The sequence below is a fragment of the Melozone crissalis genome, unplaced genomic scaffold (assembly GCF_028551555.1).
Source record: "Melozone crissalis strain CALT ecotype California unplaced genomic scaffold, PUWL_Pcris_2 ptg000066l_1, whole genome shotgun sequence".
Classification (NCBI taxonomy): domain Eukaryota; kingdom Metazoa; phylum Chordata; class Aves; order Passeriformes; family Passerellidae; genus Melozone; species Melozone crissalis.
In genome coordinates this window covers 8,189,449-8,331,850 of record NW_026535844.1, presented here as the reverse complement: position 1 = coordinate 8,331,850, position 142,402 = coordinate 8,189,449, and the positions used below count along the sequence as shown (strand labels likewise).

The following is a 142,402-nucleotide window of genomic DNA, read 5'->3' as shown; positions in this document are numbered from 1 at the left end:
GCAGAGACAGAATCCAGCTGATGAGCAAGATGGAAACCGTGACCAACCTGAAAGGCATCAAGCGGGGGAATCATTGAGTGATGATTTGGATGTAGACGCTGAGAGTGATCACTCTGATGATTCCTCTGCAAGTGGACACTGAACGTTGTTCATATTTTTCCTTTTCACATTGTTCATTTTTTCCTTTTTCTTTTTTAAACAGAAAAGGGTGAGATGTTGCCCTGGTTTTCTAGGATTTTCTAAGCCTTCTGATGTTGACATTCTTGTAGTGAACTTTCCCACACACTTTCTGTAAACAACTCATTGTTTTTCATTCCTTTATGGAGGAGGAGAGAGTTGATGGACTGTTGGTTTGACCTGTGGCATTGCAGAGGTGTCACTGTCACCTTCCAATCCACTGTCACTCTTGTAAAACTATAAATAGTGGAGTCAGAGAATAAAACTTCCCTTTTTTCCCTTCACCTGAAAGCGGTGGTGTGCTTGTGTTCTTTCGTGTCGGTCGGCAACATGAGCCTAACGGGAAATGAGTGGAAGAAGCATCCTATTGTGACTGGCCCAGAGGCCCCATGTATTTTGGGCATAGACTACCTTCGGAGTGGGTACTTCAAAGACCCAAAAGGACTCAGGTGGGCATTTGGAATAGCTGCTGTAGAGACAGAGGGCATCCAGCAATGGAACACCTTGCCTGAGTTGTCTGAGAATCCATCTGCAGTAGGATGCCTGAGAGGAGAAGAGCAACGAGTGCCAATTGCCACTTCCATAGTGCATCGACAGCAGTATAGGACCACTCGAGATGCTGTGATCCCCATCCATAAGATGATCCGAGAGCTGGAGAGCCAAGGGGTGGTCAGCAAGACCCACTCACCCTTCAAGAGCCCCATTTGGCCTGTGCAAAAATCTGAAGGAGAATGGAGATTGACTGTGGACTACCGTGCATTGAATGAAGTGACTCCACCACTGAGTGCTGCCGTGCCAGACATATTAGAGCTCCAGTATGAGCTTGAGTCCAAGGCAGCAAAGTGGTATGCCACTATAGACATTGCCAATGCATTTTTCTCCATTCCCCTGGCAGCAGAATGCAGGCCTCAGTTTGCTTTCACATGGAGGGGAGTGCAGTACACCTGGAACCGACTGCCCCAGGGGTGGAAGCACAGTCCCACCATCTGCCATGGACTGATCCAGACTGCACTAGAAAGGGGAGAGGCTCCAGAACATCTGCAGTATATTGATGACATCATTGTGTGGGGGAACACAGCTGCGGAAGTGTTTGAGAAAGGGAAGGAAATCATCCAGATCCTCCTGGGAGCTGGTTTTGCCATTAAAAAGTCAAGGTAACGGGACCAGCTCGTGAGATTCAATTCCTGGGAGTGAAGTGGCAAGATGGACGGCGTCAGATTCCTACAGATGTCATCAACGAGATCACAGCAATGTCTCCACCCACCAATAAGAAAGAGACACAAGCTTTCTTGGGTGCAATAGGTTTTTGGAGGATGCATATTCCTGAGTACAGTCAGATCGTGAGCCCTCTTTACCTGGTCACCCGCAAGAAGAACAATTTCCAGTGGGGCCCTGAGCAGCAACAAGCCTTTGCCCAGATCAAGCAGGAGATTGCCCATGCAGTAGCCCTTGGCCCGGTCAGGACAGGACCAGAGGTGAAGAACGTGCTCTACTCTGCAGCCGGGAACCATGGCTTGTCCTGGAGCCTTTGGCAGAAGGTGCCTGAGGAGACTCGGGGTCGACCACTGGGATTTTGGAGTCGAAGCTACAGGGAGTCTGAAGCCAACTATACTCCAACAGAGAAAGAAATCCTGGCTGCCTATAAAGGAATCCAGGCTGCTTCAGAGGTAATAGGCACTGAAGCACAACTCCTCCTGGCACCCCGACTACCAGTGCTGGGGTGGATGTTCAAAGGCAAGGTTCCTTCCACTCACCATGCCACCAGTGCCACATGGAGCAAGTGGATTGCTCTCATCACTCAGCGTGCCTGTATAGGTAAACTGAATCGCCCTGGGATTTTGGAGGTCATTACAAATTGGACCGAAGGTGAGAATTTTGGTGTCACAGATGAAGAGGAACAAGAACCAGTGACATGTGCTGAAGAGGCTCCTCCCTATAACCAACTGCCCCCAGAGGAAACACGCTACGCTCTTTTCACTTCCTCAAGCCCGGGGCTGCACTACCCAGCAAGCAAAGAGCTGAGGTCCTAAGAGCTGCTAATCACTACAGAGCTGAATATCACCAGGCTTGCTAGAAAGGTAGCCCCCCGGCATTGGCCTGAGCTGGCTTCGGGCACCCAGTCCCTCCTCAGGGACTGAGATCCTGAGCACCAAGGCTCTGCTTCATGATAAGACTGATCAGAGGCCTCATTAATGGACAGCATCAGATTCCTACAAACGTAATCAACAAGATCACAGCAATGTCTCCACCCACCAATAAGAAAGAAACACAAGCTTTCCTAGGTGCCATAGGCTTTTGGAGAATGCACATTCCTGAGTACAGTCAGATCGTGAGCCCTCTTTACCTGGTCACCTGCAAGAAGAAGGAGTTCCAGTGGGGTCCTGAGCAGCAACAAGCCTTTGCCCAGATCAAGCAGGAGATTGCTCATGCAGTTGCCCTTGGCCCAGTCAGGACAGGAGCAGAGGTGAAGAACGTGCTCTGCTCTGCAGCCGGGAACCATGGCTTGTCCTGGAGCCTTTGGCAGAAGGTGCCTGGGGAGACTCGAGGCCGACCACTGGGATTTTGGAGTCGAAGCTACAGAGGGTGAGAAGCCAACTACACTCCAACAGAGAAGGAAATCTTGGCTGCCTATGAAGGAGTCCAGGCTGCCTCAGAGGTGATTGGCACGGAAGCACAACTCCTCCTGGCACCCCGACTACCGATGCTGGGGTGGATGTTCAAAGGAAAGGTTCCCACCCCCCACCACACCACTGACGCTACATGGAGTGAACGGATTGCTCTTATCCCACAGTGCGCCCGTATTGGAAACCTGAATCGCCCTGGGATTTTGGAGATAATTACAAACTGGCTGGAAGGTGAGAACTGTGGTCTTACTGATGAAGAGCAACAAGAACCAGTGACATGGGCTGAAAAGGCTCCTCCCTATAACGAACTGCCCCCAGAGGAAACGCGCTACGCTCTTTTCACTGACAGTTCCTGTCGCATCGTAGGGATGAACCGGAAGTGGAAAGCAGCCGTATGGAGCCCCACACAACAGGTTGCACAAGCTACCGAAGGAGAAGGTGGATCAAGTCAACTTACAGAACTCAAAGCTGTTTAACTGGCCCTGGACATTGCTGAGAGAGAGAAGTGGCCAAAGCTCTACCTCTACACTGATTCATGGATGGTAGCCAATGCTCTGTGGAGATGGCTGTAGATGTGGAATAAGGCTAACTGGCAATGTAGAGGGAAACCAATTTGGGCTGCTGATGAGTGGAAAGACATTGCTACCAGGGTAGGGAGGCTACCTGTGAAAGTCCGCCATGTAGATGCCCATGTACCCAAGAGTAGGGCCAATGAGGAGCACCAGAACAATGAGCAGGTAGACCAAGCTGCAAAGATAGGGGTGTCCAAAATAGACCTAGATTGGGAACATAAGGGAGAGTTATTCCTAGCTAGATGGGCCCATGATGCCTCAGGCCACCAGGGCAGAGATGCCACCTATAAATGGGCACGAGACTGAGGGGTGGATTTAACCATGGACAGTATTTCTCAGGTTATCCATGACTGTGAGACGTGTGCTGCCATCAAGCAGGCCAAGCGAGTGAAGCCCCTGTGGTATGGTGGGCGGTGGTCCAAGTACAAGTATGGGGAGGCCTGGCAGATTGACTCCATCACACTGCCCCAGCCACACCAGGGCAAGCGCTACGTGTTAACCATGGTGGAAGCCACCACTGGATGGCTGGAAACCTACCCTGTGTCTCATGCTATAGCACAGAACACCATCCTGGGCCTTGAAAAGCAAGTTCTGTGGAGACATGGCACCCCTGAGAGGATCGAGTCAGACAACGGGACTCATTTTAAGAACAGCCTTATCAATACCTGGGCTAGGGAACATGGCATTGAGTGGGTCTACCATGCACCAGCTGCAGGAAAAGTGGAGAGGTACAATGGACTACTAAAAACCCAGTTGAAAGCTTTGGGTGGGGGATGTTTCAAGAATTGGGAGCAGCATTTAGCAAAGGCTACCTGGTTAGTTAACACCCGAGGTTCCACCAACCGAGCAGGTCCTGCCCAGTCTGAGTCCCTGAATGTAATAGAAGGAGACAAAGTCCCAGTGGTACATCTCAGAGGTTTGTTAGGGAAGACTGTGTGGATCAATTCTGCCTCGAGTACAGACAAACCCATTCGTGGGGTTGTCTTTGCTCAGGGACCAGGTTGCATGTGGTGGATAATGCAAAGAGATGGAACAACACGATGTGTACCTCAGGGAGATCTGATTGTGGGGAAAGAATGATATGCAATATCACAGTTCATTGGATGTTACTGCCATTGTCTGTACATTAAACCATACAGACATGAGATAGAAGGAAATGTGTAAGCGTTGAAGGTCTGGGCGAGTGGAAGATGGAGAAGTAAATGTGTAAGTGTCGAAGGTCTGAGCAAGTGATAGATGGAGCTTTAAGTGACTAAAGTGAAAAGGGGGAATCCTGCAGCTCTGTAATATAGGGCCTGGATTCAGTGGTCCAGTGTGGGGATGTGATGAAGGCATGATGGGTATTGCTTGTAATTTTGGAGAAACAGATGGAAATTTTGTATGAATAATGCATGATGTGTTGTAGTATGTTGATGATATGGGGATAAGGGGTGGAATGTCCTGGGGTGATGCTTGTATCCCCATTCATCTGTTCTGTGCCTTTAAGACTGGCTCCGAAGAGTGGAAGTTTTGCTTGGGTTTCTCTTATCAGGGACACAGAGACAGGCAGTACATAGGGCTGTTTTTCACTTCTTGCTTTCAGCTTGCTGCTTTGCTTGCTTGTTCTTCTGCTCTTGCTTCTCATCCCGCTTTTGCATCTGCTTATTAGCTAGTTCTAGCTAAACAGTCCAAATTCCTTCCCGGACTGTTTCTCCTCTCCTATTCCTGTGACCATCTCAAACCTGCTCCGGACTGGGACCTGGGAACACCGAAGGTTTGGCTGCAGCAGCTGCCCAGCGCCGGAGGGACTGAGAACAGAGCAACCACCCCCGAAAGAGACTTTCTGATTTTGTCATCTTTCTCAGAGCGGTGTCAGCTGGTATTGTTCATTTTGTGTGCTGGGGGGTGCTGTGTCTGGTAAATAAACAGGTTCTTTCCACCTCTCTCCAAGGAATTTTTTCCCGAACCGGTTGTGGGGAGGGGCCGTGTGGGTTTTTGTTCTGGAGGGGCCCTCCTTTGCAGATTCTTTAACAAATTTGCCCTAAACGAGGACACTCCCAGACCTCCATCCTCTCTTCCAGTACTCTCCATCCCCTCCCACCTCTCCCAGTGCCATTCAACTCCCTCCCAGTCCATCCCACTTCGTCCCAGTACATTCCCAATCCATCCCAGCCCATCCCCAGTCCCTCCCACCACATTCCCCTGGCCATTCCTTATCACTCCCAGTCCATGCCAGTCTCTCACCAGCCCACCCCAGCCCTCCCCTCCCTCTCCCAGTGTCCCCCAGCTGATCCCAGTGTGTCCCCGCTCTCTCTCTCTGTCTCTCCCAATGCCCCCCAGGGTGTCCATCTCCCTGGTGCGCCCCTCGAGCTCCCAGCCCGGCCCCGGCCGCCTGCTCTGCTCCGTGATGGATTTCTACCCTACTGCCATCCAGGTGAGGTGGTTCCAGAGCCAGCAGGAGCTCTCGGAGCACGTGGTGGCCACCGACGTGGTCCCCAACAGGGACTGGACCTACCAGCTGCTGGTGCTGCTGGAAACGCCGCCCCGGCGCGGGCTCAGCTACAGCTGCCAGGTGGAGCACGTCAGCCTGGAGCAGCCCCTGAGGCGGCACTGGGGTACGGGGGAGCCCCTGGGGGCGCTGGCAGAGCCGCTGGGCTGTGCTGGGAGCCACTGGGAGGGAGCTGGAGAGAGCCGGGCTGGAGCTTGGAGAGGGGCTGGGGGCTGGGCAAGGGCTGGGAAGGGGTTTGGGGGATGCTGGGGAGGCTGGGATGGGCTTGGGGGGCTCCTGGTGGGCACTGGGAGGGAGTTTGGGGGCGCTGGGTGTGACTGGGAGGGAGTTTGGGGGTGCTGGGTGTGACTGGGAGGGATCGCAGTGAGCCCCGAGGGGCTGGAAGGAGATCGGCGATGGCAAAGCGGGGCTCGCCATGAGCTCGGTTGTGCTGGGCACAGCCTGGGAGGGCTCTGGCTGTGTCCTGCTGGGGCTGCCAAGGGACTGCGAGAGGCTTTGGGGGTCCTGGGGCGCTGGGGGGCACCTGGAAGGGGGCTGTGTGATGCTGAGAGGGACAGGAGGGGCTTTGGTGGCTCCTGGGCAGGACAAAAAGGGATCGGGGGGAGGTTTCAGGGGGCCCTGGCTGGGCCGGGGGCCACAGGGAGGGCGCTGGGAGGGGCTCGGGGTGTCGGTGAGAGGTTTTGGGGGTGCTGAGCCCTGCGGACTCCCCCGAGATGCCGCCGGACGCCGCCCACAGCAAGATGCTGACGGGCATCGGGGGCTTCGTCTTGCGCTTGGTCTTCCTGGCGCTGGGGCTCGGCTTCTCCCTGCGCAAGAAGGTCAGGGCGGGTGCCGGGGGTGGCGTCCCCGCCGTGTCAGAGCCCCGTGCGCGCTCCCGCCGGGGCCCCCAGCCCGGTATCACCCCCTTTTCTCTGCCCACAGAGCTCCTGAGCCGGCAGCGGCCGCAGCCCCTCCCCATGGGCTCCGGCCCGGCCGGGACCCCCTGCTCCGTCCCCACTCCGCTGATTTTGGGGGGGTCCCGTGTCCCCCCCCAGCCCCGCTGGCGCTCTGCCCCCGTCCAGTGCCTGCTCCCAGTGCTCCCAATAAAGCTTCCCAGTTGGCCCCGGGCCCGTTTATTGGGGGGCGATGGGGAGGGGTGTGGAAAAAGGGAGGGGGACAAAGGGTGGTGGCTTGGGAGAGTCTGTCTGAATTTTCCCTCATCTGCCTCACGATTGTCATTTGAGGACCACTGAAGAGAAGACCCCCCCCCCCCCCCCGTCCCCTTCGTAGGAGAAATTCACATGCCACAAGACACAGAGACCCCAGAGCACAGTGTTCAGTTGCTGTTCTCACAGGTGTTGTTTGCTGTGTGCTACACTGAGCCCAAGGAGAAGAAGAAGGGGGCACCGTGCCCTTTTTGCAACAACAGCCTTGAAAGCTGTCCCACCTCTCAGCCTGGCTGGACTTCTCCAGAGTTTCAGGTGGTCTCCCCACAGAAGACCCTCACCTGTTTTACAACCACCGTGACAGACAGACTGAGATGGAAGGAGCCTCTCCATCAAGGACTGAGACATGGAACCCCCATGTGAAAAGGCCCCTCTGCTCCTTCCAAGGACTGGGACTGAAACCCCCAGCCCGGGGCAGGTGTGTGGGGGAGGCAAGCTGACCAAAGCGCGATGTTTGCCTGCAGGTTGTGACTGCTGGACCAAGAAGACAATGTATCTCGCTTATTGCTGAGAGCATGGACTACCTGTTACATCTATTCCTTATTGTATCTGTATCCCCCTCTCGCAATTTCCAACACAGTTATCATAATAAAATCTTTTGAGTTACCGAGACTTCGAGATCTCCCCGACGTAACAGGCGGATCCTTGACTGGACTGGACCAAAGGACTTCGTCTCTACGTTTGGTAGCTCTATTCCCTCTCTCCTTCTCTCTCTCTCTCTTTTGTCTCTCTCTCTTCCTTTATCTTTTTCTCTCCCTTGATCCCTCTATCGCATTTTGCTGTGCTCATTCAATAAAGATGCATTTGTTTCGATTATCATTGCAAATCCCCTTGTACCGTATTGGTTCTTTTTGCACCCTGAGATCCAATCCACGAACCACCATGAAACCCATCCATGAGGACGGATCGTGACACCCCCCGAGGACCCCTCCCCAAATTCCCCCCCAAACATCCTCAAGACCCTTCCCCAAATTCCCTTCACGACCCCTCCAGGACCCCTCACCTGTACCCCTGCGCCTCCTCAGCAGCTCCCGGAGCCCCCCGTCCTCTCCCAGCGCCTCCCCCGCTCTCTCCAGCGCCTCCCGCAGGACCCACCCGAGCCCGGGGCGGCTCCCGGGGGTCTCTGAGGGGGTCCCGGGGCGGGGGGGGGGGAGGGGGCGCCCGCTCCATGCCCGGCCCCGGGATCAGGGGGCGCTGCCTTTGGTTCGGGTGTGATTGACTGGATCGGCGCGAGGAGGGCGGGAGTTGCTGAGGGGACACGACCGGTGATTGGTTGATTTCGTAGAGGGCACGGCGATTGACAGGAGAGGGGCGGGGTAGGCGGGCTTTGCCGAGGAGAGGCAAGCGGTGATTGGTTAGATTGAGAAAAGAGAGGCGGGTCTTGCTGAGGGGAGATGCCCGGTGATTGGTTGGTTTAGCTCAAGAGAGGCGGGAGTAGGGGAGGGAAGACCTGTGGTGATTGGTTGGTTCAGCGCGTGAGAGGCGGGCGGTGGGGAGGCTCGCGGTGATTGGTTGGATCGGTGCACGGGGAGGCCGGTGTTCCTGAGGGGAGACGTGCGGTGATTGGATGGTTTGTGGTGGAGTGCCCCGCTACTGGCTGGGAAAAGCCGGGGATTTTTAAGGGAACATTCCTGGTGTTTTGGGGAAAAAATTTTTAAGGAAAAATTTTTAAGGAAAAATTCACATTTTTTGCAGGAGAAACATTCCTAGTATTTTGAACCCACATGACCCCAAATATCCCAAATAACCCCAAAAGACTCGAAATAAACCTCAAGTAACTCCAAACAATACCTAAAAGTCCCCCCAAATACCTCAAACAAATCCAAATAACCCCAAAAAAACAAAAAACCACCCCAAATTAAGTCAAAAAACCCCAAATGATTTCAAGTACACCTAAAAAAAAACCCATATACAACAACACAAACCCCAAGAACCTTAGATAATTCCAAATAAGCCCAAACAAACCCAAATACATCCAAACAAACCCAAATAATTTCAAATAAACCAAGTAAAACCCAAGAGAAACCCTAAATAGTCCATAAATAACCCCAAACACACCCCAAATAAACTTCAGTTCCTCACATCCCCACCCCAAACAGATCCCGACCAATCAGAACGCGCAGCACTGATGGCAATCACTTGCTGGGCACAAACTCAGAGCACTGGCCCCGCCCAGCAATTTTCAGCCAATCAGCACCCGGCCCGACTCTGACTCATCACTTGCGAGGCACAGACCAAGGCCTCTCACTGCGGTAAATACTCAGAGACTGCGCGGGGTAATTTCCAGGCAATCAAAGGGACCCCAAAATTGAGCTTGGAGGGGGATGGGACGCCCCAAATTGAGCTGTGAGGGAGGTGGGACCCCCAAACAGGACGAAGCCAATTTTGTTCCTGGAGTATGTAAAGTATTTAATGGATATGCAAAATGTGGATGAATATGCAACAGGCTGATGCAATGGGAGACAAGGACCATCGAGCACAGGTTGGTATCGCCACCAAGACCCCCCAGTTATTTTCAGGGACACCCCTAATTAATCTGGTTTTAATTACATCAGCCTGTTGCATATCCATAAACTAATTTACATATTTCAGGAACTATTTTACATGGCCCATCCTTGGGGGTGTCTCCCCATTTCAGGAGCCTCCACTGAAATAGAAAATGTAAACTCCCTCCCTTTTACTACTACTACTACTACTTCTATTACTATTATTATAATTATTACTATACACTATAAAAATATTAAATACTTTTGAAATCAAGGAGCTCTCAGGCAAAGATATGGGAGTAGAAATAACAGCTTTTTATTAGGAAAAATTAAAACTAGAACTGCAGTAGTACAAACAAAAAAAAACCAGTGACAGAGTCAGAATCCTCTGGGAATCCAGGGAAACAGGTTCATCCTCTTGGAATACAGCGGGAATAGGGCTGATCCTTTGGGAATCCATTTCTTAACCCCCAAAGGCAGGGCACAGGAAGGGCCGTGAAATTTTTACAGGGTATCCCAAGGGTGGAGTTGGGGTTTGGGTCAGGGAAGGAGTTCTTAGCAGCACAAGAAGGGTGAGGTTAAATTCCTTCCTCTTAGCAAAAGCAGTACTCGACAGAGAACACGTCCCCAAATCCTAAATTCCCTCTAAAACAACTGAAAAATTATGGAACTTCAGATGTATTCAATCAACTTCCTTCATTTAACCCAGTTTTGGGTGTTTATAAGGATGAAGGTGAAGCAGAGGAAAATTAAGGCCAAACCAAAAGGCGAAGCAGCCAGGTGTGTTCCCAACATGGATCACAGGGAATGTGGCTCACCTGGGCTGTGCCCAAAGTGCCTCCTCCAGTGGGGGATGGAGCTGGAGCAGCGCACGAAGCTCTGCCCGCCCTCGGGGCACTCGCAGGGCTTCCCTTACCGGTGCCTCTCTTGGTGTCGGGTCAAGACAGAGCTGTGTGAGAAGCTTTTCCCACACTGGGGACACTCGTAGGGCCTCTCCCCAGTGTGGATGCGCCGGTGAGTGATGAGGTTGCAGTTGTACTTGAATCCCTTCCCGCAGTCGGGGCAGTGGTAGGGCCTCTCCTCTGTGTGAATCCGATAGTGCAGGAGGAGAATGAAGCTGGTCGGAAACCTCTTCCTGCATTTATCACACTCGTAGGGCCTCTCCCCAGTGTGGATGCGCCAGTGCTTGACAAGGGTGGAGTTGTCCTTGAATCCCTTCCCACAGTCGGGGCATTGGAAGGGCCTCTCCTCTCTGTGAATTCGATAGTGCTGGAGGAGATCGGAGCTGGTCTGAAAGCCCTTCCCACACTTGGAACACTCGTAGGGCCTCTCCCCAGTGTGGGTCCTCTGGTGCCTGATCAGGTTGGAGCTCAGGCTGAAGCACATCCCACACTCGGAAGACGTAGGCCTTGTACGGCCTTTCTCCAGTGTGGATGCTCTGGTGCTTCATCAGGTGGGAGCTCTCTCTGAAGCTCTTCCCACACTCCCCACACTCATAGGGCTTCTCCCCAGTGTGGCTCCTCTGGTGCACAATCAGGAGGCTGTTCCACCTGAAGCTCTTCCCACACTCCACACATGTGTGGGGTTTCTCCCCATCATGGAGCTGCTCATGGAGCACCAGCTCCAAGCTCTGGCTCCGTCTCCGGCCGCCTTCCCGGCCCAGGCTGGCTCTTTCCCCCTCAGATCCCCGCCAGCTGCGTTTGCAGCCCCTCCTCGTGCGGCATCTCCGGGGCTTTTCCTCCCCGTTGGCTTCCTGCACCGTGGAGCCGCTCAAAACGGCCTCTTCCACCAGGTTCTGCCGCGGGCATTTGTCCTCCCTGCTCTCCATGCTCAGCTCCTGCTCTGGGGGAGGAAGGACAAGGACAGGATGGGATTTGCCTCCGTGCAACAGGCAAGGGCAAGGAGATCCCCCCAGGGCTGAGCTGCAGCCGGGGCCGTGCTGGGCTGGGAGATGGAGCAGCACAGAGGGGAAAGGGGCACTGACTTCCTCCTCACCTGCCTCAGTGTCCCAGGGCATCTTCCTCTTCCTCGCAGCCCCCCAGGGGTTGGCAATGAGAAATCCTGGTTTGGGGAAAACAAGGGATGAGCACATTTGTAGGAGCATCAGGGGGTAGGACGGTCAGGACGGACGGAGACGAGAGATCTCTGCAGCCAGGTCGTGGAACTTGCGGTTTATTGCAAAGGGCCTGGGTGAAGGGCCCTGCTTGGAGCTGCCAGGCACAGCTGGGAGCAGGCCCGAGAGAAGAGAGCAATAGAGAGGATGAGAGGGTGAGAGAGTAAGAGGAGAAGAACATAAGAGAGTAAGGGTCCCGTTACAATACAATAAATTTTCTTCTGTGTTGAATATTCTATTTCTCACCAACCAATCTGGTAACAGATGCAAATCCTACAGCATTTACATACAGCCTGTAAAAATCATTATATCACCATACTGTGTTACATTTTAAACCCTAAAAACTCCTCTTTGGACCCTTTCTATTGAGGTAGTGGGGTCTGCTCTGACCCTTGGATCTGTCTGCAAGCAGAGGGAAGTGTTTCATCAAAAGGGGATTACCTTCAGTTGGGCCACACCATTGTTTTCCAGTTGTTCATTAACTAAGGTATCTCAAAGCTTGCTTTCATTTCAATCTTCCGTATACTTTTTATGTTCACAAAATCTTTTGCCAGGCAATCATATTTATAAGGCTTTCCTGTTTCATCTTCCCAAAAATACACTGAATTTGAAGGTCCCTCTGCCCAAGTCCATCTCTACAAGTCATCGGCCATCAGGGCTCCAGGAAAACCTCCCAAACACCCAGATTCAGCCCTGAAAAAGCCTCCCAGGAGTTCCCCGTCCCTGGTTCCTCCCCTCTGGTGTTCGGAGGTTCCCCCTGTCCCAGCTGCTGGGAGTCACACTTGGATTGGGGGTCCCCCTTCTCCTCGGTGCCCGCCCTGCCCAGGCTGCTGGCAGTCCCAGCAATGCCTAAAGCTCTCCCTGCTTCCCTCTCCCCATTTCAGGATGCCGGGGCTTTTTGGGCTCCCGGGCTCCCTTCTCCCCTCATTCTCTGCTTTGGGCTGTGAATGAGACGAGGGCTGGTTGTCCCAGACCTGCCAAGTGATGGCTGGAGTCTCCCACACTGCGTTTCCAACTTTCCTCGAGGGAAGCAGCCAGTAAAGAGACACAGCGAGTGATAAGAGGAGTGAGAGAATCCCCCAGGGTAACTGGGACTGGGTCTCAGAGAGGGGCTGGACCCCTCGGAGGAAGGGAGCAGAGGAGTTTCCGAGCCCAATCCACTAGGAAACGGGACAAAAGGGGCTCCTAAAAATTCTGCTGGATTGAGGGATAAGAGAGCTCAAAAGCATCCAGAATTAAAACCGGCTGGGTTGAGGAATTAACATTCCAAGAGCATCCACGGTTGAGCAAAATTCTGCCGGATTGAGGATATGCTCAAGAGCATCTGGGGTTGGAACACACAGCTGGGTTGAGGGATATCCAAGAGCACGGGGACTGGCAAGAAACACCTAAACTTGGAATAGGTGATGTGAAAGTGTAGTATATGGCAGAGATAATTCATGCTACTAATGTTTAAAATATTGTAAAAACCACACTATGTCTCTTGACCATCCTGGCAGGGAGCAGTGTCTTATTCATATACATCTAGTTCCTGGACTTGGTTGAGATAAACATCGGGGTTTTTCATGAAAGAATAGAAGCTTCCAGGGCAATAATTGCTGGCTTCCCCGGGTCACCAGGTCCACCCAAGAATGATTATTGCCTACCACGACGATCCAGAGCGCCACCCTGATGCATGTGAATGCTGACTTCCCTGGAGTCTACTGACAACAGCAGACACCTGGACTGAGTCTTTGTCCACCTCTGCACAGGTAAAGACACGGTTATGCATGGGAAGAGACACAACGAACACTCTGTGATCTCTGCCTTGAGCAGAATAAACTGTAAAAGAACTCACTGCGTCAGGCAGCATTTGTGAACAGGGGGAGACTCTGACATTCGGAGGTCAGACTCGTGTTCACCCAGCACCGAACCCGGGCTCAACACTGACCCTTGGCTGTGGTGCTGTAGATGACCGAACGTCAGTCTTGCAGACAAATTAATAAATCTTTGCTGATTTTTCTTATAAGTTTGGCTCTTGATTTGATCATTCATAACAAAAGGTACCTTATTGTTGTCTTGTTGTGTGTGAGAGTGAGTCACGCACAAAATCAGCCCTTCCTTGGTGGGTGGGAAGGGGGGCTGTGGAAAGAGGAGTGTGTGACCCACAAATAAGCCATTGTTCTCCTGGGCATGTGGGGGCTGTGGCATAAGGTACAGGTGACCTGCAAACGGGCCATTGTCCCCCCAGGGCGTGTGAGGGGGCCGTGGCTAAAGAGTGTGAGTGACACACAAATCAGCCTCACAGGTGAACGGCACCCAAGGCAGCAGAGTCAGGGCCCTCCCAGGAGGCCCGGAGATACTGAGACCCAGAGGCCAACCCCAAGGTGAGGGGAGGCCACAGGGACCGGCGATTCTCTGTCAACAGGGATCCATTCTGTGTCCTGAGGGTGGGAAAGAATGTGTGGGAGAAAATGGGAAATAAAAGTGAGTGAATGTAGATGAAGGAAAGTATAGGCAATGTAGATTCTGTATTTTAAGCTTCACTATATCTCCTTGGAGGGAGGTGTATTGTACTGAAAGTAGTAGGAGAAAAAAGTTTTTTATTTTTCTGTGTGTAGTTGAAAGAAAAGTGGTATTTAGGTTGTTAGTGAACGTGAAAAACAGAGGCAGAAGATGAATAGATAAGATCTTGAAAAATGAGACAGAAAACCAGTAAGTTGGGTACAGGGAAACAAAAAGAAAAAAATAGAGATACAACTGCTTGCAAAAGGAGAAAATACAGGGTATGCAGTATTCAATGGGAAAAACATGCAAACTATGGAAAAAGGGAAATTAACCTTAAACTAGTAAGCTCAAACTTGTGAATTATATACTTTAAAAAGAGCACTAGAATATTTAACACAAATAAAGGAACTATATATACTGATTCAAGGTATGCCTTTAGAGTAGTACATACCTGTAAAAAATTTGGAAAGGAAAAAGATTACTTGACTCAAGAAGAAAAAGACTAGTACATGAGGAACTTATTTTAGAGGGTTTAGAGGCATTACAGTTACCTAAAAGTGATAGCTATAGTACATATTAGGGAACTCCAAAAGGGAAAGACCCCAGAAAGAGGAGGAAATAATTTGGCAGATCACGAAGCTAAGGATGCAGCAGAAAATGGAGCTGACTGAATTGTGTTAGTATTAACTCCACATGAGGAAAAACTGGAAATTCTAAAGCTTAGGGAAGCCGAGAAAAAAGAATTAAACAAGAAAGGGAATGAACAAGATAAATCAGGGAAATGGAAACTTCTTGATGGAAGAGAATTTCATAATAAAATATGCTTACTAGGAAAATATTAGAAGACAGGCATCAGAAAATCCACTGGCGTACTCCAAAAGGGAAAGACCCCAGAAAGAGGAGGAAATAATTTGGCAGATCACGAAGCTAAGGATGCAGCAGAAAATGGAGCTGACTGAGTTGTGTTAATATTAACTCCACATGAGGAAAAACTGGAAATTCTAAAGTTTAGGGAAGCCGAGAAAAAAGAATTAAACAAGAAAGGGAATGAACAAGATAAATCAGGGAAATGGAAACTTCTTGATGGAAGAGAATTTCATAATAAAATATGCTTACTAGGAAAATATTAGAAGACAGGCATCAGAAAATCCACTGGCGTACTCAAGCTATGTGTGATCATTTTTTAAGGAACTATGGGTGCATTGGGATTTTTGGATTTAGGATGTATCCCTAATTGGCCAAAGGATAAATAAAAAGTGATGAGAAAAACAACATTAGTATGTCGTGAGTTAGTTCGTTGGCCATTTCCAAGTATCCAAGCAGAAGTTTGGAGTTGTTAGGTTCTGGGTTTATTTGTAAAAAAACCCATTTAATCTAGAAGAAAGAGAAAATGCCATAGGTTAGACAGGAGATTTTAGGAGAATAAAAATCTTTAACGTATCAGAAAGCCCCGAGAAAAAAAAAAGAAAATAAAAAGGGGAAATGAAAGGGAAGGGAACAAGAGAAAAATCAGAGAGTGGGATGCCCTGCAGGTCTTGCCCTCTGCGTTCGTGGCCAAGGCGCCTGTCCCGGGTCCCGGCTTGCTGCCCGCCTCAGCTCCGCCTGCCCCGGTTTCCATCCCAGGTGCGGCCTCACTGCCCAGGGCAGCTCCACCTGCACCGGCGCTGTCGCTCAATTTTTGTGCCCTGCTCCCACTGCCTGGCCCGCGGCCGTTCTGCCGGTCATGCTGGGGAAGATGGGGGTTACTCTGTCCTGCCGCCTGCTCCGAGGTCACCGTGCCCACCGCACCCAGGGGGGGTCCCAGCCATCCCATCCCCGGCTGCCCTGCCCGTGCCACCTGCGCTGGGCACCGCCGCTGCTGCCGGGCTCTCCCACCTGCCTTTGTTCTGCCGGGAGCTGCCGGATCAGCCGCCATCAGCCATGTGGGGGCTACCCACGCTCTGGCTCGGGCTCCACGGGAAGATCCCCCTCTGCCGATTCCAGCAGCAGACCCTGCCCACACTCCCACCGAGCCTCGGCGGGATATCCTCCCCTGACCCCGTCCTGCTCTGAGTTACGTCCCCTTGGTAACCACAGCTCTGGCTGTTCAGGGAAACTCTCTCTCTCTACAGGAAGCACCTTTTCAAAACACTAGGAGCTCAGTTAAAAGACAGCCCTCTCCAAATTCTTTCTCAAAACATGGGACAAAGGCTATTGAAGGTTAAAAAGTGAAAGAGTTAGATGAAGGGATTGCTCTATTTCCGTTCAGAGAGGTTCCCATGGGAGGGATGCGCTGCCCCGCCCTGCGGGAGCCACCAGCGCCCCTGCCGGCCGTGCCCGGAACTGCACCCAAGGGCAAAGCGCCGCAGCCCAAAGGCCGGGACTGGGTCCGGGCTCTGTTTGCTGTCAGTGCCGCAGCTGTTGGTGTTTGTTTGCTTTATTATACACACTAGTAAAGAACTGGTACACCTATTCCCATATCTTTGCCTGAGAGCCCTTTGATTTCACTAGGCTCGAAATTAAGACAGTGGGGGTTCCCATTCTCCATTCCAAGAGAAGCTTTTTCTGCCTTCCTGGGCAGACACCTCTCTTGTAAAGCAAGACAAGCACCCACAGGCACTGAGGGGGGCTGCAGGAGGGGCACAAGAAGGCCCTGCAGCACTTGGGCAAAAAGGCACAGCAGGTGAATGCAAGAAGGGAGCAGCAAAAGGCCAAGCTGAAGGCAAAGGCCAGGGCCCAGTTCCTACAGCCCCTGAGGCATAAACCCCAGGGCCCAAGGGGGCCCCAGCACCCAGGGCACGGGCTCGGCCACAAGCACCTGGCAGAGGCATTGCCCTCCTCGGCAGGGGAGAGCCCACCCAAACAGCCCCTGGCAAGGAACCAGGGCTCCAGCTGCACGGCACAAGGACACTGCAAGCACAGACAGCAGCACCCTCAGGACCAGCAAGTCCACCCCTTGATGGACATGGATTGGCAGGGCTGTCACAGCTCCCATCACACCAGGGACCCTCCACACTGGAGCCCTTGAGAACATTCAGGGTGGGTCTGCATTGAGAGGAGGCATTTCCTGATGGACACATGGGTCTCTAAATCCACTCTATATCTTAGACCTAAGCGGGGGAAAATGCTAAAAATATGTTTCATTAGTGAGGGGATACGTGGGAAAGATGTATGGTTTTATTCAATCACTGTCAGGAGATCCGGGAGATGGGTTTGAAATGTGTGAATTTCTATTTGCTCCTAATTGTTATCATGATTTACTGGGAAGGGATTTGATCACTAAACTCGTAACACTAATATTATAAAAAGGGATGCAGAGGCCGGTTGTGTTGCACCTCTGTGTCAAATGTCTGACGAGGCCTATGCTGAAGTGAATCCAGAAGTGTGGCCATTCCCACGGAAAGATAGAAAATTAGATATGGAGCCTCTCCAAAGCACTCTGAAGCAACCAGGACAAGTGGTGTCTAAAAGCAACACCCTGTTCCAGGGAAGGGAAGGAAGGGGAATCAGACACAGCGCAGGTCACCGCCCCATGCTCAGCTCAACCTGCGCAGCTGTGGCTGCTTGTGAGAGCCTGGTACTGAAATGCCCTGAGCAGGAAGGCTTCAACATCTTCTGCTGACACCATGGCACCTAACAGGGGGGCAAAAGCAATTCTCACTGCTTCAGCAACCACTGGAGCAGATATCAAGGCACATTCTCCCACAGCAAGCTGGACTGGCACAGAGCCTGCCCTGGCACTTTGCTGCTGCCAACACCCAGCCAGGACATCGGCTCCTGCCTAAGGAGTGCAAAGCAGCACCACTGGTGGCCAAGGGGCCCATGCCAAGTGTCCCTGAGGCCACCAACAGCTGCCAGCACAGCTCAACACGGGGGGACCCCTCAGCCTGGCCTCAAGGGCTCTGAAGCCCCGGAGATTTGCACTTCCCGCCCGCAGCAGGAGGATGGGAGGCCACCCCTGAGCCTGCCCTGAAGGCAACGCAGCAGCAGCCAGGGCTCCACAGCGGGCCAAGCCCCTGCGCCTGCCCACAGATCCTCGGCTGGAATCCTCTGCAATCCTGGCCACCCTCCTCTGCCTTCTCCAGCCACTGGGGCCAAGCCTTGCTGCCACTGCTGCAGCTTCAGCGCTGGCTGGGCCTGCACTGCCACAGCTGCTGGGGAACATCACGGCACAATTCCACTCTGGGGCTCACTGACACCCACACTCTGGGCTGCCTGCCATTGCACTGATGCAAAATGTACCGTGTTTGCTTCTTTTCAATCTTATTTCTCTGCTCAGGCTTGATTTGTCTTTGCCTTGGGGAAAGGAATTTTAAAGCTTTTATTTAAGGGATGTTATGCCACTGGATCGAGATGAGTTTAACATCCCAACAGACTGGGTATAGCCAGCAGCAAACAGCAACCAACAGCTACCCCAGACACTGCCCCCGGCAGAGCTGGAGACACCTGGGCTGGAAAAAGCTGAGAAGGAAATCCAGGAGTGTAGAGACTGAATTCACACATCAGAGGGGAAGAAATCCGGGTCCAACAGGAAACCAAATACTAAAAACTTACACAAATTGGAAACAATGAACAATAAAGCAGTGGATTTAGATTGGTTCAGACTACATAAAGTTTAGGAAAAATCTAGTAAAACTCACATGGCATGGAATGATTTTCTCTGCACAGCTGGGCTATTTGTGAAAGAAATTATTTCTGTTGTACATCCTGGCCAGAACTAAGGAATGCTTTGACTCTCTAACACTAAAGAGATTCTTGGTGAGTTTTTGTTTTCCCGGCGGTTTCAGTGACAAAATTACAACATGAGAAAAATTTTTCATAATATTCCCACTTTATATTGCCAGGTAGGTTTGGGACAGAAGTGTGAGAATCAAGTTTTGGTCTGAATTTTTCCACGTTCTCCTTTATGTTGCATTTTGCAAAACCAAAGAGATTTAACTGTAATACTTTGAACATAAATAGTTAATACTTTTTTTTAAAAAAGCATATTCTTGGGGAGCCACATGTGACTCACCAGATGGCTGCCCTGGAAGAGAAGCTCCATTCCAGGCAGCCTGCAGAGGAGCTTTAGAAATGCAAATGAACACTGCTGGGCAAAGTGTGGACAATGCACCTGGGTCTCTTGCCTGGGGCAGGAATTGGGCTGATTCCCTCTGGCCCTCACCCCAAGCTGTGCTTGCTGGCACTGATGGAATTTGCACAGCTCGAGGCAGAGCCCAGGGTGAGTGAAGTAAAGTGAAAATTTTGCAGGATAGAAATCCATTTTAATTTAAGTGCAATGTACATTTTTGAGTTGAGTCTGTAGTTAGAAACCATAGTTATTTAGCTAGACTGCAAGGTCTAAGCTCAGTGGAGTTACTTCAGTGAAGGACAGAGATAAAGGGGGGGAGAGAGAAGATGATAGAAGGAGACAGAGACTGCTGTGAGGGCAAGTCAACCTGACCTCGGAATTTTTTCTGATACAAAGGAACTAGTGGTAAATGTCACACAAAACCCATAAAAATGAATATGTATGAACCTATTGTGAAACTGTATGCATATGTATTTAAGAGAGAGATAAAAAGAGACCTGAAGTTCTCAGAGGTACGCATGCCTTTTTTGAAGAGAGCAATCTCCGCATGCATCCAGTGCTGTAATAAACATACCAACTTTACAACTTTGACAAAGTTGAAGAGTTTTCTTCTTTTCTCCGCAAAACATTATGGTGAGCCAAGGCAGGAGTTCTCTGTCCCTGCAGGGGTGGGGGGATAGACAGACCTCCAAGGCGCTCCCTAAGATTTTTTTCCTGGTGGGCCTCCGCTCGTCTCGACTTGCATCCTGCAAGGACAGACAAGGACCTGCTGGCTGCGGAAGAAGATATGGTATGTACTGAGGGGCCCCCGGGGGAAGGGAGAGCTAGGGAGTAAATCACTCAGAGAGGTCTAGGTGTAGCTGGTGGAGCAGCTGGATAAGAGATGGGGGTTCATTTTTCTGACAGAGCAGCCACTGGGGGTGGGTCGAGTGGACCTCTATGTGTGTGTATGTGTGTAGTGTCCAGACACTGTATTGGGGGTTCATTGTCTGATAGAGCAGCCGCTAGCGATCCTGGGGGTGGGTCGAATGAATCTCTATATGCATGTGTGTGTCAAACACTGTGTCACTGTATGGTTAATGCATTGTGTGGTCAGTGCACTGTGTTTCTAATCCTGCAAGTGTATAAGTGTATGGTGTATAAAAGAGAGTAGATCTAGAGTGCCCTACAGTGCAGGGGAGTGAGTACTACCTGTGTTTGAAGCAGCCGAGTGAGGCCTGAGACGCCGGCTGCAGCAGGCTGCGGGGGCAGGGAGAGTAGTGCCCCATGGAGAAGCAAGTGGAGAAACGTCAGTGACGGTATTCATTGTGTTTCAATGCAGTGATTTGTGTAGATTTGGTACATTTTAACTGTGAGTACGAGCTCAGAGAGTTCCTTTGCCCTGAATGTTTGGACTTGATCTCTGGACTGTGTGCTGTTATTTTGATTTGTGTCCAGGGAAAACTGATGTGAGTAAATGCTGAATTATGGTATGCTGTGTTGTGTTGAGAAAAGTGGGCACTTTGAGAGATATGCCCTTTCCCAGTGATTTTGTGTGGTGATTTTCTTCCACTGCATTGTGGTAATTTGATTCTCGGATTGTATAGTGGTGTTTGTGGAGATTTTCAGATTTTGTTTGCAACAAGAGTAGCATTTTACACTGAAGAACTATGGTATGGTGATTTATGTTTAACTATAGTAAAGCAAATTAAAGGAATTCCAAGAATTCTCCCCTCACAGCAATTCAAGCCCTGGCTCTAGTGAATTTGAGATAAAGGGGGGGGTGCATGTGTCTGTGTCTGTGGGCGTATCAGAGTTTCGGCTGTGACAAGCACAGCCTTTCTGCAAGGCAGTAAAACGAGTGTAAGTAGACACAGTGCTTAATTAGATTGTGCAAGAAGAGAACTAGAAAGGACTGATATTTTGTAAAATGGAGTTTAGATACAAGAGATGAATGAGTTTACGAGACTTGAGCTGGTACTATAGTAAGTCTGGACTGGGAACAGCCTGCTGTAGGGATTTAGAGTTCTCTGTAATAAACAGAATAGCCTGCCTCTGCGGGCAATTCCTTCGGTGCATCAAGAGGCTGGCACGCTGCGTTAGTATTATTGCAGTGCGGTGTTTGTGAGAAACGCTGGTATTGCTGTTCTAATAAGTGTCAGGGCACATGCCCCGAGTGTAAATTAAAGGTTTCTGATCAAGGTGCTTCAGAACCTAAGATCTTAAAGCTCGTGTGTGGGAAATCACATCTGATACCCGCCACCTGGAGCTGTGCGTGTGTGTGTGTAGGAGGAAGACTGAGAAACTATTGTGAAGCTTTGTAAAGAGAAGATTGTGTGGAAGCGAGATAGGGCAAGGAGAAAGAGATAATGAGAACTGAGAGCAGAGCAAAGAGGTTGCTCAACTAGCCCCTTTTAGGAGGGGCTCACTGGGAGAAGGCTGTCAGTAGGAGCAGCTCAGAAAATAAAAAGATTTATAATACTTCATTGCAGTTAACACTGTTTTAAAATAGGAAGGTAAATGGGAAGGGGTTTTGTATGCTGATATATCTTTTTGTTTTAAGAAATCACCCAGAATGGCAAAGAGACTGTGAGATCAGACCGCCCTCTGGTCTTGGCCCCTGAAAAGGAAAGACAAGGCAAAGAGAAAGCAAATCAAATGTGTTGTTCAGCATGCAGCATAAGATAGCAACGTATGAAGTCAAACAAAGATTATCATGCTGAAATGCAAGGCGATTACAGTTCGCAAAATGAGTACATATGATTTGTTAAAGGCTCCTCCTAAGGTAAGGAAGGAAGGATAAAGATGACCTCTCCAAAAGGGAAGAAGGCTTAGGCTCCAAAAGTACACCCACTTGAACCCATCCCCCTCCTGACAGTTCAATTTCATTCAGAACTAGGATGTAACAGACCCCTCTGCAAGAGGCAGTGAGATCAGAAGAAAGAAAAGGGTAGAATTTTAGTCAACACAAGGGCCATATATTCAGTTTTAAATAAAGCTTTAGTACTTGTGGAGAATGTTTCAGTTGTAGTGCAGGGAACAACTGGCCATAAGGCATACTTTTGCAAACCCTTAAAGTAACATGTGTACTATGTGTACTTAGAAGCTTTTGTACAATTCGCTCCATTTGCTAAACATTCTCAAATGAGAAAGGTTACTCTGGAGGCAAATGACATAAAGATGTCAGGCTTAACATTAACAGCCATTGAAATTAAGGAAGACATTAGTAAAGAGATACTAGAATAAGTAAATAAGTATGGGCCTCTGCTGTACCAGGGAGAGTGAAAAATGCCCCCACATAGCAATCAAGCTTAAGGAAAGAACACAACCAGTGAGAATTGAGCAGTACCCTCAAAAGGAAGATAGGGAAGGAATCAGTCCAATAATTGATAGTACTGGATTGAGGGCTGTCAATAACACAGAATTGATACCCTGTGGTAGCAAATCCATATAATTTACTAACTTGTTTAACACCTGAGCTAACCTGGTTCACTGTTTTATGCCTAAGAGATGCCTTCTTTTGCCTCCCTATCCACGAAGCCAGCCAGAAAATTCTTGCATTCAAACACAGCTCACATGGTCCATGTGCCTGAAGGCTTCAAAATTCCCCACTCCGACTGGAGAACAGCTTGCATAGACCCAGAGTCCCGAGAAGCTCCACAAGAGGAAAGGAGGCTGTTGCAGTATGTGGATGATCTTCCAGTAGCCACTCGGACGAGGGAAGCCTGGACGGTAAGCCTTTTGAATTTCCTAGGACTCCAAGGACACAGAGTCTCAAAGAAAAAGGCACAGGTAGTGAAACAGAAGGTAATCTCCCTGGGGTAAGAAGTGAGTGCTGAGCAGCAGACTTTAAGGCAGGGAAGCCATATGCCAAACCCCAAAACCACAGACAACGAAGGAACTCCCAACCTTCTTAGGCATGGCAGGGTGGTGCCGGCTGTGGGTTTATAGTTATGCACTGCTCGTCAGACCCCCCTATGCTCTTATTGCCGATGGAAACAGAGATCTTCAGTGGACAAAAGGAGCCACACGGGCCTTTCACCAGCTAGAGAGTGTCCTTATGTCAGCTCCAGCCTTGAGACTTCCAGATGTAAGTAAACCATTCTTTCTATTTTTCCATGCAAGGAATTGCCCTGGGAATACTGGCTCAGGACTTGGGTCCATACCGAAGGGCAGTTGCTTACTTCTCTAAGCAACTTGATGCAACAGCTGAAGGATGGCCAGGTTGCCTCAGAGGTGTAGCAGCAGTTGTGCTGAATATTCAAGAAGCACCCAAGTCTACCCTAGGACAAAAATGATTGTGCCAGTGTCCCACACAGTGTCCGCAGTGCTGGAAATAAAGGGTGGCCAGTGGCTTTCACCACAGAGGTTTCTGAAATACCTGGCCATCATGATAGAGCAAGATGATGTAGAGATAGTGGTGACTAATATTGTCAACCCAGCTTCTATTCTCAGTGGAATCAAGGAGAAGCAGTACACCATGATTGCCTAGAGACCATTGAAGCTACCTACTCCAGCCGCCCAGAGTTAAAGGACACTCCTTTGGACGATGCAGAGCCCTGGCTCACTGACTGGAGCAGCTACATTGCCAGCGGAAAGCGACATGCAAAGTACACAGTGACTACCTGCAGAGAGGTAATAGAGTCTGGACCCTTACCAACAGGTACCTCTGCACAGAAGGCTGAGATAAATGCATGGACCCATGCCTTAGAAACAGCAAAAGGCATTCAGAGTCGTGCATGTGCATGGAGCCATCTGGAAGGAGAGGGGACTGCTGACCTCACAAGGGAAGAAGAGACAATCCGGCTGCTGGAAGCAGTTCAGCTACCTGAAAAAGCATATTAAGGCACACCAGAGAGTGAGCTTAAAATTGGAGGAAAGAAATGAGCTGGTGGATGGAGAGGCAAAGAAAGCAGCAAAGAGTGAGGTAATTATGGACAGATTTTCCTCGAAGGTAAGCCATAATACAATAATACTAATCAAAACAGACATACAACTACAAGGGGTGTGTGGTAGACAGGGAAAGGCGCTGCGGAAGATCTCGCGATGTCACGGAAAGCCAGGACCCTCAGATCCCCTTAGATAAGACCATCTGCTTCCCATAGATAAGAAACTAACATAGGAATGTAACCCGCCTAACCAAATTCCAGTAACTTTCCATCCCCTACCCAGTAACAGTCCACCTCTTACTAACCATAGAAGGTAAAGACAGACCCACGCTGACGTAGAGACCCCCTAGACTATAAAAACCCAAGAGACGAGACAATAAACGCCTTTTGACCGTCCATCACATTGATGTCTGCGTGTGTCATTGGCCCGAGTGGCCCTAGTGAGAGGGCTGCCGTGCCGTTTCCTCAGAACCAGGTCGCCTGCCTTGCTTCAGAAGGCAACAGGGGTGCGTCACCCTGGTTTTTTAGGATTTTCTATGCCTTCTGATGTTGACATTCTTGTAGTGCACTTTCTCACACACTTTCTGTAAATAACTCATTGTTTTGCATTCCTTGATGGAGGAGGAGAGAGTTGATGGACTGTTGGTTTAACCAGTGTCATTGGAGAGGTGTCACTGTCACCCTCCAATCCGCTGTCACTTTTGTAAAACTATAAATATTGGAGTCAGAAAATAAACTGCCCTTTTTTCCTTCACCTTGAGAATGGTGGTGTGCTTGTGTTCTTTCGTGTCCTACAGCGACATCTGGTGACCGCCCAAGTGCTGCTCACCACCTTTACTGCAATCAAGATTAAGGAACAAAGCACCTAGATCCATCATTCCCGAGTGAAGAAGGCTCCTGAGGGACTTTAGAAAGTTACAATGGGTAACAACAAACTGAAATTAAAACTTTCTCAAGAAAATAAATAGAGTGTGAGTAAAATGATAAGCACAGTGTAATAATCCCCCAAAGAACAGAACGACTTGTCGTTGAAATTGATAATCAAGTAGGTGTAGCTTAGAGAGTTGTGTCATTTATGATTATTGCTGTAACCACAGCTAATGCAGCACCACTTCCATATCATGTGACCAGTATATAAGTGCCAAGGGAAAGCCTATGATTTTAACTCCCAAAAGTCTCTGGGTCAAATGCTAAAAATTACAAATGCAACTGTGTAAGAAAGAAGAAATGTCTGGGGATGTAAATCTGTGTTTGTCCAAGACAGATTCCATGAATCTCATCAAGAATTCTAAATACTGTGACAAATGCTTAACTAGCTACCCTGAGTTTAGACTTAGATACAGAGCGAAGTATTTCTCACTTTGAAATGCATCCCATTAACCAGATAACCTTGCCTGTGTATACAAAACAAAGTTGTATCTGCCTCAGAGCAGCATGCCCCACTATAATAGTAGATGAGATCACAGTGAAGGAAACTCAATTTAACTTGTGCATTTGTAACTTTGTCAAAATCAAAGGATGCGCTTTTTCCTATCAGGCACCTGTCGTATCATACCAACATAGAAAGGCGAATTTGATCGCTGTCCAAGAAATATTGCCTGTGCCCATAGGGATGAACTTAACTTTGGTTACCAAATTGTTAAAACATTACGAATTAAAGAAAATTCTTAAAAAAGTTAAAGATAAAAGGAAAAGAACTTTGATTACAATACACCATGACACAGAGACTATACAGAAAGTATTTAAAAGGTTGGAAAAAGGCCCATCCCATCATTAGTGGGATGTGCTTTGTGAGCAGTCTCCAATGGCAGCTGACTTGCTCTGTACCTTCGTTCATCCAATTATTGTTTTACTTCTCTTGGTTAGTTTAAGTTTGATTTTGTCCATTACAGTACTTATTTAGAATTAGAGACTGTTGCAGCAAGTAGCAGCTTTAACTTCAATACTGAGAACATATGGTACGGTTTTAAGAAACACTTACCACATAAGTTGGCTCAATAAAGAAGAACCTATATGTTAGTAAAAGAATTTACCAACCTTGAAGAAGGAGTAGGGATTGAATTATGATTTAAAAAATTTAAGATTTTAACTGAGGGTTAGAACCAATTCATATTGAAGTCAGATACACCAACAACTGGTTAATGATTATGAGATGCTTAAGTTAAAGCTAATTGTTACATTATGAGCTCATTAGTAGAAGGAAGAGGAGCAAGTGAACCAATATAGGAACATATTGAAACCAGCAGAACAATGCCCAGCACCTGGACTCTGTGTCAATCCATCACAAAGCAGGGGGCCTTGGATTGTGCCAGAGGGTCCCAGAGACCTGACCAACACCTTCCTGACTTCATCCTTGGGACCACTGACCCAATTTGGGACCACTGACCCAATTCCAGAGAAGAATTGCGCACACGTGAAGGACTAATAACCTCATTTTAATACAAAGCGGGGATGGGAGGTGCTGGGGTTATGCATATGTATTATCTTGGTAAATAAACAGAAGGCAAAAATCCTTGTACAGTCACGCATTTCAAGAATGACCCCTTCCAGGCCACCCACCAGCGTAATAAACATACCACTTTCTAACTTTAACTAGTTAGAGAGTCTCTGTCCCTGATTTTCAGTTTTAATGATTAAGTGACAATGCTATAGACCCAGAACTGACTACATCTGGGACTGCACAAAAGATTATGTGCATACAAAATAATAAGAAAGACCACTTGGAAGAAGCAAAAATTATTTATGAAAAAAAAAGCAAATAATGGAGGATAGAAAAAAAGAAATACTGCTCAAGCCAAATTATTTGTAAAAAGGGAAGAGGAAAGATTATTATAGGTGCTTATTATATTGTTATATTAAGAGGAATCTTATATGTACAATGTTAAAATAACTTTGCTTTTATTTCTGCTGTTAATAAAAACTTAGACCTAGTAGTAGTGGTAGCTGATCTAGTCAGGAGTGAACTGTCTGTTTGGTCGGGATAACATCCAGTGAACACGTCATGAGCACCCTGCTATTGATGTGCCAACTATCAGCATCTGCCATCTGAAGAAAGTGTGGACCAAGGCCCAGAGTGGAAGTGATCAAGAGAGGGAACCAAAACCACAGCCAAGAAACACACATGCTCTAAAAAGGCAGACCTGAGAAGGAGCCATGCTAAACAGTTCCTGAAATATGTAAACTAGATGGTGGATATGCATAAGAGTCTATGAATATGCAACAGGCTGATGTAATAGAAATGGTATAAAAAGGGTGTTTCCCAAACTAGTAGGGGTGTTCTTGGCTTAGTACCAAGATGCACTGAGCCGTAATTTTTGTTTTACTGTCTCTATCTCCTACTGTCCTTTATTAAAGTTTTAAATTTAAACAGGAAAGTGAACCGTGTTTTTCACAAGGGAATATGGAACCTTAACCTGTATTGGTCCCTGGTTGCCAACTGCTGGTCGTAGTGGGGATTGTAAAACCGGCTCTTTTCTCATTTTTTAGCTTGTACGTTTCACTATGGGGCTACACTCTTTGATGGCTTTTCTCACGATCTTCCCCCTCCTTCGCTTGCTCAAGGCTGCAATGAGTTCATCAATTTCACCTTCCCCGGAGCTGCCGGAGCAGGAGCTCTCTGGTTCGGCTGACCCTGTTGTACCATATAATCTATTTTGCCGACCCCCGATCCTAGGGAGCCCCACGCGGAATTTGGTGCGTCTTTTAACCCGGGCTGCGCGTCCGCCCGCACCGGTGACGTCATCCCCTGAAGCTTCTCCTCGGCGTTCAGGGTTGCCATAGAAACTGACGGGGATGGGGGCGGAGAGACCCCGCCCCCATGGGAGGTTCCCTCTCTGCCCTCCCGGCACAAGGCTCCGCCCCCAGTCCCTCCTCCTCCTCTCGGGGTGGTGCTGTGGGCGGGGCCCGCCATCCATCCCCTCCCCTCTCCCGGCACAAGGCTCTGCCCCGGCTCCTCCTCCTGGCCCGGGACCGGCGCCATCCCTGCCTGGCCGCGCTCGCCTTTCTCCTCCTTCCCTGGCTGGGCCCCGCCTGAGCTGCGCCTCCCCCGCCCCCCGATCGTGTTGGCGCTGGCGGCGGGGGGGGGCGCGCCTTGGCCCGGACCCGAACGACCCCACCCTCAGGGCGGCAGCGACTCGATCTGAGCCTTCTTCCTCCCTTGTTTTACTTTTCTTTGCCAATATTGGTTCTTTTTCCCTTTTCTCCCCTTTTCCCTTCCAGACTAAGGGATGCTCTTCCTTTTGCTTTGCTGCTGGGCTCCGCTGACATGCTGGCACCATAAAGAGCCTCGCATACTCCAGCTCACCTGAGCACCCTGAGGATTTATCCTCGCGTCTACGGGAAATCAAACTTGATATTAATCTCTTATCCCAACTACCAAACTCGGGCCTCGTCTAATTGTCCTCTAGTTCATACCGCGGCCAGATCTTTTCTGACAGTCCAATGAGTTTGCATTTGAAAAACAAGGCTCCCCCCAGTAAGGGCTCCCCAGTTTCTTAGTACTAATCTCAGGGCACTGTCTCTCGGGACATTATCACTACAGCACTCGCAGCAGAATATACACGCGGCATTTAACAGTTCTGAGCAGAAATTAGAAGAACCAACGAGAGAGAGAAAGAGCGAGATTCCGATCACGGCGCTCCGGAGCGGAGGTGCGGGAACAATCCCTGCGCCAGCACTGCCGGCCCCAGGCCAAGCCCAGCCCCGCAATCCAACCCCGCTGCTCACAGCGCCCGCCCTCCCCGGCCCGGGGCACAGCGAGCCCCGCACCCGCTGCGCTCCCGAGCACAAAACGCCCCTTCCCACCGCGCTCACCCGATAAACACAGCGTCCCTGCAGCCGCTCACGCCTCTCTCGCTCCTCCCGAGCTTCTCGGCCTCCCGCACCCTCTGCCCCGCACCTGGGCCCCGCCAGTGCCGCGGGCTGGGGGCAGCAGCTGCACCTTCCTCTGCCTCTGCTCCAGCCCTGCCCAGGTGCCTCGGCTCCCTTCGTGCTCGCCACAAACTGAGGCCTTCCCAAGGCTGACCTAGAACAGAGGCCTGACACGGTTACACAATAAAGCAGACATTTGTTAAAAGGCCTCGATGGATACACCTTGGGCAGAACAAGAGGCCAGCCAGGGCTGTTATGAAGAAAAATTCGGTTAATATTGTTTTTGTGAGAAAAAGTTGCAAAAAGGCAGCCAGATAACTGGCCCTGCCCAAGTTCTGCGTGTTTTGTTATTGTAATCACGGGTTGTTGAGGCTAATCGCTCCTTTTGTATTAGCAGAGCCTTGCCCGAGTCTAAGTTGTACCTTTCTCAGAATAGAGAAGACACCTGAGAAGGTGAGGGGGGTTATGCAAAGTGACTCCAAGACCACAATGCAGCATGGGTCTCCCACTGTACGGAGAAACCCCAAAAACAATGAGCCAAATAAGAGTTGAGAGACTGGAGTGATGTCTGGACGTGAGGAGCGGAGTGCTGAGCCTTCAGAGATGCAGAACACTTTCAGAGCCTCTCGCCCTGACCATGGGAGTCGACCCCGGTGGTGAAATCAGGCCGACTGGGTGGGAGGAGTAACTACTGCAAGGGATCAGCAGGCCTTAAAGGCTCCCACGAGGATCTGATCCCCAGCTCTGCCCCTGGTGGACAAAGCTGTGCATATCCTCCTCCTCTGAGTTGCCTTGACAGACGACGGGACGCTGCAGACCCGTCGAGCCGCCCAATCCTGAGCTGATCACTTTTAATAAAGGCATTAAAAAGGAGAAGTGTCCTGGCCCTGTTTATTTCAAGGGCTACGCCCAAGATGAACCAAAATGGCCACAAAATGGACGGCCGGTCACGAGGTCTGTCACTTTTATAAGTTCTGGTCCATTTGCATATTGGAGTTAATTGTCCAATTATGTCTTTAGATGATGAAGTCCCATCCTTCTTGTTTTTCTCTCTTCAGTGCCTGTTGTTTATGCTCTTGGGACTGAAGTTTGGATTATTTGTCCTTGGGTTGACAGATAGAAAGGAATTGTTTTGTCTCCCTGCTCTGTGAACAGAGCTCAGCATCCCTTAATATGAAGCCCAGACCCACAGAGTAAAGCAGCACAGAATCTGAAAAACAGAAAAGCCAAAACCTGAGGCATCAAATTCATGAGAGCCCCCCAAACACTCACCACGCCTCCCCCTCAGCACCCCCCAGGCCCTCCCCATTGATTGAAGCCCACAAAATGCCCCCAGGCCTGGGCCCCTCGGCCCCCCTGAACCCCCGGCCCGTGTTCTCCCCTGGGAAACCCCAAATCTTTGGGAATTCTCAACTGGGATTACCCAGTTCCCTGGAAACCTCACCTGGGACCCCCAAAACCTAACCTGGGACCTCCAAACCTTCCAGGATCCCCCCAACACCCCCAGGACCCTCCAAACTTTATCTGGGATTCCCCCAAACTCCCCCGGGAGCCCCCAAACTCCACCTGGGATCCCCCAAACCCCCCAAAACACTGGTGACAGTGGGACAGAACTGGTAGTACTGGCTTGGTGACACTGGAATGAAGCTGGGGACACTGGGACAGAACTGGTGGCAGTGGCACAGGGACACGGGGATTGAACTGGTGGCACTGGGCTGGTGGCACTGCTGTGTCCCTGGTGCCACCTGTTCCAGTGTCCCCATGTCCCTGCAGTGTCCCTGGGGGTGGCCAAGGATGGTCACCTGTTGCTGGCCCTGGCCATGGTGGCCGTGTCCTGCAAGGTGGCCTGGCGGGATCTGGGGACATTGCAGCATCACCTGGCCACCTGCGGGGCCACCAGCGGGACATGGCCCAGCGCCTGCATGACCGCGCCCGGCGGGTGGCGGCCACCAGGGCCAGCGCTGAGGCTACCACGGCCACCAACGAGGTCACCGCGGATGTGCTGGGGCAACTGGAGGAGGTGACGCGGGCGCTGGGGACGTTGGTGGCCGCTGTCACCCGGGACAGGGAGGTGACGCCATGGGGGACAAGGGGACAGGGCTTCCCCAGCCCTGCCCGGGTGCTCAGGGACATCGTGGTGGCCTTGGGGACACCAGGGGAAGGGCACAAGGAGATGACACGGAGGCTGGAGGTGGCCCAGGGGGCACTGGCGGGGCAGGGATAGGGACAGGGTGGGGACACGTGGGTGGCACTGTCACCGCTGGGGCACGGGGACACCCTGAGGGACATTGGGGGCCTTGGGGACACCCCCGTGTCCTTTCCTTGGAGACACCAGGGCCAACTTGACGTCCCCTGTCCCGTTTTGGGTCACCACAATGTCCCTGATGTCCCCACAGTGTCCCCAACAGGACATGGGGAGACACTTGGGCCTTGTTCTGGACCCTGAAGAGACATCAGGGCCATGTGGGGACACTCAGGGGACATTGGGGTCTCGTTGGGGACATCGGCGAGACATTGGGGACCCCGCCCTGGCCCTGCCGGCGGGGGGGCGGTGCTGGGGGGTGACCTCACCTTTCCCCCGCCCCTCCCCACCCCCCCGGCCGCCCCATTCGGGCAAGTCTCTGACTGTCGCTCGGGTGTGTTCACTCCCCGGAGTGTCACCAAAGTGTCACCAGAGTGTCTCCAAGGCGTCCCCGGCGTGTCCCCCAGCAGCCATGGAGCCCCGCGAGGTGCGACAATCCCGGCGCGGGGGCGGGAGGGGACACAGGGGACACAGGGGACACAGGGGACACAGGGGACACAGGGGGTGGCGGGAGGGGCCGGGGGGGCCAGAGGGGACCAAGGTGGTGGAGGGGCAGGAGGGGAGAGGGGTTTACAAGGGAGACAGGAGGGTGTGGCCGGAAGGGGGGACGTGACAGAGGGATGGAGGGGACTGAGGGTGGTGGGGTTGGGGGGACAGTGGGGGGCAGGGTGTGGCAGAGGGGATGAGGGGGTAACAAAGGGACAGAGGGGACAGCAGAGCCCTCCAGGGAGGCGAAGAATGGGACCCTGGGAGGGCACAAAGGCACCGCAGGAGGCCACAAGAGCCACCAGGTCCCTGACACCTCCCCTGTCCCCTCCTCAGCTGTTCCCATCCCTGCTGGAGTCACTGGTCACCGTGGTGGCCACCCTGAACAAGGTGGCAGACACCACGGCCCCGCTGGAAAAAATCGATGAGGTGCTGGATGTGCCCCCAGAGTGCCTGCACGCAGGCCTGGAGGGCTTCGCCAATCGCCTCCGGAACACCCTGGACCACGGTGGCGTCACCTGGTGGCACTGTGGTGTCGCCTTCGAGCGCAAGTACACTCTCACCTCCCTGGGCCAGGCCCTGGCCGCCTATGAGAGCACCCCATGGACCACCTGGGCCCAGGTGACGAGGGTGGCCAGGGCCTGGCGGAAGTCGGTGGCCACGCTCGTGGACAGCTGGTTCCAGCTGCTGGGGAAGGCCACCGAGCTCCGGGATGCCTGCAGGGACGTGGTCACCGGTGAGGGCACCACTGCGGCCATAGAAGATGCTATGGGAGAGGCCGAGGTGGGGCAGTGAGGAGGAGGAGGAGGCCACCACAATGAGAGAGCAGGCAGAGGCGGCCTTGGAGATGCTGGAGCAATTGGTGGCCGCATGTGACGAAGCCACTGCATTCCCCCGGGAGCTGCGACGCAGGGTTCGGGACATCGAAGCTGCCCTGAAGGGGACAAATGAGCCGTCCCGCGACTTCCGTGTGACCTTGGCGGCCAAGGTGGCCGAGGCCGAGTGGCTGTGGGATGCCGGCGCCCGCCTGGCCAACGATCACCTGCTGCACACACTTTGGGACATGGAGTGCGTCTACTGGGCTTCCTGCTATGACCCTTGGCTTGATAACCATAGCCACCGTGAGGTGGTCGAGAAATGCCAAAGAGCCATCGAGGACATCCCAAGTCTGCTGTGGGAACAGTGATGTTACCACTGTGATGTCACTGGGGACAGTGACATCATCGGGGACATCACTGGTGTCGCTTGTCCCCTCCCTACTCCCCACATGGGATTTGAGACAAATTTAGGGATTTTTCTGGGAATTTTCTTTGAAATTGTCCCAAATCCTGATGGGAATTCCTGGGGTACTGTCACTTTGGATGCTCAGGGACACGCAGGGACATTTTGGGGACACGCAGGGACATGCAGGGACATGGTAGCAGGTCAGGGGGTGAATGAACCCCTTCGGTGCCTTCAGCAGAGGCAGCTTTCCGCCGTGGCTGCAGTGCAGCTGGGTTATAAATGACAATATGATAATTGGCTTTTGCAATTCCTGTATTGGCTTTTGCAATTGTTGTTATTGATCACAAGTATTTTGCTATGGTGCTTGGTATTGATACTGATGACTGATAGTCCCTTGCAGCTGCTTGCTGGTACAATATAATCTATCCGTTGATGTGTGCACTGTGTTACCGATTTATTGTTTGCCTAATGGTGCCTTGAGTCCCTGCCTCTGCCCCCAGCCCCGTTATCATCAAGGACCCCCCCCCCCCAATTTACCAGGGCCCCCCATTCACTGCTCCCCCCTTCACCGATTCCTCCAAACCGCTGGGACCCCCCTGATCCATGAGCTCCCCCCAGTGCGCCAGGACACCGACACCACCGTCCATGGGACCCGACCCCCACCCCCCACCCCTCACTGCCCTCCCACTCACCAGGACTCCCAATCCATGGGACCCCCCCCGCACTCACCAGGACCCCCCCGGCACCCCCCCATTGATTGAACCCCCCCGAAACGCCCCCAGCCCCTCCCTGGCCCCCCCGACCCCCGGCCCGTGTTGGGCCCCGGTGGGGCCGCCGCTGAGCGGAGCCTGTCAATCAACGCCGATCGGGCTTGTAGTCACGCCCACAGGGAGGCGGGGCCCCGCAGGACGGCCAATGGAGACTGGCAGAGCGGGGAGGGGGCGGGGATTGGAAAGGCGAGGAATGGGAGCGTAGAAAATGGGCGGAGCCCCATAAGCGGCGGCCAATGGGGAGGGGAGAGGGCGTGGCCTGGAATGCGAAAAAAGGGGAGCGCAGGAAAAAGCGGGCAAGGAATGGGGGTGTGGGAAAGGGGCGGGGCCTGGAGAGAAACAAAAGTGGGCGTAGCTTGACGGAGAAGCAATAGGGCGGGGAAAGAGGCGGGGCCTAAAAGGAAACGGAACTGGGCGGGGCCTGGCGAGCAAGGAATGGGGCGTGGGAAAGGGGCGGGGTTCCAAGCGGAGCCTGGGAAGGGGAGAAAAAGAGACCCCTTGGGGACACTGGGGGGTTGCTGGGGACACCAAGGCTCCCAAGCCATCCCAAATCCTACTGGATCCCAAGGAATAACCCCAAAGGGTCTCAAATCCCAAATCCTGGATCCAAAACTTCCCAGATCCCAAATGCTGCTGGATACCCCAAATCCAATCCTAAAAGGTCACATATCCTGGATCCAAACCAATGCCAAAGCCCAGACCCCTACTGGATCTCCAAAAACAATCCACAAAAACCAATTTCTAATCAAAATCCTGGCAGGAAAAAGGACAGGGATAGTGGGACAGGAAGGGGGACACTGGGGTGAAACGGGAGGCAATGGGATGGAGACATTGGTATGGGGACAATGGGGCGGTGGCACTGGGAGCACAGGGATGGAACTGGGCAGGTGGCACTGGAGCAGGACTGAGGACACTGGGCTGGAGCTGGGGACAATGAGAGGGGACTGGGAAGACTGGGATGGTGACATTGGTATGGGGACAGTGGGGTGGTGGCACTGGGCTGGCACTGAGAGCCCTGGGATAGAACTGGGCTGGTGGCACTGGGATGAACCTGGTGGCACTGGGATTGAACTGGGGACACTGGGGTGTGACACTGGGGCAGCCCTGGGGATACTGGACTGCTGGCACTGGAGTGGTGGCACTGGGATGGAACTGGGGACATGGGGACAGGGCTGGTGGCAGTGGCACAGGGACACTGGGATTGAACTGGTGCCACTGGGATTGAACAGGTGGCACTGGATGGGTGGCACTGCTGTGTCCCGGGTGCCACCTGTGCGGTGTCCCCGTGTCCCCACAGTGTCCCTGGGGTGGCTGAGGACGGTCACCTGCTGCTGGCCCTGCCCGCGGTGGCCGTGTCCTGCCAGGTGGCCCAGCGGGTGAGGGGACATCGCGGTGTCACCTGGCCACCAACGGTGCCGCCAGCGGGCCGTGGCCATGCGGGGGGGCGGGGCCTGATGTTGTGACGTCACCTCACCCCGCCCATTTCCGGCGGGCGCCATTCCTTGGACGTCGGCTCTGGCTCTGCGGGGAGATCGAACCGGCACTGAGAGATCAAAGGAACGATGGGAAGGGTTCCCCTGAGCGATGGATGCAAAACGAGATTTGCTTTCGCAAACAATCGGGGCTTGGGGGGTTAATTAATTAATTAATGCTGGCATCAGCAACCCAGTGCCAGCCCAGTGTCCCCAGTCCTGTCCCAGTGCCACCAGCCCAGTGCACCCAGTGCCAGCCCAGTGCCACCGCCCCATTGTCCCCATACCAATGTGACCATCCCAGTGTCCCCATCCTGTCCCAGTGTCCCTGTCCCAGTGCTCCCATTTCTGTCCCAGTGTCCCCAGTTCCACCCCAGTGGCAAAACAGCAAAAAAGAAGAATTTATGAATTCTTCTCTTGTCACCAGAGAGTGAAAACATGACACGATTTGACTGCAAGGAGAAATAAAATAAATTGGTTTAATGCACAAGATAGCGTGGAGGCAAGTCAAGGGTTAAAACCAAACAAAAGAACATCTGAACTCACAGGAATGTTTGAAAATAATTTATATAGAATATGGAAAAATATATGCATAATTTTATATAAAAAGGAACAAATTTTTAGTTAGTATATTAATAATACATAAGTATAACATAAATTCTGTTAGTATAAAATACATTAATGTAAAATATTTTTATCAAATATATAATATTGCTATTGTACTACTCTCTCTATATAATACTAATATATATTTTGATTAACATTATATTATGAATATCCATGAACCCTAATGAATATGCATGAAAACCTCTTTGATGTAACAGGACGTAAAGAACATGGCTTAATTAATGGTGAGCTCTTGGCAATTAGCACCAGAATTTTAACCTTTAACGAACTTTTATAAATATTTCAATTCTGACCTGTGTTTCTCACAGGGGGTCCCGGCTGATAATGGGGGGGGAGAGGACTGAGCCCCAAGAGACCCCCCCAGTGCTGGGGACCCCCCTGTGCCCCCCGAGCGCTCGGAGCCCCCTGGTCCCACTCCCGGCTCCCTCCAGTCCCGGTGCTGCTCCCGGGGGTCCCGCGGCTCTGGGGGCTCAAAGGGGAGGGGGCAGAACCCCCGTGATGGGGGGGGGGCACAAAGGGGGGTCCCGGCCTGGTGCTCGGGGGGGTCGGTACACGAGGGGGGGTCCGGTCCCTGTCCCAGTGCTCGGTGAGGGGGGATCAGGCCACGAGGAGGGTCCAGTCCCGGTGCTGGTGCACAGGGGGTGCTCAGTGATTCGGGGGAGTCTCCAGCGGCCCCAGTGCACGAGGGGGGGGTCTCGGTGCTCGGTGATTTGGGGGGTTTCTGGTGGTCCCAGTGCCTGAGGGGGGGTCCCAATGAACGATGACAGCACTGATTGATGGGGGGGGTCTCCGGTGGTCCTGGTGCACCAGGGGAGGGTCCCGGTTCCTCGGGGGGGGGTCTCCGGTGGTGCCGGTGCACAAGGAGAGGGAGGGAAACTCGAGGGTCCTGATGCCTGAACGGGGGTCCTGAGGGGGGCGTCCCGGTGCACGAGGACGGTGAAATTCGGGGGTCCCGGTGCTCAGGGGGGTCCCAGTGGGTGCTCAAGGGCGGCGTGTGACACAGAGAGAGATCCCGGTGACACCAGGGACCCGCACACAGCGACTGCACCAGTCCTGGTAACACTCGGGGGTCTCTTGGTGGCACTTGAGGAACCGGTGGCACTCCGGAGGCTCTTGGTGACATAAGGAGCTGGTGGCACTTGAGGTGCTCTTGGTGACACGAGAAGCTGGTGGCACTTGAGGAACTGGTGGCACTCGAGGGGCTCTTGGTGACACGCAGCGCTGTGGCACTCAAGGAGCTGGTGGCACTCGACTGTCCACAAGTCTCTCCAGTGACATCACTGCACCAATGACATCACAGTGGTGACATCACTGTCCCCGCAGCAGCCTTGGGATGTCCTTGATGGCTTTTTGGCACTGCTCAGCCACTGCACGGCTGCCGGGGCCACTGGGGCCACCGTGGCCACTACAGGGACTCAAGAGGAGGTCATGGATGTCCCCAAGTGTCCCCAAAAGGTGATGCTTGAACAGGCGGGCGCTGGCCTCCCACAGCTGCTCAAACTTGGCCACTTTCGCCACCAAGTCCTCAGGGACATTGGGGGATGCCTCCTTTGTCCCCTCCAGGGCAGCCTCAATGTCCCTGAGCTGGCACTCCATGTAACTGATAAACTCAGTGGCTCTGTCACACGCATCCACCAAGTGCTGCAGCGGCTCCACGGCCATTTCTGCCCAATGTCTCCTCCTGATGGCCGCCCTCGCCCGCCTGGAGGCCACCACGGCCTCTCCCATGGCCTCGTTGGTGGCCATTGCCACCTGGGCATCACGTGTGGCCCCCATTGAGGCCTCCTTATCCCTGTCCAGAGCCACCATAAGCTGCTGGGCTGTGGCTGCCAGGTTGTCCCCAGCTGTCCCCCTGCGGGTGGCCTTGTCCTGCTGGTCCCTGGCCCAGGCGAGGGTCGCGTCCTCGCAGGCATCACGGAGCTTGGTGATCTCCTCGACCAGCTGTTTCCATCTCTCCTCACATGCAGACACCAACTCCCGCCAGGCGCTGCCCGCGGCTCTCACATCGGCCCAGGTGGCCCCAGGGGTGGCCGTGAGGGTGGCCAGGGCCTGGCCCAGGGAGGTGACACCGGGGTGTTCCAGGCCCTTACGGAGGCTCCAGGTGAAGATCCTCAGGGCCGCGTGCAGCAACTTTGGGGGCGCACAGCGCCGCACGCCCCGGTGTGGCCCGGTCACGGTGGCTGTCACATCGCCCAGGGTGGCCACCACGGACACCAGAGCCTCCAGCAGCTGGGGAGGGGACAGGGGAAGTGTCAGGGACCTGGTGGCACATGTGGCCTCTTGTGTGGCCCCTGTGCCCTCCTGGGATCCCATTTGTCCCTTTCCTGGAGGGCTCTGCTGTCCCCTCTGTCCCTTTGTCACCCCCTCATCACCTCAGCCACCCCCTGCCACCCTCCCTGCTGTCCCTGCTGCCAGGCCCTGCCACCACACTCGTAGCCTCTGCCACCCTCTGTTGTCCCTTCTGCCAGCCCTCATGTCCCCATCCCCGTGTGTCACCCCCATCCCCCCACACCATTTCCCCTCCCCCTCTCTGTCACCTCTCCCCTTCCTGCCACTGCCTCCTGTCCCCTTTGCAACCCCCTGTCCCCTCCCACCACATCCCCCATCTCCCCCCATCCTCCACTGTCCCTCACCCCCAGTGTCCCCTCTGTCCCCCTCTCCCCCCACCCCATCGCACCTCTTGGGGCTCCACGCTCACTGGGGACACACTGGGGATGCTCTGGGGACACTCTGGGGGTCGAAGGAGCCTTGGGATGTCCTCGATGGCTCTTTGGCACCGCTCGGCCACCTCACAGGGACTGGGGCAGGCAGGACCACCAGTGAAATAGACCTTGATGATGTCATCAACTGCCCCCAGCAGGTGATCCTTGACCAGGTGCATCTTGGTCTCCCACAGCTGCTCGGCCACGGCCACCTTGGCCACCAAGTCCTCAGGGACATCAGGGGACACCTCATTTGTCCCCTTCAGGGTGGCATCGATGTCCCTGAGCAGGCGCTGCAGCTCCCAGGGGAACACAGAGGCTTCGTCACACGCGGCCACCAAGCGCTCCAGCAGCCCCAGGGCCACCTCCAGCCACTGTCTCACCATGGTGGCCCTTGTTGCCTTGCTGGCAGCAACCCTGGCATCTCTCCTCACCTGGGCTTCATGCCCGGCCACCACTTCGGCCCCCTCCTCCCAGCCCAGGACCTGACCCAGCTCCACCATGTTTTCCTGAGCTGTCCCATCACGGGCAGCCTCGTCCTGCAGCTCCCTGGCCCGGGCAGTGGTGGTGGCCGCCCTGTCGGCCGCCTTGGTGGCCAAATCCCTGCAGGCGTTGCGGAGCTTGGTGGCCGTCCTGGCCAGCTGGGCCCAGCTGTTCACAAGCGGAACCACCGACCTGTGCCACTTCCTGGCTGCCATTGTCACACGCTTCTAGGGGGAACATGGGGGTTTCTCTCTGACAAACAGGGCCCGGCTCCGGGAGGTGAAAGGGTCTTCACCATCGTAGCGGACATTGTGGCACCACCAGGGGACTTCAATGCAGTCCCGGATGGCCCTGAGCTGCCAGCTGAATGACCCCAGGTGCGAGTACATGTGCCTTGAGGGCGTGAGCAGCAGATTCATCTCATCACGACTGGGCAGGGTGGCCAGCAGCTCGCCCAGGATGGCCGCCATTGTGACCTGTGGTTGCAGCAGGGCCGGGGACAGCTGGGGAGGGGACAGGGGAGGTGTCAGGGAGCTGGTGCCATTTGTGGCCTCCTGGGGTGGCCCTGTGGCCCCAATGGGTTCCCTTTTGTCCCCTGCATCCCTTTGTCAGCCTCTTCTTCCTTCTGCCACCCCCTGCCCCTCCCTTCGCAGCCCCTCCTGCCTCCTGCCCATCTGCTGTCCCCTCTGCCACCGCACTGCTCCCACTGCTGTCCTCTCTGCCACCCCCTGCCACCACATTCCTAGCCCCTGAAAACCCCTGCTGTACCATCTGTCACTGTCTGCCAGCCCCCATGTCCCCACCACCCCATGTCCCCCCAAATTCATCACTGCCCCCTCCCCATCATGTCTCCTCCCCTGGCACCTCCCCCTCGCCTGCCACTCACTCCTGTCCCCTTTACGAGCCCCTGTCCCCTCCTGCCACCCCCCAGAACCTCCCATCCCCCATTACCCCATCCCCCGCAGTGTCCTCTCTGTCCCCTTCAACCCCCCCCCCCCAATCGCGCCTCTTGGGGATCCATGCTTACTGGGGCTACCTTAGGGACGCTCTGGGGACACTCCAGGGGTCGAAGGAGCCTTGGGATGTCCTCGATGGCTCTTTGGCACTGCTTGGCCACCCAGCAACAATGGGGGCTGTCAGGACCACAACCGTAATAGAACTCGATGATGTCATGAAGTGTCCCCCCCAGGTGATCCTTGACCAGGCGGGCGTAGGCCTCCCACAGCGACTCGGCCACAGCCACCTTGGCCCTCAAGTCCTCAGGGACATCAGGTGACGCCTCATTTGTCCCCTTCAGGGAGGCCTCAATGTCCCCAACCCTGTGCTGCAGCTCCCAGAGGAACGCGGTGGCTTCGTCACACGCGGCCACCAAGCGCTCCAGCAGCCCCAGGGCCACCTCCAGCCGCTGTCTCACCATGGTGGCCCTTGTTGCCTGGCTAGCAGCCACCCTGGCATCTCTCCTCACCCAGGATTCACGTCTGGCCACCATTGGCCCTCTCCTCCCCACCCAGGGGCTGACCCAGCTCCACCATGTTTTCCTGAGCTGTCCAATAATGGGCAGTCTTGGCCTGCAGCTCCCTGGCCCGGGCAGTGGCGGTGGTCACCATGTCGGCCGCCTTGGTGGCCAAATCTCTGCAGGCATTGGGGAGCTTGGTGGCCGTCCTGGCCAGCTGGGCCCAGCTGTCCTTGAGTGCAGCCACTGACCGCTGCCACTCCCAGGCCACCATTTGCACATCGAACCTGCTGGTCCAATGGGTGCTCTTGTAGGCGGCCAGGGCCTGGCTCAGGGAGGCGGGAGGGTCATCATCATCAGAGGTGAAAGGGTCATCATCATCGCACGTGACATTGCGGTGCCTCCAGGTCTCATCAGTGCACAGGCTGTTGCGGAGCTCATTGGTGAAGTCCATCAGGTCCCAGTTCAGGTGCAATGGGGACACGAGCAGAGTCATCTCGGCCCTGCGCAGGGTGGCCAACAGCTCGCCCAGGATGGCCACCATGGTGACCTGTGGCTGCAGCAGGGCCGGGGACAGCTGGGGAGGGGACAGAGGAAGTGTCAGGGACCTAGTGGCACTTACGGCCTCCTGCGATGACCCCTGTGCCCTCCCGGGCTCCCCTTTGTCCCCTTCCTGGAGGGCTCTGCTGTCCCCTCTGTCCCTCTGTCAATCCCCCGACCCCTCTGCTACCCCGCACTGTCGCTCGCGTGTGCTCCCCATTGCCCCCTGCCCCCTCCCCCACCGTCGCACCTCTTGGGGCTCCATGCTCACTGGGGACACCTTGGGGACGCTCCGCTGGCGAAGGAGCCCCGACACCAGCTCCGGTCCCGGCCCAGAACAGGCCCCGGGGTCGGCGCCGGGAAAAGGCGGAGCCCCCTCAGGAGGGGCTGGAAAAGGGGTTGGGCGAGGTGACGTCACCGCCCGCCCTTTCCAGTACCGCCCCTATCCATGGAAAGCGCCTGGATTTGGCCGTTGTGGTTGAATCCCAGGGGATTTAGGCTCAGTTGAAGGGGTTTTAGGCTCCATCCCACCATCTCTAGGCGGATTAATTCCGCCGTTCCCGGCTGGATTTACGAGGGAACGCGGAGCGCTCTGAGGAGCCCGCAGAGTTGCCCTCAACAAACAGGGCCGCGCTGCTTCTCTCGCGAGACCTCTGGCGAGAAGCCCCAAAGGCGGCGCGGACCAATCAGAAGCCGCGCCGGCCAGAAGTACTGGCACAAGTTCCCATTGCTTTGGCGTCGGCAGTTGCTTCCGGCGAATCCGCGGTGCATTGTGGGCATTGTGGTCCCGGTGGGGCCCAGCGGCGGAGGAGCGGGGCTGAGGCCGCAGGGGGGGGAGGGGGCGGGGCGGGAATTTGCGGGCGCCGAGGGAGCCCCGGGACCCCCCCCGGCAGCGCGAGATGGGCGACAGCGACCGCGGTCAGAGCCGGGAGCGGGGAGAGGGGGAGGGGCGATGAGGGGGGGTTTGGAGGGGTTATGAAAGGATTGGGAGGGACTGAGCGAGAACTGGGGGTCCTGAGGGGATGTGGGGTGTTCCGAGGGCGTTTGGGGAGATCGAGAGGGAGAACTGGGGGTCGTGAGGAGATTTGGGGGCTTCTGAGGGGATTGGAGGGGTTGTGAGGGGGTTTGGGACGTGGTGAGGGGATATGGAGGGTCCTGGGGGAGAATTAGGTATCCTGAGGGGGTTTTTGGGGCTCTAAGGAGATCTGGGGGGGTCTTGAGGGGATATGGGGACATCATGAGGAAATCTGGGGGGATTCTGAGGAGCTTTTTAAGGGTCCTGAGGAGGACTGGGGGGCCCTGCTGGAGACCTGGGTGTACTGAGAGTAGTTAGGAGGATTGTGAGGGCATTTGGGGGCATTCTGAGTGGGTTTGGGAGGATTTTGGGAGTTTCCGACTAGATTTGGGGCATCCTGAGGGAATTTTGGAGATCCCCGAGTGGACTTTATGGGTCCCTGACTGGATTTGGGTTGGTTTGGGGTTATTTTGGGGAACCTGACTGGATTTTGTGGCATTTAGGGAATTTTGTGATCCCTGGCTGGATTTTGGGGTATTTTCAGGTAATTTTGGGGTCCCTAAATGGATTCTGGGAAGAGTTGGTGTAATTTAGGAGTCTCTGATGGGATTTTGGGGTATTTTCAGGTGTTTTTGGGGTAAGTTTGGCCTTCTGATCGGATTTTGGGGTCCCTGCCCAGATTTTGGGATATTTTGGGATACCTGACTGGATTTTGCGGTCCCTCACCAGATTTTGGCCATTTTGGGGTAATTTCATGGTCCCTGACCAGAGTTTGGGGATTTTTTTGGGTATTTTGGGGTAATTTTGTGATCTCTGGCTGCAATTTTGGGTTTTTTTGGGGTATTTTTGTAGGACAACAGGGGAAGGATGGTCGGGATGGAGAGAGACAAGAGATCTCTGAAGCCAGGTCATGGAACTTGGGGTTTATTGCAAAGGGCCTGGGTGCAGGGCCCTGCTTGGAGCTGCCAGGCACAGCTGGAGCAGGCCTGAGAGAGGAAGAAGAGTGGTGTTACATTTGCCCAATTATCCCATCATCAAAAAAACCAAACACTATAAAAGGTAGCAGCAATTTTCATTGAATAGCTTAGAATATATAAAATCGGATAGACTTGAAATATTGACAATGTAATTTGGTTAAAATAAGGGATAATTTGGTTCCAATAATAGCGCATTAGCAAAAAAAACCAAACAGCGAGGGGTACGGAGTGCAGGGCCCTTGGACCCCTGCTACCTCACGTAGGAGCTTGCCAAGGGAAAATTCCCCCTTTTGTGCCATGGGTCAATGCCATCTCCTCCCATTTTAGATTCATCGCACTTCTACCTCCGCCCTCATCACCACCTTTACCGCGCATGCTCCACCACTCGGTTTGGTGGTCATACCCGTCTTTGGGGGTCATCACTGATGAAGGCCTCTCCTCTTCCTCGATGTCCTTTCATTCACCCTTGGGTTACACATGCACACCAAGCCAGTAAAATGTAAGCCAAAACGAACATAATATTATATTTAAGCATCAAAGCAATAAATCTCTTATAACTAGCATTTTCCTGGGACACAACCAGATTTTCCTTTCTTTCTGTTAATTTTTAGTAACAGTTATCTCTTGCTTTTTTCTACCTTGAACATCTGCAGGAAAGTGGGGGGGAATGAAACCCCTCCTCCCCTTTCTTTCTTGGCATTACACCTTTTAACTGTTTTATTATTGCCAAATATTAATTACTGTATAAATATTGATTGCTGTTTCAATTTTGTCAGTATGAATCATACCTATTTAGCACACTTCTCATTATCATGCTCTGAGATTTTGGAGTTTTCTGTCAGAAATCTCTCCCCTCCCCCACTCATCCACAGAGGTTTGGGGCGGTTTTCCCTTTTTGGGGAAAATCAAAGCGATGCCCTGGTGCTCCTAATTAGGGGTGGGAGAAGTGAGGTTCCAGGGCTTCCCGCTGAGCCGGAGCCACCGGAGCCGCAGTGCCGGGAAAGCCGTGGCGGGAGATGCGGAGAAGTTTGTTTGTGTTTTCAGCTGAATCCCCTCGGGCCCGGGCCCGTTCCAGGGCTGTTCCTCAGCTCCGGCTCTGCCCTCACGCAGCCCGGGGGACCCTGAGAGCGCGGGGCGGGGCTGTGCCGTGTGCAGAGCCCGCCCCTGGCTGGGATTGGGCGATGGTGCCGTCAGTCGTGGTTGTGGCGCGCTGATTGGTGGGAGCGGGGCGGAGCAGGGGCCCCGGTGGTGGGCTGAGGGCGGCCGTGGCTCGGCAGCGGCGCCATTGTCGGAGCGTGTGTGCGGTCCCGCGAGCGGCGGCAGCGGCCGGAGCGCGGTGAGGCGGCGGCGGAGCTCGGAGGCGGTCGCAGCGCAGGTGGGAGCCGCGCTGGGTTGTGCGGGGGCTCGGGGCTGGCTGCGGGCCTCGGGGGCGGCCGGGGGCTCGGGCGGGTTCGTTGTGCCGTGTCCGGCCCGTGTTGCCGCTGGCGTGAGGGCGCTGCGGGAGCGGCTGCCCGCGGTCTCCTTGCGGCCGCTGCCTCGGCAGGAGCCGCTGCCGGAGCAGCGCTGGCTCGGCCCGGTTGCTGTGGCTGGGACAGAGGGGGCTGCCCCGTGCCCGGGGCTGTGCGGGGAATTCCCGTGGCCGGAGGTTTCTGTGCGCAGAGGAGACAGAGGAGTCCTGTAAAAGTGACTTTATTGCTGAGCAGAGGGAGAGGCCGTGGGGCATTTGCCGCGCGCTCTCTGCCGTTGTTGTAGTTCGCAGCCTCCTTTTTATCCTCATTTTCCCGGCTTCATTTCCCTCTCCCTTTGCCCACTGGCTGACGTGCTTGAAAGGTTCAGAGCTCCCGGTCCGGTAACTGCATGTCCGTGTTAATGTGCACCCCCAGTTTTGTATAACAGCCGATATTCACGGCTCTGTAAAGGCTTTGTTCTTCAGGAAGTTCCGGAATTCAGCGGGACTTTGAGGAACTTTCTGTGTCAGTTTCTAACATTTTCTAAAACTGGTGTTTTCTCCCATTACTTCCTTATCTGCAAGTCCCTGGCCCTATCTCCAGGCAGACTCACTCATTGACTCTGTTTTTTCTTCCTTGGTCCTCTTTGGATTTGGGATTATTCCTAGTGCCCTCATTCCCTGTCCTTCTGTTGCCGTTTCTGGATCAGGAGGCCTGGCTGCCACCTGCATCCCCTCCCTCAGATGTCGAACGAGCTGCACTCTCAAGGTGTGGAGCATGGCAAAAAGATAAGAGTTGCTGTAGCACATCCGAGGAGAAACAGCATTCGTTTAACCCATGGTCTGCCAGGGAGCCACAAAACCGTGTCCCATTCCCATTCTGTTTGAGCTGGAACATGAGGTGCTTTCTTACTTCCTTTGTTATCTGTTTCACCACTTTTCCTTTGTCATCTCTTTGCCAACAGCAGTTTGAGCCATTTAATTTTCCACAAACTCCCCTTTTTTTCTGCTAAAAGGTAATATGATCCCATCCCATGGTGAAGTGTTGTGTTCCTCATTTCAGTGGATTGGTCGCCAGGAAGGTCAGGAGCTGGAGCTGTCTGGTTGGTTATTATTCCGAGCAGAGCTTGTAATCTAATGATGCCATTGAAATGAGAAATGGGTTCTGTGGCTCCTGATATGAATTGGTTCGGGTTCGCAGGGGCTGGTCCATGGTGTTGTAGGATTTGTTCTGGTGGCCGTTCATCTTTTCCCCAATTTTGGCCACTCTTTCCAGCCAGGGCTGCAGCAATTGACTGCTTTTGTCTAATTAAATCATCAAATACTTGGATACCCAACTGATTTCCCTGAATTTTGGTAGCAAAAAACCCCCAGTGCTCTAAATTGGAGTGGGCAGAGGGATGATTGCCCCCAATTTTTTATAGTGAAGTTTTCCCAACATTCTCCATTTGCTGTTTCCCTTTGCAGCTTCACTCGTTTGTGTTGCAGGGTCAGATATCCTCCCCCTGGGCTCTGCCTTGAGCTGTGCAAATTCCATCAGTGCAAGCAGGCAGAGCTTGGGGTGAGGGGCAGAGGGAATCAGCTCAATTCCTGCCCCAGGCAAGAGACCCAGGTGCATTGTCCACCCTTTGCCCAGCAGTGTTCATTTGCATTTCTAAAGCTGCTCTGCAGGCTGCCTGGAATGAAGCTTCTCTTCCTGCTGCTGGGCAATGTTGATGTTTTGTTGCTGGTCGTTGTCTCTGTGGGTGTCTTTTGGGCTATTCTCAGTCTGTTCAGGTGTTAAACTCATCTCCGTTGAGTGGTGTAACTTCCCCTTAAAGAAAACCTTTAAAATTCCTTTCCCCAAGGCAAAGACAAACCAAGCCTGAGCAGAGAAATAAGATTTAAAAGAACCAAAATCGGTACATTTTGCAGCAGTACAGTGGCAGGCAGCCCAGAGTGTGGGTGTCAGTGAGCCCCAGAGTGGAATTGTGCCGTGGTGTTCCCCAGCAGCTGTGGCGGTGCAGGCCCAGCCAGCGCTGAAGCTGCAGCAGTGGCAGCAAGGCTTGGCCCCAGGGTCTGGAGATGGCAGAGGAGGGTGGCCAGGATTGCAGAGGATTCCAGGCGAGGATCTGTGGGCAGGCGCAGGGGCTTGGCCCGCTGTGGAGCCCTGGCTGCTGCTGCGTTGCCTTCAGGGCAGGCTCAGGGGCGGCCTCCCATCCTACTGCTGCAGGCGGGAAGTGCAAATCTGCGGGGCTTCAGAGCCCTTGAGGCCAGGCTGAGACCTCCCCCTGTGTTGAGCTGTGCTGTGGGCAGTTTGTGGCCTCAGGGACACTTGGCATGGGCCCCTTGGCCACCAGTGGTGCTGCTTGGCACTCCTTAGGCAGGAGCCGATGTCCTGGCTGGGTGTTGGCAGCAGCAAAGTGCCAGGGCAGGCTCTGTGCCAGCCCAGCTTGCTGTGGGAGAATATCCCTTGGTATCTGATCCAGCGGTTGCTGAAGCAGTGAGTATTGCTTTTGCCCCCCTGTTAGGTGCCATGGTGTCAGCAGAAGATGTTGAAGCCTTCCTGCTCAGGGCATTTCAGTGCCAGGCTCTCACAAGCAGCCACAGCTGCGCGGGTTGAGCTGAGCATGGGGCGGTGACCTGCGCTGTGTCTGATTCCCCTTCCATAATAACAGCCTGTCTTGTAGCTCTTTTCCCTTCTGCTGCCCTTGCAGACCCATCCATAAACACATTTTCTCCCTCAGGCCAGGGAATGTCCCATCAATCTGTCCCAGGCTGGGTCTGGAGCTCTGTCCCTTGAGTGCAGTCCTGGGTTCCTTGCCAGCCCCTCTCCAGGCTGTTCAAACAGGAGGCTGGGTTAAAGCCTTGCCCTGTCCTCAGTTCTAAATCCTCCTGTGCCATTGAACAAGTTTCATACTGTAATAACCGAGCCCTGCTCATCCATTTAGAGGCTCTTTTGGTTGTCAGATCTTTAACTTGATGCCAGACTTGAACTGTAGGAGATCCTATGTAGAGTTAAATATTTTAGCTCAAGAATTCCTTAGGCAAGACCCTCTTTAATATCCACCTCTAATTAAAATTCTTTTTCCCTGTCTGGAAGGCCCAGGCCAGCCGCCTCAGTTAATCTTCATTTTAACACTTGCAAATTCTGTGTTTCCTCCTCCTTGTGTCCATCCATCCAGTTTGTTGGCTGGCAGGATAGGAGCGTTGTAGGGAGGCATCCTTGGATCCAAAAGCCCTGCCTTTAACAGGGACTCAATCCCAGGCTGTGAGCCCTTCCTTCCTTCTCTTGGAACAGGGTATTGCTTGTCCTGGTTGCTTTAAAGTAATTTGTAGAGGCTCCATATCTAATTTTCCCTCTTTCCCTGGGGCTGCCCACACTTCTGGGTTCACTTCAGCATAGGCCTTGCATGACATTTGGCACAGAGGTACAACAGAAATGGCCTCTGTATCACTTTTTATAATATTAATTTGCATTACGAGTTTAGCGATCAAATGCCTTCCCAGAAAATCATGATAACAATTAGGAGCAAATACAACTTCATGCATTTCAGACCCATCTCCCACTTCTGCTAACAGTGGTTGAATAAAACCACACATCCTTCTCACTTATCCCTTGAATAATCAGAGACATTTTTGGCATTCCCCCCCATTAGGTCGAAGATTCAGAGTGGATTGAGAGGCCCCTGTGTCCAACAGGACATGCCTCCTCTCAATGCAGACCAACCCTGAATGTTCTCAAGGGCTGCAGTGTGGAGGGTCCCTGGTGTGATAGGAGCTGTGACAGCCCTGCCAATCCATGTCCATCAAGGGGTGGACTTGCTGGTCCTGAGGGTGCTGCTGTCTGTGCTTGCAGTGTCCTTGTGCCCTGCAGCTGGAGCCCTGGTTCCTTGCCAGGGGCTGTTTGGGTGGGCTCTCCCCTGGTGAGGAGGGCAATGCCTGTGCCAGGTGCTTGTGGCCGAGCCGTGCCCTGGGTGCTGGGGCCCCCTTGGGCCCTGGGGTTGATGCCTCAGGGGCTGTAGGAACTGTGCCCTGGCCTTTGCCTTCAGCTTGGCCTTTTGCTGCTCCCTTCTTGCATTCACCTGCTGTGCCTTTGTGCCCAGGTGCTGCAGGGCCTTCTTGTGCCCCTCCTGCAGCCCCCCTCAGTGCCTGTGGGTGCTTGTCTTGCTTTACAAGAGAGGTGTCTGCTCGGGAAGGCAGAAAAAGCCTCTCTTGGAATGGAGAATGCAAACCCCCTCCATCTTAATTTTTAGAATAGTGAAATCAAGGGGCTCTCAGGCAAAGATATGGGAATAGGAATAACAGTTCTTTACTAGTGTGTATAATAAAGCAAACAAACACCAACAGCTGCGGCACTGACAGCAAACAGAGCAGGGACCCAGTCCTGGCCTTTGGGCTGCGGCGCTTTGCCCTTGGGTGCAGTTCCGGGCACGGCCGGCAGGGGCGCTGGTGGCTCCCGCGGGGCGGGGCAGCGCATCCCTCCCATGGGAACTTCTCTGAACGGAAATAGAGCAATCCCTTCATCTAACTCTTTCACTTTTTTACCTTCTCTAGCCTTTCTCCCATGTTTTGGGAAAGAATTTGGAGAGGGCTGTCTTTTAACTGAGCTCCTAGTGTTTTGATAAGGTGCTTCCTGTGGAGAGAGAGAGTTTCCCTGAACATCCGGAGCTCTGGTTACCAAAGGGATGTAACTCAGAGCAGGACGGGGTCAGGGGAGGATATCCCGCTGAGGCTCGGTTGGAGTGTGAGCAGGGTCTGCAGCTGGAATCGGCAGAGGGGGATCTTCCCGTGGAGCCCGAGGCGGAGCGTGGGTAGCCCCCACATGGCTGATGGCGGCTGATCCGGCAGCTGCCGGCAGAGCAAAGGCAGGTGGGAGAGCCCGGCAGCAGCGGCGGTGCCCAGCGCAGGTGGCACGGGCAGGGCAGCCGGGGATGGGATGGCTGGGACCCCCCCTGGGTGCGGTGGGCGCGGTGACCTCGGAGCAGGCGGCAGGACAGAGCAACCCCGATCTTGCTCAGCATGGGCGGCAGAGCGGCCGCGGGCCAGGCAGTGGGAGCAGGGCATACAAATTGAGCGACAGCGCCGGGGCAGGTGGAGCTGCCCTGGGCAGTGAGGCCGCACCTGGGATGGAAACCGGGGCAGGCGGAGCTGAGGTGGGCAGCGAGCCGGGACCCGGGACAGGTGCCTGGGCCGTGAACGGAGGGGGCAAGACCTGCAGAGGATCCCACTCTCTTTCTGATTTTTCCTCCTGTTCCCTTTCCTTTCATTTCCCTTTTTCTTTTCTTGTTTTTTCTCGGGGCATTCTGATACTTCAAAGATTTTTATTCTCCTAAAATCTCCTGTCTAACATATGGCATATTCTCTTTCTTCTATATTAAATGGGGTTTTTTTACAAATAAACCCACAACCTAACAAATCTAAACTTCTGCTTGGATACTTTGAAATGGCCAACGAGCTGACTCAGGACCTCCTAATGTTGTTTTTCTCTTCAGCTTTTTATTTATCCTTTGGGAAATTAAGGATTCATCCTAAATCCAAAAATCCCAGTGCACGTATAGTTCCTTAAAAAATGATCACACAAAGCTTGAGTACCCCAGTGCGTTTTCTGATGCATGTCTTCTAATATTTTCCTAGAAGTAAAGCAATTTATTAAGTAATTGTCTTCCATCAAGAAGTTTCCATTTCCCTGATTTATCTTGTTCACTTCCTGTGTTGTTTGATTCTTTTTTCTTGACTTTCCTAAAGTTTGGAATTTCCAGTTTTTCCTCGTTTGGAGTTAATATTAACATAACTCTTTCAGCTCCATTTTCTGCTGCATCCTTAGCTTCGTGATCTGCCAAATTATTTCCTCATCTTTCTGGGGTCTTTCCCTTTTGGAGTTCCCTAATATGTACTATAGCTATCACTTTTAGGTGATTGTAATGCCTCTAAAATAAGTTCCTCATGTACTAGTCCTTTTCTTCTTGAATTAAGTAATCTTCTTCCTTTCCAAATTTTTTACAGGTATGTACTACTCTAAAGGCATACCTTGAATCAGTATGTATAGTTCCTTTATTTTGTGTTAAATATTCTAGTGCTCTTTTAAAATTATATAATTCACAAGTTAGAGCTTACTAGTTTAACAGTAATTTCCCTTTTTCCATAGTTTGCATGTTTTTCCCATCAACTACTACATACCCTGTATTTTCTCCTTTTGCAAGGAGTTGTATCTCTGTTAGCTGACATAACTCCCAAAGGAATTTTTTTTTTCATTTTTTTTCCCCTGTGCCCAACTTACTGGTTTTTGATCTCATTTTTCAAGATCTTATCTATTCATTGTCTTCCTCTGTTTTTCACATTCACTAACAAGCTAAATACCACTTTTCTTTCAAATACACTCATGAAAATAAAAAATCTTTTTCCTCACACTACTTTCAGTAGCATACACCTCCCTCCAAGGAAATATATTGAAGCTTAAGATACACAATCCACATTACCTATACTTTCATTCATCTACATTCACTCACTTTTATTTCTCACTCACTTCCACACATTCTTTCCCACCCTCAGGACACAGAGTGGATCCCTGTTGACAGAGAATCGCGGGTCCCTGTGGCCCCCCCTCACCTTGGGGTGGCCTCTGGGTCTCAGTATCTCCGGGCCTCCTGGGAGGGCCCTGACTCTGCTGCCTCGGGTGCCGTTCACCTGTGAGGCTGATTTGTGTGTCACTCACACTCTTTAGCCACGGCCCCCTCACACGCCCTGGGGACAATGGCCCCGTTTGCAGGTCACCTGTACCTTATGCCACAGCCCCCACACGCCCAGGAGAACAATGGCTTATTTGTGGGTCACACACTCCTCTTTCCACAGCCCCCCCTTCCCACTCGCCCGGGAACCTGAGGCTGATTTTGTGTGTGACTCACTCTCACACACAACAACACAACAATAAGGTACCTTTTACTTTCACATCAGCTATTAAAACTTTAGGTGTTTCTGGCCAGTCCTGGTGCTCTTGGATATCCCTCAACCCAGCTGTGTTGTGCAACCCCAGATGCTCTTGGGTGTCGTAGTGTCGGGGGGTAGGACGGTCGGGACGGACGGAGACGAGACATCTCTGCAGCCAGGTCATGGAACTTGGGGTTTATTGCAAAGGGCCTGGGTGCAGGGCCCTGCTTGGAGCTGCCAGGCACAGCTCAGAGCAGGCCCGAGAGAAGAGAGGGGTAGAGGGGGTGAGAGAGTAAAAGCGTAAGAGAGCGAGGTTCCCGTTACAATACAATAAATTTTCTGTGTTGAATATTCTATTGCTCACTAACCAATCTAGTACAAGATAGAAATCCTAGAGCGTTTACATACAGCCTATAAGAATCATTACATTACCATACTGTGTTACATTTTAAACCCTTAAAAGTCCTTTTTGGACCCCTTCTGCTGAGCTAGTAGGGTCTGCTCTGACCCTTGGACCTGTCTGCAAGCAGAGGGAATTGTTTCATCAAAAGGGGATTACCTTCAGTTGGGCCACACCATTGTTTTCCAGTTGTTCAGAAACTAAGATATCTCAAAGCTTGCTTTCATTTCAATCTCGCTTGTAGTTTCTATATTGTCAAAGTCTTTTCCCAGACAATCATATTTATAAGGCTTTCCTGTCTCATCTTCCCCAACACTTTGGCATTTTTTTATCCCTCAGCCCAGCTGTGTGCTCCAATCCCAGATGCTCTTGAGGATATCTTCACTCTGGCAGAATTTTGCTCAACCCTGAATGCTCTTGGAATGTTAGTCCCTCAGCCCAGCAGGTTTTAATTCTGGATGCTCTTGGGCACTCTTATCCCTCGATCCAGCAGGTTTTTAGGGTCCTCGTTTGTCCCATTTCCTAGTGGATTGGGCTCGGAAACTCCTCTGCTCCCTTCCTCCGAGGGGTCCAGCCCCTCTCTGGGACCCAGCCCCAGTTACCCTGGGGGATTCTCTCACTCCTGTTAACATTCACTTCATCTCTTTCCTGGCCGCTTACCGCGGAAAGTCGGAAACGCAGCGTGGGAGACTCCAGCACTCACTTGGCAGGTCTGGGACAACCAGCCCTCGTCTCATTCACACACATTCATCCCCCTGTACCTGCTCTCCTGAGAAATACTTACCAATCCCTTTTCCTTCCCGGGTTCTTCGTGCACATTACTACTCTTAGGGGGCCAATTACTGCGGTCGTAGGGAGCCCTTTTCCCTTCTCTTTGTTTTATTTTCTCCTTTTGTCCACCATAACCTGAGTCTGTCGGTCACCCCAGGGGAGACAGAGCGAGGCTGCCAACGGGGCAGGGCGCGCCTTCCCCACTCTGACTCTCCTAAAGCACCGGCAGCGAGGTGTTAGTAACCATCCTCTGCTACCAAATTGTGAAAAATGCCAATCACGTGCTTTTAAAATTTGCAAAGTTTAATGGTAATAAAATGGTTATAAAAAATAGTAATAATATTAGAGTAATAACAATTTGGAGAAATCGAATTAGGACAATATGAGACAACAAATACAAAGTTACGGACGTGTGGGTACCTTTTTCTGGGCAGCACAAGCCTGAAAAAGGACACCCGTTAACACAGGATTAACCATTAAAAACAATAGCCTGTTGCATATTCATACACTTCATACATGATGCATAAATTCCATTCAAACACAGGATTCTGTCTGGTCATTGTCAACTTCTTGCTCTGAAACCTAACAGCAGCTTCAAGGCAGGAAGAAGTTATTTCTTCTGACAAGAGACCAATAAATTCTTTTTCCTTGAAAGATTTAGGTGTCCTGTGGCTGCTATCTCGCTGCAAGTCCTTTCTTTAAAATGTCTCATACCAAGCATAGTTTCTATTTTAACATTTTTTAATAACCTAAAACTATATTTAACCCACTACTTAAGAGAATTAATACAGCAGTACTTTCTAACACAAGACATATAATATTCATTTTAATATTTGGGATAACCCAATCACAAAATATGCATTTTTTACAAGTATAATCCCACTTACTTCCAGTCTCTCCCAGTTTGGTCCCAGCTGTCTCCAGCATGGTTCCAGTTGCTTCCTTAATCAACTCAGTGTGTCCCAGTATGATGCCATTTGCTCCCAGTTGCTCCCAGTCAGGCCCAGTATGGGGGATGATGTGCAAGGTGTGCTCACTGTGACACTCAGTTCCTCCCAGTATTAGTCCAGTCCCTCCCAGTATGATCCAAATATGAGCCCAGTGTGCTCCCAGTCTCTGCCAGAATAAACCAGTTTTGCTCTGCATGGTTCCAGTTCCTCTCTTTCACCCTCATTTTCCTTCTAGTCAGTCCCAGTATATCCCAGGGTACCCCAGTTCCCTCTACCATCTTTCCAGTTCCTTCCAGTATGATCCCATTTGCTCCCAAGCACTCCCAGTCAGCCTCAGTGTAGTGGCACTCAATGTCAGTATGATCCTAGCCATCCTCAGCACCATCCCAGTTCATCCCAGTATATCCCATTTACCCCTAACATGGTCTCAATTGCCCCCCCCAGGCTCCTGCTCACTCCCAGTGTGATCTCAGCATGATCCCAGTATGATGGCATCATGGAGTCAGTACAAACTCAGTACAATCCCAGTATGATGCCAATAGGATGTCAATAGAAAGCCAGTAAAGTCCCAGTTGCTCCCAGTATGATCCCAGAATGATCCCAGTGTCCATCAGTGCGATCACAGTCTGCCCTGGCATGGCAATATGATCCCAGAATAATGTCAGTACAAACCCAGTACAGTCCCATCATGATCCCAGTACGATCCCAGTATGATGTCAGTACAAACCCAGTATGATCCCAGTATGATATCTGTACAAGCCCAGTACAGTCCCAGTCACTCCCAGTACGATCCCAGTCCAGCCCAGTCCCTGGCAGTGCTGCCACTGCTGGGATCCCCCAGCCCTGTGTGCGTTCCCCCCTGGCGGATATGGCGAGAGGAGCCCCAAGGGCTGGCAGTGGCCAGGCAGGGTCCCCAGCAAGGCCCAGTTTGGATGTGCAGCCCCCAGTTTGCCCAGTTTGCCTCTCCTTTGGCCCGGGCCGGGTTCCCCCCGCCCGCAGTGGCTGGGAGCAGCCGAGAGCCCCGCGCTGCCCATCCTGACCTGTCCCAGCTCCATCCCCGCTCCTGCTGCGGGCTGCGAGGGCTGCGGGAAAGGGGCACCGAGGGTGTGGCTGCTGCTGGGGGAGGAGGAGGAGGGAGGGAAGGGCAGGGATGGAGGGGGAGGAGGACGTGGGGTTAGGGAGGAGGAGCAGGGGGAGGGATGGAAGAGGAGGGATGAAGGCGGAGAGAGAGCAGCGATGAAAGAGGCGAAGGAGGTGGGAATAAGACAGAGAGGGCGGACGAGTGCAGGGGATGGAAGGGGAGAGGAGTGGGAGGAAGAGGAGGGACAAAGGCAGATCGAGGCTGAGCTGGGGTAGGGAACCACGCAGTCGATCCCTGCCTGAATTCGCAGCCCCCACCTGTGGGATCCTCATCCCCCCAATCGCGCCGGTGAGCGGGGAGGGGGAGCTCGGCCCGGATATCCTGGGGGGTCCCTGGGTTGGGGTTTTTGGGGGGATGTTTGGAGAATGAAGAAGTCCAAGGCTGAGCAGGAAAGGCCCCTTGGGGGGACATCGGGGGGTGGCGGTGGCGGCTGCCGGCAGAGGCAGCCTGGAGGAGCAGAGCCCTGTGTCCCCCAGGAGCCCAAAGTGGGGAGCCCAGAGAGGGGGGAGCGGCACCATTGGCGGGAGCCTCAAGAGCCTGGAGAGGGGCAGGGGGGACTCCTTGGAGCCGCTGCAGCCCAGAGCAGAGAATGAGGGGAGAAGGGAGCCCGGGAGCCCAAACAGCCCCTGGATCCCGAAATGGGGAGAGTGAAGCGGGGGGAGCTTTTGGCATTGCTGGGACTGCCAGCAGCCTGCACAGGGCAGGCACCGAGGAGAAGGGGGACCCCCAATCCAAGCGTGACCCCCAGCAGCTGGGACAGGGGGAACCCCCGAACACTAAGGGGAGGGGCCAGGGATGGGGAACCCCTGGGAGGCTTTTTCCGGGCTGAATCGTGGTGTTTGGGAGGTTTTTCGGGAGCCCAGAGTGCCAGTGACTTGTAGAGATGGACTTGGGCAGAGGCACTTTCAAACTCACCGTGCTCATCCCTTGTTTTCCCCAAACCAGGATTTCCCATTGCCAGCTCCTGGGAGGCTGCGAGGAAGAGGAAGATGCCCCAGGACAATGAGGCAGGTGAGGAGGAAGTCAGTGTCTCTTGAATGCTTAAAATCAGATGGTTTTGGGAAAGCTGCGAAAGACAAGCCTCAGACACATTAGAACTGATTTGAGCTTTGCAGCAGCCAATAGAAAAATTGTATAAGAAGTAGAAAGTAAGGAGAAATAGAACAATGGTCTGTGCATTAACACTTATCTAGAATAACTCCCTAACCTGCGGAAAAGTATATCTAGCAAGATATTAGGAAGATTCAAGCTTAATAATGGAGCTCTGTGCATTGTTTTTTAAGGCTTACAAGCAGGTATTGTACTTGAAATAAGCAAGCATTGTTTTAACCCTCAATGTGCTTATAGTGCTTGGATGGGACTACTGTCAATATGCTTTTGCTTTGTGTGATTGGCCAAAAACCTTTTAAAGTAAGTTTTAACATGAAGTCCTTTGTCTGCTACCTGGGAAGTGAGCTACTGGCATCTTCCCATGGTCATAACCAAATAATGAGGCAGATGGTTGGAAAATCACACAGCTCAGGACGCATTCCCAGCAGTGCAGTCCTCTTTGTGATTTGCGCACAGCCCCGAACTGGTGATGAGTGCCCCTTTCCCCTCTGTGCTGCTCCATCTCCCAGCCCAGCACGGCCCCGGCTGCAGCTCAGCCCTGGGGGGATCTCCTTGCCCTTGCCTGTGGCACGGAGGCAAATCCCATCCTGTCCTTGTCCTTCCTCCCCCAGAGCAGGAGCTGAGCATGGAGAGCAGGGAGGACAAATGCCCGCGGCAGAACCTGGTGGAAGAGGCCGTTTTGAGCGGCTCCACGGCACAGGAAGCCAACGGGGAGGAAAAGCCCCGGAGATGCCGCACGAGGAGGGGCTGCAAACGCAGCCGGCGGGGATCTGAGGGGGAAAGAGCCAGCCTGGGCCGGGAAGGTGGCCGGAGACGGAGCCAGAGCTCGGAGCTGGTGCTCCATGAGCAGCTCCATGATGGGGAGAAGCCACACACATGCGTGGAGTGTGGGAAGAGCTTCAGGTGGAACTGCCACCTGATTGTGCACCAGAGGATCCACACTGGGGAGAAGCCCTACGAGTGTGGGGAGTGTGGGAGGAGCTTCAGCATGAGCTCCCACCTTATCAGCCACCAGAGGATCCACACTGGAGAAAGGCCGTACAAGTGTTCCCAGTGTGGGATGTGCTTCAGCCGGAGCTCCATCCTGATCACGCACAAGAGGACCCACACTGGGGAGAGGCCCTACGAGTGTTCCAAGTGTGGGAAGGGGTTTCTGACCAGCTCCGATCTCCTCCGGCACTATCTGAGTCACAGAGAGGAGAGGTCCTTCCAATGCCCCGACTGCGGGAAGGGATTCAAGCACAACTCCACCCTCATCAGGCACCGGTGCATCCACACTGGGGAGAGGCCCTACGAGTGTGATAAATGCAGGAAGAGGTTTCAGAACAGCTCCTATCTCCTCCTGCACTATCGGATTCACACAGAGGAGAGGCCCTTCCGCTGCCCCGACTGCGGGAAGGGATTCAAGCAGAACTCCCACCTCATCACTCACCGGCGCCTCCACACTGGGGAGAGGCCCTACGAGTGTCCCCAGTGTGGGAAGAGCTTCTCACAGAGCTCTCACTTGACCCAACACCAACGGAGGCACCACTAAGGGAAGCCCTGTGAGTGCCCCGAGTGCGGGCAGAGCTTCGTGCGCTGCTCCAGCTCCATCCCCCACTGGAGGAGGCACTTTGGGCACAGCCCTGGTCACTCACATTCCCTGTGATCCATGTTGGGAACACACCTGGCTGCTTTGCCTTTTGGTTTGGCCTCTGCTTCACCTTCATCCTTTAAGAACACCCAAAACTGGGTTAAATGAAGGAAATTCATTGAATATATCTGACGTTGCATAATTTCTCAGTTGTTTTAGAGGGAATTTAGGATTTGGGGACACGTTCTGTGTGGAGTGCTGCTGTTGCTAAGAGGCAGGAATTTGATCTCACCCTTTTTGTGTTGCTAAGAACTCCTCCCCTGACCCCAACCCCAATTCCAGCCTTGGCACGCCCTATAAAAACTCCATGGCCCTTCCTGTGCCCTGTCTTTGGGGGTTAAGAAATGGATTCCCAAAGGATCAGCCCTATTCCTACTGGATTCCAAAGGATCAGCCTCATTCTCCACTGGATTCCTAGAGGACAAAGCTTTTCCCAGTGGATTCCCAGAGGATAAGCCCTTTCCCCACTGGATTCTTAGAGGATTAGCCTTTTTCTGACTAGATTCCAAAAATTTCAGCTTCTCCCACTGGATTCCCTGAGGATAAATATTTGCCCACTGGATTCCCGGAGGATCAGCCTTTTTCACTGGATTCCCAGAGGATTCTGACTGTGTCACTGGGTTTTTTTTGTTTGTACTACTGCATTTGTATTTTTAATTTTTCGTAATAAAGAACTGTTATTTCTACTCCCATATCTTTGCCTGAGAACCCCTTAATTTCAAAATTAATTAATGTAATCATCATCATCATCATCATCAAAGAGAGGGGGTTTACATTTTCTATTTCAGTGGAGACTCCTGAAATAGGGAGACACCCCCAAGGCTGGGCCATGTAAAATAGTTCCTGAAAGATGTAGATTAGTTTATGGATATGGATGAGGGTCTATGAATATGCAACAGGCTGATGTAGTTAAACCAGATTAATTAAGGGGTGTCCCTGAAAATAACTGGGGGGTCTTGGTGGCCATAACAACCTTTGCTTTACGGTCCTTTTCTCCCATTACATCAGCCTGTTACATATTAATAGGCTTTTCGCGTATCCATAAACTACTTTACATATTCCAGGAACAAAATTGGCTTCATCCTGTTTGGGGGTCCCATCCCCCTCCCAGCTCAATTTTGGGGTCCCGCCCCCCTCTTTTCCCTGCTCTCCCTCCCCTTTCCAATCGTTCCCCCAGTCCCCTTCCCCGTGTTTGGTTTTGGGGGCTCCAGGCCCTTCCTGCTCCGTTTTAGGGTCCCGACCCCATTTTGGATTAATTTGGGGTCCCCAGCCCATCGCCAGGATCCCCTTCCCCCCCCCACCAAATTCCGCTCCTGGCAACTGATGAGTCATCAGCGAGACACGCTCTGATTGGCTGGAAATTGCACCCTTCCCCTTCCCCCGCGATCTCTTAATATTTACCGCAGTGAAAGGCCTTAGTGTGTACCGGGCAACTGATGAGTCAGAGTCGGGCCGGGCGCTGATTGGCTGAAAATCACTGATCGGGGCCAGTGCTCTGAGTTTGTGCCCAGCAAGTGGATCGTCATCAGTGCCGCGCGTTCTGATTGGTCGGGATCTGTTTATGGGTGGGGACCGGAGGAACTGGGGTTTCTTGGAGTTTCTTTGGGTTAATTTAGGGTTTGTTTGGGGTTTATTTGGGGCTATTTATGGACTAATTGGGGTTTCTCTTGGGTTTTGCTTGATTTATTTCTTTTTATTTGGTGTTATTTGGAATTATTTGAGTTTATTTGGAAGTATTTTGGTTTGTTTGGGTTTATTTGGGCTTCTTTGGGATTATTTGGGGTTCTTGGGAGTTATGTTGGTGTACATGGGGTTTTTTTAGGTGTACTGGAAATCATTTGGGGGTCTTTGAGTTTAATTTGGTTGTTTTTGTTTTTTTGGGTTTTTTTTTTTTTTTTTGGGGGGGTTATTTGGGGCATTTTCAGGTATTTGGGTTTTTTTGGGTGTTCTTTGGGGCTTATTTCGAGTGTTTTGGGGTTATTTAGGTTATTTGGGGTCATGTGTGGTCAAAAAACCCGGGAATGTTTCTCCTGTAAAAAAACGGGAATTTTTCGTGAAAAATCTGAGAGTTTTTCCACAAAAAACCGGGAAAGTCCTTTAAAAAATCCCAGACTTTTCCCAGCCAATAGCAGCGCGCCCCACCCCAAACCATCCAATCACCACGCTTCATCTCCCAAACCAACGAATCATGGCGCACCCCACCCCAAACCAACCAATCACCGCGGGTATTCCCTCAGGAACACCGGTCTTACCGTGCGCGGATCCAACCAATCACCGCACGCCTCCCCACCGCCCGCCTCTCGCGCGCCGAATTAACCAATCACCGCAGGTCTCCCCTCAGCTACTCCCGCCTCTCTCGAGCTTAACCAACCAATCACCGCGCGCCTCCCCTCGGCAAAGCCCACCTCCCTCGCCCCTCTCCTGTCAATCACCGCGCCCTCTATCACACCAAGCACTCACTGGGCGTCTCACCTCAGCAACTCCCGCCCTCCCCGCCCCTCCTCAACCAATCGGAGCCGAGCCCAAAGCAGCGCCCCCTGACCACCGGCTGGGTATGGAGCGGGCGCCCCCTCCCCCCGCTCCCCCGAGACCCCCTCAGGGACCCCCGAGAGCCGCCCCGGGCTCGAGCGGGTCCTGCGGGAGGCGCTGGAGAGAGCGGGGGAGGCGCTGGGAGAGGACGGGGGGCTCCGGGAGCTGCTGAGGAGGCGCAGGGACAGGTGAGGGGTCCTGGAGGGGTCGTGAGGGGAATTTAGGGAGGGGTCTTGAGGATGTTTGGGGGGGGATTTGGGGAGGGTCTGGGGGGAACTTGAGGGGGTTTTAGCAGGGTCTGGGGGTGCTGGGGGGGAATCTGGGGAGGGGTCCTCGGGGGGTGTCAAAATCCGTCCTCACGGACGGGTTTTGTGATGGTTCATGGATTTGATCTCAGGGTGCAAAAAGAACCGACACGGTACAAGGGGGTTTGCAATGATAATCGAAACAAATGCACCTTTACTGAATGAGCACAGCAAAATGCGATAGAGGGATTAAGGGAGAGAAAAAGACAGGGGGAAGAGAGAGGGAATAGGGCTGCCAAATGTAGAGACAAAGTCCTTTGGTCCAGTCCAGTCGAGGACCCGCCTGTTGCGTCGGGGAGATCTCGAAGTCTCGCTAACTCAGAGGTTTTTATTATGATAACTCTATTGGAAATTGCGCGGGGGGGGATACAGATACAATAAGGAATAGATGTAACAGGTAGTCCATGCTCTCAGCAGTAATCGAGAGCAATTGTCTTCTTGGTCCAGCGGTCACAACCTGCAGGCAAACATCTCGCTTTGGCCAGCTTGCCTCCCCCACACACCTGCCCCAGGCTGGGGGTTTCAGTCCCTGTCCTTGGAAGGAGCAGAGGGGCCTTTTCACATGGGGGTTCCATGTCTCAGTCCTTGATGGAGAGGCTCCTTCCATCTCAGTCTGTCTGTCACGGTGGTTGTAAAACAGGTGAGGGTCTTCTGTGGGGGGACCACCTGAAACTCAGGAGAAGTCCAGCCAGGCCAAGAGGTGGGACAGCTCCCAAGGCTGTTGTTGCGAAAAGGGCACGGTGCCCCGTTCTTCTCCTTGGGCTCAGTGTAGCATACAGCAAACAACACCTGTGAGAAAAATGGCTTAGCAATGCTCTCAGATCTAGGGCGTTGTTGGCGTGTGACTTTCTCCTTTGGAGCCAGAGATTTAAGACAGGGGTGGTCTTTTCTTAGTGGTCCCCCAATGACGATCCTGAGGCAGACGAGGGAAAATTCGGAACCGACTCTTACACCAATATAAAATTATTTTTTAAATTATATAAATTTAAGTTGTATGGTGTTTTCATAAAATAAAATAACATTTTATTAAAATTAAAAACTATTATTTTAAATTAATTAGCTATGCTTAACAAGGGTTGAGCTCTCCCTCCCTGCTCAGTGCAGGATGTAGGGAGGGGGCAATGCTGATGGGGCCGGGGGGGCTGCAGCTCTGGGGGCATGGAAAAACGGCAAGGTTCTGGTGCTGCTGCTCTTCTTCCTCCTCTTCTTCTTCTTTCCAGTTCCTCCTTCCCTCACCTCCTCCTCATTTCTTATCCTGCCTCCTTCTCCTCCTCTCTCCGGCCTTTCTCCTGATCCTTCCTCTTCCTCTTCCTCTTCCTCTTCCTCTTCCTCTTCCTCTTCCTCTTCCTCCTCCTCCTCCTCCTCCACATCCTCTTCCCGCTCCCCCCGGGCCCAGCCCCCACCCTTTGTCCCCCTCCCTCTTTCCACACCCCTCCCCACCGCCCCCCAATAAACGGCCCCGGGCCCAACTGGGAAGCTTTACTGGGAGCACTGGGAGCAGGCACTGGACGGGGGCAGAGCGCCAGCGGGGCTGGGGGGGACACGGGACCCCCCCAAAATCAGCGGAGCGGGGACGGAGCGGGGGATCCCGGCCGGGCCCGAGCCCACGGGGAGGGGCTGCGGCCGCAGCCGGCTCAGGAGCTCTGTGGGCACAGAAAAGGGGGTGACACCGGGCTGGGGGCCCCGGCGGGAGCGCACACGCTCCGCCACGGCGGGGACGCCACCCCCGGCACCCGCCCTGACCTTCTTGCGCAGGGAGAAGCCGAGCCCCAGCGCCAGGAAGCCCCCGATGCCCGTCAGCATCTTGCTGCGGGCGGCGTCCGGCGGCATCTCTGGGGAGTCCGCAGGGCTCAGCACCCCCAAAACCTCTCACCGACACCCCGAGCCCCTCCCAGCGCCCTCCCTGTCGCCCCCAGCCCAGCCAGGAACCACTGAAACCTCCCCCCGATCCCTTTTTGTCCTGCCCAGGAGCCACCAAAGCCCCTCCCGTCCCTCTCAGCATCCCACAGCCCCCTCCCAGTTGCCCCCAGGACCCCCAAAGCCTCTCGCAGTCCCTTGGCAGCCCCAGCAGGACTCAGCCAGAGCCCTCCCAGGCTGTGCCCAGCACAACCGAGCTCATGGCGAGCCCCGCTTTGCCATCGCCGATCTCCTTCCAGCCCCTCGGCGCTCCCTGCGATCCCTCCCAGTCACACCCAGCGCCCCCAAACTCCCTCCCAGTGCCCACCAGGACCCCCCCAAGCCCATCCCACCCTCCCCAGCATCCCCCAAACCCCTTCCCAGCCCTTGCCCGGCCCCTCTCCCACTTCCAGCCCGGGTCTCTCCATCTCCCTCCCAGTGGCTCCCAGCACAGCCCAGCGGCTCTGCCAGCGCCCCCAGGGGCTCCCCCGTACCCCAGTGCCGCCTCAGGGGCTGCTCCAGGCTGACGTGCTCCACCTGGCAGCTGTAGCTGAGCCCGCGCCGGGGCGGCGTTTCCAGCAGCACCAGCAGCTGGTAGGTCCAGTCCCCGTTGGGGAGCACGTCGGTGGCCACCACGTGCTCCGAGAGCTCCTGCTGGCCCTGGAACCACCTCACCTGGATGGCAGCAGGGTAGAAATCCATCACGGAGCAGAGTAGGCGGCCGGGGCCGGGCTGGGAGCTCGAGGGGGGAACCAGCGAGGTGGACACGCTGGGGGACACTGGGAGAGGGAGAGCGGGGACACAGTGGGATCAGCTGGGGGGCACTGGGAGAGAGAGGGGAGGGCTGGGCTGGGCTGGAGAGGGACTGGGAACGGACTGAAATGGACTCGGAGTGACAGGGAATGGATTGGGGAATGTGGTGGGAGGGACTGGGAATGGGCTCGGATGAATTGGGAATGTGCTGGGAGGGAGTGGGAGAGACTGGGAGGGAGTTGGGTGACACAGAGAGATGGGAAGGAATTAGGGGAACTGGGAGAGAGGGTGGAGGTCTGAGAGTGAACTGTGAATGAACTGGGAGGAGACTGGGAATTGACTGGGAGAGACTGGGGAGGAACTGGGCATGGTCTTGGAGGGACTGGAATGGCACTGGGAGGGATCTTGGTGGCACTGGGAGGAACTGGGAATGAAGTGCGCGGCACTGGGAGGCCGAGTCCGGCGCGAGGCACTCCGCGCTGCGGGTCTGCCTGGCAACAGATGAGTCATGAACATGATGCGATCTCATTGGTTGTCAAGCGTCAACTTTACGGGTCGCTGAAATGGACGCGCGGGGGGGCACTGGGAGGGACTGGGAGGATCTGGAGACCCCGGGGGTCGGCACAAGGAGGGCTGAGGGCTCTGGGCCGATGCCCATGGAGATTTTGAGGGGCTCCAGGGTCACTGGCAGGGCAGGCCCCGAGGGGACGCGCTCTGCCTCGCGCTCACCTCGGCGCTCCGTGTGGAACGGGGTAAAATTCTTGTACCAGCACGGGCAGAACCAGTCCACCGCAGTCCGTCTGTCCTCCATAAATACCGCGTTGCTGTTCCAGCGCTTGGCCAACTTCTCCCCATAGGGGGTGAACCCCACAAAGTGCCCCACGTGTCTGTCGAACATTATGAACTGATCCCGGTTTTAGACGGATCTCTGGACGTACCTCACCTTCTCCGTGCCGTTAATGAAGTAACACTCGGACTTTGTCATCCTTTGGAACACCCCTGTGTGTGCAGAACATAGATCGGGGGGTGCCTCTCCAACACCCTCCCCCAGCACCCGCAGAGCTCCGGGGCCACCCCGGATCCCCACTCCGCACCCCCTGTGGCCCTCGGCCGCCATGGGACCCTCCTGCCCGAGCTGCCGCTTCCTCTTTGCCGCCCTTCCCCCATTTCCCCTTCCACATCCTCTCCCCTCCGACCCCCGGCCGCTCCCCAAATCACTTTGGGGTGCCACTTCTCCATTTTCCCACAAATTCCCCAATCCCCAGGCCCCATTGCGATCAGTTTTCCCCCTCCGCTTTTGCCCGCTTCCCCACCCTCTCCCACCCCTCCCCTCCCGCTCTCCCTTTGGGGGGTCCCCTCCTCCTCCCCCTCCATTCCGGGCTCCCCCCTTCGCCCCCTTTTCCCCCTTCTCCCCCCCGTCCCAGCGCCTCCCGCCCCCCCGCTCACCCGAGAGCTCCGCGCCCGCAGCCGGGGGGGCTCCCAGCACCACCAGTGCTACCAGCAGGGCCCCAGCTGCCGCCCCTCGCCCCATGGCCGGGGCCGGGCAGGGAGCAGCAGCCCCAAAGCAGCCGCGCTGCGCTGGGAGCGCCAGTCCGGAGCAGGGCGGGCTCGGCAGCGCCGCGCGCTCTCATTGGCTGCCGCCGCTTCTGGGCAGCGATCGGCCACAGGCTCTGCCCGGCAACCGATGAGGCAATCCAACGCACCGACCGCTCATTGGCTGCACCGCCTCCTGCCTGCGCTGCCATTGGCTGAGGCCTTTCCGGGACGCTGCAGCCCCGGGCTGGGGGTTTTTTGGGGAGGGGGAACCTTGGGGCGCCGGGCAGGTGGGAGCTCAGGTGAGCCCAGCAATGCGGGCCCAGGTGCGCGGCATCTCAGGGCTGCCCGTGGCGAGCGGTGACGCTGGCCCGATGCCAGGCACCCCCAGAGCCGCTCTGTCCCTGCCCCCCGCAGCCACACCGGGCCAGAAAATGGAACCGAGGGTTCCTGCGTGGGGACAAGGACCGGGAGAGATCCCTCAGCAAATCCCGCACGGGCACAACAGATCCGGCCTGGACACACAGAGGGAATTTATTGCCAACCAAATCATAGCAGCACAAGGAGAAGGGAAAGAAATCTCTCCAACACCTTCCCCCTGCCCAACACGGATCACCCAGAACAGGGGTCACCAGGGCTCTGCCCAACGGGGGTCACTGGGGATCATCCAGCCAGGATCCTCCCATGGGGGATGGAGCTGGAGCAGTGCACGAAGCTCTTCCCACACTCGGGACACTCGCAGGTCCTCTCCCTGGTGTGGAAGTGCTGGTGAGTGACGATCTCTGAATCCCACCTGAAGCTCTTCTGACATTCCGAACACTCCTAGGGCCATTCCCCAGTGTGGATCTTGTGGTGCTTGCTGAGGTCGGATGTCCCACTGAAGCTCTTCCCACATTCCCCACACTCCCAGGGCCTCTCCCCAGTGTGGGTGTTCAGGTGTTCCATCAGGGTGGAGCTGGAGCTGAAACCCTTCCCACATTCCAAGCACTTGTGGGACTTCTCCCTGCCATGAGGCTTCTCCACCAGCTCTGAGCTCTGGCTGCATCTCCGGCCGCCTTCCTGGCTCAGGGCGGCTCTTTCCTCCCCACACCTCCCTGGGCTGGGTTTGCAGCCCCTCCTTGTGAGGGATCTCTGGGGCTTTTCCTCCTCCTCCATCCGGCCACAGCTTGGGAATTACAAACCCTGGTTTGGGGGAAACCAAGGTGGGAGTGCCTTGGAGTAGAGGCTTCTCCTGGCAAGGTCCATCTCTGGAACTCAGCAGGAGTCTTGTGTCCATGAAAATCTCCACACATCAATATTTAGCCTGAAAAAACTCTCCCAGGAGCTCCCTATTGCTGATCTCTCCACTTTTGGGGTTCCACAGGTTTCCTTTCCTTGGGATCACAGGGGTCCAATGGTTCCAGGGGTTCTTCATTCTCCGGCGTCCTGCTTAGGGATGATCCAGGGGCTTTTGGGGGTCCATGGGGTCCCTTCTACCCTGATGTTCTACTTTGAGATCCCAGGGGTCCCTCCTCTCCAGGCTCCCCCCCTTTCCAGTCTGCCGGCCTCCCCCTGCTCTGGGATTGCCCCTCTCTGCTCTCCCCACTCTGGGGGTCCCAGGGGTTCCCCTCCTCTGCTCTCCCGGGGGTCCCCAGGACCAATGTCCTCCCCTGCCCATACTGCGCAATGGCCACGTGGGCCCCCAAAGATCCCCTAAGGGGCTCAGCTTTGGGCTCCTGCAAGATCCAAACCTACACACACAGAGAAAAAAACCTCCCAGAGACACCAGATGATATTTGGGGTCAATTTCACAATCTGCGAGCGCCAAACACACCCCAATAAAAAACCCTCTCAGGGACCTCCCAATGGATTTGGGATGAGCTCCCCCTCCCCGCTCACCTGCAGGACGAGCTGGGGGCTATGGTCCCGTGGCTGCGGTCACAGGGGGCACTGGAACCTCCTGTTCCTCCTGTTCCTGCTCCTGCTCCTCCTCTTCCTGCTCCTCCTTTTCCTCTCTCTGTCCCTCCTCCTCCTCCTTCCTAATCCCACCTCCTCCCCAGTTCCTGCCTTCTGTGTATTTAGAGTGGGGAACCTTGCTCGTTTTTAGAACTAGAACAAAGATCCCAGATGGGACAAGGCTTGCTGCTTTTAGTCAGAAGTATCAGTGACTAAAGGTAACGTTTCCTTTGGTTTGGTGCCGTCCTTATTCCTCCTCAGTGTTCAGGCTGGGCTGTGGGGTGTCCTTGTTTGCTGCATTTTCCGAGTTCCTCTTGCACACTTTGGGCCATAGGCTGTACCCTGGGAGGGTTCTTTGTGCTCCTTTGTGACACAGGAGAACCTTCCAGGCGGTTTCTGCGTGAGCTGCTGCTGGGATGTCACAGGAACAGCGCCACGTCCCCGTGGTGTTCCCGTTGCTGTGGGACACGGAGGCCTCAGTGCCCAGAGTGGCTCTGGGCTCGTTGCCGGAGGATCCTCCTGCCCGAGGCATTCTCAGCAGCCAGCCCAGCCCTGACCGGTGTCCTTCTGTGCTTGCAGGTGTTATGTTTGCCCAATTATTCCATCATAAAAAAACCCCAAACAATATTTAAGGTAGCAGCAATTTTAATTAAATAGTTTAGCAAATATATAAATAAGGGATAATATGGTTCAAATAATAGCGCATAAGATAAAACAACCGCGGGGTACGGAGGGCAGGGTTCAATGACCCTTGCCACTTCACGTGCAAGTTTGCCAAGTGAAAGTCGCCCCTTATGTGCCATGTGTCAATGCCATCTCCTCCTATTTTTGGTTCGTCACTTTTCTGTCTCCGCCCTCCTCACCACCTTTACCACGCATGCGCCACCACTCGGTTTGGTGGTCGCACAGGTCTTTGGGGGTAGTCACTGATGAAGGCCGTATAGTCTTCTTCATTGTCCTTTAATTCACCTTTGGGTTACACATGCGCACCAAGCCAGTATAATGTAAGCCAAAACTAAGATATTACTACATTTTAGCATCAAAGCAATAAGTCTCTTATAGCGGGCATTTTCCTGGGACCCAACCAGATGTTCACTTCTCTCAGTTAATTTTTAGTAACTGTTATCTCTTGCTTTTTCCTCCTATCCTTGAACATCTGCCAGGAGAGGGGGGTAGAGCCCCTCCTCTCCCTTTCTTCTTTGGCATTACAACTTTTAACTGTTTTATTATTTCCAAATATTAATTACTGTATCAATATTGATGACTGTTTCAATTTTATCAGCACGAATCACACCTATTTACCACATTGTTCTCTCTCAGTGTGTGCAGGACCTGGATTTCCTCCATTCCAAGCGGGTGATCCACAGGGATCTGAAGAGCTCCAACATCCTCCTGGGCACGGACGGCTCTGTCAGGCTGGGTGGGTGTTCCTGGCCAGGCACGGCGCTCCCGGGCTGCGGGTGTGGGGCTGCTTCCCAGGGAGGGCCAGAGCCCCACAAGGGCTGCTGGGGGCACTGCCCGGCCCCTGCTGCCAGCTGAGAGTGGCTGCCCCTGCAGAGAGCTCAGCAGAGGAGCAGGGTGCCAGCAGTGCCTTTGCTCTGCCTATGGCCCTGCCAGAGGGGCAGCAGTGGGAATCTAAAGCTCCAAGGGAATCAGTAAAAGCCACTGCATGAAAGCTGAGGGTTTCTTGAAGGGTCCAGTTCCATCTTTCCTTGGCTACAGCCCTGAGGGCTTTTCCAGCTGACTTCACTACTGCACTCTCAGACTGAGAGTGGGGAATCTTGGTGCTTAGTTTCCTCATTCCAGCTGCCTTTGACAGGATTTGTTTCTGTCCTCAGCTGATTTTGGCCTCTGCGCTCAGCTCAGCCCTGAGCAGGACCAGCGCAGCTCCATGGTGGGCACTGCTCACTGGATGGCCCCAGAAGTTGTGACCAGATCTCCTTATGGCCCCAAGGTGGACATCTGGGCCTTTGGCACTGTGACCATCGAGATGGTGGAAGGAGAACCTCCTTACTTCAGGGAAACGGCGGCCATGGTAAGAGGCAAATTCTGCAGTGGCTGCAGAGGCCTGTGAGCACAGGGGGACCCTGCACTGGGAGCAGCAGCTGGAGGTTTCTGCACATGGGAAGGGAATTCTCAGAGGACTCCAGCCTCAGCACAGATGAATGTTCTTCAGTCTCCAGCAACAGTTTGCGTTGGGATTTATGTTGTTGCAGCTCATCTGGCTGTGAGGATGACCTGGAAATGTGAAGCAAGTGCATCAGGTCTAATGTTACCTTGCAAGAAAAACCCACACCAACCCCACATCCCAGCCCCAAACAAAACAAGGTTTCTGCAGGAGCTTCTAAAGGACATTTTGCAAGATGATCTCCCCCCTGATTCTTCTCACTGGGAAACTTGTTGAGAACATGAAGATGATTGTTTAACATCCCCATAGTCTGACATATTTCTTTCCTAGTCCAAGCTACTTTCTCTGTGTCACTAAGCCTGAGCTTTCAGCATCACAAACCTCCTGTTTCTTGCCTGGCAGTTTCTGGGATGGGGCATCAGGAATGCATTTACTTGAGTGTCAGTGGCACTGCAGAGATGACCTTGATGTAAGAATCCTCTGAAATAACACAGGCAAACCACACTGACTCTGGAAAATGGCCTGTAAAGCTGGTGTCCACATTTGGAGAAGCAAAATGGGCTATTTCTGATGGAGGTTCCTACTGACAGAGTCAGCCAATGAAACTGGCTCTCAAGGCGAGATCATTTGCATGTTGCAGTGGCTGTGGCAGCCCCAGAGTTTGGGTTTTTTGGTTGGCATAGCAAAATGAGCTCTGAGCAGCACCTGTGGCAGGGAGGAAAGTGCCCCTGGAGCTGGGGCTGAGGCCCCAGCGTGGATGTGAGCCCGTGTGGGTGTGAAGGGAGCTGGCAGAGCGCAGAGTTTGCTTTCCCTGCAGGCTCGCGCTCTGATCCGGCAGAACGGGACCCCGCAGCTGCAGGAGCCCCGGCGCCTGTCGGCTCTGCTGCGGGACTGCCTCGAGTGCAGCCTGGAGCCGGACGAGGAGCGGCGCTGGGCTGCCCAGGAGCTGCTGCAGCTGAGGGCCAGGGGCTGCAGGGGAAGCAGCAGCGCCAGGGAGGGGTTTTCTTGTGGGGCCCCCTCCGACAGTCTCCAGTCTGGCTGCGTTCCACACGCAGAGCAAGCAGAATCCTCGCCTGCTGTGGCTTGGCAGCTCCTTTGGAGCTCATCTGGGCCTGGTGCCCCACAGCGAGCAGGGACATCTTCAAGCAGCTCAGGGGGCCCAGAGCCCTGCCTGACCTGAGCTTGGATGTTTCCAGGGAGGAGGCACCTCCCACATCTCTGGGCACCTTCTGTCAGTGTTTCCCCACTCTCCTGGTTAAAAAATTCTTCCTTAGATCTAATCTGAGCCTGCTTCCCCCTCCTGAATTTCAAACCATTTCCCTTTGTCCTGTTGCAACAGAGCCTGTGAGGAACTTGACTCTGGAAAGTAACAGTTCATTTCTTTCCTTTGTATCCTTTGGGCAGCACCCATTTTTATCATCAGCCAAGCCTCCCTCCAGCCTGACCCCTCTGATCACTGCAGTGAAGCAACTGAGGGAGCAGCGGAGGAGATGAACCCCTTGAGGACAGCTTTCAGTTACAGTAGTCAGGACAACTAGTTAGTTATGGTAGTTAGCACTGGTAGTTAGTTTATGGTAGTTAGCACTGGTAGTTAGTTATGGTTCTTATGACAGCCTGTTTGTTATGGCAGTTTTTTGAATAAAAACTCTCTTAACCCTCAACTGCCTTGCCGTGTCCCTTCCTCCTCCCGCTGTGCCTCAGCTGCCCGGAGCAATGTGAGGGGAGAGCGGGCCCAGCCTGGCCCAGAGCTGAGCCCCAGCAGAGCCCTGTCAGAGCCCAGAGCAGCCTCGGCACCTGCAGAGTCAGCCTGGAAGGAGGCGCTTGGAGCCTTCTCGGCTGCACCCGGCTCTTGGTTACAAACTGCGTGTGCTGGAAAATGCCACCGGCTCTGCACGAGGGCAGAAGGGGCCCGGGGAAGGCCCAAGCGCTTCATGCAAGGGAAAAACCTCCCCTGGGTCTGTTATAAATAACTGGGTAGTGTTGGCTTTTGCTATTATGTATTGACTTCTGCAAATTTTTCTTAATCACACTGATTTTGATAGAGTACAATTTTGTCGTGGTTTCACTGACAGGAAGTATGGGTTTTTTTTGGGATATGCTGTGGTTACCAATAGATGCTCAGGTTTTGACATTGGCACCTGTTGTAGCCACTGAGGTTCGGAGACACCTCTGAGAACACACAGGGGTTAAAAACCAGAGCTGCTCCTCTGGGAAGCTCTCTTGGGACTTTGAGGGAAAGAGGTCGGATCTCCCTCTCCCGTCCAGCGGGGAGGGGCAGCCATGTGGTAGGCCTGGGCCTGGACAGAGATGGGAGGTGAGGAGGCCCTTGAGGATGGAAGGGTGGAAGAGCGCCAAGAGACATCGGGCAGCCACCCCCCACCCCCCCCCCCAGGGGAGAGAGAGCGAGAGAGCCGGCATCTGAATTTGATAGCGGTGCCAGCCCAGGAGGAGAAGGGGGGGATGCAGCGAGAAGGTGCCCGGCAGGGCAGCTTGGGAGTTCTGGAGCTCCAGACAGGCATGAGACTGAAATTTTTAACCCTTTTCTTGCGTGATAGAAACCTTGCAAATGCTGGTCCTCCTGGAGCTGAATGAGAAGAGAGATAAGAGATGAGATAAGAGGGGATGGGCCACGAGGGAAGTGCAGAAGACTCTTGAGTGGGGGGAGAGATGACGGAGTGGCCTTTTGGCTGGACTTTTCTTGTGTGGCCATAGATGGAACCATTTTTTTCCTGTGACCCAGAGACTGCATTTAGGGGGAGGCAGTGCCTCAGAACCAGGAGGGTTCAGTGTGGGTACCCCTCAGCCCCAGGGATGCAAAAAATTTGGGGGGGACAGATGTCCCCAAGGAGAGACTCTGCCTTTTTGGAGTGAGACAAGGCATCCTTGAAAGACAGCCCTAGAAGCAGCTCTGGTCCATGCACAGTGGTGAGAGCACTGGGCCTGGAAGGAAGGTGTCACGATGGCAAAGGATTTTCCGGGCGGTGCTGAGTGACATGGGAGCACACGAGGTTTCAGCGTGTTTCCAGGGGAAGCCTATGGTGCAAGAAGGACTCCTCTCCTCTTGATGAATTGAAGATTGAGTATTCTAAAGGGTGGTGCCAGACTGAGAGTTGGTGATTTGGGGGGAATGTATTGCATTGGGAAATTTGGTGGGTGGGAGGAGGAAAATGCTTTTGTAAAGTTTTCATTTTCCTTGTGGTTTTTTTTTTTCTTTTCTTGTAGCTTACTTAATAAAGTTTTCTTTATTTCTAAGCAGGAGCCTGCTTTGCTTATTCCTGGTGACATCTCACAGCAGACACCAGGGAGAGGGTATTCTCATGGGGGCACTGGCATTGTGCCAGGGTCAAACTATGACACATGGGAAGGTTGAATGGGAAACCCACTTCTGTCCTGGCAGCACAGGTGCATCAACTCAAGGAGGGAAACACTAACCAAGGGAGTTCCACTAAAGTGAAGGTACCTCTAGCATGTATGCCCAGGAAAGGGGGGCCCTGCCTGTAGCCAGGGAGAGGCACGGAAAACCAGATCTTTTGGACAGTGTGGATCCGATGGCCTGGCACATCAGAACCACAAAAATACAATGTCTTAGTTGATATTGGTGCGCAGTGTACCCTGATACCATCGGGGCATGTGGGGGCAGAACCTGTTTCCATTGACGGAGGGATCCCAGCAATTGACCCTGTTGGGAGCTGAGGTGAGCCTGACTGGGAAGGAGTGGATCCTTCCCAGAAACATCCTGTTGTGACTGGCCCAGAGGCCCCGTGTATTCTGGGCATCAACTTCCTCCAGAATGGCTTTACAAAGACCCAAAGGGACTCAGGTGGGCTTTTGGAATAGCTGCTGTAGAGGCAGAGAACATGAAGCACTTGAACACCTTGCCTGGACTATCAGAAAACCCATCTGCAGTAGGACTCCTGAGGGTAGAACAGCAACAGATACCAATTGTCACCTTGACAGTGCACCGCTGGCAGTATTGGATGAATTGGGATGCCGTGATCCCCATCCACAAAATGATCCATGAGCTGGAGTGCCAAGGGGTGGTCAGCCAAACCCACTCACCCTTCAACAGCCCCATCTGCAGCAAAGTGGTTTGCCACCATTGGCATTGCTAATGCATTTTTTTCAATTTCTCTGGCAGCAGAATGCAGGCCTCAGTTTGCTTTCACGTAAAGGGGTGTGCAGTACACCTGGAACCGACTGCCCCAGGGGTGGAAGCACTGTCCCATCATCTGCCATGGACTAATCCTGGCTGCACTGGAAAAGGGTGAAGCTCCAGAACAGCTGCAGTACATTGATGACATCATTGTGTGGGGGAACACGGTGATGGACGTATTTGAGAAAGGAGAGAAAATCATCCAGAATCATCCCCATTCCACACCTGCTGTGCACCGCCCACTTTTGTTTCTGTCCAGGCACCGCCCCTTTTCCACATCCCATTCATTGCCTGCCCCTTCCCACGCTCCTATTCCAGCCCCCCAGGCCTCTCATCTCCCCATCGGCCATCACTCACTGGGCTCTGCCCCATTTCCCACAGTCCCATTTCTAACTCTTTTCAGTCCCTGCCCCCTCCCTGCTCCGTTGCTCCCCACTGGCCACCCCGAGCAGTCCTCCCCCTCTGTGGGCATGACTACAAGACCGATTGGCATTTATTGAATGGCTCCACGCAGGGTTTTGGAGCCAGCCTGGCCCTGGCAGGGCCCAGTGCAGGCTGGGGATTCGGGGGAGGCCAAGGGGTGTCCTGACACTCTGGGTGGGGCTCATAGATCAGGGCGGTCCCAGCACTTTGGGGGGACAGTGAATGGGGGGGCAGTGAAGGAGGGGTCCCAGTGCATGGGGGAGTAATGAGCCTTAATTGGTCTTATCCTAGGCAAGCTATGACAGCTCCAGAGCTCAGCCCCCAAGGGGACTGAGTGCCAGAGGCCAGCTCGCTCAGACCAAGGCCGCGGGTCAGCCCCTAGCAAGCAGGGAATATTCAGCTCTTATAGAGATTAGCCAGCTCTTATGATTTCAGCTTTGCTTGCTAGGTAGCTTGCCCTTGGCTTGAGGCTCCAGCAGACGGTAGAGAGAGGAGAAGGAGAAGACGCCGGCTGTTCCACGAGTATGGCTTTATTGGAGGGGTCCGTGAAGGGTCTCAGCACTTCTTCTTCTAAGTTAGTAGGGGTACAGTATGCTACTTTTATAGTCTTGGCCCAGTTCCAATCTTGACCAATGGCAAAGGTTAGAGGGACCATAAGTGACCAATAGTAGGGTTAACAAGATATTGCCTTACATGGTTTTAGGGATAGGTTATAGGGCGGATGTCCCTGGAGTCAGGAAGCTTCTTTGCTGCTGTGTCAGCATTTCTATTATTCAGATTCTCCACGGGGCCCTGGCTAAAGCTGTGGGTTTCACCACAGGGGAGGCCCTGGTAAATTCAGGGGTGTCCCTGGTGATAATGGGGTGTAGCCATGATATTTTCTGAAAAACCCTTTCCTTAGGATTTTTTCTCCTGAGAAGCTGAGAGGCCTCAGAAACAAAATGTAAACAATGGTTACCTGCTGCTGTGGAATGCAACAGGCGCATCTGTGATTGATGTCATGTGGTTGTTTCTAATTAATGGCCAATCACAGCCCAGCTGTCTGGACTGTCTTGGTTCTTGGTCAGTCACAAGCCTTTGTTATTCATTCTGTTTCTATTCTTAGCTGGCCTTCTGATGAAATCCTTCCTTCTATTCTTTTAGTATGGTTTTAATATAATATATATAGCATAAAATAATAAATCAAGCCTTCTGAAACACGGAGTCAGCATCCTCTGCTCTTGTCTCATCTGAAGACCCCTGCGAACACCATCACAATGGGGGGTCCCGGTGATAACAGGGCGGGGGCGACAGGAGCGAGCCCCAAGGGACCATTATAATACCATTAAAAAGGCTCTGCAGTGGACAAAAAACCTAGATAGATTATATTGTATTAACAAGTAGATACAAGGAATTATCAATAATTGATATCAATATCAAGCACCATAGCAAAATAATTGTGATCAATTTCAATGTGCAAAAGCCAATACAGAAATGCAAAAGCCAATTATTATATTGCCATTTATAACACAGTTCTGCTGCAGCCACAGCGGAAAGTTGCCTCTGCTGCAAGGCACTGAGGGGGTTCATTCACCCCCTGACTTGCCACCATGTCCCTGCGTGTCCGTGAGTGCCCCCAGAGTGTCCCCAGAGTGTCCCCAGTGACATCACCCCAGGAATTCCCACCAAGAATATCAATGAAAATTGGCAGAAAATTCCCCACTTTTGTCCCAAATCCTGTGCAGAGAGGAGGGAGGGCACAGATGGCATAAGCGATGTCCCCGGTGATGTCACCACCCCCAATGACATCACAGTGGTGACATCACTGTCCCTGCAGCAGATTTGGGATGTCCTCCATGGCTTTTTGGTATTGCTCGGCCACCGTGCTGCTGCTGGGGCCACCATAGGGACTGAAGAGGAGGTTGTGGATGTCCCCAAGTGTCCCCAGCAGGTGATGCATGAACAGGCGAGTGCTGGCCTTCCACAGCTGCTCAGCCTCAGCCACGGGGGCCTCCAAGGCCTTGGAGACATTGTGGGATGCCTCCTTTGTCCCCTCCAGAGTAGCCTCAATGTCCCCGAGCAGGTGCCGCATCTTCCAGGGGTACCCTGTGGCTTTGTCACATGCGGTCACCAAGCATTCCAGTGGACCCAGGGCCTCACCCGCCCACTGTCCCCTCCTGGTGGCTGCCCTTGCCTGGCTGGCGGCCAATATGGCCTCTCTCATGGCCTTGGGGGCTGCCACCACCTCAATGGTGGCCACTGCCTCATGGGCCTTGTGTGCAGCCACTGCCAAGGCCAAGTCCTTCATGGCCAGAAACACTGGAGGCCGCTGGGCCATGGCCATCAGAGTGTGCATTGACATCCCCTGGCGGGTGGCCTTGTCCCACGGGTCCCCAGCCTGGGCAGTGGTGGTGGCTGCAGCACCGGCCTCAGCAGTATCCATGTCCCTGCAGGTGTCATGGAGATCAGCGGCCTCCCTGGCCAGCTGGACCCAGCTGTCCATGAGCATGGCCACCAAGTCCCGCCAGACACTGGCCCAGAAGATCTGTGGGTTGATGTTGCAGAACTTGAGGACTCTCAGGGACCAGGCCAGAGTGAGGACATTGAATCTGCCCGGGGAGTTGACATCGCCATGGTCCAGGGTCTAACAGAGGTGCCAGGTGAAGTTCCTCAGGGCTGCGTGCAGGGACTTTGGGTACACACGCCGCCACACACACTTGTATGGCCTGGTCACTGTGGCCGCCACCTTGCCCAGGGTAGCCACCACAGCCACCAGTGGCTCTAGCAGCTGGGGAGAGGAAAGAGGAGGTGTCAGGGACCCCGTGGCACTTGTGGCCACCTGTGGTGGGCCCCTGTGCCCTCCCAGGGTCCCCTTTGTCCCCTCCTTGGAGGGCTCTACTGTCCCTTCTATCCCTTTGTCACCTCCTCGTCCCCTCTGCCAACCCCCCTGCCAGGCCGCTCATCCTCTCTGCCACCTCCCTGCCACCCTCGGTCCCCTCCACTCCTCTGCCACCTGCCCCCATCCTGCCACACGCTCCTGTCCCCTTTGTGACCCTCTATCCCCCTGCCCCCTCCCTCCACCCCCCGTGTCCACTCTGCCACCTCCTTGCTGGGATTGTCGCACCTTGCAGGGGTCCATGGCCGCTGGGGACACGCTGGGGACACTCCAGGCACACTCCAGGGGTCGAACACGGCCAGGGTGGTGCTGGCTGAATCCAGCAACACTGCGGGGACATGGGGACACTGGGCAGGTGGCACCAGGGACACAGCATTGCCACCAGTTCCAGCCCAGCGCTGCTGGTTCTGTCCCTCTGTCACCATAGACTTGACATCACCAGAAAACCTTTTTCATAGGGGCCATTGATCAGCCGTTCCAAAACCAAATACTGGATATATGTCAACTCCCAAGGTGGACTGAAGACCCTGCATGGATTGACCAATGGCCCTTATGAAAAGAATGTCTACTAAATTTAAAACAGCTTGTGGAAGAGCAATTGCCCTTAGGCCATATCTGTCCATCTTCTAGCCCCCGGAACACCAATATTCTGTATACCTAAGCGAAATGGCAAGCGGTGAGCTATTATTGGGCAGTAAATGCACTTATTGAAGCTATGGGTGCTCTTCCATCAACTACAATGATGCCATTCAATTGGCCCTTAGTAATGTTAGACCTAAAGATTGTTATTTCACCATATCTTTACACCCTTATCATGTACCTCTGTTTGCCTTTTCTGTGCCTACCTCCAATCATGCAGAACCTCAGCCTTTGAGGCTTTGTGTTAAAGTCACCCTCACTTTAAATGAATTACAGAAACTGCTGGGTTCTTTGAATTGGCTGCATCCTGTTTTGGGTACATCCACAGAACTTATACATCCTTTGTTTGGCTTACTCAGAGGAAACCCCCACCTGCATTCGCTTTGACAGCTTACCCAGAAGCTAGAAGTGCCCTTGCACACTGTGCTCAAGCAATAGAAAACCAACAGAATTGGAGAGGGGATCCTGATAAATCTGTGTACCTTGCCATAATTGCTAAAAAATTTCAACATTTTGCTGTTCTGTTTTGATTGTTTGCTAATGATAAAGACCGTTTGCATGTGTTAGAATGGTTATTCTCACCTCACATAGCAACAAAACCTGTGTGGACTGTTAATGATATGTTCTCTTATTTAGTTAAGAAAGGTAGAAACAGATTGCAAACTCTCAATGGCCAGGATCATCATGCCATCAACGTACTTGCAAGTAAAGAAGACTCTGACAGCAACTAACTTCCAAATTGTGCTTGCAGGTTTTTCTGGACAATTATCTATCCATTATCCCTCACATCGTTTATGGACAGAGATGGGTAACCTCCCCCTGCACTCAAAGCATCACTGCAATATGACCCCTGTCAACAGACCAGGTGTTTTTACAGATGCATCCAGCAAAACCAAAAAAGGTGCAGGGATTTGGCATGAAGGTGACTCTTTCCAGTGGCATAAAAGGGTGTTAATGTTAAAGGATGCCTCGGTGCACATTTTAGAATTGGCTGCTATCCGCTATGCCCTTCAGTGATTTTCACAGGAACCACTTAACACCGTAACTGATTCCTTGTATGCTGCCAATGTTGTATTCCATTGACAATTTTCCTATTTAAAGCATGTTAATAACTATCTTTTGTTTACAGAGTTAAGAACATTGTGGACTTTAATTAACAGCCAGCTGCATGATTTTCATGTGTTGCATGTTCGCTCCCACACAGGTTCACCTGGCCCTATTGCAGAAGGTAATAACTATGCAGATGTCATTGTCATGACAGGTGTGGTACCAAATACTAATAAGTTTTCTCCTCGAGCCAGGTCTCATGAGCTCTTAGAGGACTTATCACAGCTGAGATAGCCCAGCTACTTCAAATGGCATAAAATTAGCAGGATGACTTCTGAGGTAGTGTTGGAAACAGGAAAGTTTTAATAAAAGGCAAATAACAAAGCTCTTTGCAGAGAAAACCTGAGCCAGGGGCAAGAAGTTCTTGCTCCTGCTAAAAACACCCCACAAAAACAATGATTTCTTTTGTTCTCTTCTTTTTCTAGTGAATTACTTAGGCGGGACTTTTTGGCTTCTGTCCAATTGGGTAGCCTTAGGTTTGAGATGAAGTCCCAAAGGTCCTGTGAAGTGTCTTTTTACCAAATTGAGGAGAGAAACTTCTGGGTTTTTTCCTTTTTAAGGAGATAAAGGATAATTTGGTCACTGTTTCAATAGGGGGAACATTCCTACAAAATACTTTTGCACAGGCCAAGCTATGTCACAACTTTTTTACACCAGAATGCTTATTCTCTTCACAAGCAATTTCAAATAACTTCATCACAAGCCCATGATATCCTGTTGTCTTGTCCCTCCTGTCATGAGGTTGATCCTGCTCCTTTAGCAGAAGGCACTGAGCCCTGAGGTTTAACTCCTAACTCCATTTGCAAATTGATGTCACCCCTATCCCAGAGTTTGGTTGCTTAAAATATGTTCACGTTTCCATTGACACCTATTCTCATTTTCTAAAAGCAACTTCTTACACCAGAGAGAAGGCCTGTGATGCTCACCTGTTTTGCCACTCTGGGCTTTCCTGACACCATTAAAATGGACCATGGACCTGCCTACACCTCAGAGAGAGTTTGTAACTTCTTGCAGCCATGGGGTGTGCCTCACAGTACTGGCATTCCCTGCTCTCTCACAGGGTAAATTGTTGTCAAGTGTGCCCATAGGACCCTAAAACCATGCTTGAAAAACAAAAAGAGGGGGAGTTGGGGTACCCTCACAACAGAGTAGCTAAAGCCCTATATGTCTTCAGTTTTTTAAATCGGGACAAGATGGGACAGACTGCATGTGACAGAGAGCATTCCTTCAGCACAAAGGCTCATCTAAGACCTCCAGTTCTGGTGAAGGACTTACTGGCTGGACAATGGAAAGGAGCCCTGGACTTACTGACATGGGGAAGGGGCTGGGCCTGTGTCTCCACAGTGTCTCCATGTGGAGTGGGATCCATCACAGTGTGCAGCCTTTTGTCCCACTGTCCTGATCCCATGTGTATATAGTTGCTATGTTATAGGTATATGTTACTATTTTTAAAAAGTTGTTAAAGTTATTGTTATCACTGTAATTAATGTTTTAGGGGTTGTTTAGGTTTTTCTTAGTATGTTTTCATTGCCTAAAAAAAAGGAAGGGCAGTATGTGGAATATGGGGTGATATTTCCTAAAGTTGTTAAGGCTTATGCCCACAGAAGGCCCTGTGGGGAAGGCACAGCTGCAGGCTGGATGGTTGGAGATTGGCTGGGGAGTGAGAGGCAGTTATGAGGAGGAATGCACGGATGAATGCATGAAAGGGAAACAGATTGGGTGATAGGACCTGTGGACAGCAGACTGCAGCTGAGCCAGCCAATGGGTGCCCTTCTTCTGTTGAGTTCTGGTTTTGTCAGGTTCAGAGTAAAGGTATAAACGGAGGGTGATTTCTACAATAAAGTGATCTCCTTCAGATGCACAAGGGCATCTGTGTCTCTTTATTCCCCATTGCTACACCTTAGTATTGTGTGAAAGAGTGAATGGCAAATGAGGAGAGTGGGAAGTGAATGTTTATGTCCTGTGTCTTGTGTGGCTGATAGGTATAGCTGCTGAGTGAATGAGATGTACTGCAGCACAAAACAAACAAGGAGCTTCGAGCCGAGCTTCCTCTTTTCGGGTGACCGAGACAGCCAGAAAAAGCAAAGTGTTTGTTTTGCATATGAATAAAAATTTTTAATAAAGATTTTGTGTTGTCTGTAAGAATGTAATTCTGTGTTTCAGTTGTGGACTGGGATGTGATCCTTGGGTAGGGTGTAAGTGTAAAATCTGTCATGAGAGGTGGCATTGCACAGGCACACTAAAGAGTGCCTGGGGCCGGGAGTGGGAAAAAGTGGAACTCTGAGCCAGGAATTGGGCATTAAATTTTTAAAAATTTCTGTAGGAAATAGTGTGTGGGAAAACTGCATTTAGTTCCATGAGCCTGAACAGTACCTGAGAAGGACTGGGAAAATATATGCGAAATATGTAGAGTCAGATTTGTTTTGAAGTTAAGAAAGAAGGAAAAAAAAGGTGTGGGGACAGTGCCACCATAAGCTGAGAAAATGGGACACAAAGCAAGCAAGGAGAAAATCCCCAGGGGAAAGGGGAGCCGGGAAACATTAATGGATACACCTTCAAACAGCCTCCTAGGCATAAAATTGGCACAGCGGGTACATAACCCTGACAAAAAGAATGCAAATAAAATCAAAATGATTGATTACTATATGATGAAATAGACTCATCAGGAGACAAGATCTGATCATTTATCATTGATCTGATCTGGCCAAAATAGAGTTCCTTTGAAGGGTGGATATGCCAAACTTTGAATATTCATGTGAATGCCAAAGAACCAGTCAGTCAAGAAAAAACTGATTCTGCTGCCAGTTGGAAGGGTGAGGCTTCCCTGAGGTAGGTGAACACATTTAAATTAAAAGAAACTGAAAATTGGGACCTTAGAGTATCTGCCCCCTCCATATCTGCCAGCACCCGATGCATCCCCTGCAGCCCTTGATGGACCCAGCCAGAATTCCTGGAGCAGAGCGGTCCAGCGAGAGGAATGGAAAAATGAGAACCAAGCAGTGGCACTAAAGCCCCTCCTAGAAGTGCCACTGGGAGGGGCACACGGGGAATTGGGTTGAATGGGGAAGTCAGGGGCTCTGTCTCCTGGGGTCAAAATATCAACAAGAGCCCTTGATAAATTTCAAATTAGGCCTTCAGGAGGAAGAATTTGAATTTTTAGTAGACACAGGGGCTAAGAGGACATGTTTATAGAATTCCAAGAGGATGCAAAAAAAAGCCAAAATACAGTTCAAGTAGTAGGGGCAAAGGGAGAAGGATATGAAGCACCTGTTATAAAACATGTAATATTTGAAGGAACAAACAAATTAGGAATGAGGGATGTTTTATTCGTATGGGGGAAGGATATAATCTGATGGGAAGGGATTTGCAAGTGCAGTTAGGTATCGGAGTGCTTCCAGAGGAAGAGAAAATGGCAGTCAAACTCTGGGGGGCCCCAGGGGGTAGAGCCAGCCAGGCCCCAGCAGGGCCCAACGTGGGCCAGGGGCTTGGGAGGACCGAGGGGGAAGTGGCTGGAGGCGTTCTGGGGGCTGTTGTGAAGCAGGCAGGCAGCAAAGGGGGGGATCCTGGTGTGTTACTCCAGGAATTACCCCAGGATTTGGGGGAATTTTAATGAAAATTCTCAGAAAACTCCCCAAATGTGTCTAAAATCCCACACAGGGAGGGGAGACAAGACAAGTGACACCAGCGATGTCCCTGATGATGTCACTGCCCTGATGATGTCACAGTGCTGTCATCACTGTTCCCGCAGGAGCTTTTGGATGTCCTCAGTGGCTTTTTGGCACCACTCAGCCACTGCACGGCCACCAAGGCCACCGGGGCCACTGGGGGGACTCAGAAGGAGCCTGCAGATGTCTCCAGGTATTCTCAGCAGGTGACGCGTGGCCAGGCGGCTGCTGGCCTCCCACAGCCACTTGGCCTTGGCCACTGCAGCAATCAAGGCCTCGGGGACATCAGGAGATGTCTGATTTGTCCCCTTCAGGGCCAGCCTTGATGTCCCCAAGCCAGTGCCGCAGCTCCCGGGGAAACACGGTGGCTTCGTCACAGGCAGCCGCCAAGCGCTCCAGCAGCCCCAGGGCCGCCTCCGCCCTCTGTCCCTCCTGGTGGCCACCTTTGCCTGGCTGCTGGCCGCCATGGCCTCTCCCACGGCCTTGGTGGCTGCCTCTTTCTCCATGGCGGAGGCTGCGACCCGGGCCTCAAGCGCAGCCACCGCTGAGGTCACCTCCTCCTTGGCCAGGGCCACCGGCGGCTGCTGTGCCACGGCCACCAGGTTGTGGATTGATGTTCCCTAGCAGGTGGCCTTGTCTTGCAGGTCCCCAGCCAGGGCAGTGGCAGTGACCACAGTGGTGGCCTCATTAGTGGCCACGTCCCTGTGAGACATAAACTTTAAGAAATTTAGAGATTTTAAAGGAGCTGAGGTTTCAGTTAGAGATAAGCTTTATTAGAGTTAATCAAAAAATGGGAAGGCCTTGAGGAACTTAAGAGTTAGTAGTTAATTAATAATTGATTGCTTGTCAACACACTGTTTGGTTAGCTGGGTTTTTAATGAAGAATATAGAAACTGATAAATAGCTTTTAGGAACATAAGACAATTGTGGTTTCCTCTGTTCTGAAACCAATTGAAGATGGAGAATGGGAGTTCTACCAAGGGTTCATTTGTCATATTTGCATTGAAAAGTTAGAAAGGTCAGAATGAGGAAGACTTCATTTACTCCCTCAGTTTGGGACCCCTCCCCATGAAAGGGACCACCGACCCATTTCGAGGAACAAACAACGCATGGTTAATAGCTTTTGAACTAATTACCATACAAAGTGGGGAATGGGATGTGCCAAAGTTATTAATATGCATTTGTATTTTGGGTATTCACTACTGGTATAGATAAAAGGACTCTGCAATCACCTGAGACAGAGTAAAGATCCATTCTGAATTAGGTAAAGTGTCTAGGAGAGGTGAAAAGTCTGTGGGGCCAAAGCTGAAGGAAAAGTCGGATGCCGGGACAGCAAGACGGCAGAAAAAGGAAAACAGAAATGACCACAAGGTCAATTTGCACCCCCCCCCCCCCCCCCCCACCCCCCGACCTAGGAATTCCTTTGATAAAGGAGAACTGGCGATAAATGTCACACGGAATGAATATGCATGAACCTATTGTGAAACTGTATGCATATGCATTTGGAAGGGGAATAAAAGGAGGCCTGAGGTCTTCAGGGGTACGCTTGCCTTTTGGGGAGGCTTGTGTCCGGTACGCGTCGTAATAAAAGCATACCAGGCTTTACAACTTTTATAAAGTTGTGAGGTTTCTTCTTTTCTCCGCAAAACACACCTGTAAATTGTGGTGTCTATTTGGGAGCTATCCCACATCGCAATAAACATCCACTTTCTAACTTTAAACTGTTAGAGAGTCTTTGTCCATCACAGTTGGAATATCAGTACTAGATCAATATCCATAATTTTAGTAAATCACTTGCAGACATTGCAGAGCTTGGTGGCCTCCCGGTCTAGGTGGGCCCAGCTATCCAAGAGCATGGTCACCAAGTCCCACCAGGCACTGACAGCGCTTGTCACACGGGCCCAGGTGGCCCCCGGGGTGGCCCCAAGGGCAGCCAGGGCCCTGGCCAGGCAGGTGACACTGGGGTGGCTCAGGGTGTCCCAGAGGCGATGAATGAAGGTCCCCAGGGCTGCATGCAAGGATCCTGGGGACACAGCAAACAGCACGTCCCCGTATGGCCCACTCATGGTAGCCAGCAGCTCACCCAGGGTGGCCACCATGGCCACCAGTGCCTCCAGCAGCTGGGATGACGATACAAAGAGAGGGGACAGGGGAGGTGTGAGAAACCTTGTGGCATTTGTGGCCTCCTGTGGCGGATCCTCTGCCCTCCTATGGTCCCCTTTGTCCCCTCCCTGGAGGGCTCTCGTGTCCCCTCTGTCCCTTTCTCACCCCCTCATCCCCTCTGCCACCTCCTGCTACCCCCCACTGTTCCCCCCTGCCGCCCTTGGGGTCACCTCCCCCCTTCCTACCATGCTGTGGCTCCCTTTGCCATGCCCCTGTCCCCTACTGGAGCCCCCTATTTCCCCTCCACCACCCTGTTCCCCTCTGTCACCCCTGTCCCCTCCTGCCACCCCCGTGTATCCCCGTCTCCTGCCCCCTCCCTATGCCGGGATTGTTGCACCGCTTGGGGCTCCATGGCCGCTGGGGACACTGCGGGGACACCTTGGGGACACTGGGAACACTCCAGGAGTGCTGGCAGAGGGAGGTGACACTCCCAGGAGACACTCTGAACACAGGCAGGGTTGGGGGGGGCAGGCAGGGAGAGGTGACGTCACCCCTGGCCCCCCCCACTGCCCCTCCCTTGAGGGGCCATCGTGGGTCCCAAATGTGCTCCCAATGTTCCCAAAAAGATCCCAATGTCCCCTGAGTGTCCCCAACAGTGCCCAAGTGTTCCAAAAATGTCCTCTCAGGGACAATGGGGGACACACTGGGTTCATGTGGGGACACTGTGGGGACATGGGGGTCACCACAGAGGTGGCACCAGGGACAGAGCAGTGGCACCAGTTCCATTCCAGCGCCACCAGCCCAGTGTCCCCACTTCCATCCCAGTGCTCCCAGTGTCATCCCAGTGCTCCCACTGCTGGCCATGTGCCACCATCTCTCATTGTCCCCATACCAATGTCTCCATTCCAGTGTCCCCAGTTCCATCCCAGTGTCCCCTCCACTGTGACAGTTCAATCCCAGTGTCCCTATCCCAGGCCATGGGAAGGTCTCTGCTGGTCTGTAGAGCTCCATACTGGTCGGAACTCGTCTCTACTGGTCTCTACTGGTCCAAACTGGTTTTCTGCATCCCCTGCTGCCCCTGCTCCTCTTTACTGGTCCATACTGTTTTATATTGGTCTGAACAGGTTCATACTGGTCAGAGCAGGGGAAAGTCTCTGATGGTTGGTAGATATTCATACTGGTTCGTACTGGTCTGAACTTGATTGTTCTGGTCCATACCAATCTGAACTGGTTCCCACTGCTCTGAACAGGTCCATACTGCTCTATACTGGATCATACTGGTCTATACTGGGCAGGGCAGGGGAAAGTCCCTCCTGCTCTGTAGAAGCTCATACTGGTCTAAACGGGTCTGAACTGGTCCCCACTGCTCTATACTGGCCCATACTGATCCTTACTGCTCTATAGAGTCTCATACTGGTCAATACTGGTCTGAACTGGTCTGTACTGGTCTGTACTGGTCAGCATAGGGAGAAGTCTCTACTGGTCCGTAGATATTCATACTGGTTTATACTGGTCTGTATTGGTTTATACTGGTCTGAACTGGTCTATATTGGTCTAAACTGGTCAGGGCAGGGGTGTCGCAGTGCAACCAGTCTGAAGCTGCCCCCCTGAATCAACCAGCCTAGAAGTAAACAAGTCCCTGAGTGAACAAGGATAGGTTGGATTCAGTTCTACACAGGAACCCTCAGCCAATGTCATTCAGCTCTAAATGCAGACCTACCATTGGCCAGGGAGCTGGACAGTGCTAAGACCCCAACCAATCACATGCGTAAGCGAGGCAAATTTGAAGCTCCTATAAAAGGAGCTGCGAGAATAAACCTGAGGCTGTTTGTCACAAGGACCTTGGAGAGTTGGGCTGTTCGTATGTCGCCGATGAACGGCCCCCCCCGTGATACGCAGTGATCCACGAAGTGATGCGACTCAGCCATTTTCTGTGTACAGAGCAGGGGAGACTGAACCGTGTAGGAGCCGGGAAAAGCCGGTAAGGCAAGAAACCCAGACAGTGAAGGAGCTGAGAATTAACAGTAAGGCTAAAAAACTGAATGGTGTAGGAGTCAGAGAAATAAAAAAGCTGAAAAATAGAAGGAAAACCTCACCAAAGAAAGAGGCGGATTAACCTCCATAGAGGAACAATCAGTCATTAAAGTATGAACTTCTATTTTACTTCAACGAGGAGAAAAGTATTATCAACAAGCTCTGAAAGGCACTATGGATGTTATAAAACTTTTGCTGTTTATTTAAAACTCTCATGTTCTCAAATTTCTCTGATGATTTCCAATAAAATCACAACATAACCTGGCAAGCCAAAGGCTCGTTGGAGGCAGAAGCTTGTCAATGGTAAGACAATCTGCCCATCACCTTATTCCAAGACTCAAATATTTACAAAACGAATAGTAGAAATGTGTGAGGTTTTAATTGAAATAGTTTTGACTTGAATTGTTTATTGTTTGTAGTGCTAAGTTGGAACTTTGTAACTTCTAAACATTAAGCCTGTGACATGCTAACCTAAAGAATTGTAATGCTTGTGGTTTTGCCTGACAGCTGGTGGATGTGAATGTCACAACCCCAGTGATACATGGAGTACAACACTAGCTGTGGAAGACTAGGCTTGCTGAGTTGGGTAGAAAAAGCCTTATTCAACTAGGCTCATAATTTAATTTTTTAGTCTAACCAAGAGGGTGAGTTGTCACATTGCAGCTGATCTGAAGCTGCCCCCTAAACTCAACCAGCCCAGAAGAAAACAAGTCCCCGGATAAGGCAGGGATATGTTGGAGTCAAACCCAAGCAAAGACCTCAGCCAACCCTGTTCAGGTTTAGATGCAGATACAGCACTGGCCAGAGAGCAGGGCAGAGAGAGAACCCATCCCATCAGCTGTCTTAAGCCAGGAGATTCAAACCCCCCATATAAAGAGGGTCCGAACAATAAATGAGGCAGTTTGTCACAAGGACCTTTGAGAATTCGAGTTGTTTCTGTGCCTCCAATGAATGATTCCCATCATAACACGTATGAGTGTAACTTTGTGTTTCTGTTGTGGAGTGGGATGTGATCCTTGGATATGATGCGAGTGTAAAATCTGTCATGAGAGGTTGCACTTCACAGCAACACTAAAGAGTGCCTGGGGCCAGGAGTGGGAAAGAGTGGAATAGAGAGCCAGGAATTGGGCATTAATTTTTTTTAAATTACTGTAGGAAATAGTGTGTGGGAAAGTAGCATTTGCTTCCAGGAGCCTGAACAGTACCTGAGAAGGACTGGGATAATACACGTGAAAGGCATAGAGTCAGATTTGCTTGGCAATTAAGAAAGAAGGAAAAAACAAAGGCATGGGGACAGTGCCACCATAAGCTGAGAAAATGGGACACAAAGCAAACAAGGAGAAAACCCCCAGGGGAAAGGGGAGCAGGGAAACATCCATGGATACACCTCCAAACAGCCTCCTAGGGATAAAAATGGCATGGTGGCTACATAACCCTGACACAAAGAATGAAAATAGAATCAAAATGAAACATTATTATATGAGAAAATAGACTAAACAGGAGATAAGATCTGATCATTTATCATTGATCTGATCTGGCCAAAATAGAGTTCCTTTGAGGGGCGGATGTGCCAAACTTTGAATATTCATGTGAATGCCAAAGAACCAGTCAGTCAGGAAAAAACAGATTCTGCTGCCAGTTGGAAGGGCAAGGTTTTCCTGGGGGAGGAAAACACATTTAAATTAAAAGACATTAAAACCTGGGACCCCTTAGAGCATCTGTCCCCCCTATATGTGCCAGCACTTGATGCACCCCCTGATGGACCCAGCGGAGAGGAATGGAAAAAATGAGAACCAAGCAGTGACACTAAACCCCCTCTGGGAAGTGCCACTGGGTGGGGCACACAGGGAATCAGGTTTGTCACTGCCCCACTTAATTCCTCCGAAGTGAGAGCATTTAATAAAGAATTAAAAATTCTACGTGAAGATCCAATTTGATTAGCAGAACAAGTAGACCAATTTTGGGACCCAATGTTTATAACTGGGACAGAGTGCAATCTAGAATTAACCTTTTGGTTACACCTGAGGAAAGACAAGTGATCGAACTAGTGAGGATGTGGATTTGGGAAAGGCACCCTGCACAACACAGACCCCATGGGGAGCAGAAAATGCCCCTGCAATGCCCTAATTGGGACCACCATAACCCCGGGGAAAGGTGAAACATGGAAGATTATAGAGCATTAATTATCAGGGGAATTAGGGATGCTGCTCCACCAACTCAGAACGACCATAGGGCATTTGCTGAACAACAAAAGAAGGATGAGACTCCAACTGAATGGGTGGAGAGGTTAAAAAGAAATACGAGACAATACTCAGGTATAGACTGATACAATAGCTGGACAAGCTTTATTGAAGATAACCTTTGTCACATATGCTTGGTTGGATATAAGGAAAAGCTGGAAAGACTGGGGGAATGGCAGGATAAGGGATTGAATGACCTGTTAAAGGAAGCCCAGACGGTCAATGTACAGAGGGAGGGATGAGGAGAAAGCCAAGGGGAAAGCAAAGATAATGGAGCCACTATTGATGAGGGGAACCAGCGTGCAAGGAGCCACCCCCAGAGGGAAGTGAGACCCTGTCAGGGCAAGGCAAACGGGAGCAGGGGGAGGAGAATGGGACCAGAGCTCCCTGGGGGAGAGGCCCTAAAAGGGAAAAGGGCAATTGAACAACTGAGGCCCAATCTGTCACCTGCACAGGGAAATTGGGCATTTGAGGTGAAACTGCCCAGGGAGGGAAAGGGACCTGCAGGTTTTTGAGGAGGCTTGATAAACAGTCTGCTGTACCCATGGTGGAAAGCTGCTTCATTCATCCCCACAACCCGCCACTGAGTGGCCCTGAGTGGCCCCAGAGTGTCCCAAGAGCGACCCCAGCGACATGACCCCAGGAATTCCCATCAGGATTTGGGGCAAATGTAATGAAAATTCCCAGAAAATTCCCCAATCTTGTCTCAAATCTCGCATAGGGAGGAGGGAGTGGACAGGTGACACCAGTGATGTCCCCAGTGATTTCACCACCCTTGATGACATCACAGTGGTGACATCACTGTTCCCACAGCAGCGTCGGGATGTCCTCGATGGCTTTTTGGCACTGCTTGGCCACCGCATGGCCACTGGGGCCACCAGGGGTACTCGAGAGAAGCCTGCGGATGTCCCTAAGTGTTCCCAGCAGGTGACGTTTGGCCAGGCGGCTGCTCGCCTTCCACAGCTGCTCGGCCTCGGCCACTTTGGCCATCAAGGCCTCGGGGACATCAGGGGATGCCTCATTTGTCCCCTTCAGGGCGGCCTCGATGACCCTGAGCCGGCGCTGCAGCTCCCGGGGAAACGCGGTGGCTTTGTCACACGCAGCCACCAAGCGCCCCAGCAGCCCCAGGGCCACCTCTGCTCGCTGTCCCCTCCTGGTGGCCGCCTCCCCCTCGCTTCTGGCCACCACAGCCTCTTCCATGGCCTTGGTGGTCGCCTCCATCTCCTTGGCGGCGGCTGCCACCTGGGCCTCGTGCGCAGCCTCCGCCGAGGCCATCTTCTCCTTAGCCAGGGGCAGCAGCAGCTGCCAGGCTTTGGCCACCAGGCTGTCCAGAGCTCTCCCCCAGTGGGTGGCCTTGTCCTGCAGGTCTCCAGCCAGGGCGGTGGCGGTGCCCGCAGTGGTGGCCTCGGCAGTGGCCGCATCCCTGCAGGCGTCACGGAGCTCGGTGGCCTCTCGGGCCAGCCGGGCCCAGCTGTCCTTAAGTGTAGCCACCGCGTCCCACCAGGCACTGGCTGCGGCTGTCACATGGGCCCAGGTGGCCCCTGGGGTGGCCCCAAAGGCAGCCAGGGCCTCGGCCAGGGAGGCATCACCAGGGCGCTTCAGGGTGTCCTGGAGGTGACCAATGAAGGTCCCCAGGGCCACCTGCAGGGACCTTGGGGACACATGCAGCAGCACATCCCTGTTTGGCCCGGCCACAGTGGCTGCCAGCTCACCAAGCGTGGCCACCATGTCCACCAACGCCTCCAACAGCTGTGGAGGGGACAGGGGAGGTGTTAGGGACTTTAGGGCACCTCCTGTGGTGCCCCCTGTACCTTCCATGGGTTCCCTTTGTCCCCTCCCTGGAGGGCTCTGCTCTCCCTTCTCTCCTTTTGTCAGCCCCTTGTTGCCTCTGCCACCTCCTGCCACCTCCTGCCACCCTCCATTCTTCCCCCCTGCCACCCTCCATTCTTCCCCCCTGCTTTCCCCTCCACCCCTCTGTCACCTATCCTTGTCCTGCGACACCCCTGTTCCCTTTGCAATCCCCTGTCCCCTCTCCCTCCCACCCCCCACACCACACCTGGATTGCTGTACCTCACGGGGCTCCATGGCCTCAGGGGACAGGATCGGGACACGCCCGGGGGGACACTTGGGTGACACACAGGAACGTTGCACGGCGGCAGTAAACAGGAAGAGGTGACGTCACACCCCTGGCCCCGCCCCCCCACCTGCAGGGTGCCCGATGTCCCCTTGATGCACCTCCACGTCCCCTCAGGGTCCCCACATGGCCCTAGTGTCCCCTGAGTGTCTCCAAGAGGCCTTGATGTCCCCCCATGTCCCCAACAGGGGCCAAATGTCGCCCGATGTCCTGCTGGGGACACTAGGGGACATTGTGGTGACCCAAAACAGGACAGGGGACGTCAGGGTGGCCTGGGGGTCCCCAAGGGAAGGACACAGGGGTGTGTCCAAGGGCCCCAATGTCCCTCAGGGTGTCCCCGTGCCCCAGTGGTGACAGTGCCACTCCCATGTCCCCAGCCTGTCCTTACCCCTGCCCTACCAGTGCTCTATACGCCACCTCCAGCCTCTGTGTCACCTCCTCGTGACCCCCCCGCCATCTCGCCGAGCCCTCTATGATCTCCCTGAGTGCCTCGACCACTCTCTGGAAGCCCTGTCCCCGTGTCCCACACAGCATCACCTCCCTGTCCTGGGTGACAGCAGCCACCAATGTCTCCAGCGCCTCCATCACCTCCTCCAGCTGCCCCAGCACATCCGCGGTGACCTCGTTGGTGGCCGCGGCAGCCTCAGCGCTGGCCCTGGCAGCCGCCACCCGCCGGGCGCGGTCATGCAGGCGCTGGGCCATGTCCTGCTGGTGGCCCACAGCAGTGGCCAGGTGACGCCGTGATGTCCCCAAATCCCGCCAGGCCACCTCGCAGGACACGGCCACCATGGCCAGGGCCAGCAGCAGTTGACCGTCCTCGGTCACCCCCAGGGCAGTGCGGGCTGAGTCCAGGGACACTGCAGGGATATGGGGACACCGGACATGTGGCACCACGGATGCCCAGTGCCACCTGTCTAGTGGCACCAGGACTACCCCGGTGTCACCACCCCAGTGTCACCAGCTCCATCCCAGTGCCACCAGTTCTGTCCCACTGTCACCACCTGAGTGCCACCAGCCCAGCGTCACCAACACAGTTGCAGGACCAGTGTCCTCAGTCCTGTCCCAGTGCCACCATCTCAGTGTCCCCAGTTCCATCCCAGTGCTTCAAGTGTCAGGCCAGTGCCACCACCCCATTGTCACCATCCCAGTGTCACCAGATCCATCTAAATGTCACCATCCCAGTGTCCCCAGTTCCCTCCCAGTGTCCCCAGTCCTGTCCCACTGTCCTCCACCCTGTCCCAGTGTCCCTGCCCCAGTGCTCCCAGTTGTGTCCCAGTGTCACCAGTTCCATCATTGTGCCACCAGCCCAGTGTCTCCAGTCCTGTTCCAGTGTCACAAGTCACCTCCCACTGTCCCCAGTTCCAGCCCAGTGTCCCAGTCCTGGTGTCAGCAGCCCAGTGCCGACACGGCTGTCCCGGTGCGGCCAACCAGTGTCACCAGTCCTCTCCCAGTGCTACCAGCCCAGCACCACCATCCCAGTGCTCCCAGTGCCAGTCCAGTGCTCTCAGTTCCAGTGCAGTGCCACCGCCCCATTGTCCCCATACCAATGTCACCATCCCAGTGTCCCCAGTTGTGTCCCCAGTCCCATCCCAGTATTCCCAGTCCCTTCCTGATGTCCCCATCCCAGTGTCCCTTCCCAGTGTCCCCAGTTCCATCCCAGTGTCCCCAGTTGTGTCCCTGTGTCTCCAGTCCCCTCCCAGTGTCCCCAGTTCCATTCAAGTATCACCAAGCAAGGGAGTCATCCCAGTGTCACCAGTGCCATCTCAGTGTCACCAGTGCCACACATGGCACCAGCCCAGTGTCACCAGTTCAATCCTAGCGTCCCCAGTTTCTTCCCAGTGTCCCCCATTCTGCCCCAGTGTCCCCATCCCAGTGTCACCAGTGCCACCCTAGCTTCCCCAGTCCTGACCCAGTGTCCCCTACCCCGTCTCATGTCCCTGTCCCAGTATCCCCAGCCATGTCCCAGTGTCACCAGTTCCATCCCAGTGCCGCTAGTTCTATCCCACTGTCAGCACCCAATTGTCCCCAGGGCTGCCTCAGTGCCACCAGCCCCATGTCAACATTCCAGTGTCACCAACCCAGTGTCCCCTGTTCCCATTCCAGTGCCACCACACCCGTGTCATCATTCCAGTGTCACCAACCCAGCGTCCCCTGTTCCATCCCCATGCTCCCACTGACAGCCCAGTGCCACTGCCCCATTGTCCCCATACCAATGTCACCATCCCAGTGCCACCGCCCCATTGTCCCCATACCGATGTCACCATCCCAGTGTCACCAGTCCTGTCCCAGTTTCCCCAGTCCTGTCCCAGTGTCCCCATCCCAGTGTAACCAGTTCCATCCCAGTGTCCCCATCCTGGGGCAGGGGAAGGTCTCTATTGGTCGGTAGGGCTCCAAACTGGTCTGAACTGGTCTGTACTGGTTCCCTGCATCCCCTGCTGCCCCATGATGCTCTACACTGGTCCAAACTGGTCTATATTGGTCTGAACTGGCCTATACTGGTCAGGGCAGGGGAAAGTCTCTCTTGGTCTGTAGATATTCATACGGTCTATACTGGTCTGAACTGGTTTATACTGGTTCATACTGGTCTGAACCGGTCCCCACAGCCCTGTACTGGTCCATACTGGTCTGTACTGGTAAGGACAGGAGAAAGTCCCTCCTGGTCTGTAGAAACTCACACTGGTCTGACCTGATCTGAACTGGTCTGAACTGCCTCCCACTGTTCTATAAAGATATATACTGATCTGAACTGGTTTATACTGGCCTAAACTGGTTCATAATGGTCTATACTGGTCTATAGCTGTCCACACTACCTCCCACTGCTCTAAACTGCTCCATACTGCTCTATACTGATCAATGCTGGCCTATAATGGTTTATCCTGATCCATACTGGTCCATACTGCTTTTTTTACTCACGCACAGCCCCGCACAGCACCATCAGCCCCATGGTCAGCCCGTGCCCAGCCCGCAGCCGGCACTGCCACTGCCGTGCCCGTCGCTCCTCGCGTTCCAGTGTCGCCGCTGCCGCCTCAGCCTTGGCCCCATTCTGCCGCAGCCGCTGCTCGTCCTCGTCCCCCAGGGTCCCAGGGCCACCGCCGGGGCCACCGCGGCCTCCCGGGCCCCCTGCAGCCCCTCCCGGGCCACCCGGGCCTGGCTCAGTGCAGCCTCGGCCTCAGCCAGTGCCGTGGGGATGCTGTCCGGTGTCCCCAAGGCTTTGGCCAGGGCCACCAGGGCCTCCAGGGCCCGGTGCCATGCGGCCTCTGCCCGGGCCACCTCGGGAGGGAGGGCAGGGGGGGACACCTGGGGACAGGAAAGGGGGGTTAGGGGAGGGGGGAGGGGTTTGGGGGGTTTGGGGAGTGGAGTTTGGGGGGTCGCTGGTGGGGTTGGGGGGTTCTGGGGGAGCTTTTGGATGGTCCAGAGGGGTATTCAGGGGTGGCCCAGGGGGGTTGGGGTGTCTCAGGTGACATTTTTGGGGCATGGGGGGCCCCAGATGAATTTTGGGGGATCCTGAGGGGGCTTTTGGGGGTCCTGGAAGGGTTTTGGGGGGGCTCCACGTGAGGTTTTGGGGGTCCCAGGTGAGGTTTTCAGGGTCCCAAGTGAACACAGGGCACAGCACAGGGTAGTCAGGGTGGACAGAGGGGTCAAGGGAGTCCCAGGTGAGGTTCGCAAGAGACTGAAGGGGTCCCAGGTGAGGTTTTGGGGGTCCCAGGTGAGGTCTTGGGGCTCTCAGTCAAGGTTTTGGGGCTCCCAGCTGATGTTTCCCTGGGATTTGTGGCTTCCCAGTTGAGAATTCTCAAAGATTTGGGGTTTCCCAGCTGCCCAGGTGAGGATTTGGGGGAGTCCCAGGGGGTCAAGTGAGGATCTCAAGGGACTCCCAGATGAGATCTGGGTGTCCCAGATGAGAATTCACAAGAATTTTGGGTTTCCTAGGTGTCCCAGGTGAGGCTCCAGGGAGGTTTTGGGGTTCCCAGGTACCCAGGTGAGATTCTGGGGGGTTCCACCTGAATCCCCCCAGGAATTTCGGGAGTCCCACCCCCTTTTTCCCCCTCCCCGGCCCCTCTGAACTCCCAAGACTCCAGAACTTTCCAGTTCTTTTTGCCCTCCCAGCAGCAGCCCTGGCCCTGGGGATTCCCAAACTTCACCAAATCCCCCCCCCGCCCCCCCAGATCCTCCCAGATCCCCTCGGGTGCCCACTGGGCGTGACCCAAGGGTTTTGCAGTTCCCACCTTGAGCTCCATCCCCGTCCCCATCCAGAGGCTGCGGCCGAAGTTCTGAGGGCAGAGGGTGTCAAGGCTTGGAGGAGGGAGGGCCCCATGCCCTGATCCTCCCCCGAGGGGCAGAACTGGGCCTGCCAGGACCTCAGGGAACCTTTCGGGGCTGGCTTTAACCCCTCGGGGCCTGGATCCATCCATCAGGGCTCCATTTCCCTGCCAGGACCCCAGTGACCCCTCAGGGCCCTGATTTCCCCGGACAGGACCCTGATTTACCCCCATTCATCCTTTCAGGACCCCACTTACTCCTCAGGGCATTCATTTATCCCTCACAAACCATTTCCCCCTCAGGACCCCATTTATCCTTCCAGGACCCCATTGACCCCCTCAGGGCCCATTTACCCCACACAGGGCTCTGATTTCCCCTGACAGAACCCGGATTTGGAATTGGTTTTGGGGATTGTTTATGAAGATCCAGCAGGATTTGGGGTCTGGGATTTGGGATTATTTGAGGACCCAGGATTGGAGATCTTTTAGGATCAGATTTGGGGTATCTGACAGCATTTGGGATCTGGGATTTTTTGGGATCCAGGGTTTGGGATTTGAGAGCATTTAGAATTGGTTTTGAGTGTCCAGTAGGATTTGAGATTATTGAGTGCTTTGGGGTCGTTTGGGATCCAGGATTTGAGATAATTTGGGACTATTCCTATCATGGAGGGCCCTGGGGGGTTCTGAGGGGGGACATGGTGAGTGTGGGGGGAGTCCCATGGACTGGGGGGTCCTCATCAGTGGGGGTGTCTGGTGAGTGTGAGGGGATCCCACGGATGGGGAAGGGGCAGTGAGTGGGGGATCCTGGTGCACTGGAGGGGGTTCATGGACCAGGGGAGTCCAAGCACTTTTAGGGATTGGTGAAGGGGGGCTCCTGGCGAGGGGGGGGCCCAGTAAATTGGGGGGGGTCCCTGGTGATAACGGGGGGTCCTGGCTGATAACAGGGGGGGTCACAGGGTCGAGCCCCAAGGGACCCCCCCAGTGTTGGGGACCCCCCTGTGCTCCCCCAGCACTCAGAGCCCCCCCTGGTCTCACTCCTGAGCCTGCCCAGGTCCCGGTGCTGTTCCCAGGGGATTCCGCAGCTCTGGGGGGTCAAAGGGGAAGGGGCAGAACCCCCATCATGGGTGGGGAGGCACAGAGGGGGTTCCAGGCCCGGTGACTAGGGGGGTCGGTACACGGTACACGAGGGGAGCTCAGCCCCAGTCCTGGAGCTCGATGATGGGGGGAGTGCTGTCAATGCACGGAGGTGTCCCAGTGCCTGGGGGCACCTGAGTGTCCACAAGGCTCCCCAGCGACGTCACTACCCCAATGACATCACAGCAGTGACATCACTGTCCCTGCAGCACCGTCAGGATGTCCTTGATGGCATTTTTGGCACTGCTCAGCCGTGTGGGCTACCGGGGCCACCGTGGCCACCATAGAGACTGAAGAGGAGTTTGTGGATGTCCCCAAGTGTCCTCAGCAGGTGACGCATGGCCAGGTGGCTGCTGGCCTCTCACAGCCACTCGGCTTCTGCCACTTCGGCCACCAAGGCCTCGGGGACATCAGACGACGCCTCATTTGTCCCCTCCAGGGTGGCCTCGATGTCCCTGAGCTGGCGCCGCAGCTCCCGGGGAAACGCGGTGGCTTCGTCACATGCAGCCACCAAGTGCTCCAGTGGTCCCAGGGCCACCTGTGCCTGCTGTCCCCTCCTGGCGGCCACTCTCAACCAGCTGGTGGCCACCATGGTCTCTCTCATGGCCTTGGTGGCCGCCTCCTCCTCACTGGTGACCGCCGCCAGCCAGGCCTCAAGCGCGGCCACTGCCGAGGCCACCTCCTCCTTGTCCAGGGCCACCGACGGCCGCTGGGCCGTGGCCACCAGGTTGTGCAGAGACGTCCCCCAGCGGGCGGCCTTGTCCGGCAGGTTCCAGGCACGGGTGGTGGCGACGGTCGCGACGGTGGCTGCAGCGATGGCAACAGTGGTGGCTGTGTCCCTGCAGGTGTCACAGAGCTCGGTGGCCTCCCTGGTCAGCCAGTCCCAGCTGTTCTCAAGCACCTCGGACGAGTCCCACCAGGCCACCAGGTGCTGGCCGCGGCTCTCACATCGGCCCAGGTGCTCCCAGGGTGGTGCCAGGGCCTGGCCCAGGGAGGGGACACTGGAGTGGCACAGTGAGGTGACAGCACGGTAGTTCAAGACCTTATGGAGGTACCAGGTAAATCTCCTCAGTTTTGTGTGCAGGGACTTTGGGGACATGTGCCCCCTCACGTCCTTGTGGGGCCTGGTCACGGTGGCTGCCACCTTCCCCAGGGTGGCCACCACGGTCACCACAGCCTCCAGCCACTGGGAAGGGAACAGGAGAGGTGTCAGGGACCTGGTGGCACTTGTGGCCTCCTGGGGTGGCCCCTTTGTCCCCTCCCTGGAGGCGTCTGCTGTCCCCTCTGTCCCTTTGTCAGCCCCTAATGCCATCTGCCACCCCCCTGCCACTCCCCGCTTTCTGCCCCTCTGCCACCCTCGGTCCCCTCCACCCTTCTGTCACTTCCCCCCTTCCTGCCACGCCCTCCCGTCCCCTTTGAGACCCCCTGTCCCCTCCCACCACCCTCTGTGTCCCCTCCATTCCTCTGTGTCCCCTCTGTCACCCTCATGTCCTCCCTGTCCCCCCTGTCCCCTCTGTCCCCAGTGTCACCAGTTGTGTCCCGGTGTCACCGGTTCCACCCCACTGCCACCAGCCCAGAGTCTCCAGTTCCTTCCTTGTGTCTCCATCCCAGTGTCCCCTGTCCTGTGCCACCAGTCCCCTCACAGTGCCCATAGTTCCATCCCAGTGCCATCAGCCCAGTGCCACCAGGGTTGCCCTGGTGTCACCAGCCCAGTGTCCCCAATTCCATCGCAGTGCCACCAGTTCTATCCCACTGTCACCACCCCAGTGTCCCCAGGGCTGTCCCAGTGCCACCACCTCTGTGTCATCATTCCAGTGCCACCAACCCGGTGTCCCCAGCTTCATTCCAGTGTCACCAACACAGTGCCATCACTGTCACCAGTGTTTTGGGGGGGGTTGGAGATCCCAGGTGGAGCTTGGGGGCTCCTTTGGGGGGATTCTGGAAGGGTTTTGGGGGATCCCAGGTGGAGTTTGGGGGCTCCCGGGGGAGTTTGGGGGAATCCCAGATAAAGTTTGGAGGGTCCTGGGGGTGTTGGGGGGATCCTGGAAGGTTTGGAGGTCCCAGGAGAGGCTTTGGGGATCCCAGGTGAGGTTTCCAGGGATTTGGGGTTTCCCAGTTGAGAATTCCCAAAGATTTGGGGTTTCCCAGGTGAGAAAATGGGCCTGGGGCACAGGGGCAGCGAGGGGCTCGGGCCTGGGAGTGTTCTGGAGGGGGGTTTCAATCAATGGGAGGGGCGGGGAGTGCCATGGGGGGGGTCTGGTGAGTGTGAGGGGGTCCCATCAATTTGATGCCTCAGGTTTTTGCTTTTCTGTTTTTCAGGTTCTGTGCTGCTTTACTCTGTGGGTCTGGGCTTCATTTTAAGGGATGCTGAGCTCTGTTCACAGAGCAGGGAGACAAAACAATTCCTGCGCTAGCTGGGAACCCAAGGACAAATAATCCAAACGTCAGGCCCAAGAGCATAAACAACGGGCACTGAAGAGAGAAAAACGATAAGGATGGGACTTCATCATCTGAAGCTATAACTGGACAATTAACTCCAACATGCAAATGGAGCAGAACTTATAAAAGTGACAGACCTCGTGACCGGCCGTCCATTTTGTGGCCATTTTGGTCCATCTTGGGTGTAGCCCTGGCTGGGCTCTTGTTCTGCCCAAGGTGTATCCACGGAGGCCTTTTAACAAATGCCTGCTTTATTGTGTAACCGTGTCTGGCCTCTGTTCTAAGTCAGCCTTGGGAAGGCCTCAGTTTGTGGCGAGCACGAAGGGAGCCGAGGCACCTGGGCAGGGCTGGAGCAGAGGCAGAGGAAGGTGCAGCTGCTGCCCCCAGCCCGCGGCACTGGCGGGGCCCAGGTGCGGGGCAGAGGGTGCGGGAGGCCGAGAAGCTCGGGAGGAGCGAGAGAGGCGTGAGCGGCTGCAGGGGCGCTGTGTTTATCGGGTGAGCGCGGTGGGAAGGGGCGTTTTGTGCTCGGGAGCGCAGCGGGTGCGGGGCTCGCTGTGCCCCGGGCCAGGGAGGGCGGGCGCTGTGAGCAGCGGGGTTGGATTGCGGGGCTGGGCTTGGCCTGGGGCCGGCAGTGCTGGCGCAGGGATCGTTTCCGCACCGCCGCTCCGGAGCGCCGCGATCGGAATCTCGCTGTCTCTCTCTCTCGCTGGTTCTTTTAATTTCAACTCAAACCTGTTAAATGCCGTGTGTATATTCTGCTGCGAGTGCTGTAGTGATAGTATCCCGAGAGACAGTGCCCTGGGATTAGCACTGAGAAACTGGGGAGCCCTTACCGGGGGGAGCCTTGTTTTTCAAATGCAAACTTATTGGACTCTCAGAAAAGATCTGGCCGCGGTATGAACTAGAGGACAATCAGACTCCCGAGTTTGGTAGTTGGGATAAGACATTAATATAAAGTTTGATTTCCCGCAGACGCGAGGATAACTACAGGGTGCTCAGGTGAGCTGGAGTATGCGAGGCTCTTTATGGTGCCAGCATGTCAGGGGAGTCCCGCAGCAAAGCAAAAGGAAGAGCATCCCTTAGTCTGAAAGGGAAAAGGGGGGAAAAGGAAAAAAGAGCCAATATTGGCAAACAAAAGTAAAACAAGGGAGGAAGAAGGCTCAGATCGAGTCGCTCCCGCCCTGACGGTGGGGTCGGTCGGGTCCGGGCCAAGGCGCGCCCCCCCCCGCCGCCACCGCCGACACGATCGCGGGGCGGGGGAGGCGCAGCTCAGACGGGGCCCAGCCGGGGAAGGAGGAGAAAGGCGAGCGCGGCCAGGCAGGGATGGCACCGGCCCTGGGCCAGGAGGAGGAGCCGGGGCAGAGCCTTGGGCCGGGAGAGGGGAGGGGACGGATGGCGGGCACCGCCCACAGCACCGCCCCGAGAGGAGGAGGAGGAGCCGGGGGCGGAGCCTTGTGCCGGGAGGGCGGAGAGGGAACCTCCCATGGGGGCGGGGTCTCTCCGCCCCCAGCCCTGTGAGTTTCCATGGCAACCGTGAACGCCGGACAGCGGCTTCAGGGGATGACGTCACCGGTGCGGGCGGACGCGCAGCCCGGGTTAAAAGACGCAGCAAATCCCGCGGGGGGCTCCCTGGGATCGGGGGTCGGCAAAATAGATTATATGGTACAACAGGGTCAGCCGAACCAGAGAGCTCCTGCTCCAGCAGCTCCGAGGAAGGTGAAATTGATGAACTCATTGCAGCCTTGAGCAAGCGAAGGAGGGGAAGATCGTGAGAAAAGCCATCAAAGAGTGTAGCCCCATAGTGAAACGTACAAGATAAAAAAAGAGAAAAGAACCGGTTTTACAATCCCCACTACGACCAGCAGTTGGCAACCAGGGACCGATACACGTTAAGGTTCCATATTCCCTTGTGAAAAACACGGTTCACTTTCCTGTTAAAATTTAAAACTTCAATAAAGGACAGTAGGAGATAGAGACAGTAAAACAAAAATTACTGCTCAGTGCATCTTGGTACTAAGCCAAGAGCACCCCTGCTAGTTTGGGAAACACCCTTTTTATACCATTTCTATTACATCAGCCTGTTGTGTATTCATAGACTCTTATGCATATCCATCATCTAGTTTACACATTTCAGGAACTGTTTAGCATGGCTCCTCCTCAGCTCTGCCTTTTTAGAGCATGTGTGTTTCCTGGCTGTGGTTTTGGTTCCCTCTCTTGATCACTTCCACTCTGGGCCTTGGTCCACACTTTCTTCAGACGGCAGATGCTGATAGTTGGCATGTCAATAGCAGGGTGCTCATGACGTGTTCACTGGATGTTATCCCGACCAAACAGACAGTTCACTCCTAACTAGATCAGCTACCACTACTACTAGGTCTAAGTTTTTATTAACAGCAGAAATAAAAGCAAAGTTATTTTAACATTGTACATATAAGATTCCTCTTAATATAACAATATAATAAGCACCTATAATAATCTTTCCTCTTCCCTTTTTACAAATAATTTGGCTTGAGCAGTATTTCTTTTTTTCTATCCTCCATTATTTGCTTTTTTTTTTCATAAATAATTTTTGCTTCTTCCAAGTGGTCTTTCTTATTATTTTGTATGCACATAATCTTTTGTGCAGTCCCAGATGTAGTCAGTTTTGGGTCTATAGCATTGCCACTTAATCATTAAAACTGAAAATCAGGGACAAAGACTCTCTAACTAGTTAAAGTTAGAAAGTGGTATGTTTATTACGCTGGTGGGTGGCCTGGAAGGGGTCATTCTTGAAATGCGTGACTGCACCACACAAGGATTTTTGCCTTCTGTTTATTTCCCAAAATAATATATATGCATAACCCCAGCACCTCCCATCGACGCTTTGTATTAAAATGAGATTATTAGTCCTTCACGTGTGCGCAATTCTTCTCTTGAATTGGGTCAGTGGTCCCAAATTGGGTCAGTGGTCCCAGGGATGAAGTCAGGAAGGTCTTGGTCAGGTCTCTGTGATCCTCTGGCACAATCCAAGGCCCCCTGCTTCGTGATGGATTGACACAGAGTCCAGGTGCTGGGCATTGTTCTGCTGGTTTCAATATGTTCCTATATTGGTTCACTTGCTCCTCTTCCTTCTACTAATGAGCTCATAATGTAACAATTAGCTTTAACTTAAGCATCTAATAATCATTAACCAGTTGTTGGTGTATCTGACTTCAATATGAATTGGTTCTAACCCTCAGCTAAAATCTTAAATTTTTTAAATCATAATTCAATCCCTACTCCTTCTTTAAGGTTGGTAAATTCTTTCACTAACATATAGATTCTTCTTTGTCTAGCCAACTTATGTAGTGTTTCTTAAAACCGTACCATCTGTTCTCAATAGTGAAGTTAAAGCTGCTACTTGCTGCAACAGTCTCTAATTCTAAATAAGTACTGTAATAGACAAAATCAAACTTATACTAACCAAGAGAAGTAAAACAATAATTGGATGAATGAAGGTATTGAGCAAGTCAGCTGCCATTGGAGACTGCTCACAAAGCACATCCCACTAATGATGGGATGGGCCTTTTTCCAACCTTTTAAATACTTTCCGTATAGTCTCTGTGTCATGGTGTATTGTAATCAAAGTTCTTTTCCTTTTATCTTTAACTTTTTTAAGAATTTTCTTTAATTCATAATGTTTTAACAATTTGGTAACCAAAGTTAAGTTCATCCCTATGGGCATAGGCAATATTTCTTGGACAGTGATCAAATTCGCCTTTCTATGTTGGTATGATACGACAGGTGCCTGATAGGAAAAAGCACATCCTTTGATTTTGACAAAGTTACAAATGCACAAGTTAAATTGAGTTTCCTTCACTGTGATCTCATCTACTATTATAGTGGGGCATGCTGCTCTGAGGCAGATACAACCTTGTCTTGTATACACAGGCAAGGTTGTCTGGTTAATAGGATGCATTTCAAAGTGATAAATACTTCGCTCTGTATCTAAGTCTGAACCCAGTGCACTTAATTAAGCATTTGTCATGGTATTTAGGATTCTTGATGAGATTCATGGAATCTGTCTTGGACAAACACAGATTTACATCCCCCAAATATTTCTTCTTTCTTACACAGTTGCATTTGTAATTTTTAGCATTTGACCCAGAGACTTTGGGAGTTAAAATCATAGGCTTTCCCTTGGCACTTACATACTAGTCACATGATATGGAAGTGGTGCTGCATTAGCTGTGGTTACAGCAATAATCATAAATGACACAACTCTCTAAGCTACACCTACTTGATTATCTATTTCAACGACAAGTCGTTCTGTTCTTTGGGGGATTATTACACTGTGCTTATCATTTTACTCACACTCTATTTATTTTCTTGAGAAAGTTTTAATTTCAGTTTGTTGTTACCCATTGTAACTTTCTAAAGTCCCTCAGGAGCCTTCTTCACTCGGGAATGATGGATCTAGGTGCTTTGTTCCTTAATCTTGATTGCAGTAAAGGTGGTGAGCAGCACTTGGGCGGTCACCAGATGTCGCTGTAGGACACGAAAGAACACAAGCACACCACCGTTCTCAAGGTGAAGGAAAAAAGGGCAGTTTATTTTCTGACTCCAATATTTATAGTTTTACAAAAGTGACAGCGGATTGGAGGGTGACAGTGACACCTCTCCAATGACACTGGTTAAACCAACAGTCCATCAACTCTCTCCTCCTCCATCAAGGAATGCAAAACAATGAGTTATTTACAGAAAGTGTGTGAGAAAGTGCACTACAAGAATGTCAACATCAGAAGGCATAGAAAATCCTAAAAAACCAGGGTGACGCAACCCTTGTAGTTGTATGTCTGTTTTGATTAGTATTATTGTATTATGGCTTACCTTCGAGGAAAATCTGTCCATAATTACCTCACTCTTTGCTGCTTTCTTTGCCTCTCCATCCACCCGCTCATTTCTTTCCTCCAATTTTAAGCTCACTCTCTGGTGTGCCTTAATATGCTTTTTCAGGTAGCTGAACTGCTTCCAGCAGCCGGATTGTCTCTTCTTCCCTTGTGAGGGCAGCAGTCCCCTCTCCTTCCAGATGGCTCCATGCGCATGCACGACTCTGAATGCCTTTTGCTGTTTCTAAGGCATGGGTCAATGCATTTATCTCAGCCTTCTGTGCAGAGGTACCTGTTGGTAAGGGTCCAGACTCTATTACCTCTCTGCAGGTAGTCACTGTGTACTTTGCATGTCGCTTTCCGCTGGCAATGTAGCTGCTCCCCTCAGTGAGCCAGGTCTTTGCATCGTCCAAAGGAGTGTCCTTTAAGTCTGGGCAGCAGGAGTAGGTTGCTTCAATGGTCTCTAGGCAATCATGGTGTACTGCTTCTCCTTGATTCCACTAAGAATAGAAGCTGGGTTGACAATATTAGTCACCACTATCTCTACATCATCTTGCTCTACCATGATGGCCTGGTATTTCAGAAACCTCTGTGGTGAAAGCCAGTGGCCACCCTTTACTTCCAGTACTGTGGACACTGTGTGGGACACTAGCACAGTCATTTTTGTCCTAGGGTAGACTTGGGTGCTTCTTGAATATTCAGCACAACTGCTGCTACACCTCTGAGGCAACCTGGCCATCCTTTGGCTGTTGCATCTAGTTGCTTAGAGAAGTAAGCAACTGCCCTTCGGTATGGACCCAAGTCCTAAGCCAGTATTCCCAGGGCAATTCCTTGCATGGGAAAATAGAAAGAATGGTTTACTTACATCTGGAAGTCTCAAGGCTGGAGCTGACATAAGGACACTATCTAGCTGGTGAAAGGCCCGTGTGGCTCCTTTTGTCAACTAGAGATCTCTGTTTCCATTGGCAATAAGAGCATAGAGGGGTCTGACGAGCAGTGCATAACTATAAACCCACAGCCGGCACCACCCTGCCATGCCTAAGAAGGTTGGGAGTTCCTTCGTTGTCTGTGGTTTTGGGGTTTGGCATAGGGCTTCCCTGCCTTAAAGTCTGCTGCTTAGCACTCACTTCTTACCCCAGGTAGATTACCTTCTGTTTCACTACCTGTGCCTTTTTCTTTGAAACTCTGCATCCTTGGAGTCCTAGGAAATTCAAAAGGCTTACTGTCCAGGCTTCTCTCGTCCGAGTGGCTACTGGAAGATCATCCACGTACTGCAACAGCCTCCTTTCCTCTTGTGGAGCTTCTCGGGACTCTGGGTCTTTGCAAGCTGTTCTCCAGTCGGAGTGGGGAATTTTGAAGCCTTCAGGCACATGGACCATATTAGCTGTGTTTGAATGCAAAAGTTTTCTGTCTGGCTTTGTGGATAGGGAGGGAAAAGAAGGCCTCTCTTAGGCCTAAAACAGTGAACCAGATTAGCTCAGGTGTTAAACAAGTTAGTAAAGTATATGGATTTGCTACCACAGGGTATAAATTCTGTGTTGTTTTATTGACAGCCCTCAATCAAGTACTATCAATTATTGGACTGATTCCTTCCGTATCTTCCTTTTGAGGGTACTGCTCAATTCTCACTGGTTGTGTTCTTTCCTTAAGCTTGATTGCTATGTGAGGGCATTTTTCACCCTTCCTGGTACAGCAGAGGCTCATACCCTCAAAAACTCTTATTTACTTTTTCTAGTATCTCTTTACTAATGTCTTCCTTAATTTCAATGGCTGTTAATGTTAAGCCTGACATCTTTATGTCATTTGCCTCCAGAGTAACCTTTCTCATTTGAGAATGTTTAGCGAATTGAGCGAATTGTACAAAAGCTTCTAAGTACACATAGTACACATGTTACTTTAAGGGTATGCAGAAGTATGCCTTCTCAGACTGACCAGTTGTTCCCTGCACTACAACCTAAACATTCTCCACAAGTACTAAAGCTTTATTTAAAACTGAATGTATGGCCCTTGTGTTGACTAAAATTCTACCCTTTTCTTTCTTCTGATCTCACTGCCTCTTGCAGAGGGGTCTTTTACATCCTAGTTCTGGATGAAATTGAACTGCCAGGAGGGGGATGGGTTCGAGTGGGTATATTTTGGAGCCTAAGCCTTCTTCCCTTTTAGGGAGGTCATCTTTATCCTTCCCCCCTTATCTTAGGAGGAGCCTTCAACAAATCATATGTACTCATTTTGCGAACTGTAATCGCTTTGCATTTCAGCATGATAATCTTTGTTTGATTTCATACGTTGCTATCTTATGCTGCATGCTGAACAACACATTTGATTTGCTTTCTCTTTGCCTTGTCTTTCCTTTTCAAGGGCCAAGACCAGAGGGCGGTCTGATCTCACAGTCTCTTTGCCATTCTGGGTGATTTCTTAAAACAAAAAGACATATCAGCATACAAAACCCCATCCCCTTTACCTTCCTATTTTAAAACAGTGTTAACTGCAATGAAGTATTATAAATCTTTTTATTTTCTGAGCTGCTCCTACTGGCAGCCTTCTCCCAGTGAGCCCCTCCTAAAAGGGGCTAGTTGAGCAACCTCTTTGCTCTGGTCAGTTCTCATTATCTCTTTCTCCTTGCCCTATCTCGCTTCCACCCAATCTTCTCTTTACAAAGCTTCACAGTAGTTTCTCAGTCTTCCTCCTACACACACACACACAGCTCCAGGTGGCAGATATCAGATGTGATTTCTCACACACGAGCTTTAAGATCTTAGGTTCTGAATCAGCTTGATCAGAAACCTTTAATTTACACTCGGGGCATGTGCCCTGACACTTATTAGAACAGCAATACCAGCGTTTCTCACAAACACTGCACTGCAATAATACCCATGCAGCATGCCAGCCTCTTGATGCACCGAAGGAATTGCTCACAGAGGCAGGTATTCTGTTTTTTACAGAGAACTCTAAATCCCTACAGCAGGCTGTTCCCAGTCCAGACTTACTATAGTACCAGCTGAAGTCTCATAAACTCATTCATCTCTTCTATCTAAACTCCATTTAACAAAATATCAGTCTTTTCTAGTTCTCTTCTTGCACAATCTAATTAAGCACTGTGTCTACTTACACTCATTTTACTGCCTTGCAAAAAGGCTGTGCTTGTCACAGCAGAAACTCTGATACGCCCACAGACACAGACACAGACACATGCACCCCCCCCTTTATCTCAAATTCACTAGAGCCAAGGCTTGAATTGCTGTGAGGGGAGAATTCTTGGAATTCCTTTAATTTGCTTTACTATAGTTAAACATAAATCACCATACCATAGTTCTTCTGTGTAAAATGCTACTCTTGTTGCAAAGAAAATCTTAAAATCTCCACAAACGCCACTATACAATCCGAGAATCAAATTACCACAATACAGTGGAAGAAAATCACCGCACAAAATCACTGGGAAAGGGCATATCTCTCAAAGTGCCCACTTTTCTCAACACAACACAGCATACCATAATTCAGCATTTACTCACATCAGTTTTCCCTGGACACAAATCAAAATAACAGCACACAGTCCAGAGATCAAGTCCAAACATTCAGGGCAAAGGAACTCTCTGAGCTCGTAGTCACGGTTAAAATGTACCAAATCTACACAAATCACTACATTTAAACAAAATTAATACCGTCACTGACGTTTCTCCACCCGCTTCTCCGCGGGACACTTCTCTCCCTACCCCCGCAGCCTGCTGCAGCCGGCGCCTCAGGCCTCACTCGGCTGCTTCAAACACGGGTAGTACTCACTCCCCTGCACTGTAGGGCACTGTAGATCTACTTTCTTTTATACAGCATACACTGATACACTTGCACGATTAGAAACACAGTGCACTGACCACACAATGCATTAACCATACAGTGACACAGTGTTTGACACACACACGCATACAGAGATTCATTCGACCCACTCCCAGGGTCGCTAGCGGCTGCTCTATCAGAACAATGAACTCCCATCTCTAATCCAGCTGCTTCACCAGCTACACCCAGATGTCTCTGAGTGATTTACTCCCTAGCTCTCTTTTTACCTGGGGGCCCCTCAGTACATACCGTATTCTCCTCCGCAGGCCAGCAGGTCCTTGTTTGTCCTTGCAGGAAGCAAGTCGAGACGAGCAGAGCCCCACCAGGAAAAAAATCTTAGGGAGCGCCTTGGAGGTCTGTCTATCCCCCCGCCCAGGTAGGGACAGAGAACTCCTGCCTTGGCTCACCATAATGTTTTGCGGAGAAAAGAAGAAAACTCTACAACTTTGTCAAAGTTGTAAAGTTGGTATGTTTATTACAGCTCTGGATGCATGCGGAGATTGCTCTCTTCAAAAAAGGCATGCGTACCTCTGAGAACTTCAGGTCTCTTTTTTTCTCTCTCTGAAATACATATGCATACAGTTTCACAATAGGTTCATACATATTCATTTTTATGGGTTTCGTGTGACATTTACCACTAGTTCCTTTGTATCAGAAAAAATTCCGAGGTCAGGTTGACTTGCCCTTACAGCAGTCTCTCTCTCCTTCTATCATCTTCTCTCTCCCCCCTTTATCCTTCGCTGAAGTAACTTCACTCAGCTTAGGGCTTCCAGTCTGGCTAAATAACTATGGTTTCTAACTACAGACTCAACTCAAAAACGTACATTTCACTTAAATTAAAATGGATTTCTATCCTGGAAATTTTTCACTTTACTTCACTCACCCTGGGCTCTGCCTTGAGCTGTGCAAATTCCATCAGTGCCAGCAAGCAGAGCTTGGGGTGAGGGGCAGAGGGAATCAGCCCAATTCCTGCCCCAGGCAAGGGACCCAGGTACATTGTCCACACTTTGCCCAGCAGTGTTCATTTGCATTTCTAAAGCTCCTCTGCAGGCTGTCTGGAATGAAGCTTCTCTTCCAGGGCAGCCATCTGGTGAGTCACATGTGGCCCTCCAAGAATATGGTTTTTTAAAAAAAAGTATTAACTATTTATGTTCAAAGTATTACAGTTAAATCTCTTCGATTTTGCAAATGCCCCATAAAGGAGAACGTGGAAAAATCCAGACCAAAACTTGATTCTCACACTTCTGTCCCAAACCTACCTGACAATATAAAGTGGGAATATTATGAAAAATTTTTCTCATGTTGTAATTTTGTCACTGAAACCGCCGGGAAAACAAAAACTCTCCAAGAATCACTTTAGTGTTAGAGAGTCAAAGCATTCCTTAGTTCTGGCCAGGATGTGAAACAGAAATAATTTCTTTCACAAATAGCCCAGCTGTGCAGAGAAAATCATTCCATGGCATGTGAGTTTTACTAGATTTTTCCTAAACTTTATGTAGTCTGAACCAATCTAAATCCACTGCTTTAATGTTCATTGCTTCCAAGTTGTGTAAGTTTTTAGTATTTGGTTTCCTGTTGGACCCGGATTTCTTCCCCTCTGATGTGAATTAGGTCTCCACACTCCTGGATTTCCTTCTCAGCCTTTTCCAGCCCGGGTGTCTCCAGCTCTGCTGGAGGCAGTGCCTGGGGTAGTTGTTGGTTGTTGTTTGCTGCTGGGTATTCCCAGTCTGTTGGGATGTTAAACTCATCTCCATTGACTGGTATAACACCCTTTAAATAAAAGCTTTAAAATTCATTTCCCAAAGGCAAAGACAAACCAAGCCTAAGCAGAGAAATAAGATTTAAAAGGATCAAAATCGGTACATTTTGCATCAGTGCAATGGCAGGCAGCCCAGAGTGTGGGTGTCAGTGAGCCCCAGAGTGGAATTGTGCCGTGGTGTTCCCCAGCAGCTGTGGCAGTGCAGGCCCAGCCAGCGCTGAAGCTGCAGCAGTGGCAGCAAGGCTTGGCCCCAGTGGCTGGAGAAGGCAGAGGAGGGTGGCCAGGATTGCAGAGGATTCCAGGCGAGGATCTGTGGGCAGGCGCAGGGGCTTGGCCCGCTGTGGAGCCCTGGCTGCTGCTGCGTTGCCTTCAGGGCAGGCTCAGGGGCGGCCTCCCATCCTCCTGCTGCAGGTGGGAAGTGCAAATCTCCGGGGCTTCAGAGCCCTTGAGGCCAGGCTGAGGGGTCCCCCATGTTGAGCTGTGCTGGTGGCTGTTTGTGGCCTCAGGGACACTTGGCATGGGCCCCTTGGCCACCAGTGGTGCTGCTTTGCACTCCTTAGGCAGGAGCCGATGTCCTGGCTGGGTGTTGGCAGCAGCAAAGTGCCTGGGCAGGCTCAGTGCCAGCCCAGCTTCCTGTGGGAGAATGTGCCTTGATATCTGCTCCAGTGGTTGCTGAAGCAGTGAGAATTGCTTTTGCCCCCCTGTTAGGTGCCATGGTGTCAGCAGAAGATGTTGAAGCCTTCCTGCTCAGGGCATTTCAGTGCCAGGCTCTCACACGCAGCCACAGCTGGGCGGGTTGAGCTGAGCATGGGGCGGTGACCTGCGCTGTGTCTGATTCCCCTTCCTTCCCTCCGCTGGAACAGGGTGTTACTTTTAGACACCACTTGTACTGGTTGCTTCAGAGTACTTTGGAGAGGCTCCATATCTAATTTTCCCTATTTTCCTGGGGCTGCCCACACTTCTGGGTTCACTTCAGATCGGCCTCATCAGACATTTGACACAGAGGTACAAGAGAACCAGCCTCTGTATCTCTTTTTATAATATAAATTTGTGTTACGAGTTTAGTGATCAAATCCCTTCCCAGTAAATTATGATAACAATTAGGAGCAAATAAAAATTCACGCATTTGAAACCCATCTCCCGGATCTACGAAAAGTGATTGAATAAAACCATACATCTTTCCCACTTATACCCTCACTAATGAAACATATTTTTAGCATTTTCCCACCTTAGATCTAAGATTCAGAATGGATTTAGAGGCCCCTGTGTCCATCAGGAAATGCCTCCTCTCAATGCAAACCCACCCTGAATGTTCTCAAGGGCTCCAGTGTGGAGGGTCCTTGGTGTGATGGGAGCTGTGACAGCCCTGCCAATCCATGTCCATCAAGGGGTGGACTTGCTGGTCCTGAGGGTGCTGCTGTCTGTGCTTGCAGTGTCCTTGTGCCCTGCAGCTGGAGCCCTGGTTCCTTGCCAGGGGCTGTTTGGGTGGGCCCTCCCCTGCCGAGGAGGGCAATGCCTCTGCCAGGTGCTTGTGGCCAAGCCCATGCCCTGGATGCTGGGGCCCCCTTGGGCCCTGGGGTTGATCCCTAAGGGGCTGTAGGAACTGTGCCCTGGCCTTTGCCTTCAGCTTGGCCTTTTGCTGCTCCCTTCTTGCATTCACCTGCTGTGCCTTTGTGCCCAAGTGCTGCAGGGCCTTCTTCTGCCCCTCCTGCAGCCCCCCTCAGTGCCTGTGGGTGCTTGTCTTGCTTTACAAGAGAGGTGTCTGCCCAGGAAGGCAGAAAAAGCCTCTCTTGGAATGAAGAATGCAAACCGCCTCCCTCTTAATTTCTAGATTAGTGAAATCAAGGGACTCTCAGGCAAAGATATGGGAATAGGAATAACAGTTCTTTACTAGTGTGTATAATAAAGCAAACAAACACCAACAGCTGCGGCACTGAGAGCAAACAGAGCCCGGACCCAGTCCCGGCCTTTGGGCTGTGGCGCTTTGCCCTTGGGTGCAGTTCCGGGCATGGTCGGCAGGGGCGCTGGTGGCTCGGGCGGGGCAGCGCATCCCTCCCATGGGAACCTCTCTGAACAGAAATAGAGCAATCCCTTCATCTAACTCTTTCACTTTTTTACCTTCTATAGCCTTTCTCCTGTGTTTTGAGAAAGAATTTGGAGAGGGCTGCCTTTTAACTGAGCTCCTAGTGTTTCAATAAGGTGCTTCCTGTAGAGAGAGAGAGTTTCCCTGAACAGACGGAGATGTGGTTACCAAGGGGACGTAACTCAGAGCAGGACAGGGTCAGGGGAGGATATCCCGCCGAGGCTCGGTCAGAGTGTGAGCAGGGTCTGCTGCCGGAATCGCCAGAGGGGGATCTTCCCGTGGAGTCCGAGGCGGAGCATGGGTAGCCCCCACATGGCTGATGGCGGCTGATCTGGCAGCTCCCGGCAGAGCAAAGGCAGGTGGGAGAGCCCGGCAGCAGCGGCGGTGCCCAGCGCAGGTGGCACGGGCAGGGCAGCCGGGGATGGGATGGCTGGGACTCCCCCTGGGTGCAGTGGGCACGGTGACCTCGGAGCAGGCGGCAGGAGAGAGCAACCCCCATCTTCCCCAGCATGGCCGGCAGAGCGGCTGCGGGCCAGGCAGTTGGAGCAGGGCAAACAAATTGAGCGATAGCGCCGGGGCAGGTGGAGCTGCCCTGGGCAGTGAGGCCGCACCTGGGATGGAAACCGGGGCAGGCGGAGCTGAGGCGGGCAGTGAGCCGGGACCCGGGACAGGCGCCTGGGCCGCGAACGGAGGGGGCAAGACCTGCAGAGGATCCCACTCTCTTTCTGATTTTTCCTTTTGTTCCTCTGCCTTTCATTTCCCTTTGTCTTTTCTTGTTTTTTTCTCAGAGGTTTCTCATCCTTTAAAGATTTTTATTCTTCTAAAATCTCCTGTCTAGCATATGGCATATTCTCTTTCTTTTAGATTAAATGGGTTTTTTTACAAATAAATCCAGAGCCTAGCAAATCTAAACTTCTGCTTGGATACTTTGAAATGGCCGATGAGCTAAGTCATGACCTCCTAATGTTGTTTTTCTCATCACTTTTTCATTTATCCTTTGGCAAATTAAGCATCTTTCAGTTACTTGCTTTGCAAATCCAAAAATCCCAATGCACCCATAGTTCCTTAATAAATGATCGCACAAAGCTTGAGTGCCCCAGTGGGTTTTTTGATGCATGTCTTCTAATATTTTCCTAGAAGCACATTTTATTAAGTAATTGTCTTTCATCATGAAGTTTCCATTTCCCTGATTTATCTTGTTCATTTCCTGTCTTGTTTAATTCTTTTTTCTTGGCTTTCCAAAACTTTGGAATTTGTGGGTTTTCCTCATTTGAAGTTAATATTAACATAACTCTTTCAGCTCCATTTTCTGCTGCATCCTTAGCTTTGTGATCTACCAAATTATTTCCTCTTCTTTCTGGTGTCTTTCCCTTTTGGAGTTCCATAATATGTACTATAGCTATCTCTTTTAGGTAATTGTAATGCCTCTAAAACCTCTAAAATAAGTTCCTCATGTACTAGTCCTTTTCTTCATGAATTAAGCAATCTTTTTCCTTTCCAAATTTTTTACAGGTGTGTACTACTCTAAAGGCATACCTTGAATCAGTATATATAGTTCCTTTATTTTGTGTTTAATATTCTAGTGCTCTTTTTAAAGTATATCATTCACAAGTTTGAGATTACTAGTTTAAGGTTAATTTCCCTTTTTCCATAGTTTGCACGTTTTTCCCATCAACTACTACATACCCTGTATTTTCTCCTTTTGTAAGGAGGTGTATCTCTGTTAACTAACATAACTCCCAAAGGATTATTTCTTTTTTTTTTTTTTCCCTGTATGCAACTTACTGGTTTTCTGTCTCATTTTCAAGATCTTATCTATTAATCTTCTTCCTCTGTTTTTCACATTCACTAACAACGTAAATACCACTTTTCTTTCAACTACACACAGAAAAATAAAAAACTTTTTTCTCACACTACTTTCAGTACAATACACCTCCCTCCAAGGAGATATAGTGAAGCTTAAAATACAGAATCTACATTACCTATATTTTCATTCATATACATTCACTCACTTTTATTTCTCACTCACTTCCACACATTCTTTCCCACACTCAGGACACAGAGTGGATCCCTGTTGACAGAGAATCGCGGGTCCCTATGGCCCCCCCTCGCCTTGGGGTTGGCCTCTGGGTCTCAGTATCTCCGGGCCTCCTGGAGGGCCCTGACTCTGCTGCCTCGGGTGCCGTTCACCTGTGAGGCTGATTTGTGTGTCACTCACACTCTTTAGCCACGGCCCCCTCACACGCCCTGGGGACAATGGCCCCTTTGCAGGTCACCTGTACCTTATGCCACAGCCCCCACACGCCCAGGAGAACAATGGCTTATTTGTGGGTCACACACTCCTCTTTCCACAGCCACCCTTCCCACCCGCCTGGGAAGCTGAGGCTGATTTTGTGTGTGACTCACTCTCACACACAACAAGACAACAATAAGGTATCTTTTGTTATAAATGATCAAATCGAGAGCCAAACTTATAGGAAAATTTAGCAAAGATTTATTAATTTGTCTGCAAGACAGAAGTTCGGTCATCTACGCTACCACAGCCAAGGGTCAGCATCGAGCCCGGGTTCAGTGCTGGGTGAACACGGATCTGAGCTCCGAATGTCAGAGTCTCCCCCTGTTCACAAATGCTGCCTGACGCAGCGAGTTCTTTTACAGTTTATTCTGCCCGAGGCAGAGATGACCGAATGTTCTAGCAGGTTTTAATTCTGGATGCTCTTGGGCTCTCTTATCCCTCAAACCAGCAGATTTTTTAGGAGCCCCTTTTGTCCCGTTTCCTAGTGGATTGGGCTCAGAAACTCCTCTGCTCCCTTCCTCGGAGGGTCCAGCCCCTCTCTGAGACCCAGTCCCAGTTACCCGGGGGATTCTCTCACTCTTCTTATCACTCGCTGTGTCTCTTTACTGGCTGCTTCCCTCGAGGAAAGTTGGAAACGCAGCGTGGCAGACTCCAGCACTCACTTGGCAGGTCTGGGAGAACCAGTCCTTGTCTCATTCACAGGCGAAAGCAGGGAATGAGGGGAGAAGGGAGCCCAGGAGCCCAAACAGCCCCAGCATCCCGAAATGGGGAGAGTGAAGTGGGGGGAGCTTTTGGCATTGCTGGGACTGCCAGCAGCCTGGGCAGGGTGGGCACCGGGCACAAGGGGGACCCCCAATCCAAGCGTGACCCCGAGCAGCTGGGACAGGGGGGAATCCCTGAACACCAGAGGGGAGGGACCAGGGACGGGGAACTCCTGGGAGGCTTTTTCAGGGCTGAATCTGGGTGTTTGGGAGGTTTTTCTGGAGCCCTGATGGCCAGTGATTGTAGAGATGGACTTGGGCAGAGCAACCTTCAAACTCAGTGTGTGTTGGGGAAGATGAAACAGGAAAGCCTTATAAATGCGATTGTCTGGCAAAAGATTTTGTGAACATAAAAAGTATAAGGAAGATTGAAATGAAAGCAAGCTTTGAGATACCTCAGTTATTGAACAACTGGAAAACAATGGTGTGGCCCAACTGAAGGTAATCCCCTTTTGATGAAACAATTCCCTCTGCTTGCAGACAGATCCAAGGGTCAGAGCAGACCCCACTACCTCAATAGAAAGGGTCCAAAGAGGAGTTTTTAGGGTTTAAAATGTAACACAGTATGGTGATATAATGATTTTTACAGGCTGTATGTAAATGCTGTAGGATTTGCATCTGGTACCAGATTGGTTAGTGAGAAATAGAATATTCAACAAAGAAGAAAATTTATTGTATTGTAACGGGACCCTTCCTCTCTTACACTCTTCTCCTCTTACTCTCTTACCCTCTCACCCTCTCTACCCCTCTCTTCTCTCGGCCCTGCTCCGAGCTGTGCCTGGCGGCTCCATCAGGGCCCTGCACCCAGGCCCTTTGCAATAAACCGCAACTTCCACGACCTGGCTGCAGAGCTCTCTCGTCTCCGTCCATCCCAACCGTCCTACCCCCCGACACTCCTACAAACGCGCTCATCCCTTGTTTTCCCCAAACCAGGATTTCCCATTGCCAAGGCCTGGGAGGCTGCGAAGAAGAGGAAGATGCCCGGGGACACTGAGGCAGGTGAGGAGGAAGTCAGTGCCCCTTTCCCCTCTGTGCTGCTCCATCTCCCAGCCCAGCACGGCCCCGGCTGCAGCTCAGCCCTGGGGGGATCTCCTTGCCCTTGCCTGTGGCACGGAGGCAAATCCCATCCTGTCCTTGTCCTTCCTCCCCCAGAGCAGGAGCTGAGCATGGAGAGCAGGGAGGACAAATGCCCGCGGCAGAACCTCGTGGCAGTGGCCGTTTTGAGCGGCTCCACGGCGCAGGAAGCCAACGGGGAGGAAAAGCCCCGGAGATGCCGCACGAGGAGGGGCTGCAAACGCAGCCGGCGGGGATCTGAGGGGGAAGCAGCCAGCCTGGACCAGGAAGGCAGCCGGAGATGGAGCCAGAGCTGGGAGCTGGTGCTCCATGAGCAGCTCCATGATGGGGAGAAACACCACACATGTGGGGAGTGTAGGAAGTGCTTCAGGTGGAAAGGCGACCTGATCAGGCACCAGAGGATCCACACTGGGGAACGGCCCTATGAGTGTGGGGAGTGTGGGAAGAGCTTCAGCCAGAGCTCCAACCTGAACCAGCACCAGAGGATCCACACTGGAGAAAGGCCGTACAAGTGTTCCGAGTGTGGGATGTGCTTCAGCCGGAGCTCCAGCCTGATCACGCACAAGAGGACCCACACTGGGGAGAGGCCCTATGAGTGTGATAAATGCAGGAAGAGGTTTCAGACCAGCTCCTGTCTCCTCCGGCACTATCGGATTCACAGAGAGGAGAGGCCCTTCCGCTGCCCCGACTGCGGGAAGGGATTCAAGCACAACTGCAACCTCATCAGACACCGGCGCATCCACACAGGGGAGAGGCCCTACGAGTGTCCCCGGTGTGGGAAGAGCTTCTCCAGCAGCTCTGACTTGACCCAACACCAACGGAGGCACCAGTAAGGGAAGCCCTGTGAGTGCCCCGAGTGCGGGCAGAGCTTCGTGCGCTGCTCCAGCTCCATCCGCCACTTTGGGCACAGCCCTGGTCACTCCCATTCCCTGTGATCCATGTTGAGAACACAGCTGGCTGCTTCTACTTTTAATTTCACCTTAATTTTTTTCTATTCTCCATCTCTTTGCACTGCAGAAGCCAAGAGGAATGGATCTGTCACCTCAAAACCACTGAAATCCCAGTGAAAACAGCTCAATCTTACCCCAAAAAGAGCTCAAACCCACCTCAAAAAACTCAGTCCCACGCCAAACTCACTCGATTCCGCAGCCATCAGGCTGAGATGAGGTTGGGAGGTGATTTAGAGTCGTGGGATCTCAGTTAGAGTGGTGGGATGGAGATTGTGTGGGGCTGGGTGTGTCGGATGTATTTGACAGCAAATAAAATTCTGAGACTTACTGATTTCTCTCCCGTTCATGTTCAGTCTGTTGCAGTTCTGTTTGCAGAGTGCTGCCTTCTCAGCTCATTGTCTTGGTGTCCCCTTTTCTCTCCCGCCACTCTTTGCTGTCTCTGTTTCTCTCTCAGTGTCTCCATGGATCCAGGGACCACCAGAGACCCTCCCTATATTTAATTGCCTCAGGGACCACCCAATACTCTCCCCTGATTTATTGCCCCAGTGACCACCAAAGACCCTCCCCTGATTAAATTGCCCCCTCCCCTAATTTAATTGACCCCTGCCACCAAAGACCCTCCCCAGATTTTGTTGACCTTTCCCTGATTTAATTGACCCCTCCCCTGAATTGACCCCTCCCCTGATTTAATTTACCCTTTCCCTGTTTTAATTCCCCTTCCCCTGATTTAATTGACCCCTGCCCTGATTTAGCTGTCTCATTCCCTGATTTAATTGACCCTGCCCTGATTTAATTGACCCCTGCCCTGATTTAGATGACCCCTCTAGGGTCCCCACAGACCCTCCCCTGATTATTTATTATTTTATTTCCCAATTAGTATTTCAATTCCCAGTCCCAGGAGCTGAAGTCCTGAAGGCTGGTAGGGAAATGTCTCTGTAGGATTTTGCTCCATTTCCCTTCAAGGGCAGGAACATCTTTTCCTGAATGGGAGCTGGAACTGCAGACTTTTGGAATGTGTGCAGGGCAACACGGACTGGGATCAAACATGGACTAGGATCAGATAGGGGTTGGGATCAAATATGGACTGGGATCAAACAGGGACTGGGATCAAAGAGGGACTGGGATCAAATAGGGACTGGGATCAACTATTCACTGGGATCAAATATGCACTGGGGTCAAATATGGACTGGGATCAATTATTGATTGGAATCCTACAATGTAGGATAAACTGGACTGAGGTTATATAGACTGGGATCAAATATGGGCTGGGATCAAATATGTAATTAGGATAAAAAATGGACTGGGATCAAATATGGACTAAAATCAACTATGGACTGGGATAAACTGGACTGGGATCAAATCAGGACAGGGATCGACTTTGGACTGGGATCAAATATGGCCTGGATCAAAAATGACAGATTTTATGGACTGGGATCAAATATGGACTAGGATAAGCTATGTACAGGGATTAAATATGGACTGGCATCAAATTTGGATTTGGATCAAATGGACTGGGTTCCTGCAGACTGGGATAAACTGGACTGAGATTATATAGATGTCGTGGTTTGAGAGGAAGTTAGTTTTCTGGGATATGAAGTGGTCAGGCCAATAGGTGCTCACATTTGAATACTGGCACCTGGTTTGGCCACTGGGGACATTGGATACGCCTCTGAGAACTCAGGGGTTAAAAAGCAGAGCACTCCCGGGGGAAGCTCTCTTGGGTTCCAGCGAGGGAAGCAGGTCGGGCCTCCCCTGCCCAGCTCCTGGCTGGTTTGGGGCTGGGTGAGGTAGGCCTGGCCCGAGGATGGAAGGGTGGAAGAGCCCCGAGAGGCATCGGGCAGCCACACCTCCCCCCCAGGAGAGAGAGAGACAGAGCGCCTGTGCCACCGTGAAATTTGATATCCTGTGCTGGCAGCACAGCCCGGCTGGGGGAGAAGGGCGGGGGGGATGCAGCGAGAAGGGGTCCAGCCACTGTGAGAGCTTTGGGTGGGCAGAGCCCGAGCTTTTAACCCTTTTTCGGACAAGGAAAGCTTTGCAGAACATTAACCTTTCCTAGAAGAGAGATAAGAGATGAAATGGAGGAAGGAAATGTGCAAGTGTGAAGGTCTGGGCAAGTGAAAGATGTCAGGAGAGTAGAGAAGAATCTTAGGTGGGAAGAGATGATGGAGTGGCCTTAGCTGGACTTTTCTTGTGTAGCCATGGACAGAACCATGTTTCCTGTGACACAGAGACTGCATCCAGGGGGAGGCAATGGCTCAGAGCCAAGAGGGTTCAGTGTTGGTACCCCTTGGCCCCAGGGGGTGAAATTTGGGGGGCACAGGTGTCCCAAAGGTGAGACTGTGCCCTTTTTGGAAGGACAACCCTAGAAGCAGCTCTGGTCCATGTGCAGTGGTGAGAGCACTGGGCATGGAAGGAAGATGTCACGATGGCAGATGTTCTCCAGGCGGTGCCACGAGTGACGTGGAAACACACGAGGTTTCAGCGGTGTTTCCTGGGGAGGCCTATGGCACAAGAAGGACTCCTCTCCCCTTGATGAACTGAGAATTGATTACCTAAAGGGTGGTGATGGACCGAGAGTTGGTGATTTGGAGGATAGATGTATTGGAAATCTGGTGGGAGGGGGAGGAAATGTTTTTGGAAAGTTTTCATTTTCCCTGTGTGTTTCTTGTTACTTAGAGTTGTAGTTTAGTTAATAAAGGTTTCATTTCTTTATTTCTAAGTGGGGGCCTGCTTTGCTTATTCCTGGTGACATCTCACAGCAGACACCAGGGAGCACATATTTTCATGGGGACACTGGCATTGTGCCAGCATCAAACCATGACACCTACACTGCCAGTTGGCCTTTTTCCACCTCTCCAGCCATCCCCACAGAGCATTGGCTACCATCCATGAATCAGTGTAGAGGTGGAGCTTTGGCCATTTCTCTCCCTTAGCATTGTCCAGGCCCAGCTGAACGGCTTTGAGTTCTGTAAGTTGACTTGATCCACCTTCTCCTTCAGCAGCCTCTGCAACCTGTCATGTGGGGCTCCATACGGCTGCTTTCCACTTCTGGTCCATCCCTGCGATGTGACAGGAACCGTCAGTGAAAAGAGCATAGCGCATTTCCTCTGGGGGCAGTTGGTTATAGGGAGGAGCCTCTTCAGCCCATGTCACTGGTTCTTGTTGCTCTTCATCAGTAAGACCAAAGTTCTCACCTTCCAGCCAGTTTGTAATTATCTCCAAAATCCCAGGGAGATTCAGGTTTCCAATACAGGCGCACTGTGGGATAAGAGCAATCCATTTACTCCATGTAGCGTCAGTGGTGTGGTGGGGGGTGGGAACCTTTCCTTTGAACATCCACCCCAGCACCGGTAGTCGGGGTGCCAGGAGGAGTTGTGCTTCTGTGCCAATCACCTCTGAGGCAGCTTGGACTCCTTCATAGGCAGCCAAGATTTCCTTCTCTGTGGGAGTGTAGTTGGCTTCTCACCCTCTGTAGCTTCGACTCCAAAATCCCAGTGGTCGGCCTCGAGTCTCCCCAGGCACCTTCTGCCAAAGGCTCCAGGACAAGCCATGGTTCCCGGCTGCAGAGTAGAGCACGTTCTTCACCTCTGGTCCTGTCCTGACTGGGCCAAGGGCAACTGCATGAGCAATCTCCTGCTTGATCTGGGCAAAGGCTTGTTGCTGCTCAGGGCCCCAGTGGAACTCGTTCTTCTTGCAGGTGACCAGGCAAAGAGGGCTCACGATCTGACTGTACTCAGGAAGGTGCATTCTCCAAAAGCCTATGGCACCTAGGAAAGCTTGTGTTTCTTTCTTATTGGTGGGTGGAGACATCACTGTGATCTTGTTGATTACGTCTGTAGGAATCTGATGCCGTCCATTAATAAGGCCTCCGATCAGCCTTATCATGAAGCAGAGCCTTGGTGCTCAGGATCTCAGTCCCTGAGGAGGGACCGGGTGCCCGAAGCCAGCTCAGGCCAATGCCGCGGGGCTACCTTTCCAGCAAGCCTGGTGATATTCAGCTCTATAGTGATTAGCAGCTCTTAGGACCTCAGCTCTTTGCTTGCTGGGTAGTGGAGCCCCGGGCTTGAGGCAGCAGCAGACGGAGAGAGGAGAAGGAGAAAGCAGAAGCTGTTCCACAGAGAAGGCTTTATCTGGGGGTCCGCAAAGGGTCTCAGCTCTTCTTCTTCTGAGCTAGTAGGGTACAGCATGCTACTTTTATAGGCTTGGCAAGTATCCAAACTTGACCAATGGCAAGGGATTAGGGGGACCATAAAATGACCGATAGGTAAAGGCTACCATGGCATTGCCTCACATGGTTATAGGGATAGGTTATAGGGCAGATGTCCATGAGTCAGGAAGCTTCCTTGCTGCTGTGCCAGCATTCCTTTTGTTAGATTCTCCATGGTGCTTTTGCTAAATGTAGGGGGTTTACTACAGTCCATCTTGCCACTTCACTGCCAGGAACTGAATCTCACAAGCTGGTCCCTTTACCTTGACTTTCTAATGGCAAAACCAGCTCCCAGGAGGATTTGGATGATTTCCTTCCCTTTCTCAAACACTTCCGCAGCTGTGTTCCCCTCACACAATGATGTCATCAATATACTGCAGATGTTCTGGAGCCTCACCCCTTTCTAGTGCAGTCTGGATCAGTCCATGGCAGATGGTGGGACTGTGCTTCCACCCCTGGGGCAGTCGGTTCCAGGTGTACTGCACTCCCCTCCATGTGAAAGCAAACTGAGGCCTGCATTCTGCTGCCAGAGGAATGGAGAAAAATGCATTGGCAATGTCTATAGTGGCAAAGCACTTTGCTGCCTTGGACTCCAGCTCGAACTGGAGCTCTAATATGTCTGGCATGGCAGCGCTCGGTGGTGGAGTCACTTCATTCAATGCACGGTAGTCCACAGTCAATCTCCATTCTCCTTCAGATTTTCGCTCAGGCCAAATGGGGCTGTTGAACGGTGAGTGGGTCTTGCTGACCACCCCTTGGCTCTCCAGCTCTTGGATCATCTTTTGGATGGGGATCACAGCGTCTCGAGTGGTTCTATACTGTCGTCGATGCACTATGGAAGTGGCAATTGGCACCTCTTGCTCTTCTCCCTTCTGAAGTCCTACTGCACATGGGTTTTCTGACAGTCCAGGCAAGCTGTTCAACTGCTTGACACCCTCTGTCTCTACAGCAGCTATTCCAAATGCCCATCTGAGTCCCTTTGGGTCTTTGAAATACCCACGTCGGAGGAAGTCTATACCTAAAATGCATGGGGCTTCTAGGCCAGTCACAATAGGGTGTTTCTTCCACTCATTTCCAGTCAGGCTCACCTCATTTTCCCCCAAAGTAAAATCCTGTGATCCTGATCCCCCTGTCACACCAGCAATAGAAACAGACCCCGTCCCCACATGGAATCCTTCCGTAAGCCACAAAGGTCCTTCAGGGAAAAGGACTCAATATTTGCATCTGATCTTGCACCTGCTGCTTTGACTCCTGATTTTATGTCAGGAGGCATTGAGGTTCCTTCTCCTTCATCATCATCATCCTCATCATCCACTGGTCGATTGGTCTTGTCCGTGCATTTCCCACTTCTAGTACTGGCAGCAACAGCCATTGGTTGAGGCTTATTTTCTGGTTTAGCTGCTGGCTTAGGCTCACTATCTGGTTTGGCTGCTGGCTTCGAGCCTGGGCTGTTGGCTGCAGCCTGAGTCACCGGGATAGTTGCTGATTTATCTCCCTGCCCCCCTGCCTCTGTCTGCTGCCGGACAGGATCCAGCAGTGAGCGATGAGCACAAGCCAGGGCCCAGCTGACTGCAATGACCTTCCTCTCCTTAGGCTCATCCTGGGACTTCTCTTTCAGATATTTCCCCACCTCAGCTGGGTTCTGAATTTGTTCATGGGGAAAATCCCAGACTATAGGGTCAGAGAATTCCTTCAGGATTTGGCCCATATCCTCCCATTTCCCACACCACTTAGGATTTTCCACACCGGGGTCTACTCCTGAGTCAGGGGTCTCATCAGCCCGTCTAGAAATCTCAGCCCTCATCCTAGAGAAGCAGCAGTCTGTATAGACAAAGGTTACCAGATTGAATACCAGGAAGATGGTTTCTTTAACATTGAGGGGAAACTGAACATCCTTCAATAGTGATGCAACTGATACATAGGAGAAGAAGGAAAGCAGAGGCTGAAAGCCCTCATTCCCTCCTGCTCCTCCTGCAACAAACTGGATGCATAACCATAGCCACGAACCATTCATACCTGGAGCAGACCCCAGCATGTTTATAAACTTTTTACACATCATTACCACCAAGCCCAGCAGGATAGCTACTCTGGTCACTGCCCCTCGGCTATAAAAACTACATATTAGGGACAATACTAAAGCTATTTCTGGGTAAGAAAATAAACCTAGGGACCATAGAGGTATTAAAATCTCAAAAAACCTTAGGGACCAGAAATGCATGCAAGTCTTCACCCCAACAGACATTATGAATTCAAAAAGCATGGCTATTAGCTGATTTAAATGAACACAGAGTAATAGCAACCAAAATGCAGTCAGGATGGGCGCTAAATTTTGTCCTGGTTTATGGCAAATTTGGTAGAGAATCTCCAAAGGGGGCCCCTCTAGAAAGCGAACGCACACGGCCCCTCCCCCCAACCGGTTTGGGAAGAATTCCTCAGAGAGAAGAGGAAAGAACCTGTTTATTTAACAGGCAGAGCACCCCCAGCACACAGAATGAACAATACTGGATGACACCGCTCTGAAAAAGGTGACAAATTCAGAAAGTCTCTCTTGGGGGTGGTTGCTCTGTTCTCAGTCCCTCCGGCACTGGGGCAGCTGCTGCAGCCACAAGGTGCAAACTCTCGGTGTTCCCAGGTCCCTGTCTGGAGCAGGTTTGAGATGGTCGAAAAAGAGGAGAGGACAAACAGTCCAGGAAGGAATTTGGACTGTATAGCTAAATTAGTTAATGAGCAGGAGCAAAAGCAAGCAGAAGCGAGAGCAGAGAGAGAGAGAGCGAAGCAAAAAGCAAAAGCAGCAAAATCAAGACCCGCAGTCTCTCTGTGTCCCGCCAGGCTGATAAGAATACCCAAACAAAACTTTCAGTCTTCAGAGCCAGTCTTAAAGGCACAGAACATGATATCCAGCATTAACAGAACACATGAATGGGGACATAAGCATCATAACGTCACCCTAGGACACCTTCGAAATCTGGTGCAGGAGCAGTTGGACCAGGGTCATCTGGAGACTTCTACCAGTCCCTGGAACACTCCTGTCTTCTGCATCAAGATAAAATACAGGAAATGGACGTTGTTACAAGGCCTTCAAAAGGTCAATGTCATGATGGAAAGCATGGGAACATTGCAGGCGGGCATGCCGTCGCCTACCATGCTTCCCGCAAACTGGCCAGTCCTCATCGTGGATCTGAAGGATTGTTTTTTGCAATTCCTTTGCATCCTGATGACAGACCAAAATTTGCCTTCTCGGTGCCAGCAATTAACAATGCTGAGCCCACACAGCAATATCAATGGAAAGTTTTGCACCAAGGAATGCCAAATTCTCCGGCCATAGGCCAATGGTATGTGGCCTGTGTCTTGTCTGGAGTTCACAAGCAGTTTTCTGATGCACGTCTGTATCATTATATGGACGACATTTTAGTGTCTGCATCCAGGACGAGCTGCTGAGGATTAAGCCTCAGTTGCTCAATGCTTTGTATTCTCATGGGCTGCAGGTGGCTCCAGAAAAGGTTCAACAACAACCTCCTTGGAAGTATTTGGGGGTCAAAATTCTGGAATAGACAATCCGACACCAGGAGGTGCAATTTGTACATTTGGTGAAGACACTGAATGATGCCCAGAAATTGGTAGGTGTCATCACTTGGTTACGTCCGTACTTGGGACTGACCAACACACAACTGTCTCCTCTGTATGATTTATGGAAAGGAGACAATGGTCCTGCTTATGCATCACAGAAGATGTGGCAGTTCCTGCAGTTGTGGGGTGTGTCACACAGGTTTGGTATCCCTCATGCTCTGACTGGTCAGGCTATTGTAGAAGATGCTTGTGGTACTCTGAAGCGGGTTCTTCAGAAACAAAAACGGGGAATGTAGGGTAAAACCCCACACAGTCAGTTGGCAAAAGCTTTGTACACCATCAATCATCTTACTGTGCCACAGAACTCAAAAAATCCTGTCATTCTGAATCATCACCTTTCGTTGCAGGCTCTGGACGAGACACGTCAGCCTCAAGCGAAGGTTCAGATGCGGAATTTAGTCACCAAACAGTGGGAAGGTCTCTATGACCTTATCACTTTGGGGCGTGGGTGTGCTTGTGTATCCACAGATACTGGGGTACCCTGGGTACCTTTGAAGTGTGTTCGTCCTGACCTGCGACTGCAGAGACAGAATCCAGCACACGGGCAAAATGGAAACCGTGACCAAACTGAAAGTCATCAAGTGGATGAATCGTTGAGTGATGACTCAGATACAGATGGTGTGAGTGATCACTCCGATGATTCCTCCATGAGTGTACACTGAATGTTGTTCATTTTTCCTTTTAACATTGTTCGTTTTTCTTTCTTTCTTTTTTTTTTTTAAATGGAAAAAGGGTGAGATGTCGCCCTGTTCTTTGAAGGTTCTTCTAAGCCTTCTGATGTTTACATTTTTGTAATGGAGTTTTTTATACACTTTCCATGTAAATAATGATTGTTTTGCAGTCCTTTCTGGAAGAGGAGAAAATTGGTGGACTGTTGGTTTGACCAGTGTGGTTGGAGAGGGGGCAATTTCATCCTCCAATCCATGGATGCTTTTGGAATTTTTAAATATCGAAGTCCAGAAAAAATTGTGCCTTTTTTGCCTTGGACATCTCAGGGTGTGAGTGTCGTTCATTTTGTGTCGTATTGCGACACCCTACCTCTCTAAGCAGCTGGATGCAGCAGCTAAGGGGTGGCCAGGACGCCCCAGAGCTGTTGTGGCAGTGGCAGTGAACATCCAGGAAGCACACAAGTTCACCCTGGGCCAGAAGATGACTGTGCTGGTGTCCCACACAGTGTCGGCAGTGCTGGAAGTAAAGGAGGGACATTGGCTCTCCCCACAGAGATTCCTGAAATACCAATCCATAATGGGGGAACAGGATGATGTAGAAACTGCAGTAACTAACACTGGGAACCCAGCTTCTTTCCTCAGTGCTTGTATGGGAGAAATGGTGTGTGACAGTGGTCACAAGGGTTGCAGGATGAAGAGAGAGGTGAGAATGTTGACCTCATGTTCAGAAGGCTTGATTTATTATTTTATGATATATATTACATTATGACTATACTAAAAAGAATAGAAAGAGAGTTCTCAGAAGGCTAGCTAAGCTAAGAATAGAAAAGGAATGAATAACAAAGGAGCTGTGTCCCGGCAGAAAGCGAGAACAGCTCTGCCGTGAGTAGCCAGTAAATCCAAACATCCACCAGAGACCAATCATGGATCCACCTGTTGCATTCCACAGCAGCAGATAACCATTGTTTACATTTTTTGCTGAAACTTTTGAGCTTCAGCAGGAAAAATCCTAACGAAAGGATTTTAATGAAAAGAGGTCTGTGACATGTCAGTTTTTTAATTTAGTTAATTAAAAAGTGTTTGTAATTTTCTCTGCTGTGCAGAGAAAATTATTGTGGTTATATGTTGCCAATCAAAACTTCACTCAAGTGCTGGTGTGGAATGAACAGGGAATTTCTTCACCTGTAGAACATACAATTCTATCAAATCACCAAAACAATTTTACAATATAAGAAAATGCAAAACCAATGCAAAGAAAGTTCAAGCCCAAACAGCTGAGTTTCAGGAAAAAGTCCATGGACTGAAGATGTTGCTCTTTGCCATCTCTGAAAGTCCCTTTTGGTCCTGAAACAGGCTTGCTGCAGAAAAGTCCATCAATAGTTATCAAAAGCCATTGACAGTCATCAAACAATTTCAAACAATTTGAGACAACTTCTGGAATGTCCTGCCACAGCCCTTTATTGAATAACTTTGGGCTGAAGCTAATTTTTGGCCCTTCAATGCTTCAGAGCTGCTGCCAGCTATTTCAAGTTTGTTTTTTTTTTTTTTTTTTTTTTTTGTTTTTTTTTTTTTTGTGTGTGTGTTCAAAAAGAGCAGCAGCAGCAGAGCAGCCAAAGAAAGTCCCTGGGGGACCCTGGCCCATGTGGAGGGATCAGGAACCCCAGATCTGGCCCACAGAAAGGCGGGCCAGGACCGATAGGGAGAAGCAAAACCACCAAACCCATCAGGAGGCCGGGAGGTGGCCCTGGCCCAGGGACCCGAGCCCAACAGCCCAGGCCCAACATGGCAGGCGGGCTCTGCCTTCCCACAGCCTGGCCCCGCACTGCCAATGGAATGGTGACCAAACGCTTCTTTTCCCCAGAATCACCAAGGCATGCCAGCAGCAGGGAAATAGAAGAAGCCCCAAGAACCCTCATCTCGTGTCTAGGAATGTTTTTTCTCCACAGCAAACAAGCCATGATCGCTTCCCGCTGCGCCCTCTGCAATGCAAATGCAACGGGTGTGTCTCCCATCTGCCTCACGGCACCACCCCCTCTGGGCTGGGGACCAAAGGCAGAACTCTCGGCACCCACCTGCCCCTCGCTGCTGGGGCGCGAGAGGGGCGGCAGAGAGATTTGCAACCCCCCCCCAAGGGAAAGCAACTGACCAAACACCCCCAACCCGCCAAGAACGCTGATTTTGAACGCAGGCAGACGGGCTGCACCCACAGCCATCTGTCGGGCCATGCCTCCTCCACGGAAAGGGAGGCCGGCGCCCTCTTCCCCTGTCCCAGCTTCCCCCGCAGGGGCAGGCCCGGGACAGCCCGAAAAACTTGGGGGGGAAACCACGCTGGGTGCAGGAGCAGCTGCGGGCTGCTCCGAGGGTCCTGTGGGTTCGGCGCCGTCTTCAGCATCATCCTGAACAGGCACTGGCTCGGTTTGAGGCGGCGGGGCCGGAGAGGGCGCTGGTGGACGCAGCAGGACAGCCGGGGGGGCGGTGCCGAGTCGCTGTTGTCGCCGAGGGCGTCTCCTACCTACAGCGACGCAGCCGCAGGGAGCGGTGTTTCTGAGCTCTCAGGCGCAGGCGTGGAAGCCGGTGAAGCCACGGGCAGGACACCCGGGGAGGCGGCCGCGGGGCGGATCCAGGAGGAGGCCCTGCAGGCCTGGCAGGCGGGACTCGGAGACCGGTGCTGCCCCCATCTCTGAGCGGGGCAGGGCCCAGGAGGCCGGCCAGGGCGGGGCCTGCAGGGCTGTAAGGGGCGGTGCAGCCCACTCCTATCCCCCCGGAGAGAGAGAAGGGGGGGAAGGGATGGCTGCATGTGAGCATGCTGCGAAGACGCAGCAAAAAAAACTTTGGCTCCTGGCGAAACTTCCCCCCCACTGCCGGGATGCAGGGGGGCTGGGAAGCAACAGATCATCCCCCTCCAAAGGATCTTCTCCCGCTGGAGTCAGAGGAAATGGGACGAGCCCGTTGCAGTTGGCAATCCAGGGAAAAACAGCTGCTCTTCGGTTCAAAACTGGAAAGAACATCCTAAATGCTGGATAAATCTGGGGGTATCCAAACCCACGGTCCAAAACGAATTGGAAAATGGAGTCCATGCACTCCCATAAGAAAGCATCAAGGGCACAGAGCACATTCATAAAGAACCCAAAAACTTTGCCCATTGAAAAAACTCACAGAAATCTGTCTCCAACAGGCAAAGTCCATCCTCTTCACCCCATTTTTGACAGAGGGCAATAAGTTTCTCCTCTAAAGGGGAGAACCGAACCTCCTCCTCTATGGGGGAAGCCCTCCACATCAGCAGCCACAAACTACGAAGGGCCACATCTTCAGGAAGGGAAAAGCCAACAGTACCTTTTGAAAGAGTCCAGCGTGCTCTGGCCAGCTCCATTGCGCTACTGTGCTTTCCAAACATCTTCCTGGAGGCTTTTCAGAAGGTTCTCTTTGTGGTCAGCCTTGCTGTGAACTCCAAATCAGGATCTTCAGTTCTTCAGCTCCTGGCTAGAATCCACTTCTGTGGTCACTTGTGAAGCAACCATCAATGCCACACATTCGGGGTTTACCCAGTGCAGCAATTGTTCCTCTGGGGGTCTCTCCAAGTAATTTGCTCTTCAGACGAGGGGTCACCAATTGATGGTTTTGTCCTCTTCACTTACTCAGGGTTCACCAATAGTCACAGTGGTCACATGGGTCTTCAGGGTGTAAAGAGAGACGAGAATGTTGACCTCATGTTCAGAAGGCTTGAATTATTATTTTATGATATATATTACATTATTACTATACTACAAATAATAGAAGGAAAAGTTCTCAGAAGGCTAGCTAAGCTAAGAATAGAAAAGAATGAATAACAAAGGTCTGTGCCCCGGCAGAAAGCGAGAGCAGCTCTGCCAGGAATGGTCAGTAAATCCAAACATCCACAGGAGACCAATCACGGATGCACCTGTTGCATTCCCCAGCAGCAGATAACCATTGTTTACACTTTGTTGCTGAGGCCACAGCTTCTCAGAAGGGAGAAAAATCCTAAAGAAAGGATTTTTATGAAAAGATGTCTGTGACACCCCACCTATCTCTCTAACCCTCAGATGCCTTGCCTACCTTTTTGCCGTGGATCTTGTCCTCTGAGAGTTCTGTCGTTGTCCTGGTGTGAGGGTTGCTGTCCTGTCCCACCGGGAGGGTTCCGCTCTGGTCTCGCTGTCAGGGTTGCTGTGTTGTGCTGCTGTTGGGGGGAAAAGGCTGTGCTGTTGTTAGGAGGGCTGCTTAGGCTGAGGTGAGGGCTGGGCTGAGGGCTGGTGCACCTGTACCCTAACTTGCCTCCTAAGCTGTTCCCTGTAGCCCTGATCTCCAGTGCACTGTGCAGCCCTCAAGCCTTCTCCCTTGACCCCTCAAGCCCTCCCTCAACCCCTCAGGCTCTGTCTGTCACCCTCAAGCCCCCCTATGCCCCTCAAGGCCCCTCTCAGCTGCCCCTCAGCTCCTGTGTGTCACCCTTAATCCCTCTCCTTTGCCTCTCAGCCCCCAGCTTCTCAGTGTCACCCTCCATCTGCCCCTGCCACCCTCAGCATCTCTGGATGTCACCCACTGTCCCCTCTCCCTGCTCCTCCCTCAGCTCCCAGCCTCTGCCACCCTCCAGCCCCCACAGTACCCCTCAAGCTGCCCCTCAGCCTCTGTCATGCCCTGAAAGGACCCTAAAAAACCCTCTCAAATCCCTAAAAAAGGCATAGTTTTCAAAGTGTCCTAAACACCCCACAAAAACAAAAAATATCCTCAGAATACACTAAAAACACCCTACTTTTAAAAAGCCCCTAAAACACCTCTAAAAATCTCCAAAGAACCTTTTGGGACTACTTAGAGATTTTTTAAAGAGCTCTGAGAATACCCCTAAAATCTTGAAAATGCCCTGTAAGACCCTAAAAAAGCCTGTAAAATTCCCCCAAAACCCCTAGAAATACCCTAGTCTTAAAAAAAGTTCTCCATTTACCCTCATACTCTTCACGAAGCCCTAAAACCTTTTAAGTAGTCCTTAAAAAGCCCCCAAAATATCTGCAAACACCCCTAACAATTCCAATTAGTGGTAAGACATCCCTTAAAACACCCTAAAATGTTTTTTTAAAAGCCCTGAAAAAGCCTTAAAGGTTCCTAAACATTCCCAGAGAATTCCTAAAAAACTCCTGCAAAAAAACCCCCTAAAATATCCTTAAAAATCCCTGCAAAAAAACCTAATAAAACCCCTAAACGTCTGTTCAACTCTTACCTGTAACTCTGTGGCCTCCAAACCTCATCTCTACCTTCCAATCGGGGTAACTGCCTGCACCTGCTGGGAGGGCTCTGGGGCTGTCCCACCGTGAAGGTGGCACCTGTGCCCTAACGCTGCCTGGTACCCCGTGTCCTTTGCACCCCAACCCTCAGGGTCAGCTGTCCAGCTGTCAAGCCCCCCCATCTCTGCCCCTCAGCAATGTCTGTGTCTCCCAGAGCCGTGTCCAGGATCCCACGTGCTGCCGCAGGGAGTCACCGGTGGGCAGTGGGGGAAGTGAGGGACGGGGCAGGGGCGACGTGGATTTCAGAACCCCAGCAGACGGCCGGGCACTCAGCACCACAGGCACCCGAACACCAACGCCACCATTGTTCCTTGCCCACAAAACTCATCAGGCCAGGTTCCTGATGGCAGATTGCAGGAGCTACTTGGCACTGTCAAACCAACCCTGCCAGCTTTAATCTGGGAGGCATCCTGCGCAATGTGGGATTTCAGCAGCCAGCTGACCACTCCGGGACACAGGCCCCTGAACAGCAATGCCAGCCCATTTCCCTGGAAACAAAACTCACCTGGCCAGGTCCCTGATGGCAGATTGAAGGAGATACTTGGCACTGCTAAACCACCCTTCCTCCTGCAGGGCCATTCAGCTCCCTTCTCTGTCCAAGGCCCGGCTCCCCTCACCCGGCCGCATGGCTTCCCCTCCCACACCCAGCCCGCAGCCGGGCAGGGCAGCTCTGAACCTTCCACCCACCGGAACCAAGAGAGCTTCCCCTAGGAGTTCTCCGCTTTTAACCCCCTGTGTGCTCAGAGGTGAATCCATGTCCTATGGGGCCACACCAGGGGCCAGTATTCAAATCTGAGCACAGATTGGTTTGACCACAGCATCCTAAAAAACTCACTTCCTTTTCAAACCAGGACAGCGGGACCAAGGGATCCGACCAGTAAATCCTGAACGAGCTCAGTAACCCAAAAAATGGGGGTTAAATGTGAAATGAGCGGCTCTGATTGGCTGGTCCAGCACAGCCCGCGTCTCCCCATCCCGACCCCCACCTGCCCAGCGCCCCAAGGTTCCCCCGGCCAAAAAACCCCCAGCCCGGGGCTGCAGCGTCCCGGAAAGGCCTCAGCCAATGGCAGCGCAGGCAGGAGGCGGTGCAGCCAATGAGCGGTCGGTGCGTTGGATTGCCTCATCGGTTGTAGGGCAGAGCCCGTGGCCGGTCGCTGCCCAGAAGCGGCGGCAGCCAATGAGAGCGCGCGGCGCTGCCGAGCCCGCCCTGCTCCGGACTGGCGCTCCCAGCGCAGCGCGGCTGCTTTGGTGCTGCTGCTCCCTGCCCGGCCCCGGCCATGGGGCGAGGGGCGGCAGCTGGGGCCCTGCTGGTGGCACTGGTGGTGCTGGGAGCCCCCCCGGCTGCGGGCGCGGAGCTCTCGGGTGAGCGGGGGGCGGGAGGCGCTGGAACAGGGGGGGAGAAGGGGGAAAAAGGGGGCGAAGTGGGGAGGCCGGAATGGAGGGCGAGGAGGAGGGGACCCCCAAAGGGAGAGCGGGGTGGGGGGAGGGGTGGGGAGGGGGAGGTGGGAGAGGGTGGGGAAGGGGGGAAAAGGGGACGGGATGACCCCAAACTGACCCCGAGGAGGCCGGAGATTGGGGGATTTGTGGGGAAATGGGGCCATAAAAGTGATTTGGGAGTGGCTGCATGTCGGAGGGGAGCGGCTGTGAAAGGGGAAATGGGGGAAGGGCTGCAAAGAGGAAGCGGCAGGGGGGGCAGGAGCGTCCCGTGGCGGCCGTGGGGCACAGGGGGTGCGGAGTGGGGATCCGGGGTGGCTCCCGGAGCTCTGGGGGTGCTGCTGGGGGGTGCTGAGGGGGGCACATCCCTGAGCTGTGTGCTGCACTCACAGGGATGTTCCAGTAGATGCATAAGGCCGATTGTCTCTTCATTAAGGGCACTGAGAAGGTGAGGTTGGTGCTGAGGTTCATCTACAACCGGGAGCAGTTCCTGACGTTCGACAGCGACGTTGGGCACTTTGTGGGGTTCACCCCCTTAGGGGAGAAGAATGTCAAGAAGTAGAACAGCGACCCGGCTATAATGGAGTTCATGCGGGCTCACGTGGACAGGTGCCGGCACAACTACGAGATTGCTGCCCCGATCACTGTGGAGCGCCGAGGTGAGCGCGGGGCAGAGCGTGTCCCCTCGGGCCCTGCCCTCCCAATGACCCTGGAGCCTCTCAAAACCTCCCCAAGAATCGCCCCAGAGCTCTCAGCCCTCCTTGTGCCCATCCCCGGGGCCTCCTGTTCCCCCATTCCCTCCCAGTGCCTCCCAGTACTCCCTCCCGCGTCCATTTCAGCGACGCATTAAGCTGACGCTTCCCAGCCAATGAGATCGCGCACCGCTGATGACTCATCTGTTCCTTGGTAGATCCCCAGCGCCGAGTGCCCCGCGCTGGACGCGGCCGCTCAGTGCCGCGCCCTTCATTCCCAGTTCCTCCCAGTGCCACCACAGCCCCTCCCAGTCCTTCCCAGTCTCATCCATGCTCCCCAAGTCAATTCCCAGTCTATTCCCAGTTCCTTCCAGTCGCCCCCTGTCCCTCCCAGTCCATTCCGAGTCCCTCCCACTCTATTCCCAGTTCCCTTCCAGCCCATCCCAGCCCTCCCCTCTCTCTCCCAGTGCCCCCCAGCTGATCCCAGTGTGTCCCCGCTCTCTCTCTCTCTCTGTCTTTCCCAGTGCCCCCCAGCGTGTCCATCTCGCTGGTTCCCCCCTCGAGCTCCCAGCCCGGCCCCGGCCGCCTGCTCTGCTCCGTGATGGATTTCTACCCTGCTGCCATCCAGGTGAGGTGGTTCCAGGGCCAGCAGGAGCTATCGGAGCACGTGGTGGCCACCGACGTGGTCCCCAACGGGGACTGGACCCACCAGCTGCTGGTGCTGCTGGAAACGCCGCCCCGGCGCGGGCTGAGCTACAGCTGCCAGGTGGAGCACGTCAGCCTGGAGCAGCCGCTGAGGCGGCACTGGGGTACGGGGGAGCCCCTGGGGGCGCTGGCAGAGCCACTGGGCTGTGCTGGGAGCCACTCGGAGGGAGCTGGAGAGAGCCGGGCTGCAACTGGGAGAGGGGCTGGGGGCTGGGCAAGGGCTGGGAAGGGGTTTGGGGGATGCTGGGGAGGGTGGGATGGGCTTGGGGGGGTGCTGGGTGTGACTGGGAGGGATCGCAGTGAGCCCCGAGGGGCTGGAAGGGGATCGGCGATGGCAAAGCGGGGCTCGCCATGAGCTCGGTTGTGCTGGGCACAGCCTGGGAGGGCTCTGGCTGAGTCCTGCTGGGGCTGCCAAGGGACTGCGAGAGGCTTTGGGGGTCCTGGGGCGCTGGGGGCACCTGGGAGGGGGCTGTGGGATGCTGAGAGGGACGGGAGGGGCTTTGGTGGCTCCTGGCCAGGACAAAAAGGGATCGGGGGGAGGTTTCAGGGGGTCCTGGCTGTGCTGGGGGCCACAGGGAGGGCGCTGGGAGGGGCTCGGGGTGTCGGTGAGAGGTTTTGGGGGTGCTGAGCCCTGCGGACCCCCCAGAGATGCCGCCGGACGCCGCCCGCAGCAAGATGCTGACGGGCATCGGGGGCTTCGTCTTGGGCTTCGTCTTCCTGGCGCTGGGGCTCGGCTTCTCCCTGCTCAAGAAGGTCAGGGCGGGTGCCGGGGGTGGCGTCCCCGCCGTGGCGGAGCGTGTGCGCTCCCGCCGGGGCCCCCAGCCCGGTGTCACCCCCTTTTCTCTGCCCACAGAGCTCCTGAGCTGGCGGCGGCCGCAGCCCCTCCCCGTGGGCTCGGGCCCGGCCGGGACCCCCCGCTCCGTCCCCACTCCGCTGATTTTGGTGGGGTCCCGTGTCCCCCCAGCCCCGCTGGCGCTCTGTCCCCGCCCAGTGCCTGCTCCCAGTGCTCCCAATAAAGCTTCCCAGTTGGGCCCGGGGGGCAATGGGGACGGATCTGGAAAAAGGGAGGGCGACAAAGGGTGGAGGATTGTGAGAGTTTGTCCTAATTTTCCCTCCTCTGCCTCCGGATCGTCATTGCGGACCAGTGAAGAGAAGACCCTCCTTGCCTTCTCTGTAGGAGAAAGTCACATGCCACAAGGCCCCGAGACCAGAACTCAGTGCTAAGCCATTGTTTTCACAGCTGTTGTTTGCTGTATGCTAAGAAGGGGACACTGTGCCCTTTGTGCAACAACAGCCTTGGGAGCTGTCCCACCTCTCAGCCTGGCTGGACTTCTCCTGAGTTTCAGGTGGTCCCCCCACAGAAGACCCTCACCTGTTTCACAACCACCGTGACAGACAGACTGAGATGGAAGGAGCCTCTCCATCAAGGACTGAGACATGGAACCCCCATGTGAAAAGGCCCCTCTGCTCCTTCCAAGGACTGGGACTGAAACCCCCAGCCTGGGGCAGGTGTGTGGGGGAGGCAAGCTGACCAAAGCGAGATGTTTGCCTGCAGGTTGTGACCGCTGGACCAAGAAGACAATGGCTCTCGGTTACTGCTGAGAGCATGGACTACCTGTTACATCTATTACTTACTGCATCTGTTTCCCCTCCCTCACAATTTCCAATAGAGTTATCATAATAAAAACCTCTGAGTTAGCGAGACTTCGAGATCTCCCCAACGTAACAGGCGGATCCTCGACTGGACTGGACCAAAGGACTTTGTCTCTACGTTTGGTAGCTCTATCCCCTCTCTCTTTCTCTCTCTCTCCCTTTTGTCTCTCTCTTCCTCTCTCTTTTTCTCTCCCTTAATTGCTCTATCACATTTTGCTGTGGTCATTCAATAAAGGTGCATTTGTTTCGATTATCATTGCAAACCCCCTTGTACTGGGTCGGTTCTTTTTGCACCCTGAGATCAAATCCACGAACCATCACGAAACCCGTCCATGAGAACGGATCGTGACACCCCCCGAAGACCCCTCCCTAAATTCCCCCCCAAAGCCCCCCAGCACCCCCAGACCCTGCTAAAACCCCATCACGTTCCCCCCACACCCTCCCCAAATCCCCCCCAAACATCCTCAAGACCCCTCCCCAAATTCCCCTCACGACTCCTCCAGGACCCCTCACCTGTCCCTGCGCCTCCTCAGCAGCTCCCGGAGCCCCCCGTCCTCTCCCAGCGTCTCCCCCGCTCTCTCCAGCGTCTCCCGCAGGACCCGCCCGAGCCCGGGGCGGCTCCCGGGGGTCCCTGAGGGGGTCTCGGGGGGCGGGGGGGGGAGGGGGCGCCCGCTCCATGACCGGCCCCAGGGTTAGGGGGCGGTGCTTCGGGCTCGGCTCTGATTGGCTGGTACGCGCGGGGAGGGCGGGAGTTACTGAGGGGAGACGCCCGGTGATTGGTTGGTTTCGTAGAGGGTGTGGTGATTGACAGGATGGGGTGGGGGAGGCGGGCTTTGCCGAGGGGAGGCGCGCGGTGATTGGTTGGATAGAGGCAAGGAAGGCGGGAGTAGCTGAGGGGAGACCTGCGGTGATTGGATGGTTTGGGGTGGGGCACGTCACTATTGACTGGGAAAAGTCACAGATTTTAAAGGGACATTCCCGGTTTTTTGGGGAAAAACGCTCGGATTTTTAAGGAAAAATTCCCGTGTTTTGCAGGAGAAACATTCCCGGATTTTTTGACTACACATGACCTCAAATAACCTATATAACCCCAAAACACTCGAAATAAACCCCAAAGAACCTCCAAAAAACCCTAAACAATACCAGAAAATGCCCCAAATAACCCCAAACAAATCCCAAAAAACCCCAAAAAAACAAACAAAAAAACCCAAATTAAACTCAAAATCCCCCAAATGATTTCAAGTACTCCTAAAAAAACCCCATATACACCAACATTAACCCCAAGTAATTCCAAAAAAACCCAAGTAAACCCAAACAAACCCAAATACTTCCAAATAAACCCAAATATTTCCAAATAACCCCAAATAAACAGAAACCAAGTAAAAGCCAAGATAAATTCCAATTAGTCCATAAATAACCCCAGATAAACCCCAAACCAACCCTAATTAAACCCAAATAAAACCCACTTCTTCCCGTCCCCACCCCAAAACAGATCCCAACCAATCAGAACACGCAGCACTGATGATGATCCAGTTGCTGGGCACAAACTCAGAGCACTGGCCCCGCTCAGCGATTTTCAGCCAATCAGCGCCCGGCCCGACTCTGACTCATCACTTGCCAGGCACAGACCAAGGCCTCTCACTGCGGTAAATACTCAGAGACCGTGCAGGGTAATTTGCAGCCAATCAGAGCGTGTCTCACTGATGACTCATCAGATGCCAGGAGCGGATTTGGGGAGGGGGGGAAGGTGACCCTGGGGATGGGCTGGGGACCCCAAATTAATCCAAAATGGGATCACCCGAAAACAGAGCAGGAGCCCCCAAAACCAAACAACGGGGAGTGGACTAGAGGAACAACCAGAAAGGGGAGGGAGAGTGGGGAAAAGAGGGTCGGACCCCAAAATTGAGCGGGGAAGGAGATGGGAACCCCAAATTGAGGTGGGAGGGGAATGAGGCCGCCAAATTAAGCTGGGAGGGGGTGGGATCCCAAAACTCAGCTGGGAGAGGGATGGGACACCCTAAATTGAGCTGGGATGGGGGTGGGACCCCAAACAGGATGAAGCCAATTTTGTTCCTAGGATATGTAAATGAGTTTAAGGACATGCAAAGAGTCTATGAATATGCAACAGGCTGTTGTCATGGGAGACAAGGACCAAGGAGCAAAGGTTGTTATGGCCACCAAGACTCCCCAGTTATTTTTGGGGACACCCCTCAATTATTCTGGCTTGATTACATCAGCCTGTTGCATATTCATAGACCCTCATGCATAACCATAAACTCATTTACATATTTCATGAACTATTTTATATGGCCCATCCTTTGATTACTACTACTACTACTACTACTACTGATAATAATAATAATAAGAATAAGAATAATAGTAATTTGCAATTAAGGAGCTGTCAGGAAAAGATATGGGAGTAGAAATAACAGTTCTTTATTAGGAAAAACTAAAAATACAAATGCAGTAGTACAAACAAAAAAACAACAGTGACAGAGTCAGAATCCTCTGGGAATCCAGTGAAAAAGGTTGATCCCCTGGGAATTCAGTGGAAAAGAGATGATCCTCTGTGAATCCAGTGGGAAAAGCTTGATCCTCGAGGAATTCAGTGAAAAATGATGCTGATCCTTTGGAAGCCAGTGGGAAAAGGGCTGATCCTTTGGGAATCCATTTCTTACCCCCCAAAGACAGGGCACAGGAAGGCCCGTGGAGGTTTTATCGGGTATCCCAAGAGTGGAGTTGGGGTTTGGGTCAGGGGAAGAGTTCCTAGCAACACAAGAAGGGTGACATCAAATTCCTGCCTCTTAGCAACAGCAGCAGTCCACACAGAACGTGTCCCCAAATCCTAAATTCCCTCTAAAACAACTGAGAAATTATGGAAATTCAGATATATTCAATCAATTTCCTTCATTTAACCCAGTTTTGGGTGTTTTTAAAGGATGAAGGTGAAGTAGAGGAAAATTAAGGTGAAATTAAAAGTAGAAGCAGCCAGGTGTGTTCCCAACATGGATCACAGGGAATGGGAGTGACCAGGACTGTGCCCAAAGTGCCTCCTCCCGTGGGGGATGGAGCTGGAGCAGCGCACGAAGCTCTGCCCGCACTCAGGGCACTCGCAGGGCTTCCCTTAGTGGTGCCTCCGTTGGTGTTGGGTCAAGTCAGAGCTGTCGGAGAAGCTCTTCCCACACTGGGGACACTCGTAGGGCCTCTCCCCTGTGTGGATGCGCCGGTGTCTGATGAGGTGGCAGTTCTGCTTGAATCCCTTCCCACAGTCGGGGCATTGGAAGGGCCTCTCCTCTCTGTGAATCCGATAGTGCTGGAGGAGATCAGAGCTGGTCTTAAACCTCTTCCCACACTTGGAACACTCGTAGGGCCGCTCCCCAGTGTGGGTCCTCTGGTGCCTGATCAGGTTGGGGCTCTGGCTGAAGCACATCCCACACTCGGAGCACTTGTACGGCCTTTCTCCAGTGTGGGTCCTCTGGTGCTTGATCAGGCTGGAGCTCTCTGTGAAGCTCTTCCCACACTCCCCACACTCGTAGGGCTTCTCCCCAGTGTGGATCCTCTGGTGCTTGATCAATTCGGAGTTCCACCTGAAGCTCTTCCCACACTCCTCGCACGTGTGGGGCTTCTCCCCATCATGGAGCTGCTCATGGAGCACCAGCTCCCAGCTCTGGCTCCATCTCCGGCTGCTTTCCCGGCCCAGGCTGGCTCTTTCCCCCTCAGATCCCCGCCGGCTGCGTTTGCAGCCCCTCCTCGTGCGGCATCTCCGGGGCTTTTCCTCCCCGTTGGCTTCCTGCGCCATGGAGCCGCTCAAAACGGCCTCTGCCACCAGGTTCTGCCGCGGGCATTTGTCCTCCCTGCTCTCCATGCTCAGCTCCTGCTCTGGGGGAGGAAGGACAAGGACAGGATGGGATTTGCCTCCGTGCAACAGGCAAGGGCAAGGAGATCCCCCAGGCCTGAGCTGCAGCCGGGGCCGTGCTGGGCTGGGAGATGGAGCAGCACAGAGGGGAAAGGGGCACTGACTTCCTCCTCACCTGCCTCAGTGTCCCCGGGCATCTTCCTCTTCTTCGCAGCCTCCCTGGGGTTGGCAATGGGAAATCCTGGTTTGGGGAAAACAAGGGATGAGTGCATTTGTAGGAGTGTCAGGGGGTAGGACGGTTGGGACAGATGGAGATGACAGATCTCTGCAGCCAGGTCATGGAACTTGCGGTTTATTGCAAAGGGCCTGGGTGCAGGGCCCTGCTTGGAGCTGCCAGGCACAGCTCGGAGCAGGGCTGAGAGAAGAGAGGGGTACAGAGGATGAGAGGGTAAAAGAGTGAGACAGGCAAGAGCATAAGAGAGTAACGTTCCCATTACAACACAATAAATTTTCTTCTGTGTTGAATATTCTATTTCTCACCAACCAATCTAGTACGAGATACAAATCCTACAGCATTTACATACAGCGATTAAGAATCATTATATCACCATACTGTGTTACATTTTACACCCTAAAAACTCCTCTTTGGACCCCTTCTGCTGAGCTACTAGGGTCTGGATCTGCCTGCAAACAGAGGGAATTGTTTCATCAAAAGGGGATTACCTTCAGTTGGGCCACATCATTGTTTTCCAGTTGTTCACTAACTGAGTATCTCAAAGCTTGCTTTCATTTCAGTCTTCCTTACACTTTCTATATTCTCAAGTCTTTTGCCAGACAATCATATTTATAAAGTTTTCCTGTTTCATCTTCCCCAACGCACATTCAGTTTGAAGGTCACTCTGCCCGAGTCCATTTCTGCAACTCACCAGCCACCTGGGCTCCAGAAAAACCTCCCAAACACCAAGATTCAGCCCTGAAAAAGCCTCCCAGGAGTTCCCCATCCCTGGTCCCTCCCCTCTGGTGTTCAGGGGTTCCCCCCTGTCCCAGCGGCTGAGGGTCACGCTTGGATTGGGGGTCCCCCTTGTGCCAGGTGCCCACCCTGCCCAGGCTGCTGGCAGTCCCAGCAATGCCAAAAGCTCCCACTGCTTGACTCTCCCCATTTCAGGATGCCGGGGCTGTTTGGGCTCCCGGGCTCCCTTCTCCCCTCATTCTCTGCTCTGGGCTGCAGCGGCTCCAAGGAGTCCCCCCTGCCCCTCTCCAGGCTCTTGAGGCTCCCGCCAATGGCGCCGCTCCCCCCTCTCTGGGCTCCCCACTTTGGGCTCCTGGGGGACACAGGGCTCTGCTCCTCCAGGCTGCCTCTGCCGGCAGCCGCCACTGCCACCCCCGATGTCCCCCCAAGGGGCCTTTTCCGCTCAGCCTTGGACTTCTTCATTCTCCAAACATCCCCCCAAAAACCCCAACCCAGGGTCCCTGCGGGATATCTGGGTCGAGCTCCCCCTCCTTGCTCACCAGTGCGATGGGGGGGTGATGATCCCACAGCTGGGGGCTGCGAATTCAGGCAGCGATCGACAGCGTGGTTCCCTCAGCTCAGCCTTGATCCGCCTTTGTCCCTCCTCTTCCTCTTCCTCCCAGTCCTCCCCTTCCATCCCCCATCCTCCTCCCCCTCTGTGTTATCCGCACCTCCTTCCATCACTGCTCTCTCTCCACCTTCATCCCTCCTCTTCCGTTCCTCCTCCCCCTGCTCCTCCTCCCTAACCCCACCTCCTCCTCCCCCTTCATCCCTGCCCTTCCCTCCCTCCTCCTCCTCCTCCCCCAGCAGCAGCCACACCCTCAGTGCCCCATTCCACGGCAGGAGCGGGGATGGAGCCGGGACAGGTCGGGATGGGCAGAGCGGGGCTCTCGGCTGCTCCCAGCCACTGCGGGCGGGGGGAACCCGGCCCGGGCCAAAGGAGAGGCAAACTGGGCAAACTGGGGGCTGCACATCCAAACTGGGCCTTGCTGGGGACCCTGCCTGGCCACTGCCAGCCCTTGGGGCTCCTCTCGGCACATCTGCCTGGGGGGAACGCGCACAGGGCTGGGGGATCCCAGCAGTGGCAGCACTGCCAGGGACTGGGCTGGACTGGGATCATACTGGGAGTGACTGGGACTGTACTGGGCTTGTACAGATACCATACTGGGATCATACTGGGACTGTACTGGCTTTGTACTGACACCGTACTGGGATCATATTGCCACGCCAGGGCAGACTGTGATCGCACTGATGGACACTGGGATCATACTGGGAGTGAGCAGGAGCCTGCAGGAGGCAACCGAGACCATGTTAGGAGCAAATGGGATATAGTGGGAGTGACTGGGAATATGCTGAGGATGACTGGGAGCAGCTGTGAGTAACTGGGATCATGGTGGGAGGAACTGGGAGGAACAGGTGCATGCTGGCGGTGACTGGAAACTGCTGGGCTTGTACTGGGATGAACTGGGATCATACTGGTGGTGACTGGGATCATACTGACATTGAGTGCCACTACTCTGAGGCTGACTGGGAGTGCTTGGGAGCAAATGGGATCATACTGGAAGGAACAGGAAAGATTGTAGAGGGAACTGGGGTACCCTGGGAGGTACTGGGAGTGACTGGAAGGAAAGTGAGGGTGAAAGAGAGGAACTGGAACCATGCAGAGCAAAACTGGTTTATTCTGGCAGAGACTGGGAGCACACTGGGCTCATATTTGGATCATACTGGGAGGGACTGGACTAATACTGGGAGGAACTGAGTGTCACAGTGAGCACTCCCTGCACATCATCCCCCATACTGGGCCTGACTGGGAGCAACTGGGAGCAAATGGCATCATACTGGGACTCACTGAGTTGCTCTAGGAAGCAACTGGAACCATGCTGGCAGCAGCTGGGACCAAACTGGGAGAGACTGGAAGTAAGTGGGAATATACTTGTGAAAAATGCGTGTTTTGTGATTGGGTTTTCGCAAATACTCAAATAAATATTATACGTCCTCTGTTAGAATGTACTGCTGTATTAATTCTCTTAAGTAGTGAGTTAAATATGGTTTTAGGTTATTAAAAAAATGTTAAAATAGAAAATATGCATGGTAAGGGGCTTTTTTTAAAGAAAGGACTTGCAGCGAGACAGCAGCCACAGGACACCTAAATCTTTCAAGGAAAAAGAATTTATTGCCCTCTTATCAGAAGAAATTAACTTCTTCCCACCTCGAAGTCGCTGTTACGATTCAGAGGAAGAAGCTGGCACTGACCAGACAGAATCCTGTGTTTGAACGGAATTTATGCATCATGTATGAAGTGTATGAATATGCAACAGGCTATTGTTTTTAAGGGTTAATCCTGTGATAACGGGTGTCCTTTTTCAGGCTTGTGCTGCCCAGAAAAGGGTACCGGGACATCCGTAACTCTTTGTATTTGTTGTCTCATATTGTCCTAATTCGATTTCTCCAAACTGTGATTACTCTAATTGTATTACTATTTTTCATAACCATTCTATTACTATTAAACTTTTAAAATTTTAAAAGCAAGTGACTGGCGTTTTTCACAATTTGGTAGCAGAGGATGGTTACTAACACCTCGCTGCCGGTGCTTTAGGAGAGTCAGAGTGGGGAAGGCGCGCCCTGCCCCATTGGAAGCCTCGCTCTGTTCCCCCTGGGGTGACCGACAGACGCAGGTTATGGTGGACAAAAGGAGACAATAAAACAAAGAGAAGGGAAAAAGGCTCCCTATAACCGCGGTAATTGGCCCCCTAAGAGTAGTAATGTGCATGAAGAACCCGGGAAGGAAAAGGGATTGGTAAGTATTTCTCAGGTGGGCAGGTACAGGGGGATCAATGTGTGTGAATGAGACAAGGGCTGGTTGTCCCAGACCTGCCAAGTGAGTGCTGGAGTCTCCCACGCTGCGTTTCCGACTTTCCGCGGTAAGTGGCCAGGAAAGAGACAAAGTGAATGTTAACAGGAGTGAGAGAATCCCCCGGGGTAACTGGGACTGGGTCCCAGAGAGGAGCTGGACCCCTCGGAGGAAGGGAGCAGACGAGTTTCCGAGCCAAATCCACTAGGAAACGGGACAAAAGGGGCTCCTAAAAACCTGCTGGGTTGAGGGATAAGAGTGCCCAAGAGCATCCAGAATTAAAACCCGCTGGGTTGAGGAATTAACATTCCAAGAGCATCCACAGTTGAGCAAAATTCTGCCGGATTGAGGATATGCTCAAGAGCATCTGGGGTTGGACAGCACAGCTGGGTTGAGGGATATCCAAGAGCACGGGGACTGGCCAGAAACACCTAAACTTGTAATAGGTGATGTGAAAGTGTAGTATATGGTAGAGATAATTCATGCTATTAATGTATAAAATATTGTAAAATCCACATTATGTCTTTTGACCATCCTGGCAGGGAGTAGTTTCTTATTCATATATATCTAGTTCCTGGACTTGGTTGAGATAAACATCGGGGTTTTTCATGAAAGAATAGAAGCTTCCAGGGCGATAATCGCTGGCTTCCCCGGGTCACCAGATCCAGCCAAGAGTGATTATCGCCTCGACGATTATACAGCTACCCAGATGATCCAGAGCCCCACCCTGATGCATGTGAATGCTGACTTCCCCGGAGTCTACTGACAACATCAGACACCTGGACTGAGTCTTTGTCCACCTCTGCACATGTAAAGCCAAGTTTATGCATGGGAAGAGACACAAAGAACATTCGGTCATCTCTGCCTGGAGCAGAATAAACTGTAAAAGAACTCACTGCGTCAGGCAGCATTTGTGAACAGGGGGAGACTCTGACATTCGGAGCTCAGATCCGTGTTCACCCAGCACTGAACCCGGGCTCGACGCTGACCCTTGGCTGTGCTGGTTTTGACAACCGAACTTCATTCACACAGACAAATTAATAAATCTTTGCTAAATTTTCTTATAAGTTTGGCTCTCGATTTGATCATTTATAACAAAAGGTACCTTATTGTTGTCTTGTTGTGTGTGAGAGTGAGTCACACACAAAATCCGCCCTCCCCTGGTGGGTGGGAAGGGGGGCT

At 52.7% G+C, this 142,402-nt stretch overlaps 1 protein-coding gene and 2 pseudogenes across 1 annotated transcript; 2 read left to right on the top strand and 1 right to left on the bottom strand.

The window, feature by feature from the left end:
• Positions 1–41,897: 41,897 nt before the first annotated feature.
• On the top strand, positions 41,898–126,413 carry LOC128945574 (zinc finger protein 436-like). Its single transcript, XM_054289310.1, has 6 exons — positions 41,898–41,916; positions 45,148–45,206; positions 56,647–57,239; positions 114,669–115,095; positions 123,409–123,470; positions 125,918–126,413. The coding sequence occupies exons 1-6, from the start codon at positions 41,898–41,900 to the stop codon at positions 126,411–126,413; spliced, it is 1,656 nt and encodes a 551-aa protein (XP_054145285.1).
• Positions 62,580–64,302, bottom strand: LOC128945534 (class II histocompatibility antigen, B-L beta chain-like; annotated as a pseudogene).
• A 3,884-nt stretch (positions 126,414–130,297) lies between the features above and the next one.
• Positions 130,298–142,402, top strand: part of LOC128945573 (SLA class II histocompatibility antigen, DQ haplotype C beta chain-like) — a 22,830-nt pseudogene continuing 10,725 nt past the window's right edge.

Excerpts from the sequence above, each read along its gene's own strand:
- LOC128945574 (XM_054289310.1), top strand. Across the intron at positions 45,207-56,646 it reads GAACGAGCTGCACTCTCAAG|AGGATCCACACTGGGGAGAA; the intron begins GTGTGGAGCATG and ends ATTGTGCACCAG. Across the intron at positions 57,240-114,668 it reads TTGACCCAACACCAACGGAG|GCACCAGAGGATCCACACTG; the intron begins GCACCACTAAGG and ends CGACCTGATCAG.